Source organism: Chiloscyllium punctatum, chromosome 2, assembly GCF_047496795.1.
Source record: "Chiloscyllium punctatum isolate Juve2018m chromosome 2, sChiPun1.3, whole genome shotgun sequence".
Taxonomy (NCBI): Eukaryota; Metazoa; Chordata; class Chondrichthyes; order Orectolobiformes; family Hemiscylliidae; genus Chiloscyllium; species Chiloscyllium punctatum.
Genome location: NC_092740.1, coordinates 11,948,782 through 12,092,960, shown reverse-complemented (window position 1 = coordinate 12,092,960; position 144,179 = coordinate 11,948,782). Strand labels below are relative to the sequence as shown.

The window sequence follows — 144,179 nt, the reverse complement described above, 5'->3', positions numbered from 1 at the left end:
CCTGTTACCTAGTTGGACTATCTATTTATTGTTTCAAGAATTCCTCCTGGATGCACCTAACGAATTCTGCCCCATCTAAGCTATTGGCACTAAGGGAGTCCCAGTCAATATTGGGGAAGTTAAAATCACCTAGGACAAAGTGAGGACTGCAGATGCTGGAGATCAGAGTCAAGTGTGTGGTGCTGGAAAAACACAGCAGGTCAGGCGGCATCCGAGGAGCAGGAAAATCCATGTTTTGGGCATAAGCCCTTTATTAGGAATGAGGCTTGTGGGCTGGGGGGCTGAGAGATAAACGGAAGGTAGCTGACAATGCAATAGGTAGATGAAGATGGGGGAAGAAGGTCTCAGACTTTTGTTGGATATCTTCCACAGTTACACCAGCACCCCCCCTCCCACCTGTTCCTTCCCTCCATCGATGACTGTATTGGCACTGCCTCGTGCTCCCACAAGTAGGTTGAACAGTTCATCAACCTTACCAACACCTTCCACCCTGACCTCAGATTCACCTGGACCATCTCAGACACCTCCCTCCCCTTCCTGGACCTCTCCATCACTATCTCTGGTGACCGACCAATCACAGCATATACTACAAGCCCACCGACTCTCACAGCTATATAGACTACATCATCTCTCACCCTACCTCCTGTAAAAATGCCATCCCTTATTCCCAATTCCTCCGCCTCCACTGCATCTGTTCACAGGATGACCAATTCCACCTCAGAAAGTCCTAGATGGCCTCCTTCTTCCGTGATTGCAGCTTTCCTTCCTACATGGTTGACAATGCTGTCCAGCGTATTTCCTCTACCTCACGCACATTCGCCCTTGAATCCCACCCCTCCCAATGCAACAAGGACAGAACACCATGGTCCTCACTTTCCACCCCACGACCTCTGCATACAACACATAATCTCCGCCACTTCCGCCACCTCTAAGTGGACACCACCACCAGAGATATATTTCCCTCCCCACCCCTATCAAAAAGACCATTCCCTCTTCAGGTCCACACCCCCCACCAGCCCACCCCCCCATTCCCGGCACCTTCCCCTACCACTGCAGGAAGTGCAAAACCTGCGCCCACACCACTCCCCTAACCCCTGTCCAATGCCCAAAGGACCTTTCCAAAATCATCAGAAATTTAACTGGACCTCTAGCAATGTCATCTACTGCATCCATTGCACCCAGTGTGGTCTCCTCTACATCGGGGAGAGAGGACACCTTCTTGTGGATTGTTTCAGAGAACATCTCTCAGACACCCGCACCCACCAACTCCACCGGCCCATGGCTGAGCACTTCAACTCCCCCTCCTACTCTATGAAGGACATGCAGGTCCTGGGTGTCCTCCACCGTCAAACCATTACCACCCGCGCCTGGAGGAGGAACGTCTCATATTCTGCCTTGGGAACCCTGCAACCGCACAGGATAAATGTGGATTTCAACAGTTTCCACATTTCCCTGCCCCCCACATTATCCTGGTCCCAAGCTTCCAACTTGGCACCACCCTCCGGACCTGTCCATCACTCCCCCCTCTGATCTACCATCTTCTCCCTCATCTTATGGCTCATAGAACATAGAACAATACAGCACAGAACAGGCCCTTCGGCCCTCGATGTTGCACCAACCTATGAACTATTCTAAGCCCACCCCTCTACACTATCCCATCATCATCCATGTACTTATCCAAGGATTGTTTAAGTCTCCCTAATGTGGCTGAGTTAACTACATTGGCAGGCAGGGCATTCCACACCCTTACCACTCTCTGTGTAAAGACCCTGCCTCTGATATCTCTTTTAAATCTATCACCACTCAATTTGTAGCAATGCCCCATCGTCAAGCTGATGTCATTATCCTATGGAAAAGACTTTCACTGTTGACTCTATCTAATCCTCTGATCATCTTGTATGTCTCTATCAAATCCCCTCCTAGCCTTCTTCTTTCCAATGAGAACAGACTGAAGTTTCTCAGCCTTTCCTCATAAGGGCTTCCCTCCAGACCAGGCGACATCCTGGTAAATCTCCTCTGCCCCTTTTCCAATGTTTCCACATCCTTCCTGAAATGGAACGACCAGAACTAAATACAATATTCCAGTGCGGCCGCACTAGCATTTTGTAAAGTTGCAGCATGGCATTATGACTCTGGAACTCAATCCCTCCACCAATGAAACTTTACACACCGTATACCTCCTTAACAGCACTATCAACCTGGGTGGCAACTTTCAGGGATCTGTGAATGTGGACTCCAAGATCCCTCTGCACATCCACACTACAAGAATCTTTCTATTGACCCAGTATTCTGCCTTCCTGTTATTCTTCCCAAAGTGAATCACCTCACATTTATCTGTACTTATCCAAGTTCATTCTGCAGTTTATCCAAGTCCCCTTGCACCTGTAACATTTCTTCCACACTGTCCACTACTCAACCGACTTTAGTGTCATCTGCAAACTTACTAACCCATCCACCTATGCCTGCATCCAAGTCATTTATAAAAATGGCAAACAGCAGTGGTTCCAAAACAGATCCTTGTGGCACACCACTAGTCACTGGACTCCAGGCTGAATATTTTTCATCAACCACCACTCGCTGCCTTCTTACAGAAAACCAGTTTCTAATCCAAACTGCTAAATCACCCTTAATCACATGCCTCTGCATTTTCTCCAACAGCTTACCATGTGAAACCTTATCAAAGGCTTTACTGTAGTCCATGTACACCACATCAACTGCCCTACCCTCATTCACATGCTTGGTCACCTTCTCAAAAAACTCAGTGAGGTTTGTGAGACACAACCTGCCCTTGATGAAACCATATTGACTATCTGCAATCAAATTGTTGCTTGCTAGATCATTATAAATCCTGTCATAATCTTTTCCAAAACTTTTCCTACAACAGATGTAAGGCTCACTGGTCTATAATTATCTGGGTCATCTCTACTGCTCTTCTTGAACAAGCACACAACATTTGCAATCCTCCAGTCCTCTGGTACTAAATCTGGAGACAATGATGACTCAAAGATCAAAGCCAAAGGCTCCAACACCACCTCCCTATCTTCCCAGAGAATCCTCAGATAAATCCCATCTGGCCCAGGGGACTTGTCTACTTTCATTCCTTCTGGAATTGATAACACCTCTTCTTTACTAACCTTGATCATTTCTAGTCTAATATCTCGTATCTCATTCTTCTCCTCTAAAATATGCTCCTTTTCCTGAGTAAAAACCAATAAGAAATATACATTTAGTGCCTCTCTGATCTCCACAGGGTCCACACACAACTTCCCACTTCTGTCTCTGACTGGCTGAATTCCTACCCTAGTCATCCTTTTATTCGTCACGTACCGAAAGAAATCTTTATGGTTCTCCTTTATTCTATCTGCTATGGACTGCTCATGTCTCTTTGCTCTTCTTAACTCTCTCTTAAAGTCCTTCCTAGCTAATCTGAACTCTCCATCTTGCCTCATCTGAACCATCTTGCCTCATCAACCCATAAGTCTCCTTCTTCTGCTTAACAAGAGATACAATTTCTGTAGTAAACCACGGTTCCTTTACCTTATCACTTCCTCCCTGCCTTACAGGGACATTCATATCAAGGACACACAATATCTGTTCCTTAAACCAGTTCCACATTTCCATTGTTCCCATCCCCTGCATTTTGTTACCCCATTCTATGCATCCTAAGTCTTGCCTAAACGCATTATAATTGCCCTTCCCCCATCTATAACTCTTGCCCTGTGGCATGTACATGTACTTTCCATCACTAAACTAAATGTAACCGAATTATGGTCACTTTCTCCAAAGTACTCATCTACCACTAAATTAAACACCTGGCCTGGTTTATTACCCAGCCCCAGATCCAGTCTGGCCACCCCCCTTGTCTCAGGAAACCCTCATGCACACATTGGACAAAAACTGATCCATCGGACATACTAAAGTTATAGCATTTCCAGTGAATGGTAGGGAAGTTAAAGTTCCCCATAATGACCACCCTGTTCCTTTCACTCCTACCCAGAATCATTTTGCCAATCCTCTCCTCCACATCCCTGGTACTCTTCGGAGGCCTATAAGAACTCCCAGCAGTGTGACCTCTCCTTTCCTGTTTCTAACCTCAGCCCATACCACCTCAGTAGACGAGTCCTCATCAAAAGTACTTTCAGCAACTGTTATACTGTCCTGACTAACAAGGCCTCCCCCTCTTTTATCACCTTCCCTGTTTTTAATGAAAGATCTAAACCCTGGAACCTGCATCATCCATTCCTGACCCTGCTCTATCCATGTCTCTGAAATGGCCACAACATCGAAGTCCTTCATCCACCTATCACTTTCTTAGTTACCTTCCCCCAAACCCCTCCTCCTCCCACTTATCTCTCAGCTCTGACCCACAAGCGTCATTCTGGATGAAGGGCTTATGCCTGAAACTTTGATTCTCCTTTTCCTTGGATGCTGCCTGACCTGCTGTGCTTTTCCAGCACTGCACTCTTGACAACATCTGTGTCTACTTGGGTTTAATCTGGGAACTCCGATTTCCTCCCACAGTTCAAAGATGTGCAAGTTTGGGCAATTTAGCATGGCTAATTCACCTTAGTGTCCAAGGATGTGTAGGTTAGGTGACTTATGGGATGTGCAGGGTTCCAGGGATAGGGTATGGGGTTGAGTCTTGGGGTTCGTCAACAAATTGATGTGAACACGATGGGCCAAATATCCTGCTTTCACACTGTAGGGATTCTATGATTCTATCTTTCTTAGATATGAGGCCCAAAACTGCTCACAATTTACCAAATTCTGACCAGAGTCCTTATACAGCCTCATCAATATGTTTCTGCTCTTTTATTCTCACCCTCTTGAAATGAATGTTGACAGTGCTTTTGCTTTCCTAACTGCCATCTGAACCTAAATGTTAACCTGAAGAGAATCTTGAACTAGGACTCCCAAGTCCTTTTATACTTCAGATTTCCGATGCCGTTCCCAATTTAGAAAATGGTTAACGCCTCAATTCTTCCAACCGAATGATGCAACCTCTCAGTGTCCCACATTGAATTTCATCTGCAACTTCTTTGCCCACTCTCCTGGCCTATCAAAGTTTTTCTGCAGTCTCCCAGTTTCCTCAACCCTACCTGTCCCTCCACCTATCTTTATGTGATCTGTAAACTTAGCAACAATACCCTCAGTCCCTTTGTCCAGATTGGTAATGTATAATGTGAATAATTGTGGTCCCAACTCTGACCCCTGTGGAATTCCATTGGTCACTGCTGACATCTTGAAAAATACCCTTCTGTTACCCAATCTATCCATGTCAGTACCTTAGCCCTAATGCCATTAACTCTTATTTCACTGTATACTCAGTTTGAAGACAATAATTTGTCTCCACAAGGACTGCGCGGTGGTCAGTCTTACTGATCCTGTCATAGAATTGGGCAGATTGGTGAGGATTAGATTAAGCATGTTTCATCTTCTTGTTGTTTCCCTCACCACTTTGCAGACCCAGTCTAGCAGCAATGACCTTTAGGACTCTGTAGGAAGGATGTTTTTAAAATTGAGAAGGTGCAGAAAAGATTTGCAAGGATGTTGCCAGGATTGGAGGGTTTGAGTTCTAGGGAGAGGCTGAATAGACAGGGGATTTTCACCCTGGAGCATCAGAAACTGAGGGGTGACCTTATATTGGTTTATCAAATCATGTGGGACATGGATAAGATAAATAGCCAAGGTCTCTCTCCTAGAGTAAGGGAGACAAAAACGAGCGGGCGTAGGTTTAAGGTGAGAAGGGAAACATTTAGAAAGGACTTGAGGGGTATTGTATGGAATGAGCTGCCAGAGGGATTCGTGGATTTTGGTACATATTTTATATTTAAAAGGCTTCTGGAAGGGTTTAGAGGGACAAAACAGAAATTGCTGGAAAAAGCAGCATTTGTGGAGAGAAGTCAGAGTTAATATTTCAGGTCTAGTAACCCTTCATCAAAACAGTTCACTGGACCCAAAACATTAACTCTGGTTTTACTCCCCATATGCTTCCAGACCTGCTGACTTTTTCCAAAATTTTTATTTTCATTTCTAATTTTCAGCATTCACAGTTCTTTTGGTTTTTTTTAAGGATTTAGCGGGCCAATGGGACTAGATCAGATTGGGATATCTGGTTGGCGTGGATAAGTTGGGCCAAAGGGTCTGTTTCCGTGCTGTACGACTCTATGACTCCATCAGCAGTTTTGGTGCCGAGCCACTCTTGATGATGAACAATGAAACCTCTCAGCAGAATTCATTCTGCAACCTTGGCATCATTGATGGCTTCTTCAAGAGGCTTTCGACATAAGAAGCACTATCCATCATTTAAGACTGGGGCAGGTGTGTGTGGAGGGTGGTAAATGGTAATCAGTTGGAAGTTTCTTTGCCATAGTTTGACCTGATGCCATGAAATGTTAAAGCATCCAGAGTCGATGTTGAGTGCTCCAAGAGAGACTCCTTTCTTGTGCCACCACCTCTGCTGGGCCTCTCCTACTGGTGGGGCAGGACATGCCCGTGGCTGATAATTGTGTTGTCAGGGACATTGTAAGGTATGATTTGGTGAGTCTAAATATGTCAGGCTGCTGCTTGCCTAATCTGTAAGACACCTCACACAATTTGGAATTGGCCCAAATTTTGTTAAAAAGGATGAGCAGTGTTGACAGAGTTGATTTTGTTGTTATTTCCAGTGCCTAGGTCAATGCTTAGGTAACCTGCTCAGTTCAATTCCATTTTTTTTTAGGCTTTTTAGTAGTTTGATGCAACTGAATCACTTGCCATGCCATTTCTGATGGCGTTAAGGGTCATTTACATTGTCACAGGTCTTGAGTCACATCTCAAATGAGGACAACAGATATTCTTCCCTAAAGGGCAGATGGGTTTTTAGGACAATTAACAGTCATTAGACCTTTTAATTTCATATACCAGTTAATGTCAATTTCACCATTTGCTGTGGTAGGATTTGATCCTGGGTCATTGGAATATAACCTTCACCCCTGGTTTATTGGTCCAACGATAAAACCACAATGTCATCATTTCCCCAAAGCACTATTGGGTAACCATTTTGTGACTTTATAAAGTTGTATTTAATTGTTGCTTAAAATAAACACAAAGTCAAGGTGGGACTGATCAATATTGTAGTCTAATAAGCCAGACTTTGAAAGGGAACACAAGCTGTACTGCAAAAGAAGATTATTGTTAACAGAGTTACAGCAGGAACTACCAACTATCAATCTTAGCAGATTTGCATACTAAGGGGGTGGCACAGTGGCTCAGTTGTTAGCACTGCTGCCTCATAGCACCAGGGTCCCAGGTTCAATTCCAGCCTCGGGTGACTGACTGTGTGGAGTTTGCACATTCTGCTCGTGTCTGCGTGGGTTTTCTCCGGGTGCTCTGGTTTCCTACCACAGTCCAAAGATGTGCAGGTCAGGTGAATTGGCCATGCTAAATTGCCCATTGTGATAGGTGCATTAGTCAGAGGTGGATGGGTTCGTCTTCGGAGGGTCAGTGTGGACTTGTTGGGCCAAAGGTCCTGCTTCACACTGTACAGAATCTAACCATATCCCTTTAGCAGATCCATTTTAATTACAACCCTCTCTATACAATTCCTGGACAAGTTGGACCAAAAGGTCTGTTTCCATGATGTACATCTCTATGACAATTCCTCACACTGGGATTTGTGGTTCCTGGTTATTGCCTTCACTTTGCTGTATTTGTTGAACCATCAGGTTTTGACACTAGCATGACTGGGCTCTATCAGGTCTTAATCTTTTATAATCAACCTGTCCAGAGATATTATTACACAACTCTGTACTAGTGGGGTGACTTGAATCTGCATCTCCTGACTTAGGGGTAGGGACACTACCACTCCACCACAAGGGCCACTTCCATCAAGTTTTTAAATGCATGCTGGCTGAATCAGTGTTGCTCACATTCTATGAATAGATTTTTAAAAAGCACAAAGACAAAGACAGATTTGAGTTGGCACTCATTCTTAATTACCTCAGATTTCTTCTTTTTTTATTTAGAGGCATAGAGTCATGGAGATGTACAGCATGGAAACAGACCCTTCAGTCCAACCCGTCCATGCCAACCAGATACCCCAACCCAATCTAGTCCCACCTGCCAGCACCCGGCCCATATCCTTCCAAACCCTTCCGATTCATATACCCATCCAAATGCCTCTTAAATGTTGCAAGTTAACCAGCCTCCACCACATCCTCTGGCAGCTCATTCCATACACGTACCACCCTCTGCATGAAAAATTTGCCCCTTAGGTCTCTTTTATATCTTTGCCCTCTCACCCTAAACCTATGTCCTCTAGTTCTGAACTCCCCCACCCCTGGGAAAGACTTTGACTATTTATCCTCTCCAAGCCCATTTTTCTAATCAACCTGTCCAGAGATGTTGTTACACATCTCTGGAACAGGCGGGACTTCAACCTGGGTTGTACTGATTACAACACAGTCTGCTAGCTGGATCTCACAGAATACGAGATCCCTGTTTCAGGTTATTAATCTGGTCCAATTAGGGGGTCCTGGCTAACAAATAGAAAGAGGGATGTCAAAGAACAGAGTATTTTTTCCAGACAAATGTCATTGCGTCAGATGTAAAACAATGGGTAAATCTCCTGACAGCTTCTGGACCCACAGCTTTTCCAGTTATTAGGAGCCTAAAAAAAAAGAAAGAGGAATGTCAGAGGTTTTGTACTTCAAGGGTTGATTCTGAATGAGGCAGTACTAGAGGCAAAAACTCTTCATGAGTAAATCGCTTGGTGAATGGATTCCTGCCTGTGTGGAGCTATTTCAGTGATGATGAGAGTAGGATTCAGTTAGAACACCATCTGGGAGGCCGAGTAGTGAATGTGGATACATTGAGCCACCTCCAATTAGCAGATACATCACAAGTGGTAACCCCAATAGAAGATTCTGTGATGGTGTTAAATTTCCTCCCAGTCACAGCTGACAATATCAGACTTTGAACACAGAAAGATCCAATCTTGTCAAAATTGAAACAACGAGTGGTGATGGGAGAAACTTAAGGGGCATCACAACTAGAATTCAAACCTTATTTGACCCAGAGAGACCAGTTCACAGTAGAGGACGGCATATTGTTATGGGGAGCAAGAGTGATTGTCATGAGCAAATATTGCCACCAAATGCTGGCTGAACTCTACCAGGGCCATCCATGGGTCTCCAAATGAAGATGTTGGTGAGGAGCTATGTCTGGTGGCCAGGCTTGGATGCAGACGTGGCTGCGTTGGTGGTGCGGTGGTGCAGTGCCTAGAGTTCAAACAAGGACAAAAATTACCACCAGCAGCTCCTCCATATCCATGGTAATGGCTGAGTAAACCTCGGACCTGGTTGCATGTCGACAGAGTAAGTTCTTTCATGGGCTCAATGTTCTTAGTCATTGTAGAAACCCACTCAGGCTGGTTGGATGTGCATAGAGTCCATTTGTCGAACATGGGATGACGATAGAAAAATTGTGTGTATCTTTTTCAAAGCATGGGCTCCTGGAACTGTTGGTCACAGATAATGGACCATCGTTTAACAGCAAGGAATTTTGGTATTTCCTAAAGTCAAATGGAAATCAATAGATAAGGACAGATCACTGGACTGTTAATCCAGGGGACTTGGGTTCAAATCCTGCCATGGCAAATGGTAGGATTTGAATTCAATAAAAATCTTCAATTCGGAGTCTAACGCTGACAATGCATCTATTGCTGATTGTCGTAAAAATCCATTTGATTCATTAATATCCTATAAGGGAGGAATCTGCCATTCTTACCTGGTCTGACTTACGCATGACTCCACAACCATAGAAATGTAGTTGACTGTAAATTGCTCTGTGGACAGTGGGGATGGGCAATAAATGCTGTCTTGCCAGTGACACCTTCATCCCATGAATGAATCAAAATAAACCTGATGCTTGGAAATGAGGTGGGCCAAGTGTCAAAGAACAACACAGCACAGGAGACCTTCAACTCACCAACACTGTGCTTCCACATGTTGCCTTCCTAAACTAAAAGTCTTTAGCCTGTAGGCGATCAATATTCCTCTATTGTCTGCTTATTCATATATCTGTCAAGATTCCTCTTAAACATTGCTATTGTATCTGCCTCCAATACCTCCTTTGGCAATGCATTCCAGGCACCTACCACTTGTTTCTCACATTTCCCTTAAACTTCCTTAAACCTATGTCCCCTAATAATTGAACTTTCTACCATGGGAAAACAATGATGAATATCCATTCTATATACACCTCCTAATTTTGTAAATTGTTGTCAGTTCACCCCTCATCCTTCAATGTTCAAGTGAAGAAAGTTAAGTTTGTCCAATCTCTTCTCATAGCTCTTCAAACCAGGCAATATCCTGGTAAACTGTCTCTGTACCTGGTAGTGTGGCAACCAGAAGAGTACACATCATTACAAATTTCGCCTAACTAAAGTTAATAGGAGAACATTTAGAGATGGTGATCATTGTATCATAAAGGTTGATTTTGGAGAATTACATGCGTCAATCCAGAATTAAGAAAAATTAACTGGTGGAGAACAGGCTTTATTGGGACTAGAGCAAACTTGAGTAGGATTGATTGGAATAATGTTGGCAGGAAGATCAGCAACTGAACAATGGACCACCTTCAAGGATCAGATCATGCAGGTACAGTTGAGATATACTCCCTTTAATGCAAAAGGTGGGATAAACAAATGCAGAATTCCCCGGATGACCACAGAAGTAGAAATTAATGAGAAAGGAAAGGTGTAAAGCAGAAAATACACCTGAGAATCAGAAATACTGTAGGTCACAGTCTGGGAATACGGGGCAGGCTATTTAGTATTGAGATGAAGAAATATATTTTTTAGGTAGAGGGTGGTTAACGTGTGAAATTATTTACAGCAATATTTTATTTCATTCTCTACTGTGTGTTGAAATGCCGTGGTGCATTAATGTGGGAATGTTGACACTGACACTGAAGTAGAAAATGTTACCTCTGCTGAAAAATATCTAGTGAAGCTGATGCAGCATTTTCTGTCTTCTGTGGATGACGTGGTTGATGCCTCAGTTTTCTGATGGGTTTATAAATATCTCTGCTACTGCTAAAGAAGCATGGACTTCCCGTTTACTCTTCTATCGATTAACATTGTTTCATATTTTGTGGGGGTTTTGAGAGGAAGAATAAAAAGTAGAAGTAACTTCTGTATATCAGTGTGAAAAGGCGAGAAGCAGCCAGTGAGAAAGGCGAACAACTGATGATGAGTTCTCTCTACATTTGGCTTTCCACAGTCCTGCTGTCGGTCTCAGTGCAGGGTTCCAGTAAGTGCTTTCTGATGCTAACTGTTCTCTCGTCCTATTTTGTTAACATGTAATTGCTGTTTTCTGGATCGACTAACTTATTTATGGTGTCCAAAGCCTTGTACTGTCCAGCACAATGTGTCGTGGCCTTTACCACAGTTTCTAAACTGGAAGAAATGTTTCCCTTACTAAAGAATATCAAACAAGGATACAATTAATTAACTAAAGCTACAAAAGCAATATCAAATGAGCACCAAGTCAGACAGTAGAAGCAGAAACATAGAGAATAGGAATAGGAGGAGTTCAATCCGATCTTTCAGTCTGCTCTATTATTCAATATGATCATGGCTGATCCTCCAATTCAGTACTTTCTCCCCTTACCCTTTAGCTCAAAGAACTTTATCTATCTGCTTCTTGAAAACATTCAATATTTTGGCCACAACCATTTCCTGTGGCAGAGAATTCCATCGGCTCCCCACTCTCTGGGTGAACACATTTCTTCTCAGCCCAGTTATAAATTATCTACCCCGAAGCCTTATACTGTGACCTAAAGTGATGAGAGCTCTCAGGCTGCGAGGGGAGAAAATCATGCTTTGGGCACAGCCATTGCAAAGAGACGCTAACTTGCTGAGCTAATTAAGTTTCCTGTTACTGTGGAAGTACATGAAAATCTGCTTCATCAAAACTGAATTCTGCTGTCAGGCTGACCATTCAGGTTTACTGAATGATGTGAAGTGCTGTTTTTACGAGGCAAATACAAATGAAACAACTATAGAAAATGTGAGTACAATAGAGACACAGCATACTTTAGTAAAGGAATGAAGGTAGAGGTTGGCGTTGTTTTCCTTGAAGGCTGAGTGGTGTCATGGTTGATTTATTATTGCCACATGTATTAAGATACAGTGAAAAGTATTGTTTTGCATGCTATACAGGCAGATTGTAACATCCAAAGTACAACAAGGAAGCAGAGCAAAGCAGAATGCATTCAAGAGTGTTACAGCTGCAGAGATGGTAGAGAGAGAGATTAGAATTAACATTTGAGAGCTCTGTTCAAAAGTCTGATAACAGTGGGGAAGAAGCTATTCTTGAATCTGATTGTATGTGTATTCAAATTTCAAATCTTCTGCCTGATGGAAGAGGGTGGAAGACAGTCTAACTAGAATGGAAGGGGTCTTTGATTGTGTTGGTTGCTTTCCTAAGACAGCAGGAAGTATAGACAGAGTCAATAGATGGAAGGCTGGTTTGCATTATGGACTGCACTATGTTAATGACTGTCTGTAGTTTCTTGCGGTCTTGGGAAGAGCAGTTGCCATACCATGCTGTGATGCATCCAGATAGGGATGCTTTCTAAGGTGCATCTCTACAAATTGGTGTGAGTCCTTGTGGACATGCCAAATTTCCTTAGCTTTCTGAGGAAGTAGAGATGTTGTCATCCCTTCTTGACCATCGCGTTGACATGGCTGAACCAGGACAGTTTATTGGTTATCATCACTCTCAGGAAGCAGATACTCAGCCATCTCTACCTCAACACCATTAAAGCAGACAGGGGTGTGCCCTTCACTCTGCTCCTGAAGTAATGACCATATCTTTCATTTTGTTGACATTGATGGAGAGAACTGCTGTCTCTATAACATGCTGTTAAGCATTCAATCTCTTTCTGTCTCATCATTGTTTGAGATCCAACCTACAACAATGGAGTCATCAGCAAACTTGTAAATGGAGTGGGGTGGAAGTTGGCCACATACCCGTGAGTTTATAAGGAGTATGGGAGGGGGCTGAGTATGTAGCCTTGCAGGGCACTGGTGTTGAGCATTGCGATGGAGGAGGCTTTTTTTTCAGATTAGATTCCTCACAGTGTGGAAACAGGCCCTTTGGGCCAAAAAGTCCACATCGACCCTCTGAAGAGTAACCCACCCAGACTCTTTTCCCTCTGACTAATATACCTAACACTATGGGGAATTTAGCATGGCCAATTCACCCAACCTGCACATCTTTTGGTCTGTGGGAGGAAACCCATAGAGACACAGGAAGAAGATGCAAACTCCATGCAGTCACCTGAGGCTGGAATTGAACCCAGATTCCTAACACTGTGAGGCAGCAGTGCTAACCACTGCGCCACTGTGCTCCACTGTGTTGTTGTCTATTCTTACTGATTGTGGTCTATGGGTTAGGAATTCAAGGATTCAGTTATAGAAGAGGGTGCTGAGACCCAACTCTTGGAGTTTAGAGATGGGTTTGTTTGGTGTTGAAGATGGACCTGTAGTCCATAAGTAGGAGCCTGACCTAGATGTACAAGCTATCCAGATGTTCCAGGGATGAGTGTAGGGCCAGGGAGATAGCATTGACCGTGGACCTGTTGCTTTGGTCGGTGAATTGCAAAGGATCAAGGCAATTTGGTCGGCTGGAGTTGATGTGAGTTGTGACGAACCTCTTGAAGTAATTGATAGCTATCGAGGTCAGAGCCACTGGGTGGTAGTCATTGAGGCAGGCTACATGGTTTTCTTTGGTACTGGGATCATGGTGGTCTTCTTGAAGCAGATGCAGACCTCAGATTGGAGTAAGGAGAAGTTAAAGCTCTCTGCAAATACTCCCACCAGCTGATCTGCATCGGATCTGAGTGCACAGCCAAGCCAGTTGCTTTCCATGGGGTCGCTCACAAGAACTCTGATGTAATGTCTGCAGAGGTGACGGTGGGTACAGGGGCATCCAAAGCTGTTGGGATAGCTGGCATCGTTCCACTGACCTTGTGTTCAAAGAATGTGGAATGTAATGAGCTTGTTGGGAAGGGATGTACTGTTGTCTGTGATCCTGTTTGACCTCACCTTGTAGCCTATTTATTATATTGTGTAAGCCTTGCCACAAACTATAGGAGTCCTTGTGATTGTTCTGAGTCCCTCAATCTTAGTTTGACATTGTCTCTTGGCATCCCTGATGATCTTACGAAGGATTTCCTGTATAGGTCAGGGTTGTCCGACTTGTATGCCTCATTCCTGGCCTTCAGTAGGGAGTGGACCTCTTGGTTCATCCATGGTGTCCGGCTGTGGAACATTTGGAGTAATTTCTCTATTTCTAATGTCTTCTATATACTTACCAATGAAGTCTGTAATGGCAGGGACTTTCCTGTTTAGGGTGGCCACTGATCTCTTGAATATGGATCTCTCCACCAACTCTAAGCAGTCCCGTGGAAGCTCTTCCATTGCCTCAGAGCAGCACTGTACTGCTTTCTGGACTGGGTCCTCACACTTGCATTGCTGCTTGTAAGCTGAGAGGAAGAGCATCTTGTGATCCGATTTTCCAAAATGCAAATGGGGAATGGAGTAGTGATGGTTGTGTAGCAATGGTCAAAGACATTCAAACCTCTGGTGGGGGATGAGATGTGTTGATGGTATCTTGGTGGCCACTGTTGGAATATTGCGTGCAATTCTGGTCTCCTTCCTATCGGAAAGATGTTGCGAAACGTGAAAGGGTTCAGAAAAGATTTACAAGGATGTTGTCAGGGTTGGAGGATCTGAGCTATAGGGAGAGGCTGAACAGGCCATTGTTTGTTTGCTATTTCGAAAGAACACAGAAATGGTAGCACAGTTAGGGTGGCATGGTGATACAATGGTTAGCACTGCTGCCCCACACCGCCAGAGACCCGGGTTCAATTCCCGCCTCAGGCGACTGACTGTGTGGAGTTTGCACGTTCTCCCCGTGTCTGCGTGGGTTTCCTCCGGGTGCTCCGGTTTCCTCCCACAGTCCAAAGATGTGCATGTCAGGTGAATTGGCCATGCTAAATTGCCCATAGTGTTAGCTAAAGGCGTAAATGTACGGGAATGGGTGGGTTACGCTTTGGCGGGTCAGTGTGGACTTGTTGGGCCGAAGGGCCTGTTTCCACACTGTAAGTAATCTAAAAATCTAATCTAATCCTGGGGAGGGGGTTTCTTGAAATCTCAATGCTTCAATTTCACCTGAAGTCCACGATGTCTTCCATGTTTCCTGGATAGGTGGCTGCTCCAAATCCCCATCCTGGGCGTTAGTGAGGGAAGTCTGCAGCTCTGAGGGGGACACAAGACTGTGAAGGATAGAGCTAGAGCAGATAGGAGGAACCTGTTTTCCTGGGAAGAGAGTTCAAACTCCAGGGGTTGTATATTCAAGCTAAATGACAGAAAGATCAGAGGGAACATGAGGACAAATGCTTATATGCAGAGGGTGGGGGAATGTCTGGAGTTCACTGACTGAGTTGACAGTGGATGCTTTTAGGTGAAAATGAGGACTACAGATGCTGGAGATGAGAGTTGAGAGCGTGGTGCTGGAAAACCACAGTAGGTCAGGCAGTATTGATACAGAGACCCTGAGCTCTTTTCAAAAAAATACCTGAATCCGCATGTTAAGTGCTTTAAACTGCAGGGCTATTGCACGTATGCAGGAAGATAGGATTAGAAAGGGCATCTGGGGGCCTTTCAGTTGGCTGAAGATGGGCTGAATAGCCCCCTTTAATGCTGTATCATTTCTATGGGTCTACGGTTCTAGTCTTTTGACCGTCCCCTTGCACCTTGCTCATGGAAGTCATTGGTGAGAAGTTTAAGGTAAGACGTCTTGTTACCCATTTTCAAAACTTTCGGCTCCACAATTTTGGTGTCCGTCAGGACTGTGTAATTATAATCTATATACTATAAAGTAGGGTATTCTGTCTTTGAACACAATCTTGCAAAGTGGCTCTCAGATGTTATATGACTGTTCTTGTTGATTGACTGTAGCCAGAAAGGTATTATAGAATCATAGAGTCACAGACCCTTCGGTCCAACCCATCCATACTGACCAGAAATCCCAACCCAATCTAGTCCCACCTGCCAGCATCCGGCCCATATCTCTCCAAACCCTTCCTATTTATATACCCATCCAATGCAAGTTAATGTTGCAAGTTAACCAGCCTCCACCACATCCTCTGGCAGCTCATTCCATACACGTACCACCATCTGCGTGAAAAAGTTGCCCCTTAGGTCTCTTTTAGATCTTTCCCCTCTCACCCTTAACCTATGCCCTCTAGTTCTGGACTCCCTCTTTGCCTATTTACCCTATCCATGCCCCTCATAAATTTGTAAACCTCTATAAGGTCACCCCTCAGCCTCCGACGCTCCAGGGAAAACAGCCCCAACCTGTTCAGCCGCTTCCTGTAGCTCAGGTCCTCCAACCCTGGCAACATCCTTGTAAATCTTTTCTGAATCCTTTCAAGTTTCGCAACATCTTTCCGATAGGAAGGAGACCAGAATTGCACGCAATATTTCCAACAGTGGCCTAACCAATGTCCTGTACAGCCGCAACATGACCTCCGAACTCCTGTACTCAATACTCTGACCAATAAAGGAAAGCATACCAAACGCCTTCTTCACTATCCTATCTACCTGTAACTCCACTTTCAAGGAGCTATTAACTTGCACTCCAAGGTCCCTTTGTTCAGCAACACTCCCTAGGACCTTATCATTAAGTGTATAAGTCCTGCTAAGGTTTGCTTTCCCAAAGTGCAGCACCTCACATTTATCTGAATTAAACTCTACTTCTCAGCCCATAGGCCCATCTGGTCCAGATCTTGTTGTAATCTGAGGTAACCCTCTTCGCTGTCCACTACACCTTCAATTTTGGTGTCATCTGCATACTCACTAACTGTATCTCTTATGCTTGCATCCAAATCTTTGGATTTGGATCGGCTCAGGCTTGGAAGGCTGAAGGGCCTGTTCCTCTGCTGTAAATTTTCTTTGTTCTTTGTTGTAACCACCGTGCCACCTCCAAGAGGTGAATAGGGAGAAGGTAAGGGTTAATGCGAAGGGTGTGAAGGGTAAGGGTTGGAGAATCTTCAGTTTTTATTGTAACTGAAATGAAGTATCACAGCACTGGGCATCTGCAGCCACTGTGTTTGACGAGGTCAGGCTGCAATCAGAGTACTGACACATCTCCCTTCTCTTAAGGCACGGTAGGTGAACCAGGAATGTTCCATGATTCCCACTACCTGCCTCAAGGATGAAAATCCTGGCAATTGACTTTGTTTCTTTCTGGACGGATGCTGTCTGACCTGTTTAGAATTTCTAGCACTTTCTAAACTTTTTACATGCTTCCAGTATCCCCTGTATTTTTTCTCCTGCAAAAAGCATCATCTCCATTTAAAAAAATAGGAGTAGGAGTTGGCTATTCTTCCACTGTAATTCTATTTATGAGACTATCCCATGTCCTTTTATTCCCTTTGTCCCCAAAACATATTCAGTAATTGAGAATCCATGGCTTTCTGGGGGAGAAAATTCTAAAGATTCATAGAATTATTGGAAATTTGTAGCACAGGAGGCCATTCAGCCCATTGTGTCAATGCAGGTTGAAGATGACATATCCATCCCCGCTTGCCTGTACTTGGTCAATACACTCTCTCACGATTTGATGTCCGTGCTGGGTTAATACTGCATTAACACTCTCTCTCTCTCCCCCCCACCTTACAGATTTTTCTCTTAATGGTTGGTCAATGACAGTCGCGGATGAAGTGAGGGCTGAGGAAGGAGGCTCCGCTGTCTTACCCTGCAGCTTCACCCACCCTGACACTAACCTCACACTCACCGGCTCTGTCATATGGTACAACCGTAAATCACTTAATTACAATGTCATTTTTAACTGCACATATCCTGGTCCAGACCATTCCCAGGGTGATGTGTGTGAGAATGTGAGACAGTGGGACGGTGAGAATCGATTCAGATTCGCGGGGAACCTCAGCAACAAAGATCTCTCAATAATGATGGAGGGCCTGAGCCGGGAGGATACTGATTCCTATCAGTGTCGTGTGGATCTCAATATTAATAGTTTTCAAACAACGACTCTGACACAGCTGGAAGTGGAAGGTGAGAAACAATGTTCGGATGGTGTCACTGCCCTGACAGCTCAATGGGGACAGGCTCCACCTGGTCTGGGAGCTCTCGGGTTGGCTCCTTCTCCTGGGCTCTTTCAGTTGGTCTGAGGCAGAAAGCAGTGAGAAGGAGAGAGAGAGAGAGAGAGAGAGACAGGGAGCAGACTGAGATTTATAGACCCCTTCCACAACTGACTCTGAAACTTCCCGCAGGATCTCTCACACTCACTTATTGGCCATGTTCAAACTGGCTTCAGTGTTCTGAGATAGGAAACAGAGAAAACATACCGAGGGTCTAAGCCCCAGTGAGAGCACTGCTCTATCACCATTGGGTGAGGACAGAATAAATCTGAGCTCTCATTGGATCAGCATGTTTCTAAAGAGTTAGGTTTTGAGGGGAGGGAATTGATGTCATTTACAGCTCCGTTCCATTGGTTGAGTACATGAGTTCTACCTGTCTAGCTGCTATTGGCTGTGAACATCATTTGTGTTACTAATTGCATCTATTGCCTCAGGATACGATCAGGCAGTTCGATCCTGAAGAATGACAACTGATTTTATTAAAACATATAAGATTCTGATTGGGCTTGGTGGGATGCTGAGAGGTCCCTCATTAACATGGGGAGGAGGAGAAACCTCTGTCAGTATTGCTCACCTTTAAAGGTGATAAACAGCCATGAAGCTGATCACAATTGATGCCAAAAACATTAATCTGGAATGCAAATTTGAATTAACCTGTGCTGATCGTGAATGCCACAGGGTAGAACTAGTGAAAGGTCACATTAGGAATGATATCAGGAGGTTCTCCTTCATATAAAGTGGGGTCACACAGAGGAATGTGATCCCTGGACAGAGAGAGATCAGGAAGACTGTCAATTCCTTGAACTAATTTAGAAGCCATATCAGCATTTTGCAATGGAGGGAGAGATGTTGGGTTCTGAATGATGGGATTCACTGAGTTCAATGAATTTCCTTGTCTGTAAGTATCATGTGACCAAGGATCTCAAAATGACAGGTGGGGAGAACGTTGGATCACTTTGACTCTTGTCGAAGAATGTTTCGGATAGACCCATGAGAGACATGAGGGGAATTTTTAAATATTCGTTTTATTGTGAAGTTGAAAGAAATGTAACAAATTGAATCGAGAACTTCTGGGCACTGACCTCATCCATTCTGATGTTTGTCCTTCCTCAGCTGCTCAGGGAAATGTCTCAGTGGTGAGTGGGACAGAGGGAGATTCAGTTACTTTACCCTGTATCTTCAGGAGCTGGGGCTCCCACACCCTGACCACTGTTACCTGGATGAGGAAGGAGCCCTACCAACACATCGTTACATTTACAGCTCAATCACAGGGAACTTGGACAACTGGACATGGTGGAAATCGGTACGAGCTCATCGGGAACCCATGGGAGGGAAACGCCTCGCTCAGGATAAACCAGCTGAGTGTGAGGGACAATCACACTTACCTGTGTCTGGTGGAATATAGGTCAGAACCTGATTCTCAGTATCTGATCCAGAAGGAGACTCGGCTCATGGTACATGGTAAGAAACTGTTCAGGCATTCTTCAACTTGTAGACAGTGAAAAGTGGGAGTGTGACAGATTCTGTGAATTTTTTACAATTCGTTTTTCTGGTGAACTGAAGTATTAACCCTGTTTCTCTCCACTACCTTGGCTGGCCTGCTGAGTATTTGAAGCATTTGGATTTTTATTTCAAATTTCCAGCATCTGCAGTATTTTGCTTTTGTGTTTGAAGTTTGACTTTTTAAACATTTAATGTCATTTGATGTGCTGATCCTTTTAGGTACATTCTGATGTCAGTATCGAAAGGCATTGACACACCCAGAACATTCAGTTCAATCCCCAAACGACCTAAAATTATACTTGACATTGAGATCATCTCTTCGAGCAGGAAGGTGCAACAGCCTAATGTGTCCCTCTTGGTTACAATGAATAGTTCAATCAGTGCAAGTACATTCCCCCAGTGTCCACCTGACTGTGTGAAGCATCAGAGGCACGTGGGACCTATCCTAGCCCTGCATTCACATGAGGATTAGCAGCAGGGTGCAGGAAACGTGAGGAGGGGCCACTGTTCTTACTCAAAACTGGAGCAGGAACCACTTGCTACGCTCCCTGTTTTCCCAGCTGAGACCAGGTGAGTCAACACCAGATCCACGAGCTACTCTGCGAGTTGATTTAAAATATCCATCTCACCTTATAATTTTTGTATTAGAATTAAGCAGCTGCTTCTTTCAGGAACTGTCCTGATCTGTAATGCACTGTCTGGAAGTGCAGTGGAGAGAGATTCAATAGGAACTTTCAGGAGATAGTTGGTTAAATATTTGGAGGGAAGCAAATTAAAGGTTTGTGAGAAGTGAAGAGGAAGACTGATGAACTGGACTGCTCCAGTTAAGAATGGCCACCTTTTCTGCTGCAGGGTTGTATAATTCCACATGATAGTTCCATGGACCCACTACCTCAGAGGTCATTCATCTCCTCAAAGCAAAAAGGAAGCTGGGCTGAGACGAGAGGGCAGAGCCATAGGTGAAGTACCTCAGGGCTGGCTTTGTGAACCAACTCCGCTGGACTTGAAACATCTCCTCACAAGCAGTTAACAAGGCTGGAAAAGATGCACCACAGAGATTTTAAAGACAAAGTTGATATGTTCGATCGGAAGATGTGGTGAAGATGCTTCTACACGTGTGGGGACAGTAACGAAGGCCATATATATATATTGGAAAGTTACAGATAAAACATTATTATCTGATCACTGGATGAAATGTGGACTTTCCTAACACATTAAATAGTTTAAATAGGATAAATATGTTGAAGGGTAAACAAGAGAACTACACATGGTCGACGGAATAGAAAAACAGACATAGGACTGAATGAGTTAGAATGGGAAGAAGCTTGTGTGGAACATAGACACTTGTATGGGCCGTATGGCCTTTTTGGGAATCCAACCTAATTCTCTGTTGTCCTGCCCCACGTTCTACTGCATGAAGGCGGGCCATAATGGTACTCTGAGAACCAGGGCTTTGAGAGACTAGGAGGTACCACAGGGGCTAACAACCAAGGCCTGGGGTATTGGGGTCCCACTCTGTTCAGGGTGGGGAGTGGACTGTGAACTTGGGTCAGGGACAGCACCTGGGCCATAATTTCTGCCTTGTCCATATTTGCAACTATATCCACTAGATATTCTTGATGATCCTCTCCACACACATATCCAGTATCATATATCAAAGACAGAGTTTTCAAAGATATAGTATCCCTCATATCCTCAGGACATCACTTCGTTGTCAAATAAAAAAACTCTGGAAGTGTAATATTTTTTATTATGTGGGGAAACACACCAGTCAGTTTCAGTTGGTTGAGAGATGAAACCTGTGCAGAACCAATAGTCCTCTGAACTGTTTTTGTTACAGATGCCTGTTTATTCCAATGCACAGCATGTGCTGTGTGGTCACTCGCACACATGGTAAGTTCGAGGGAACAATGAGTAATTGGCACTTGGAAGATTTCTGCGTGATCACATGCTTGGGTAAGCTGGAGGAAATCCTGGCAGGCCACCAGTAGATTTCCCTACCCTCCTTTGGAAAATGTGGAAATTTTTGGCATCATCTAGATCAAGTAAACTGTGGCGAGGGTTAAGAACTCATCCAAAACATCACATTTCTGACAGTGTGACACTACATACCATTACTTCACTGACTATTCAGGCTTGGTTATATGATTACCTTAAGAGTAGGGCTTGAACCTATGGGTTTCTGACAGGGACAGGAGCACCGCCATCGGGAGAATGATTGAAAGATAAACGTATCCAGGTTTGAGATTTTATTAACAACATTGTTCTTTCTATTTGACAGTGAGGAGGACTGTGTCCACTGCCATGCTCGTCATTTCCCTGGTCAGCATCCTGCTCATGCTCATCATCATCATATTTGTTATCTTCAGGAAGAAAGAAGGTGGGTTCTGTAGAGAGTAAGGTTTAATAAAGCAGTATAATTCTGTGTTGAAATAACAGCAAATGATGACCCTGGATTAATCTTGCCGATGATTCACTCTTCTACTCATTTTCTGAAGGCACTGACTTTGTCTTTGATGGGTTTGGTGGATGGGGGAATGATAACCTTTTTAATAAATATCAGCCACTCTCTGGTACCTGGCTCACACATGAGCTTTCATGATGTTAGAAAGCTTTAAAACTTCCAGTGTTTCAAAAGAGGTCCATTCAAATCAATTCCATAAATCTCTAATGTACCAATCCCCTTTTCACACATCCACACTGTATGGAATCTCAATAGAACAGAATGGAAGCTGAAAGCAAACATGATAAAATCAGTTCTCTTGATTTTAAATTTCTGAAATTCTCACTGTGAGTTTCATGGTCTCACCCTCCCCATCTCTGTAATACTTTCATGCTCTTGAGCCAACCAAAATGACATTGTCCAACTTGGGCCTCTCCTACACTGCTTCCCTTTGTCCCACCACTGATTACCATATTTCCTGCTTTCAAGACTAAACTCTTAACATCTACTTAGTAGTTTGAGCTCATTTTTTTTCTGTATGTGCCCCTGTGAAGTCCCTTTGTTTTAGGTACTATACAATTACTAGTTGTAATTTTTAGGTTTATCATGTTTCCAGCATCAGAACTGAGACGGTTTTAAAATTGTTTTCATTCATTCATGGGACTCAGCTGTCACTGGTTGGGCCAGCATTCATTGCCCATCCCTAGTTCCCCTTAGAAATGGTGCTACTGAGCATTGGTAATGGAATAAATGGATGATTGTTTGTGGATGTGGTGCCAATCAAGTGAGCCCACTTTGTCCTGGATAGTGTCAAGCTTCTTGAGTGTTGGAACTGCACCCATCTAGGCAAGTGGGAATATTCCATCACAGTCCTGACTTAGGCCTTGCAGATCATTGACAAGTTTTGGGGAGCTAGGAGGCAAATTACTCATGCTAGATTCCTAGTCTCTGACTTGCTCTTGTAGCCACTGTATTTTTATGGCTAGTCCAGTTTGAGTTTCTGGTTCAATGATACCTCTTGGGATGTTGCTGGTGGATAATTTAGTGATGGTAACATATTGAATGTTGGAAATAGTCATTGCCTGGCAGTTGTATGGCAAGAATATTACTTGCTACCTTTCAGCCCAAATCTGCATACTGTCCAGGTCTTTCAGCATTTGGACATGAACTATTTCAGTATCTGAGGAGTCTTAAATGGTGCTGACCATTTGCAACCATCAGTGAGCATCCTCAATTCTGACCTTATGATGGAGGAAAGGTCAATGATGAAACTGCTGAAGATGGTTGGGCCTAGGACTCATCCCGAGGAACTCTTACAAAGATGTCATGGAGCTGAGGTGACTGGCCTCCAACAACCAAAACCGTCTTCCTTTATGCCAGGTATGACTGTAACCATTGGAGATTTTTCCCCTGGATTCCCATTGATTCCAGTTTTGCTAGGTTTCTTGATGCCACTTTTGGTCAAATGCATTCTTGAAATCAAGGACCGTCACTCTCTCCTCATCTCTAGAATTCAGCTCTTTTGTCTATGTTTGAACCATGTTTGTAATGAGGTCAGCAACTAGGTGGACCTGGATGAACCCAAAACTGTGCATTGCTGAACAGGTTATTGCTGACTGGATACTGCTTTTTGGCACTGTCAGCAACACCTTCCATCACTTTCCTAATAATCGGACATCAACTGTTGCTGCTTCGCCCTAGTCTCACCAGACCATAGGGGCTACTCTCATTTGTGAGAAGCAACTGGTGGTGATTTAACTTGAGGGCCATCAAACCTCAAGCAAGGGAAAAGGTTGAGGAGGAGAGTCCTTCATGGTAACCTCAAACCGGTGATGGGAATTGAACCCACGCTATTGGCATCACAATGCTCTGTGAACCAACCATCCAGCCAACTGAACTAAACCGATTACCGGTTATCAACTAATGAGGTTGTAAATGACCTGGTTGGATTTGTCCTTTTTGTGTATAGAGCATATCTGGGAAATTTTTCACATTGTCATATAAGTGCCAATAGTGTAGCTGTACTGGAATGGCTTCACTGTAGGTGCAGCGAATTCTGGAACACAAGTTCTCAGTATTATTGCCTGCGTGCTGTTGGGGCCCACAACATTGGCAGTGTCCAGTGCCTCTAACCATTTCTTGATATCAGGTGGAGTGAATCAAATTGCCTGAAGACTGACATCTGTGATGGTGGGGATCTCTAGAGGAGGCCGAGATAAATTATCCACTCAGAACTTGTGGCTGTACAGTAGCACCGAGGATCCAAGGGGATTATGTTCCAGGATGTACTGCAGAAGCCTGAAACTGTGGATAGGAGTGAACCCATTGATTTAAAGGGGAAACGTACCTTCCTGGCAGCTCCCAGTCCCTGGTTCTGGAACATTCCCTTTAATATGTTCCAGCCATGGTAAACTGCGGGTACGTGAAACCATGGAAAACAATTCAGTTGATAAAGGGATCGTTCTGAATATGGCTACAAATGCTTCAACCTTTTTTTTTTGCATTGATGTGTTGCCCTCTTCTATTATTGAGGATGGGGATATATATTTGTGAACTTCCTCCAATGAGTTGTTTAATTTTCCATCATCATCCACAGCTGAATGTGCCAAGAGTGAAGAGTTTAGATGTGACCTGTTGGTTGTGGATCCTTTAGCTTTATCTATTACCTGCTGTTTATGCTGTTTGGCATCCATGCACTTATCAGTACCTTATTTTTTGGTATATCTGGTGCTGTTCCAGGCATAGCCTTCTGCACTCTTCTTTACACCAGGGTTAATCCCCTGGATTGATGATAATGGCTATGAGGTTGCAGACTGTGTTGCTGCATGATTCTGCAGATGCTGGTGGCCTACAGTGCCCCAATATATGCTCAGTCTTGAGTTGATCGATCTGTTTGAAATGTATGATGTAGATTATCCTGAATGTGAACATGGGGCTTTGTCTGTATGGTGATTGTGTGGTGATTGCACCTTTTAATGCTGTCATGGACATATGCATTTGTGGCAGACAATTTCGTGAAAATGAGTTCAAGTATGTCTTTCCCTCTCATTGTTCCTTCACCACCTGCGGCAGACCCAGCCCTAGCAGCTGTGTCCTTTCGGACTTGACCAGCTCAATCAGTAGTGATGCTGCTGAGCCAATCAAGCAGATGGACTTTGAAGTTCCCCACCCAGAATACATTCTGCATCCCTGCCACTCACTGATCATCAGCTGATAGAAGATGCTGTGTGGTAATAATGAAAAGGTTTCCTTACAGTATTTGAACTGAAGTCTGAGGCTTCATTTTGTTTGGAATCAATGTTGAGGACTCCCAGGGCAGATGCATCCTGACTGTACGCCTCTGTGCCACCGCCTATGACCTGTCCTAAGCTCCTTTTCCTCACACAACTTAATCAGTTTGCTTGTCTTCTCTCAGGATATGTTTATCCTTTCTGTATAGGCTTCTTCAGATCCTTCTGCTTTTCTTATTTTCTGTTATATTGCAGGTCTAATTATTCACACTCCAGGAGATCAGATCCAAAATAACCAGAAAAATGCCTGTGCTTTCTTTGGTTCTAGTTACAATGATCTGCCATCACTATTGTACAGGTCTTTAATGCACGCTTTTTCTCTTTACTTCCTCAGCTTCTGGAATGCATTATTGAGGGGAAATGAGGTGGGGGGTGGGTGGGGGGAGATGCGGTGAAATGGAAGAGAGAAAAGATGGGGAAACTGACAGAACAGTGCCTCTGGCAGTTTTTCTTTGTTACAGTTTAAATTGGATTCCTGTTTTTGCTTATCTAACTTGACCAATAATTGATTTTAGATTTGGCTATTTAGATCCTCTTGATTAAAAGGTAGACACGATGTGGAGAAACCAGGAATGGGGTGAACTACCTAATGAAGGAGCAGTGTTTCAAAAGCTAGTGCTTCCAAATAAACCTGTTGGACTATAACTTGGTGTGTGATTTTTAATTTTGATTAAAAGGGTTTAGTATCATATAAACCTTGGTGATATTTGGATGTAGGTAGTTTATATTAATAAAAGTGATGGTTGATATCATTGATGACGGCAGTTTAGCGCATTTGGCCGAAAATTAACTAAATATTTACTAATCATTTTTATCTCTTCAGTATGTTCGCTGCTAATTGAGTACACCAGATCTTCAAAAAGGTAGGAAAATTGGCGATTGATAGACATGGTGGTAAAAATGCTGTGGTTCAGGGTTGAATCAAATATCTCTTGCTCACAGAGTGCAGCCTGTTGTTGATGATCTGCTAACGTGGTTTGACTGAGAAATAAATGATAGGATAACCATTTCTGTGCAAAACTTGCCAGCTCCAAATTGACTTGTGATCTCCCTTCCCCAAATTAACAGGCAATTCACCCTCATGTAACATTGAAATCATTGATCATTTTTGTTATCTTTTGGACACTTCAAGTTGCAATGAATTCTTTACGGAGGGAGAGATTGAAATGTCCCCATTTGCAGTGAGTGCTGAGTATAAAATGGAAATATTTGTATTTGTGAATCCTATTTTCTCCCTTGCTGTCCAAGCAGCTGAATTTCCACTGGATGGGAATGTGATTTCCTGATCATCCCCCACTTTCCAAGATTTCCATGCCCTGTAACATCCTCCAAAGTTACAGCAGATGGGAAGCCCCTGTAGGAACTTTCCCCTCACCTCCAACACCCTCCCTCCCTGCCCTGTGACTAGAGTCATAGAGTCATACAGATGTACAGCATGGAAATAGATCAATCAGTCCAACTTGTTCATGCTGACCCAGATATCCCAACCCAATCTAGTCCCACCTGCCAGCACCCGGCCCATATCCCTCCAAACCCTTCCTTTTCATACACCCATCCAGATGCCTTTTAAATGTTGTAACTGTACCAGCCTCCACCACATCCTCTGGCAGCTCATTCCATACACATACCATTCTCTCCGTGAAAAAGTTGGCCCTTAGGTCTCTTTTATATCTTTCCCCTCTCACTCTAAACCTATGCCCTCTAGTTCTGGACTCCCTGACCCCAGGGAAAGTCTTTGCCTATTTACCCTATCCATGCCCCTCATAATTTTATAAACCTCTATAAGGTTTATAAACCTCAGCCTCTGGCACTCCAGAGAAAACAGCTCCAGCCTATTCAACTTCTCCCTATAGCTCAAATCCTCCAACCCTGGCAACAGTCTTTTCTGAACCCTTTCAAGTTTTACAACATCCTTCTGATAAGAAGGAGACCAGAGTTGAATGCAATATTCCAAAAGTGGCCTAACCAATGTCCTGTACAGCTGCAACATAACCTCCCAACTCCTGTACAAAATTCTTTGACCAATAAAGGAAAGCGTACCAAACACCTTTTTCACTATCCTATCTACCTGCAACTTCACTTTCATCGAACTATGAGCCTGCACTCCAAGGTTTCTTTGTTCAGCAACACTCCTCTGGACCTTACCATGAAGTGTATAAGCCCTGCTAAGGTTTGTTTTCCCAAAATACAGCACCTCAAATTTATCTAAATGAAACTCCATCTGCCACTTCTCAGTACATTGGCCCATCTGATCAAGATCCTGTGTTAATCTGAGGTAACCTTCTTTGCTGTTCACTAAACCTCCAATTTTGGTGTCATCTGCAAACTTATTAACTTTCCCTCTTCTGCTCATATCCAAATCATTTATATAAATGACAAAAAGCAGTGGACCCACCACCTTGTTGCTCCAAGCTGAGCCAGAGCTGCCTGGAATGATCTGTCACTGTGATTCCTGACAGTATCTGCACAGCCCTCCCTGTGTTACAGCTGCTGACTTCACCTTGGGTTCCCTGGGTGCCAGCCATATTCTGATGCCAAGGCAAAACTGTTTCTCATGACAATTTATTCAAGGGTGACATTTCTAATTGTGTCCAAATTAAGCATCTTTGATATTTTTGAGGTTTAATGGATTACCTATGTTTATTACCCTTTGGAATCTGTTATCTGTATCATCTGAAAAGGTGTGTAAATTGAATGCACCTTCCTATGACATGGGATTATGCCTTAACTTCCTCTGACTATTTCTCTTGATATTTTGTGTTATTACTGAAAGAGCTGTTTGTTTTAAGTGTGAATATACTAATAAGTCAAGGACAAGGAAGACCAAGTACTACAAACAGCAGAAGCAAGCTAGAGTTGTATAGGTGTATAGTTGTCTGTAACTGCAAATTATAGTCTGCATTGTTAGAAAGTCTCATACAGGTTCACTTAAGTAAACTGACTCCATGCTATGTCTGCATCACTTACAACATAACACAAGAAATACAACAAGGTGATCAGCACTATGGGGAATTTCTTTAAAACACAAAAAGAAAATTGGAAACTTCTGAAAAGGGTCTCAGAGAAGACTTGAAGCAGTGCAGAAGTTATATTTATGGCAGGACTCCAGAGAAAAAGTTATAGCGAGTGTGAATACTTGATTTGTAATAAAAAATAAATCAAGCTATATTTGAAAATAGCACAGGGAAGAATTCAAAAACAAAGTAAATACAGCAGCTGCACTCGTGCGTCTGCGGACAGAGTAATCTTTAGAAGTAATTCTACTCTAATTCCCTGGATAGTGATAGCATTTGCAAAACATGGAACATCAGAATGATGACTATTAAATTCCCCACTATGAGTTGGAAAGCTGCAGATGTCTTGGCCAAATTTAGGTTCTTTAATCAAAATATGAATCATGCTTTTCTTAATTTAAAGGTTGCAGAATCACATAAGTTATCCAAGGGGTTGAAAGATTGTCAGGGATAAGTGGGAATGTGGATTTGAGGTTGCAGTCAGATCAACAGAGCATGGCCAATTCCAAATTCATATGTTCACATATGCAAGCATGGAAATAAGCGTAGTCAGTTGGAAATGAAGTGTTTCATCAGGATCAACAATTCAGTGATTTCTCAAGAAGACCAGAGAGATCCTGCTAAGCAATGGGAAATGGCAGAAAAAATCATCATTCTTCAACAGTAAACTTTGGAATTTACCATCTAGAGTCAATCAGTAGGTTAGTTTGTTGATAGAGTTGTTAAGAAGGCAGATGATGTTTTGGCTTTCATTAACAGCGAGATTGAGTTTAATAGCTGCAAGATTTTGCTGCAGCTCAATAAAACCCTTGTTAGACCATACTTGGAATATTGTGTTCAGTTCTGGTGACCTCATTGTAGGAAGGATCTGGATGCTTGAGAGAGGGTGCAGAGGAGACTTACCAGGATGCTGTCTGGATTGGAGGTCTTGTCTTAGGAAGAGAGGTTGAGTGAGCTAGGGCTTTTCACACTGGAGAGAAGCAGGAAGAGAGGTGACTTAATAGAGGTGTACAAGGTAATGAGAGGCATAGATAGAGGAGATAACCAGAGACTTTTCCCCAGGGCAAAAATGTCACGAGGGGTCATAATGTTAAGGTGATTGGAGGAAGGTATAAGGGAGATTTCAGAGATAGGTTCTTTACACGGTGAGTGGTGGATATGTGGAATGCACTGCCAGTGGTGGTGGTAGAGTCAGAAACATTAGGGACATTTAAGTGACACTTGGATGGTCACGTGGATGGCAGTAAATAGAGGGGTGTGTGTGTTAGGTTGACCTTAGATTAAGATAAATGCTCGGCACAACATCGTGGACAGAAGGACCTGTATTGTGCTGTACTAATCTATATTCTATGTTCTATGAGTCAATCTGCAACTTACAACAATTGTATCCAGACAGAGTTTATGCCATAGCAATCTTTGAAAGCAAAGCTGTATTGCATCTCAGAGAAGACACAATTAAAATAATCGACTCTCCCAGAACATGTAGCATTTACATACATGAGAAGATGAAGAGTATGTTTGACAACATAGAACACAATGATGTTATCATTGTGTTTGTCAGCACACAGGCTGGTGCACTTATATTGCACATGTGCTGGAGAAAGATGACATGATCAGGGTATGTTTGGACAGAAGATATTGAAAACTTTCTCTCAAGAGATGCTACACAAAATTCCAACAATTGAAGATCAGAACTAATATTGCCAAGTACTAAGTTCTTCTCAAGCCAGATGCCGAACAGAAGTATTGGTCAGTCCATTTGGCATCTCAGGAAATCACTACTTTCAGAACGCCATTTTGATGATCAAAACACAAACTGAAGAAGAGTAACTAAACACAAAATGTTAACTTTGCTTTCTTTACAAAGGTTCTGTCAGACCTGCCGAGTACCTCCAGAAATTTCTATTTCTATTTAAGATTTCCAGCATCTGCAATCCTTTGTTTTATGTACCATTTAGAGAATATTGCTTCCAGAAATTACCTTTCAGTTTGTCAGTTGGGTTCTGTTCCAGCAGCACACTGATAGAGTTAATGAAAATATTCTGGATATTTGCATATTGTCAATGACTTTGCTTTGATGAGAAAAATGAAAGAACAGCATGACCAAAATCTACTTAAGTCTTAAAAAGACTTAAACAAGACACTAACCTCTGGATGTTTTCACCCCCTTTAGCTGTGTTTCCTTTATGTCTGCTACTTTTTAAAATTCCCGTTCTGTAATTGAGTATGAGACCAACGTGGTGGCGGAGAATGGTGACTTGTACATTTTTCACTGTACTCCTGTTTCCTATCCTTGAGTACATGAGACAATAAAGTCTAATTCTAATTCTAATTCTCCCCAATGGCAGCAACCCAAGGTGAAGGGTTTTCCTTCAGCAACTAAAAGTGGCCAGTGAATGTCAGACAGATCAACTTTTCTCGGCACCATCTGTTCAGGTTATGGGGTCCATCCCAAATTGGCAAGGTCAAATATGAACAACAACACATAAGTACTCCCAAGGTAAAGAGCAGTCAGAGATGTATCCATTTTAATTTCCTACCACCATAAGTACCAAACTATCCTGAGAAAGCATCATGGTTAAGATAATTATAAGGAAAGGCACATCATATATATGGCAGGAGTACCATCAGCACACTTAAATAAGCATTGTATATAAAAAATACACATACATATATATAAAATGCTTATTTAAGTGTGCTGATGGTATTCCTGCCTGTGTGTGTATATATTATATATAGTATACATGGAAGAAGAAATTTTGGAAGTCAATGCATCTCAAATGCTGCATATATCATGCAGGATGGTAAACCAATTGCATTTGGATCCACAAACCTATTGTGACAAACATCCAGTGATTCCAACATTGGGTGTAAAACACTTGCTGCTATTCAGTATTACAAGATGATATATGTACTTAATGAGGAATCTACTCACTTTCGAAACCAATCATAAATATTGGAATTTTTGGCATAGACCACTAACAAGAGCACTATCTACACAACAACTTCTGGTAAAAGCACAGAGATATGACGTTGGTGGCTGCTGCACATCTGGAAACAAAATGGCTGCCCTTCTGGACATGATCTCTGCCAATGATGTTAAAGCTATATTTGGAAGGCAAGTTAAAATTGCCGAACCAAACCAGCATGTGCCTCTGAGTTCTCAAAAATATTAGATAAAATCTTGAACAACAAGTGAAAATGAACATCTTGCGTGACTTTTGTGCATGTGCTGAACTGCCTAATCTACATGTAGGAAGAAGGTTGGAGTCACACATCTGACACAGGGAACATGTTTACCTGCAGAGATGTTAAATGTAGCCTGTGACTCTAAATACTCAGAATCTACAATATCTAATTGGAACACCATTAAGGAGAAACAGAATCAAACTTGGGGAACCGCGCAAAACTCAAAAATAAGTTTTCTATGCATCTAGGACCAGAAAGCATAATGACAAAAGAAGGGGTTGCAAATCCAAGACAGAGATTAGGAGAAATTTCTTCTGTCAGAAGTTAATGAACCTGCGGAACTATTTACAGCAGAGGGCTGTCAAGTCTGTGTCACTAAATAAATTCAAGGCTGAGATAGACACAATTTTATTGAGTAAGGTAATCAGGGATAATGAGAATAAAGCAGGAAGCGAGTGGAGAATGATGAGGTCAGCCATGATTTCACTGAATGGTGGAGCAGACTCATTTGGTCAAATGTCCTATTTCTGCTCCTGCATCTTCCATCAGTTCGACAAACAACACGTTGACAACATAAAATTCTAACAAAACTACACATTCAGGAACGTGACACCAGCACAAGATGTGTTGGCATTATCAAACCATCATTAGGATACACAGAATTTTACATTATCGAGCTCTTAAATTTTTAATTTCTTGTTTCTGTGCAAATAGTTTTTCAGCAACCCAAATGTATTTTCACTTTTTGTACACTTGTGTACACAGTTCCAACTTGATATAAAAAGAGTTGTTGTGCTTTTGTTTCTATTCTCTCATGGGACACAGATATCGCTGACTGACTAGCATTTTTTTGCCCATCCCTAATTGCCCTGAATAGGTGTTGGTGAGCTGCCAGCTTGCCCCCCAGCTGTCTAGTAGTATGGGTTTAAGTGCTGTGATGCTTTAAGAGCTAGATATGCTAATGAGCCAATGGCCAGGATGAAACCACTTGACAAACTGCCACGTGCAGTTAGCAGAAGCTAGAGTCCTGATGTATATATAATTATTTGTCACTGCAAGTTGCTATTGAATAAACCTGTATGAAATTTTCAAGTAAAATTTTCAAGTTTAGAATCCAGATTATTAACTGTGTTACTGAACAATAATACAAGAAATGACACATTTCTGTTCCTTGTATATTCTTCAGGAAAGAACTGGGTTTATCCAGCACTTCTGGGAGTGATCAAACCCCTCAGCCGAAAACACCAGGTAATGATAGATCAATATCCACTCAGGTACTAACAGATAAAATCGAAAGAATATTGACACATAGGGGGACAAAAGCATTGAACTGTCCAGTGTAGAAATAATTAACTAGAGAAGAGCCAACTTCAATGGGGTAAGAACAGAGCTGGGTCAAGTAGACTAGGGCCAAAGGTTGGCAAGAAAATCTCGAACCAAACAGTGGGCCATTGTAAGAAAGACAATAGACAATAGACAATAGGTGCAGGAGTAGGCCATTCAGCCCTTCGAGCCTGCACCGCCATTCAATATGATCATGGCTGATCATTTCTAATCAGTATCCTCTTCCTGCCTTATCTCCCTAACCCTTGATTCCACTATCTTTGAGAGCTCTATCCAACTCATTCTTAAATGAATCCAGAGACTGGGCCTCCACTGCCTTCTGCGGCAGAGCATTCCACACAGCCACCACTCTCTGGGCGAAGATGTTTCTCCTCATCTCTGTCCTAAATGGTCTACCCCTTATTTTTAAGCTGTGTCCTCTGGTTCGGCACTCACCCATCAGCAGAAACATGTTTCCTGCCTCCAGAGTGTCCTATCCTTTCATAATCTTATATGTCTCTATCAGATCCCCTCTCAATCTTCTAAACTCAAAGGTATACAAGCCCAGCCGCTCCAGTCTTTCAGTCTAAGGTAATCCCGCAATTCCAGGAATTGACCTTGTGAACCTACGCTGCACTCCCTCAATAGCCAGAATGTCTTTCCTCAAATTTGGAGACCAGAACTGCACACAGTACTCCAGGTGTGGTCTCACCAGGGCCTTGTACAGCTGCAGAAGAACCTCTTTGCTTCTATACTCAACCCCTCTTGTTATGAAGAACAGCATGCTATTCACCTTCTTCACTACCTGCTGTACCTGCATGCTTGCCTTCATTGACTGGTGTACAAGAACACCCAGATCTCTCTGTACTGCCCCTTTACCTAAATTGATTCCATTGAGGTAGTAATCTGCCTTCCTGTTCTTGCCACCAAAGTGGATAACCATACATTTATCCACATTAAACTGCATCTGCCATGCATCTGCCCACTCCCCTAACTTGTACAGGTCACCCTGTAATCTCCTAACATCCTCATCACATTTCATCCTGCCACCCTGCTTTGTATCATCAGCAAATTTGCTAATGTTACAATTAATACCATCTTCTATATCATTAATGTATATTGTAAAAAGCTGCGGTCCCAGCACGGATCCCTGCGGTACCCCACTGGTCACTGCCTGCCATTCTGAAATGGAGCCGTTTATCACTACCCTTTGCTTCCTATCAGCCAACCAATTTTCAATCCAATCTAGTACTTTGCCCCCAATACCATGCGCCCTAATTTTACTCACTAACCTCCTGTGTGGGACTTTATCAAAAGCTTTCTGAAAGTTCAGTACATCTACTGGATCTCCCTCGTCCATCTTCATAGTTACATCTTCAAAAAATTCAAGAAGATTAGTCAAGCATGATTTCCCCTTCATAAATCCATGCTGACTCTGTCCTATCCTGTTACTACTATCCAGATGTGTTGTAATTTCATCCTTTATAATTGACTCCAGCATCTTTCCTACCACTGAGGTCAGACTAACTGGTCTATAAAAAGTTCAGATACACTTAGGGTACATACCCTCAAAAATGAAAGGTAGAGAAATCACCTGGAGATAAATGGGGACAGAAATTAAGATAAGGAAAAATAGTGTTCTTATGATAGGTGTCAAGTAGAAAATAGAGTTGAGATTCAAACAGAATATAGATGTTTCAAAAGGGAGGTGAGAAAGCAAATAAGAGAAGCAAGGAGGTATTATTGGATGAGGGATAGGATAATGGGAATGGATATTTCTGGGCTGGAGGTTGGTTTGTGGTAGAGTTTCAAGGGGCAGTGTTGGGACTCTTGACTTGCCAAATGTTTTAGACTTTTGTGTACAGGGGATAATTTCAAATTTTACAGACACAACAAAACTTGGATTAATTCTAACTAGTGAAGAGAATAGTATAGAACTTTAAAAGGACTATAACAAATTGGCGAAGTCGGCTGATAGTTGGAAACTTAGGTACAATGCAAAGACGTATGAGGCAATACATTTTGGTAAATGAACATGGAGCGATAATACAAACTAAAGTGTACAATAGGAGAAGGATACACAGAACAAATAAAATCTGAACGTATGTATGCATACCTTCATTAAAGGAGACAGGAGAACTGGAAGAATATACTATGTTTTATTATTAGGGGCATAAAGAACAAAAGCAAGAAGTTAAGGCTGAACTTCTAAAAGCACATGAGTTAGACTCCGCTGGAGTATTTTCACTTTTGGGTGCCATACGTTAGGAAGGATTGAACACATCAGAGAGAGTGCAGAAGAAGTTATAAAATGGTTCTAGGGTTTTGGAATTTCAATGATGAAGATAGATTGGAGACGTTTGGACTGTTTTCCTTGGAGAGTAGAAGGTAAAGAGGAAAATTCTATGGTCTAGATAGAGTGGTTCGGGAGAAACCTTTACTACTTACAACAGAATCGATACAGTGCACAGATATAAGGAAATTTACAAAGAAAGCAAAAACCCAGTGAGAATAATCTTTTTCACACAGCAAGTAATTAGCAGTTAGCATCGGGTTCACATTGCCCTGATTTGTGGTGAAGGCAGGTTCAACTGGGCATTCAAGGGAGCAGTAGATGCTGAAAATATGGGGCCCAGAACATTACCTGAATCTCCAGATTCTCAGCAGTAATTCCACAGACCATTACCTCCCCATGATTTATCACTTTCAAATCTTTCAGCTGCCCTAGCATCTTCTCCCCAAGCATCTTAGATAAGAACATGGATGATTTTGGGATAATGTAGGGGGTTGAGCTGAGAACAGTTCACAGGTCGGCGCAACATCGAGGGCTGAAGGGCCTGTTCTGAGCTGTATTGTTCTATGTTCTATGTTCCATGTTCTCCTTAGTGACAGTTACTGCACTGACCTCTGACCCCGACTCCCTAGAAGTTCTGGTATGCTACTGGTATCTTCCATTTTGAAGACTAATATAAAGTACCAATTCAGCTCCTCTGCTATTTCTTTTTTCCCCATATAATTAATCCAGCCTAATTTCCAACATCTAATGTCCACTCTTGCCTCTGTCTTCTGCCAGTTAACCAATCCTCAATCTATCCAGTACTTTGCCCCTAGCACCATAGGTTCTTATTTTGCATAGCTTATACTACACAATGACTGGAATGGAAGTAATGGGTAGAATGTTGTTGGGACCTGAGTGACACGGACGGTGGTGCAATGTCTTTTATATGTATTAAAGGTAATAGAGTTTTTAATTTTTCATAAACATCATTGTCAACCACTGAAACATAGTCACACAAGGTTGCACAGTATCTTTATTAAAGTAAAAGTCACTTATACAAAAGATGAAAACAAAAAGAAAACAAATCAACCATCCAATATTAAATACATCTAAAAAAATTTAAATTATGCAGCAATACCAATCCATTTAACAACACCATCACTTTTACAATGATTTAAATCCAGATAAGCTATAATTTTCACATCAACTATTAAGTCTGACTTCACTGTTTCCACCCAGTTTCTTTTCTATCAACTGTAAAGTTGTCTTAGATAATTAAGCACAAATTTGAGAACTTGGACTTTCTTATTTGGAAACAGAGATGAGGAATCTGTGGAATTTTTTACTGCAGAGGGCTATTGAGGCAGAGTCAGTAAATATATTCGAGGTTGAGATATACAGAGTTTTAGTCAGCAAGGGAATCAAGGGTTAGGGGGAAAAGGTAAGAAAGTGAAGTTGAAGATAATCAGATTAACTGTGATCTCATTAAATGGCAGAACAGACTCAATGGGGTGAATGACTTACTTCTAATCTGTTTTATAGTCTAATCATCCTATGGACTTAAGTTTCTAACCAACCATTCCTGGTCTGGAAATTATCCAAGCTAATCTTTTCTACTGAGGTAACCTATTCCCTTAGCTCGTCTGAAAGAAAAATAACAACCTTCTCAGAGAAAGAATATACTTGCTCTGACGCAAGTCAGATTTCCTCTATACTAGCTTAATAATGTACAATCACTGAGTTTTGAAACCCAAAAATGAATCCTTGATGATTTTAAATTGAAAACAACATAATGACCATCAATGTTTAATCTACCTGGGTATAAACAATTTTCCATTAACACTTCAAGTTTTTCTTCTCTCTGACACATAATGGATTAGATTACTGCTCCAGAAAGAGTAGAGTCATAGAGTCATAGAGATGTACAGCATGGAAACAGACCTTTGGTCCAACCCGTCCATGCCAACCAGATATCCCAACTCAATCTAGTGCCACCTGTCAGCACCTGGCTCATATCCCTCCAAATCCTTCCTATTCATATACCCATCCAGATGCCTCTTAAATGTTGCAATTGTACCAGCCTCCACCATTTCCTCTGGTAGCTCGTTCTATACACGTACCACCCTCTGTGTAAACACGTTGCCCCGTAGGTCTCTTTTAGATCTTTCCCCTCTCACCCTAAACCTATGCCCTCTAGTTCTGGACTCCCCAACCCCAGGGAAAAGACTTTGCTTGTTTATCCTATCCATGCCCCTCATAATTTTGTAAACCTCTATAAGGTCACCCCTCAGCCTCCGACGCTCCAGGGAAACAGCCCCAGCCTGTTCATCCTCTCCCTGTAGCCCAAATCCTCTAACCCTGGCAACATCCTTTTAAATCTTTTCTGAACCCTTTCTAGTATCTGACAAAACCTAACAAAAAAAATCCATCCCATATGTCACTATTTTGAAATCCAAACCTTAACCATTTGATTAATGTAAAAAATCTAAACCTTACATCTTTCATCACACAAACATGGCTCTGATGCATCAACCTAGATTATAAACTGTAGCCTCTGAAATGGAGATTGAACCCCCAACCTTCTAACTCAGAGATGTATGTGGTATCCACTGAGTCATTGCTGACACCTACGGACAAGCCTGCTGATGAAAATCCCCTTATCATTCCTGTTTGTGTTACAGATCAGGGCAGTTCTAGCCCCTATGCTGAGATTGACAGCAACAGAACAGGTAACTGGCCGCACCTTAATGGTTTCAAGCTGTTGTCTAATTGATATTTAGATTCTGTCTTTGAACCAATAGAATTTTTTGTCTTTGTTAAAGGTGACAAGAGATTCACAATCAGTCCGTCAGAAGACCGTGAGTCATTATCTGCTTCTATATTGAGAAACTATATAGTTTGAGATCACTCCCACTGCCCTCTATCTTTAAGAACTGATTTAATTTCAGGTCTGGTTTCTTGAGTAGGGAGTGTTTAATGCTACACTGGGAATCTGTTGAACCCCTAGAGTCTTTGACTGCCCCATCACCACAGATTCATCCCAAATTAGAATTTCCAGTTCAATTTTAAGTGACCATGAATTCTCCCCTCAGGAGCTGCTTCAGAACGTGAGTTCAACAAGTACCATTCCCTCAGTATGAATTTGATAATGGACAGTCGTATCTGACAAAGTTGATTGAATTTTTTTAAGGTGTATTGAAGGATGGCTGATTAGGTGTTGCGCATTGTCCATCAACATGGATGCTAGCAAGGTTATTGGTGAGGTTCCACATGACAGACTGGACACAAAACCAAAATACATGGATCCAAGGGAAAGTGGCAAGTTTGATCAAAACTGTTTCTGTGGCAGGAAGCTCAGTGTTGTGGTTTTGTGACTGGAATGCTGTCCCTCATATGTACAATCCCATATTGCTCAGTACTAGTTCTCTTATTGTTTAGGTTACATCAGTGATTTACATAATTTATAAACCCACTTGGATAAGCACTTGAAGCACACAAATCTCCATGAACATGGAACAAAAGCTGGAAGGTAGATTCATTTGGAAGACTCCTGTTAACAAAACTATTCACAAAATTGACCTGTGGCTGCATAGTTTTGAAGTTGGCTTAGAACAAGAAAGCAGAGATGACAGTGCGCAGTTGTATTTCAGACTTGTGGGAAGTGTGCAGTGTTATTGAAACAATTCTGTTTTTGTTCTTAGAGTCGTAGAGATGTACAGCACAGAAACAGACCCTTCGGTCCAACCTGCCCATGCCGGCCAGATGTCCCAACCCAATCTAGTCCCACCTGCCAGCACCCGGCCCATATCCCTCCAAACCCTTCCTATTCATATACCCATCCAAATGCTTCTTAAATGTTGCAATTGTACCAGCCTCCACCACTTCCTCTGGAAGTTGATTCCATACACGTACCACCCTCTGTGTGAAAAAGATGCCCCTTAGGTCTCTTTTATATCTTTCCCCTCTCACCCTAAACCTATGTCCTCCAGTTCTGGACTCCCTGACCCCAGGGAAAAGACTTTGCCTATTTACCCTATCCATGCCCCTTATAATTTTGTAAATTGCTATAAGGTCACCCCTCAGTCTCTGACGCTCCGGGAAAACAGCCCCAGCTTGTTCAGCCTCTTCCTATAGCTCAAATCCTCCAACCTTGGCAACATCCTTGTAAATCTTTTCTGAACCCTTTCAAGTTTCACAACATCTTTCCGATAGGAAGGAGACCAGAATTGCATGCAATATTCCAACAGTGGCCTAACCAATGTCCTGTACAGCCGCAACATGACCTCCCAACTCCTGTACTCAATACTCTGACCAATAAAGGAAAGCATACCAAACACCTTCTTCAATATCCTATCCACCTGCGATTCCACTTTCAAGGAGCTATGAACCTGCACTCCAAGGTCTCTTTGTTCAGCAACATTCCCTAGGACCTTACCATTAAGTGTATAAGTCCTGCTAAGATTTGCTTTCCCAAAATGCAGCACCTCGCATTTATCTGAATTACACTCCATCTGCCACTTCTCAGACCATTGGCCCATCTGGTCCAGATCCCGTTGTAATCTGAGGTAACCCCCTTCGCTGTCCACTACACCTCCAATTTTGGTGTCATCTACAAACTTACTAACTGTACCTCTTATGCTCGCATCCAAATCATTTATGTAAATGACAAAAAGTAGAGGACCCAGCACCGATCCTTGTGGCACTCCACTGGTCACAGACCTCCAATTTGAAAAACAACCCTCCACCGCCACCCTCTGTCTTCTACCTTTGAGCCAGTCTATATCCAAATGGCTAGTTCTCCCTGTATTCCATGAGACCTAACCTTGCTAATCAGTCTCCCATGGGGAACCTTGTCGAACGCCTTGCTGAAGTCCCTATAGATCACATCTACCACTCTGCCCTCATCAATCCTCTTTGTTACTTCCTCACAAAACTCAGACAAGTTTGTGAGACTTGATTTCCCACGCACAAAGCCATGTTGACTATCCCTAATCAGTCCTTGCCTTTCCAAATACATGTACATCCTGTCCCTCAGGATTCCCTCCAACAACTTGCCCAGCACTGACATCAGGCTCACTGGTCTATAGTTAGGAGAAAGTGAGGACTGCAGATGCTCGGGATCAGAGCTTAAAAATGTGTTGCTGGAAAAGTGCAGCAGGTCAGGCAGCAACAAAGGAGAAGGAGAATCGATGTTTCGGGCATCAGCCCTTCTCCAGGAATTCCTGAAGAAGGGCTTATGCCCAAAACGTCTATTCTCCTTCTCCTTTGATGCTGCCTGACCTGCTGCGCTTTTCCAGCAACACATTTTTAATCACTGGTCTATAGTTCCCTGGCTTGTCCTTACCACCCTTCTTAAACAGTGGCACTACATTAGCCAACCTCCAGTATTCCGGCACCTCACCTGTGACTATCGATGAGACAAATATCTCAGCAAGAGGCCCAGCAATCACTTCCCTAGCTTCCCACAGAGTTCTAGGTACACCTGATCAGGTCCTGGTCTATGTGAATGACTTGTACTCTGGTATACAGGATATATTACAGGACAGATCATACAAAGCTCCAAAATGTAATGAACAGTACGTAAAGTACCAACACACTTTGGAGGATATATGCTGGTGAAATGACCAGATGAATGATACATTTTGATAATGATTTGAATGAAAAGAGACAGTATAATCAAAATGGTACAACTTTACACGAAGGCAAAATATTGAGAATAATGGAAATCTAAAACAAACATAACATTGTTGGAGAAGCTCAATGGGTCTAGCAACATCTATGGAGAGAGAAAAAGAGTTAATGTTTTGAGTCTAGTGTTACTACTTTTATTTGTTTTGAATAATTTTTCAAGTCTGATAACTGTTCTGACAAATTCTGAAAAATGATTTGGAACAAAGAAAAGTCATACCAGACTTAAAACATAAACTCTGTTTTTCTCTTCACAGGTGCTGCCAGAGCTGCTGAGTTTCTCCAGCTTTCGGTGTGTTTGGTACAATTTTAGAATGGTTACAAGAACAGGAAGATTCTGGAAGTTCACAATCAGGCGACTTTGAAACTCAGAGGATTAGTTGAGATTGATTTCAAAAGCAAGAATATATTGTTTTATAAAACATCTTTTAGAATCCAGCTGGAGACACATGACCAATCCTGACACCTCATTTTAGGGAGGGTGTCAAGGTCTCAGTAGAAAGAAGATTTAGTCAAATAATTCCAGAGATGAATGTTCAGTAGTTTGGGAGAACTAGATCTAATGGAGTTGTTCTTCTTCAAACAGAGAAGCTGAAGTAAGATTTAATTAAACCTTACCAAACCAAGTGGAGCTTTGTAGGAATGTGGGTCAGTTAATAAAGGATAAAAATCTGATAAAAATCATGATGGTGTGAGACATGGAGGTAAACTGGGAGCTGGTCTTTTTTCCATTCCTCTTGTTGTTGTCCTTCTAGTAAGTAAAGGTTGTAGGTGCTGTCAAAGGTCAAAAGTGCTTGGCGAGTTGCTACAGTCCATCTTCGCAATGCTTCACACTGTTTGATCACTTTGTCAATGTGGATCCTAGTTAATCAGTGAATCAGAAACCAAAACAGCTTTCTTTGTAGATAGTGTTTATTAACAAGGTGATCTCACCGCTCTTTTGACCATTGCCAGCTTTTAAATAGTCAACTAGTTAATCCATCCCAATTAATTGCTTAACCACTCACTAAATTAACATACTAATTGTAATAGCACTTTTTGTGACTCTATGTAAAATGGCTCCCTGATTACCATGCAATTTTTATGATGTGGTAAACGTGTGCTCTCAATACAAGATGCTACGATGCTGTAAAATGCGTTGATTCTCGAGTAAGAAGGCCGATGGAATAAAGCAGTTTCCAAATCCATATTGTTTGGGTTACAGCACAGCCTGATTCCTGCACCTATGCCAGCATTGTAATCAACAGCAGCAAAAAAGGTAACCAGCTTGAAACTGTTGTTCAACATACCTTATGTCTTTCACCATTTTATGATGTTTCATGTTTAAAATTTATTCTTTTCAATAACAAATTTCTCCATTGGTTCCAGGCAGCAGGAACGTCACAATCGCTGATGCAGAAGGGGGTGAGTGGGTTTGATCTTGAAAAATCCAATTACAAATCTCCAACTCCCCTTTGCCCTTCCCCTGAAGAAACTTTTTCTCTGTGTGAACCAGTGCCAGTTAAGACTGGCTGATCCATTTCTCTGGTATTGGGTCCCCAAACTCCGGCTGGCTGTTCATTCAAATTGTCCTATTCCCAGCTGGTTGTCTGCCATGGATCCCTTCCTCTATCTGAACTATGTTGCCCTTGTACATTCTTTAGGTCAACTGGATTCACTTCTTTAAGGAGGATTTGTCTATTGAGTCAGTAGGAGTGGAAGTCAGAAACAGGAAAGGAGCAGTCATTTTGTTGGGAGTTTTGCCTCCACCTCCCTAATTGCAATAGAGACACAGAGGAGCAGATTGGGAAACAGATTTGGAAAGGTTGCAGAAGTAACGGGATTGTTGTCATGGGTGACTTCAACTTCCTTAAAATTGATTGGAACCTCCTCAGTACAAATAATTGGGATGGAGCAGATTTTGTCATGTGTGTCCAGGATGGATGCTTAACTCAATATATAGATAGGCCAACGAGAGGGGAGGCCATACTGGATTTCGTGCTTGGCAATGAATCAGATCAAATGTCAGATCTCTCGGTGGGAGAACACATCGGTAATAGTAATCAAAACTCCCTGACCTTTACTTTCGTCCTGGTGAAGGACAGGAACAGACAGTGTGGGAAAGTATTTAATTGGGGGAGGGGTGAATTACAATGCTATTAGATCAAAATTGTGGAGCTTGAATTGGGAAGAGATATTCTCAGGGAAGTGCATGACAGAAATGTGGAAGTTGTTTAGGGAGCACTTGCTGTGGGTGCTGGATAGATTTGTCTCAATGAAGCAAGGAAGGGATAGTAGGGAGAAGGAACCTTGCAACCTGTTTGAGGTGAGGGATGCCATGGTCGTCCCTGCTGATTACACTTGCAGGAAGTGCACCCGTCTCCAGCTCCTCCAAGACCGTGTTAGGGAACTGGAGCTGGAGTTGGATGAACTTAGGATCATTCGGGAGGCAGAGGGGGTCATAGATCGGAGCTTTAGGGAAGTAGTAACTCCAAAGATTGCAGACAGATGGGTGACAGTGAGGGGGACTGGGAGGAAGCAGCCAGTGCAGGGACCCCCTGTGGCTGTTCCCCTCAACAACAAGTATACCGTTTTGGATACTTGTGGGAGGGGGGGAACTTACCAGGGGTTCGCAATGGGGTTCAGGCCTCTGGCACGGAGCCTGTCCCCGTTGCTCAGAAGGGAAGGGTGGAGAAGAGCGGAGCAATAGTTATTGGGGACTCAATAGTTCGGGGCACAGATAGGCTGTTTTGTAGGGGCGAGAGAGACTCACGTTTGGTATGTTGCCTCCCAGGTGCAAGGTTACATGACGTCTCTGATCATGTTTTTCGGGTCCTTGAGGGGGAAGGGGAGCAGCCTGAAGTCGTGGTCCACACTGGCACTAACGATTTAGGTAGGAAGAGGGCTGAGGATGTTAGGCAGGCTTTCAGGGAGCTAGGTTGGAAGCTCAGAGTTAGAACAAACAGAGTTGTTGTCTCTGGTTTGTTACCCGTGCCACGTGATAGAGTGACGAGGAATAGGGAAAGAGTACAGTTAAATGCGTGGCTACAGGGATGGTGCAGGAGGGAGGGATTCCGGTATCTGGATAACTGGGGTTCTTTCTGGGGAAGGTGGGACCTCTATAAACAGGATGGTCTACACCTGAACCTGAAGGGCACCAGTATCCTTGGGGGGAGGTTTGCTCGTGCTCTTGGTGGGGGGGGGGGGGGGGGGGTTTACACTAACTCTGCAGGGGCATGGGAACCTAGACTGTAGCTTTAGGGTGCAGGACCTGGAGTGTAGGGAGGTTAGGAATATGGCATCAATCTCAAAGGAGGGTGCTTGTAAAAAGGAAAGTGGCTTGAAGTGTGTATACTTCAATGCAAGGAGTATACGAAATAAGGTAGGTGAACTTGCAGCGTGGGTTGGTACATGGGATTTCGATGTTGTGGCTATTATGGAGACATGGGTAGAACAGGGACAGAATTGGCTGTTGCAGGTTCCAGGGTTTAAATGTTTTAGTAGGTTCAGAGGTGGGGGTAAAAGAGGGGGAGGTATGGCATTGCTTGTCAAAGATAGTATTACAGCGGTGGAAAGGACGATGGATGAAGACTCGCCATCTGAGGTAGTTTGGGCTGAGGTTAGGAAAAGGAAAGGTGAGGTCACCCTGTTAGGAGTTTTCTACAGGCCTCCTAATAGTCCTATTTACCTAGTGGGCGGCACGGTGGCACGGTGGTTAGCACTGCTGCCTCACAGCACCAGAGACCTGGGTTCATTTCCCGCCTCAGGCGACTGACTGTGTGGAGTTTGCACGTTCTCCCCGTGTCTGTGTGGGTTTCCTCCGGGTGCTCCGGTTTCCTCCCACAGTCCAAAGATGTGCAGGTCAGGTGAATTGGCCATGCTAAATTGCCCGTAGTGTTAGGTAAGGGGTAAATGTAGGGGTATGGGTGGGTTGCGCTTCGGCGGGGCGGTGTGGACTTGTTGGGCCGAAGGGCCTGTTTCCACACTGTAAGTAATCTAATCTAATCTAATCTAAGACAGAGGGTAGTAGTTGATGGTAAAGGTTCATCTTGGAGAGCAGTTACTAGCGGTGTTCCGCAAGGATCTGTTTTGGGACCATTGCTGTTTGTCATTTTTATAAATGATCTGGAGGAGGGGCTAGAAGGTTGGGTGAGCAAGTTTGCGGATGATACAAAAGTTGGTGGAGTTGTTGACAGTGAGGAAGGATGTGTCAGGTTACAGCGGGATATAGATAAGCTGCAGAGCTGGGCAGAAAGGTGGCAAATGGAGTTCAATGTGGGTAAGTGTGAGGTGATTCACTTTGGTATGAGTAACAAAAAGATGGGGTACTGGACTAATGGTCAGATACTTGGTAGTGTGGATGAGCAGAGGGATCTTGGTGTCCATGTACACAGATCTCTGAAAGTTGCCACCCAGGTAAATAGTGCGGTGAAGAAGGCATATGGCATACTGGCTTTTATTGGTAGAGGAACTGAGTTCCGGAGTCCTGAGGTCAGGTTGCAGTTGTATAAGACTCTGGTGTGGCCGCATCTGGAGTATTGTGTGCAGTTTTGGTCGCCATACTATAGGAAGGATGTGGAGGCACTGGAACGGGTGCATAAGAGGTTTACCAGGATGTTGCCTGGTATGGTAGGAAGATCGTATGAGGAAAGGCTGAGGCACTTGGGGCTGTTTTCATTGGAGAAAAGAAGGTTTAGGGGTGACTTGATAGAGGTGTTCAAGATGATTAGGGGTTTAGATAGGGTTGACCATGAGACCGGTGGGCAGTACGGTGGCACAGTGGTTAGCACTGCTGCCTCACAGCGCCAGAGACCCGGGTTCAGATCCCGCCTCAGGCGACTGACTGTGTGGAGTTTGCATGTTCTCCCCATGTCTGCGTGGGTTTCCTCCGGGTGCTCCGGTTTCCTCCCACAGTCCAAAAGATGTGCAGGGCCAGGTGAATTGGCCATGCTAAATTGCCCGTAGTGTTAGGTAAGGGGAAAATATAGGGGAATGGGTGGGCTGCGCTTCGGCGGGTCAGTGTGGACTTGTTGGGCCGAAGGGCCTGTTTCCACACTGTAAATCTAATCTAATCTAATAGGTTCAACCTTTTTCCCCGTATGGAGTCAGCTATTACGAGGGGGCATAGCTCTAAATTAAGGGGTGGTAGGTATAGGACAGATGTTAGGGGTAGATTCTTTACTCAGCGAGTCGTGAGTTCATGGAATGCCCTGCCAGTAGCAGTGGTGGACTCTCCCTCTTTATGGACAGTTAAATGGGCATTGGATAAGCATATGGAGGATAGTGGGCTAGTGTAGGTTAGGTGGGCTTGGATCGGCACAACATCAAGGGCCAAAGGGCCTGTACTGTGCTGTATTTTTCTATGTTCTATGTTCTATGGATGACAAGAGATGTAGAACATTTAATCAAAAGGAAGAAAGAAGCTTACTTGAGGTTGAGGAAGCAAGGATCGGACAGGGCTCTTGAGGGTTAGAAGGTAACCAGGAAGAACTGAAGAATGGACTTAAGAGAGCTAGAAGGGAACATGAAAAAGTCTTGGCAGGTAGGATTGCGGAAAATCATGTATGTGAGGAACAAGATGATGCCAGAGCGAGGGTATGGCAGATCAGAGTTAGTGGAGGGAACTTGTGCCTGGAGATCAAGGAGATCGGGGACATCCTTAATGAATATTTTGCTTCAGTATTCACTACTGCGAGGAACATTGTTGTTTGTGAAGATAGCATGAAAGAGGCTGATATGCTGTAACAGGTTGATGTTAAGAAGGAAGATGTGCTGGAAATTTTGAAAACATGAGGATAGATAAGTCCTTTGGGCCAGATGTGATATACCAAAGTTAACTACGGGAATCGAGGGGAGAGATTGCTGCGCCTTTTGCAATGATCTTTGCATCCTCAGTGTCCAGTGGAGTATTATCAGATGATTGGAGGGTGGCAAGTGTTATTTCTTTGTTCACAAAATGGAATAGGGATAATCAGTCAGTCTTACGGCGGTAGTGGGCAAATTATTGGAGAGGATTTGTAGAGACAGGATTTATGATTATTTGGAAAAGCATAGTTTGATTAAAGATAATCAGCATGGTTTTGTGAGGGACAGGTCATGTCTCACAAGCCTTTTTGAATTCTTTGAGGATGTGACAAAACATATTGATGAAGGTAGAGCAGTGGATGCAACGTATATGGATTTTTGTGAGGTGTTTGATAAGGTTCCCCATGGTAGGCTCATTTAGAAAGTGGGAAGGCATGGGATACAGGGAAATTTTGCTGTTTGGATACAGAATTGGCTGGCCCTTGGAAGAGATAGGGTAGTAGTAGATGCTAAGTATTCAGCCTGGAGCTCGGTGACCAGTGGTGTTCTGTAGGGATCTGTTCTGGGACCTCTGCTCTTTGTGAATTTTATAAATGACTTGGATGAGGAAGTGGAAAAGTGGGTTAGTAAGTTTGCTGATGACACAAAGATTGGTGGAATGGTGGATAGTGTGGAGGGCTGTTATAGGTTGCAATGGGACATTGACAGGATGCAGAACTGTGCTGATAAGTGGCACATGGAGTTCAACCTAGAAAAGTGTGAAGTGATTCATTTTGGAAGATTGAATTTGAATGCACATTATAGGCAGGATTCTTGGCAGTATGGAGGAACAGAGGGATATTGTGTTCAGTTCTGGTCACCTCGGTATAGGAATGATGTGGAAACTTGAGAGAGGTGCAGAGGAGATTTACCAGGATACTGCCTAGATTGGAGTGTATGTCTTATGGAGAAAAGTTGAGGGAGCTAGGGCTTTTCTCATTGGAGTGAAGAAAGATGAAAGGTGACTTGAGAGAGGTGTACAAGATGATGAGAGGCATAGATAGAGTGGATAGCCAGAGACTTTTTCCCAGGGCGGAAATGGCTGTCATGAGGGGGCATAATTTTTAAGGTGATTGGAGGAAGGTTTAGGCGAGATGTCAGAGGTAGGTTCTTTACACAGAGAGTGGTGGGTAGATGGAATGCACTGCCACCAATGATGGTAGAGTTAGTTACATTAGGGACATTTAGATGACTCTTGGATAGGCACATGGATGATAGTAAAATGGAGGGTATGTCGGTTAGTTTGATCTTAGAGTAGGATAAATGATCGGAAGATGATGCGTTCTTCCTCCAGGCGTCGGGTGGTGAGGGAGCAGCGGTGAAGGAGGCCCAGGACCTGCTCCCGATGCGGTCTCCTCTTCATTGGGGAGACTGGACGCCTCCTAGTAGACCGCTTTAGGGAACATCTCTGGGACACCTGCACCAATCAACCACACCGCCCCGTGGCCCAACATTTCAACTCCCCCTCCCACTCTGCCGAGGACATGCAGGTCCTGGGCCTCCTCCACCTCCGCTCCCTCACCACCCGACGCCGGGAGGAAGAACGCCTCATCTTCCGCCTCGGAACACTTCAACCCCAGGGCATCAATGTGGACTTCAACAGTTTCCTCATTTCCCCTTCCCCCACCTCACCTCAGCTCCCGCTTGTCAGCTAAGCACCGCCCCCATGACCTGTCCTACCTGCCTATCTTCTTTTCCACCTATCTACTCCACCCTCCTCTCTGACCTATCATCTTCATCCCCACTCCCCATTCACCCATTGTACTCTTTGCTACCTTCCCCCATTCTCTTCTCTGACCTATCACCTTCACCCCCACCCCCATTCACCTATTGTACTCTATGTTACTTTCTCCCCACCCCCACCCCCTCTCATTTATCTATCCACTCTGCAGGCACCCTGCCTCTATTCCTGATGAAGGGCTTTTGCCTGAAAAGTCGCTTTCCCTGCTCCTCAGATGCTGCCTGAACTGCTGTGCTTTTCCAGCACCACTCTGATCTAGACAGCAGTCCAGAAGAGGACTCACCATAAGGCACCTTTCTGTAATTATCCTCACACCGAAGGAGCTGATATTGGGCTAAATATTCCCCTTTCTTGTAATCACCCTCAAACTTATACCATTACCATCGTTCGTTTGCTATTTCGAAAGAACACAGAAATGTTAGCACAGTTAGGGCGGCACGGTGATACAGTGGTTAGCACTGCTGCCTCACAGCACCAGAGACCCGGGTTCAATTCCCGCCTCAGGCAAATGTCTGTGTGGAGTTTGCATATTCTCCCCGTGTCTGCGTGGATTTCCTCCGGGTGCTCCGGTTTCCTCCCACAGTCCAAAAATAAAGTGCAGGTTGGGTGAATTGGCCATGCTAAGTTGCTCATAGTGTTAGGTGAAGGGGTAAATGTAGAGGAATAGGTCTGGGTGGGTTGCTCTTCGGAGGCTCGGTGTGGACTTGTTGGGCCGAAGGGCCTGTTTTCACACTGTAAGTAAGTAATCTAATCTAATCTATAATCAGCTCTAATTTCAGTCTCCTTTATTACAGATGTAACCTATGCAGCTGTTGTGAGCACATGTTAGGACTGAGCATTTACAGTGAGTACTAAACCTGTGTAACTGAGGCTACATTATTCCCCAGATAAAATTCAAGGAGCATCATGGGATTCACCAGCTCCTAAACCTGACAAAATCATTCTACAAAATTGTTTTCATAGATATTTCTATTTAACTATATATTAATACATAAATAAATTCAAATGGGTTTAAGCTTTTTAATGTATCTAATATGTTCTGTCCGTCTGTGTGTCTGCACCTACGTCTGTAATCGGGCTGCATTCATTGCTCATCCTATTTACCTGAGGAAGACGTATTGGATGGTTTATTATTACATGACCTTGAGAAAGCTGCCATACCTTAAAGACAGCTAGATAATACAATGACATGATACTAGAGGCACGGTGGCACAGTGGTTAGCACTGCTGCCTCACAGCGCCAGAGACCCGGGTTCAATTCCCGCCTCAGGCGACTGACTGTGTGGAGTTTGCACATTCTCCCCGTGTCTGCGTGGGTTTCCTCCGGGTGATCCGGTTTCCTCCCACACTCCAAAAATGTGCAGGTCAGGTGAATTGGCCATGCTAAATTGTCCGTAGTGTTAGGTGAAGGGGTAAATGTAGGAGTATGGGTTTGGGTGGTATACGCTTCGGCGGGTCGGTGTGGACTTGTTGGGCCGAAGGGCCTGTTTCCACACTGTAAGTAATCTAATCTAGAGTCATAGAGGTGTAAACCATCTTGAGTATAATGTTGGTATTGTTAAGGATTATCTATTCATAGGTTCTTCTATGATTTTTTCTTTGCAAATACTATAAAAGCAGAAAATGGTGCATGATGTAAAGCACCATCCAAGTTGCCACTATGTACAATCTCTGCTCAGTGTTTTCTTTTAAAACAGACAAAATAAAATAAATAAGGCTTCAACCTTTGAAGCAGTGGCAATGAGAGAAACAAAAAGAGAGAAAAAGAAAGAGAAGCATTACCATTGTTTGTTTGCTATTTCGAAAGAACACAGAAATGTTAGCACAGTAAGGATAGAAAGCAAACATGGATCAGCACTCCAGTGACACTGTCAGAACGCAAGTTATTCAAAGGAAGAATGAGTCTTCACTTCATGGGTCAATAAATAACTAATAAAGAAAGATAGGCAGTCAAACTTCATATCACTTTAGAAAATGCAAGATCATGAAAAATGAAATCCTCAGCTGTTTTGTGGGGATTACTGCAAAGATTCTGACAACATTTCAGAAGATCAGCTTAAGATCCAAGTCAACTTGTGGATTTGTAGGTTTGAGCTCATGTCATACTGTCAGCAGCCAGGTGAAAATATCAACAAATTAATTGACCAATTTTGATGCAAAAGCATGGAATTAAACTTCATTGAAGCTAACTTAAACGAGAGACTCATGGAACTGGTCATTGCCTCGGTTGTGAAAGCGGTTAGAATGGTCAGCAGCATGTGTTGGTGCTTGACTGTGGTACAACAGTTGCAGCCATCAACAAGATCATCAATGCCACCTAATCTTTCACAAGGTGGAAATGATCTCTTCCACCAATACCACCTAACCTTTCACAAGGTGGGGATTATCTCTTCAATCAACACCACCTCACCTTTCACAAGGTGGGGATTATCTCTTCCACCAATACCACCTCACCTTTCACAAGGTGGGGATTATCTCTTCCACAAAAACTGTGCCCAGTATTTTGTACAGGTATGTTCTCCAAGAGGACATCAGGCTAAAATGTGGAAAAATTCCAAGTGTGCGAAGAAACCCAAAGTGCAACACAATTCCCCACAAGTGTGTGTAAAAATGAGCCATCCAAACAGCAATGCCAAAGATGTTTTCAAACCCTGTCCATGCCAAGTAAGTGTATTGTTCAAGTCCAAGACGTAATAACAACATTAGAATTTAGAGACCCCGATCAGGCAGTACGTGTGGTCAATTTTCTACACCACATGGATGCCATCAAAAACATTGAAAAATTTACCTCAATTCATGTTATATAGCCTTAAAGGAATGCGTGCCATCTTACAACATGTGAAAGATGGCAGCAGAGTAGCAGTGCTGCATTTGAGCTCTGAACCTCATTCACTTCTGTCTGCTTTTCTTTATTTCCATTCTTTTTGGGTTTTTTTTTCCACTTTATGTTTAAAGTGTTGCTTCAGTGAGGTATTGGTGACAGGCCCTGCTTGAGCACGTTCTGGGATCTGGTGCCTGGAGCCTCTGAACAGGCCCTACCCAAGCACGTTCTGGGACCCGATGATCGGCTCCTATGAGTGGGCCCTACCCAAGCATGTTCTGGGACCCAGCGATTGGAGGCTGGGAGTGGACCCCTACCCAAGCATGTGAATTCTGTGATACAAAACATTATCATTAGTAAACTTGAGCATCATACAGCCTGCTGCAGCTCCATTACTTGTGTTTTGACAAAAGATGGCTCTCTGTATGTATGTTTAGATCCAAGGAGATGAATAATTGCACTATAAAGATGTTCATGGAAGGTTGCCACCCCAAAAGTTGTCATTCCCAAGTTTCCAATCTTGATGCCAAGAATAAATTTTTATAGCACTCTGCTGACTCTTTGGGTCATGCCTACCACTTACCTTCTCATCTATTGTTGTGTCATCCACAAACATGGCGTTGATGCATTACTTTTCTCATCTAAGTCATTAATATACATTGCAAATAAACGTGAGCCCAGCACTGGTCTCCTTGGCATACTACTAGTTACAGTTCGTCAGTGCCTCTTGAACTAAGTGCATTCCACCAAACGCCAATTGTTGAGCCACACTTTTGACTCCTTAACTTTTTTTAAAACCCGATGCCCATAGCTCAGTTTGTAATCCAGAGCTTATTGCATTGCAGATTCAACTTTTCAATTTCGGTCCTAAGTGATCCACGTCTTTCAGCTAAATTTCCTTTCTAGTCCTACCAATGTTGTAGTTAACACTAGACAGTCTTCTGGATTCCTGCTTAAGATTGCAGAAAACATTGTCTGTTCTCTAATTACAGTGTCACCTACCCTAATAACATTCCTAGTTTCTTCTCCAACTTGTGTGGCTCCCCTTACCACAGTGCCGTGGTCATTTTGTTCATCATCCCCGCAGTCCTGTTGTTATCTGCACTGCTTGTAAAAACCTTGCAACAGATTTTAAGGGCTAAGGATCTTCAATTATAGCCCCTAAGTCCTCGTACCTGCCTCACCAGCAGTCACGCTGCCCTGTCCCCCGATCACAGTCCAGATTTGAATGCTCCAACCTGAGGGATGTGACAGTCTTCTGGATCAAAGTGTTAAGGTAACTTTCCCCTCGTTACCAGTTCTGAGGAAAGGGTCACTTGACCAGAAAGTTTACTCTGATCTCTCTCCACAGATGCTGTCAGATCTCCTATAGCATTTCCAGCAATTTTCTGTTTTTGTTTCTAACTTTCCCCCAGCCTGAAATGGTGCTGTATCTACAGCTCAGACTCTGGCTCCTCAACTCGGATCCAAAGTTCCTCGAGCAACCACCTGATGAAGGAGCAGCGTTCCGAAAGCCAGTGTTTCCAATTAAACCTGTTGTACTATAACCTGGTGTTGTGTGATTGTTAACTTTGTACACCCCAGTCCAACACCAGCATCTCCAAACCCAAGAATGTGGTTCTGGCAGATTCAATCCTGAAACAGAATTGGATAACTACCTGAAGAGAAAGGTTTTCAGGTCTACAGGGAAATGGTAACATTGTGAGACTATGGGAGTTGCTCGTTCAGGGATGAAAATGAAAGTTTTTGGGTTCTTCTGCTGTGCTGCATCAATTCCATGAATCTATGATCTTGAAATTGGAGCTAGGCTGTCCAAAAGGAAAATCAAGAAGCACAATTTTCTCAGAGGGTGTATGGAAATCTGAAACTTCTCCCCAAAAAAACGATAATGGATGTTGGGGTTAATTGAAAGTTCCAGGACAGATCAGTTGGTTTTGAGTTGAGTTAATGGTATTGAGTTTTATGGACCAGTGATTGATAAATGGAGCTGAGGCATAAATCAAGCAGGACATAATTAAACAATATAGCAGGATTGAGGGGCTGGATGGTTAACATGTTCCAATGCTCAATAATTGTTCAGATCTCAGTTACTTTCCATTAAATGTGTTTACAGATAACCTGAGCCGGGAATGATTCACAGGCGCCTTCAATACCTGAGATATTCTTAAGGACCTGAACTATCAGCTGTGCCAGTGGAGCTTGCAACACATCAATGAACCAATGTTTGCCAGCACTTAATCAATCCAACTCCATCAGTTTCACCAGTGAATCAAATTCTAATTGGTCCAAGCCAGTCTGTTACTGCTTATTGAAACCATGCCTTCACATAACTAATTAATTCCAATCCTGGTCAATCAGAGATATCATTAATTTCATGTGCACCGTATTCCAGAAAGCCAACTGGTGAAGGATGAAACTGGAGCCAACATTTAATAAGTCATTATTAATTTATTTGCGGAGTGAACTATTTCAAGCATTTACCTTCGAGGGCAACTATATTCACTTTCAGCAGATATTTCTTCGTATGCCCTCAGGAGGTATCTCACTTAATGCCCTCCTGCTGCATATGATTAAACACAGTTGATATACAATATACCCATCCACCTTGCTACTTAACACCCATCTCCAGTGTCCTGCTGGGGTCTATTGATTGTTTCATAAAAATGTAACATAATGTTTGAAGAGTTCTGACAACATTGTGATTGATGGTCCTTTTAAGAATAAACCAGGATATGCTCCAGAGGAAATAGAGCACAGTGGATTCTCATATTTAAAGGCTGTGTTTTTAGTATTCCCAGTAAAGAGAAAGAGCAGACTGAATTTTGTATTGAACTATGAAGTGGAAATAAACGTTTTGGAAAACAAACTGACCCCAGCTTTCTGCTTCGGTAAATAATGATAACCATTGTGACATTCCCAGTCTGTTTAGTCACCTTCAGCAAAAACCTGAGCATGTATAACCCCATCTCTGCAGTTTGAGTATTCAAAAGCTCAATTCTGGAAATACTTAAGGAACAGGGTAGAGCTTGTAAAGGGAGGAAAGGAGTTAACATTTCATGTCAGTGAGAACTTCTGAAACTTCTGTTTAATGAGAAAGACTAAGTCTCCTTTGGCATCACTTTCCAAATTTGTGACCACTACCATCTGGGAGAACAAAGTCAACAATTGGATGGGAACACCACTTTTGCAAGTTATTTGAATTATTTATCATCATGTATATCTGGAAAGATACAGTGAAAAGTGTTTTGTTACCATAATTATGTGCTGTTTTCAGTTACAAGAAGAATAAAATGAAATTAAATAAATAGAGTTCATCTTCTGAACGGGGTGGTCTTCAGACACAGATCTAGAGATTTTGCAGGGTAGTTACTGCTCCAGGACCAGCAACAACAGCCCTGCGAAGAGTCCATGCTTCAGGCACGCCACAGGCAGGAGACCCTGATCTATGCAATGCCTCCACTGCAGGGACCTGCCTCTGCCATGAGTTCCTGCTCTAAACACCATCACTGCCACAGCCGGCAACCAGCAAGTCCACGGTCTAGGCCTACCGCAGCCAGAAATCCTCGCTCTGGGCGCAGCCATCACCACAGTCCCACCAAGCTACTCACCATCCTGACTTGGAGATATATTCACCGTTCCTTCAATGTTGCTGCATTAAAATCCTGGAATTTCCTCTCTAACAGCATTGTGGGTCTACTTACAAACCAACGATTCAAGAAGGCAGCTACTTACCCCCTTCTCAAGGGCAGTTAGGGATAGGCAATGCTCGTTGGTTCAGCCAGTGACACCAACATCCCAGGAAAAAAATACATGCTCTCCCCTTTATCTTTATATCCCCAGGCATGGACACTATCTCCTCTGCATCTACCTTTTTAGGAAATGGCTAGCGACATCCACCACTGAAAGAATTTTTTTTGAAGTGGCTCAATGGGCTGAATGGTCTTGCCTAATCCTGATGAAGTTGGATGATCTAAGTCTTGGACTAGAGGGTAAATGAGTTATGCTAAACACTTGTCTGCAATATTTCCTGATCAGAGTGAGAAACCCCTTGGAATGTCAGCAATGACTCCACACGATGGTGAATGAAGTAACACTGGGGACCAGGACTGTAAATTGTATATCACTGGCCTCCAGCAAGCCATGAACTTGGCTATTGATTATGCAAATATAACAACAGACAACAATTGTGAGGACACTGGCTCTATTAGCTTCAACTCTGTGTGTGTGGGCTTTTTGTCATTAGATTAGATTATTTACAGTGTGGAAACAGGCCCTTCGGCCCAATAAGTCCACACCAACCCGCCAAAGCGCAACCCACCCAGACCCATTCCCTTACATTTACCCCTTCACCTAACACTATGGGCACTTTAGTCTTGCCAATTCACCTGACCTGCACATCTTTGGACTGTGGGAGGAAACCCACGCAGACATGGGGAGAATGTGCAAACTCCACACAGAGAGTTGCCTGAGGCGGGAATTGAACCAGGTCTCTGGCGCTGTGAGGCAGCAGTGCTAACCACTGTGCCACTGTGCCGCCCATGGATGGGAGACAGTGGTATAATAAATATTGTTATGAATCAGAGCAAATCCTCTCAAAACATGTTGAGGAGATAGCCTCGATCATAACATTTTGTTATTTTAAAAGTAGTGTCAGTCATTGTATTCCAAATGCAATTCGAATGGTCAATCTACCAGTCTTGAAGCAAAACAATTTTATTTTTGCACTATAGTTAAAATTTCGACAAAATTAAAAAAAGGAATTGGCTTAACTGTAACTATTGAAATGCTTAACAAAATAATATATTAGCTACTACTACTTAACTGTTCCATTATAGTAACATCGCATTAACACACCCTTGGCAATGGTAATAGATTCTGGATTAGTGGAGCTGGAAGAGCACAGCAGTTCAGGCAGCATCCAAGGAGCTTCGAAACCGACGTTTCGGGCAAAAGCCCTTCATCAGGAATAAAGGCAGCGAGCCTGAAGTGTGGAGAGACTCTCCCACTGCAACTCCCAGGTCATTTCCTCTGCCCTGAAGCTCTTCTACTTTCTCCCCACCCCCACCCTCCTCTAGCTTATCTCTCCATGCTTCAGGCTCACTGCCTTTATTCCTGATGAAGGGCTTTTGCCCGAAACATCGATTTCGAAGCTCCTTGGATGCTGCCTGAACTGCTGTGCTCTTCCAGCATCACTAATCCAGAATCTGGTTTCCAGCATCTGCAGTCATTGTTTTTACCTCAATGGTAATAGATTGTCTCACATGCAATTCTAGCAGCAGGAGGAAACACATTGAGAAAACTCTGCATGTGAGAGAGTGAGAGAGTAGCAGGGAGACATGTACTGCAGCTTCTAATCCCAGCTTCAAGGATCCCAGCATAGACGAGCAGGAGGCTGGAAGAACACAGCATCAGGAGGTGGAGAAGTCAATGTTTCTGGAAGAACCCTTCTTCAGGACTCAAGCAGGATTATACCCGAAATGGTGACTTCTCCACCTCCTGATGCTGCCTGACATACTGTGTTCTTCCAGTCTCCTGCTTGTCTGCTTTGGATTCCAGCATCTGCAGTGTTTTGTCTCTAAGCAAGGACCCTGGAAACAACTGCTACTGAGAAACTAAAACTAAAAATCCTGGCTCTGTGGGAGCTTGACCCCACCCATTCAGGCGGTTTCTATTATTTCAAACTTAGAAAAAATACCCCAAGGCCTCATTAACTGTTTTCTCAATTGGCTTTGAGGACACTGATTAGTAAATCTGTCTCAGCCTTTCTTCATAATAAAAAGGACTAAGTACACCTCAATTTCGTCACAACATAAGGACCAGAAGTAGGCCATTCAGCCCCTCGAGCCTGCTTTCCATTGGATACAATCATGGCTGACCTCATCCCAGCCTCAACTCTGCTCTCTTGCCTGCTCTCCATAACCCTTTAGCCCATTACTCATTAAAAATCGATCCATCTCCTCATTAAATTAAATGTTGCAGCATCCACTGCACTCTGGACAGTGAATTCCAAAGATTCATGGCTCTTGAGAGAAGTAAGTTCTCCTCATCCCTGATTTAAATCTGCCACCCCCTTATTTAAAAAGTATGACCTCTCATTCCAGGTGCCAAAATTATACGCAATACTCCAGGTGCGATCTCACTAATGTTCTGTCCAGTTGCAGCAACACTTCTCTACTTTTATACTCTATTCCTTTCGCAATAATTCCTAAAATCCCATTTGCCTTCCTTATTACCTGCTGTACCTGCATAATACTTTTCTATTATTCATGCCAAAGGATACTCTGATCCCTCTACACTGAAGCACATTGAACTTTCTCTCCATTTAGATAACAAGTTGCTTTTCTATCCCTCTGACCAAAATGAATAACCTCAAACTTGTCCACATTAAACTACATCAGCCAAAGTTTGGCCCATTCACCAAACTATGCTTTTGTAAGTCTCTAATTTCTTTATTGTAACTAACTGCCCCGCCTATTTTATCTGAAAATTTGGCTGTGGTGCTTTCTCTCCCTGCATCAGAGTCATTAGCTTAGATTCTGTACAGTATGGAAATAGGCCCTTCAGCCCAAAAAGTTCACACCGACCCTCCAAAGAGTAACCCACTCAGACTTGTATTTACCCTGCACCTAACACTATAGGCAAATTTAGCACAGCCAATTCACGTAACCTGCACATCTTTAGACTGTGGGAGGAAACCGGAGCATCCGGAGGAAATCCACGCAGACACAGGGAGAATGTGCAAACTGCACACAGACAGTCACCAAGGCTGGAATCGAACCTAGGTCCCTGGTGCTGTGAGGCAGCAATGATAATATAGATTCTAAAAACCTGTGGCATGTGGACCCATTCCTGTGGCATCCCACAAGTTACATCTTGGCACCTAGAAAAAAGCTTATTTATTTCAACTCTCTGCTTTCTGGTTGGTTAGCTAATCCTCTATCCAAAGTAACCAATTTCTCCTAACCCTATGTGATCTTACCTGGCAAGCTGATCTTCGTGCCACCTTCTCAAATGCTTTCTACATCTCCAGGATTCCCAGTTATCCATATTGCTTGTTGCATCTTCAAAGAACTCCAGTAAATTAGTCAACTACTAAAATCTGAAAGAACTGCAGATGCTGTAAATCAGAAACAAAAACAGAAGTGTTGGCAAAGCTCAGCAGGTCTAGCAGCATCTGTGAAGAGAAATCAAAGTTAGTGTTTCAGGTCCGCTGACCCTTCCTCAGAACTATTTGTTTAAAGGCCAAGTGTATGGCACTGAGTTCCAAATACAATTTAATTGTTCTGCCATTAGACTCTAAGCCTTGTTCTTGCAGCACAGTTAAAATGCAAATGAAAAGAAGAACTGGCACAATATTTAATAAGATAATATATGATTTAACCACCAATCATTAACTGTTCCAATAAAGGCATCATCCCATAAACACACCCTTGGCAAGGCAATTTAACAAAACAGTTTTAATCTCTAGCCCCGCAGACTGAAATCCTGAAAGAAACTATCTGCCCCCTTTGATTTTTCAGATGAAACCTGACTGTCTAAGACTCTCAAAGCAGAGAACTCAAACTTCTGGCTTCAGCACCCAACGGAAAACCTTTAATTGACTGAAAGGAGAACTGAACTCCTTCCTGGACTTATGTGAACCCTGACCCGGCCCACTCATTATTCTTTTGTCTCATTTTTACAAAAACCTGAAGCGATTTACTCTGTTTGTCTGGAACAGACACCTCTACACCATGGAGACCACAGCCCTCTGCAAGAGAAACAGGGCAGAACACAACTCTTTTAAAAGCACAGTACCATCATACATCCCCACCACTCCCTTTAAAAAAACACTTATCAATATACAAAGATGGCTTCATTTTCTAAGCCATTAGTATCATGCTATTATACTCAACATTATATATACAAAAGTCTAAACATGAAAACATTCATTAACACGGCCCATTTCCGACTATTTCTTCCATCACTGAACATCTTCATCTTCCTTCCTTAGTGACAATGCATCAGCAATTACATTTTCTCAGCCTGTCACTTGTATAATTTTCAAATTGAATGGCTGTAACAATAAACTTCATCTAAATAGTCTGGCATTTTTATCCTTAAATTTTTCCAAAGATGTTCAGCGATTATGATCAGTATACACAATCATCTCAGATACATTACTCACAATATAAATGTTGAAATGTTTCAATGCCAACACCAAACTCAAGGTTTCTTTCTCAGTGGTGGGATATTTCTTCTGAAGAACATTCAACTTTCTGGAAAAGTATCCAATATGTCTCTCTATACTCGTCTTCCTGTAAGGTACAGCAGCGACGTCCATATCACTCATATCACCTTGAACAGCTTTGCATAATTGGGTGTTGCCAACACCAGGATGGTGGTTAATACAGCTTTTAGGCAGTCAAATGAATTCTGACACTCATCCATCCATTGAAACTTTTCACACTTCTTCTACAACTCAGCCTTTGGTGCAACCATGCTTCTAAAATTGGGTTCACATTTTCGGTAAAACCAATCAGGGCCAGGAATTGTAGTATTTCTGTCTTTACCAGTGGTCTGGGAAACTCCCCAATAAACATCCCTCGAGACCATGTGTCCGTGTCCAATGGTATAGCATTGGAATGTTTCTTGGGTTTTTGTGAGCTCAATCTTAACCAAGGTTATCACAAAACCTGCCTCCTGAAGTCAATCAAACAATTCTGCTAGATGATCCAAATGTTCCTTCAATCACCAGATGGTCTGTGTACACCATGCAATTGGGCAATCATGAAATGACCTTATCATTTTGAAATGTGGCTGGCGCATTCTTCACACCAAATGCATGACTCTAAACTGGAACAGTCCACTAAATATCATGAAAGCTAAAATTTCCTTCACCCCTACAGTTAAAGACATTTGTCAGTGCCCTCTGAGTAAGTCCAGCATCGAAATGTAAATTGCATCTTCCCACTTTCTCAATACAGTCTTCCAATCATGGAATAGGATACAAGTTGGACTTCAAATTAAACATTGACTTTCTGATAGGCCCCACACAATCGTTTGGTGCCATCTGGTTTTGATAACATCACCATGGATGAGTTCCATTCACTGCAACACACTTCAATTATGTTATCTTTAAGCATATTTTCAACCTTTTTTTAGAATCTCTACCAATTTTAGAGGTTTAACCCTATAGGGATGTTGCTTAATTGGAACAGCATTTCCTATATCTATCTCAAGCATAATTTCTTTAGTACTTCCCAGCTTATTCCCACTTATATCTTCATGTGATTGTAATAACTCTTTCCACTGGAAGGTAGCTGAATGATTTATTCCAAATTCTGAAACATCCTCATTGTCATAAGTTCAAAACTATTTGGATTTGGTTCTTCACTCTGAGTTGTAACAAATAACACATTCACCTTTTGCTTTCATTCCTTATCAAAATACCATTTAAATATATTCACATTGCACACTCTGTGAGTTTTCTATCTATCTGGCCTTCTTATCAAATAACTCACCTCACCCGATTTCCTTTAGATTTGATAAGGCACACTAAATATTCCCCTGAAGGTACACCTTTCACTGGGAGTAATACTAATACTTTATCTCCACTATGAATTTTGATGTCTTCTCTGCTTCCTCTTTCATTGTGTGCTGTGATACTGTTAAATGCTATCTAGCCAATTCACCTGCTGTATTTAGTCTCTCCCTACATTTGATACATAGTCCAAACATGTGGTCTCTGAACTCTGACTCACCCAATTTTTCATAATTAATTTGTGTCGTCCTCTCAACTCATGCCCAGAGACTAATTCAAACGGACTAAGTTTTGTTGATTCATTAGGTGCATCCCTATTTGCAAAATGTACAAATGGAATTCCTTGAACCCAATCCTTTGGATAGTCTTTATTCTAGCCCCTCAACATAGTATTTAAAGTTTGTTTCCATTATTCTAATGCTTCCTGTGATTCTGGATGGCAAACAGTTGATTTACATTGTTTTAAAGCTATCCATATTTCCTTGAATAATTTCAATGCAAAATTTGATCCTCGATCCATTGTATCTCTGTGGGTAGTCTGTATCTGTTTAAAAAAATTGAGAGACTCTTCTCCAATTTTATTAGTTGCAATATTGCATAATGGAATGGCCTCTAGAAATCTAGTGAATGCATGATCAACTAATATTGATTCCACTTTTTGTTTTAGGTAGGGATCCCATACAATCAACTAAGGCTCTTGGGAAAGGTTCCTCAAATGCTGGAATATGTTGGTTTTATCACAGTCTGAGGTTTTCCAACTATGTGACATTTATGATAAGACAAGGCCAATAAAAATGTTTTTGTATTTTGGCTTGAGTTTCTCTTATTCACAAATGACCTCCTACTGGTAACTTGTGCTACCCTCAACACTTTCTTTCTGCAACCTACCAGTAATACAACTTGATAAACCTCTGCCCATTTTTCATTTGCCTGAACATGTAATGGTTCTCCATTTTCTCATCAAGACTTCATTTTTTAGATAGTGACTTTCTGGGGTTCACTTTGATACTCCTTTTGCATAGGCTTTTTGACAGAAACTGCTTTATCTTTCCATCTTTCTATTTTTTTTCTTAAAACATCCAATTTGGCCTTCACCTGTTCTTGTTTCTTTCTCAACCATTTGGTAAAATATAGTTTCTGATAATATGGACTTCAGTAAGGTGTTCAACAAGGTTCCCCATGGGAGACTGGTTAGCAAGGTTGGATTTCATGGAATACAGGGAGAACTGGCTCAAAGGCAAGGACTAATTAGGGATAGTCAACATGGCTTTGTTCGTGGGAAATCATGTCTCACAAACTTGATTGAGTTTTTTGAGAAAGTAACAAAGAGCAGTAGATGTGATCTATATGGACTTCAGTAAGGTGTTTGACAAGGTAACCCATGGGAGACTGATTAGCAAGGTTAGATCTCACGGATTACAGGGAGAACTAGCCATTTGGATACAGAACTGGCTCAAAGGTAAAAGACAGAGGGTGGTGGTGGAGGGTTGTTTTTCAGACTGGAGGCCTGTGACCAGTGGAGTACCACAAGGATCGGTGCTGGGTCACTACTTTTCACCATTTACCTAAATGGTTTGGATGGGAACAGAATAACTACAGTTAGTAAGTTTGCAGATGACACCAAAATTGGAGGTGTAGTGGACAGTGAAGGGGGTTACTTCAGATTACAACAGGATTTTGATTAGGTGGGCCAAATTGGCTGAGAAGTGGCAGATAGAGCTTAATTTAGATAAATTTGAGGTTATGCATTTTGGGATTCCAAATCTTAGCAGGACATATACACTTAATGGTAAGGTCTGAGAAAGTGTTGCTGAACAAAGTCACCTTGGAGTGCAGATTCATAGCTCCTTGAAAGTGGAGTTGTAGGTAGATAGGATAGTGAAGAAGGCGTTTGGTATGCTTTCCTTTATTGGTCAGAGTAATGAGTCCAGGTGTTGGGAGGTCATGTTGTGGCTGTACAGGACATTGGTTAGGCCACTGTTGGAATATTGTGTGCAATTCTGGTCTCTTTCCCATTGGAATGATGTTGTGAAACTTGAAAGGGTTCAGAAAAGATTTACAACGATGTTGCCAGGGTTGGAGGATTTGAGCTAAACGGAGAGATTGAACAGGCTGGGACTGTTTTCCCTGGAGCATCAGAGGCTGAGGGGAGACCTTATAGAGGTTTATAAAATCATGAGGGGCATGGATAAGATAAATAGACAAAGTCTTTTCCCTGGGGTGGGGGAGTCCAGAGTTAGAAGGCAGAGGTTTAAGATGAGAGGGGAAAGCTATGAAAGAGACCAAAGGGGCAACTTTTTCACGCAGAGGGTGGGATGTGCATGGAATGAGCTGCCAGAGGATGTGGTGGAGGCTGCTACAATTGTCACATTTACGAGGCATTTGGATGGGTATATGAATAGGAAGGGTTTGGAGGGATATGGGCCGGGTGCTGGCAGGTGGGACTAGATTGGGTTGGGATATCTGCTCGGCATGGACAAGTTGGACCGAAGGATATGTTTCTGTGCTGTACATCTCAATGACTCTATGACTCTAATTGATCCACAACTGCCGTATCTTTACTCTTTGATTTCTCCTTCTGCTTCAACCTGTAGCTTTGTGACTCTATTACCACACAGTCAGGAAAAATCCCAGGACGTACTTCCTGGAACACCTCAGTTGTCTGATTTTCAATCACAGAAGGCACCACTTCCACCTATGACCTAACTATATCATTATCAAGGATAAATCGTATTTCCAGAACAGAGAACATCTCTATTATTCCTACTATCAGTTCCCCACTTTTCACCAGACTCTCCAACTTATATAAAGAACACTACTCTTCTCACCATGAATTCAATAATCTTTCTAAATTATATATCTGCCTATCTCTCACTTGTTCCTATATCTCTTAAAATATTTCTTAGTATTTTGTAAAATGTTTACCTATGCTTTCTTACATGAGTAAACCTTACTTACGCAAATGAATTATTTAAAGAGATCTTGGGGAGTGTTGTAGAACAGAGATCTCAGGGTTGACATGCATAATTCTTTAAAGTTTGCATCACATATAGACAGGATGGTTAAGGAGGCATTTAACATGCTTGTCTTCATTGCTCAGACCATTGAATATAGGAGTTGGGACTTAATGTTGAGGATATATAGGAAATTGGTGAGGGCTTTTCTGCAATAAGGTGTGGGGTTTAGATCGCCCTGTTATAGACAGGATATTATAAAGCTGAAGAGGTTCAAAAGAGATTTACCAGGATGTTGCTGGGAATGGATGGTTTGAGTTATAAAGAAAATTGGAAAGGCTGGGACTTATTTCGCTGGAGCATAGGAGGTTGAGATGTGACCTTCTAGAGGTTTATAAACTCTTGAGGGGTATAGATATGATGAATAGCAGGTGTCTTTTCCCTGCAGTGGGGGATTTCAAGATAGGGGCATATTTATTAGGTCTGCGGAGAATGATTTAAAAAGACATGAGAGGCAATTTTTCACACAGATAGTATTTTGGGTGTGGAATGAACTTCCAAGGGAAGTGGTGGATGTGGCTACAATAACAAATTTTAAAAGATATTGAGGTAAGTATATGAATAGGACATATTTGGAGGGATTGGGGTCAAGCACAGGCAGGTGGGACCAGTTTAGTTTGGCATTATGGTCACCGTGGACTGGTTGGGTCGAAGGGTCTCTTTCCATACTGTATGACCCAATGACTCTATCTGGTACTTGCTTATTAATCAACCCTAACCAGGCTGTAGGTTCTTTGCAGTTCCTTTGCTTCTCCTATCCTTTCCTTTACGACTTTAACAGACTCCACTTGCTCTTATCTTCTCACATTAGTCTTCCCAGTGCTTTTTCAAACCACCATCACTGCGACTTGATGTGTCCTACTTTATTACAGTGAGAACACCTGAGGGTTTTTTTACTAATCTTCCTTCCTCATGGGTTTCTTTTGAAACTGTGGCAAACTCTTCACTGCCTTTTCCCCTTTTCCCTTACCACCCGGAGATTTCTCATTTCCTCAATTTCCAGCATTCAAAAATTGAAGTTGATGTCAATAGACAATAGACAATAGGAGAAAGTGAGGACTGCAGATGCTGGAGATCAGAGCTGAAAATGTGTTGCTGGAAAAGCGCAGCAGGTCAGGCAGCATCCAAGGAGCAGGAGAATCGACATTTCGGGCATGAGCCCTTCTTCAGGAATGAGGAGAGTGTGCCAAGCAGGCTAAGATAAAAGGTAGGGAGGAGGGACTTCCCGCTCCTCTGCCCTTGAGCCCCGTCCCTCCAATCGCCACCAGGACTCCACCGCATCTCCTCCACTTCCCGCTTCTCCGCCCTTGAGCCCCGCCTCTCCAATCGCTACCAGGACAGAACCCCACTGATCCTCACCCACCAACCTCCATATACATCATATCATCCATCGTCATTTCTGCCACCTCCAAACGGACCCCACCACCAGGGATATATTTCCCTCCCCTCCCCTATCAGCATTCCAAAAAGACCACGCCCTCCATGACTCCCTTGTCAGGTCCATACCCCCCACCAACCCAACCTCCACTCCCGGAACCTTACCCTGCAACCGCAAGAAATGCAAAAATTGCGCCCACACCTCCCCCCTTACTTCCCTCCAAGGCCCCAAGGGATCCTTCCATATCCGCCACAAATCCACCTGCACCTCCTCACACATCAGTTACTGCATCCGCTGCACCCGATGTGGCCTCCTCTATATTGGGGAGACAAGCCGCCTACTTGCAGAACGTTTCAGAGAACACCTCTGGGACACCCGGACCAACCAACCCAACCACCCCAGAGGGGTGGAGACTAGAAGAGACTAGAAGAGCACACAATATTCCAGGTGCGGTCTCACCAGAGCCTGTACAGCTGCAACACTTCAAATGCCCCTCCCACTCCACCAAGGATATGCAGGTCCTTGGACTCCTCTATCACCAGACCATAGCAACACGACGGCTGGAGGAAGAGTGCCTCATCTTCCGCCTAGGAACCCTCCAACCACAAGGGACGAACTCAGATTTCTTCAGTTTCCTTATTTCCCCTCCCCCCACCTTGTCTCAGTCCCATCCCTCGAACTCAGCACATCCTTCCTAACCTGCAATCTTCTTCCTCACCTCTTCGCCACACCCCCCACTGCGGCCTATCACCCTCACCTTAACCTCCTTCCACCTATCGCATTTCCAACGCCCCTCCCCCAAGTCCCTCCTCCCTACCTTTTATCTTAGCCTGCTTGGCACACTCTCCTCATTCCTGAAGAAGGGCTCATGCCCAAAACGTCGATTCTCCTACTCCTTGGATGCTGCCTGACCTGCTGTGCTTTTCCAATAGACAATAGGTGCAGGAGTAGGCCATTCTGCCCTTCATGCCTGCTCCACCATTCATTATGATCATGGCTGATTATCCTCAATCAGTATCCTGTTCCTGCCTTATCTCCATAACCCTTGATTCCACTATCCTTGAGAGCTCTGTCCAACTCTTTCTTAAACAAATCCAGAGTCTGGGCCTCCACTGCCTTCTGGGGCAGAGCATTCCACACACCTACCACTCTCTCGGTAAAGAAGTTTCTCCTCATCTCTGTCCTAACTGGTCTCCCCCTTATTTTTAAGCTGTGTCCTCTGGTTCCGGACTCACCCATCAGCGGAAACATGTTTCCTGCCTCCAGAGTGTCCAATCCTTTAATAATCTTATATGTCTCAATCAGATCCCCTCTCAGTCTTCTAAACTCAAGGGTATACAAGCCCAGTCGCTCTAATCTTTCAACGTAAGGTTGTCCCGCCATTCCAGGAATTGACCTCGTGAACCTACACTGCACTCCCTCGATAGCCAGAATGTCTTTCCTCAAATTTGGAGACTAGAAGAGCACACAATATTCCAGGTGCGGTCTCACCAGGGCCTGTACAGCTGCAGAAGAACCTCTTTGCTTCTATACTCAATCCCTCTTGCTATGAAGGCCAGCATGCTATTAGATTTCTTCACTACCTGCTGTACCTGCATGCTTGCCTTCATTGACTGGTGCACAAGAACACCCAGATCTCTTTGTACTGCCCCTTTACCTAACTTGACTCCATTGAGGTAGTAATCTGCCTTCCTGTTCTTGCCACCAAAGTGGATAACCATACATTTATCCACATTAAACTGCATCTGCCATGCATCTGTCCACTCACCTAACCTGTCCAGGTCACCCTGTAATCTCCTAACATCCTCCTCACATTTCACCCTGATACCCAGCTTTGTATCATCAGCAAGTTTGCTAATGTTACAATTAATACCATCTTCTATATCATTAATGTATATTGTAAAAAGCTGCGGTCCCAGCACTGATCCCTGCGGTACCCCACTGGTCATTGCCTGCCATTCCGAAATGGAGCCGTTTATCACTACTCTTTGTTTCCTGTCAGCCAACCAATTTTCAATCCAAGTCAGTACTTTGCCCCCAATACCATGCACCCTAATTTTGCTCACTAACCTCCTATGTGGGACTTTATCAAAGGCTTTCTGAAAGTCCAGGTACACTACATCTACTGGATCTCCTTTGTCCATCTTCAGAGTTACTTCCTCAAAACATTCCAGAAGATTAGTCAAGCATGATTTCCCCTTCATAAATCCATGTTGACTCTGACCTATCCTGTTACTGCTCTCCAGATGTGTTGTAATTTCATCCTTTATAATTGACTCCAGCATCTTTCCCACCACTGAGGTCAGACTAACTGGTCTATAATTGCCTGCTTTCTCTCTCCCACCATTCTTAAAAAGTGGTACAACATTAACCACCCTCCAATCCATAGGGACTGATCCTGAATCTATTGAACTCTGGAAAATAATCACCAAAGCATCCACGATTTCCCGAGCCACCTCCTTCAGTACCCTGGGATGTAGACCTTCAGGCCCTGGGGACTTATCAACCTTCAGACCTAACAGTCTCTCCAACACCAATTCCTGGCAAATATATATTCCCTTTAGTTCAGGTCCTTCAGCCCCTGTTACCTCAGGGAGATTGCTTGTGTCTTCCCCAGTGAACACAGATCTGAAGTACTAATTCAACTCTTCTGCCATTTCTTTGTTCCCCGTAATATATTCCCCTGTTTCTGTCTTCAAGGGCCCAATTTTAGTCTTAACCATTTTTTTCCCTTTCACATACCTAAAAAAACTTTTCCTATCCTCCTTTATATTTTTGGCCAGTTTACCTTCGTACCTCATTTTTTCTCTGCGTACTTCCTTCTTAGTAATCCTTTGTTGTTCTTTAAAAGCTTCCCTGTCCTCCGTTTTCCCACTCTTCTTTGCTATGTTATACTTTTTCTCTTTTGACTTTATATGTTTCTTAACTTCCATCGTCAGCCATGGCTAACCCTGCCTCCTCATAGGATCTTTCTTCCTTTTTGGAATGAACTGATCCTGCATCTTCTGCATTATACCCAGAAATATCTGCCATTGTTCCTCCACTGTCATCCCTGCTAAGGTATTGCACCATTGAACTTTGGCCAGCTCCTCCCTCATAGCTCCATATTTCCCTTTATTCAACTGAAATATTGTCACTACCGATTGTACCCTCTCCCTTTCAAATTGCAGATTGAAGCTTATTGTATTATGGTCACTACCTCCTAATGGCTCCTTCACTTCGAGGTCCCTGATCAACTCTGGTGAGAAGCCAAACTTTGATTTATGAACTAACTCCTAATCAGTTGCCAATTCTACTGCTCACCTTGCAGTTTTAATTCTCTGCTCTTCAACATGAGTTGTCTCTACTTCAGGCACTGAATTTTTGAACCACTCCAAAATAACAGGCCCTCTAAGACCATCATAGGTTTGGACTATTTTCAATGTACATATCCACCTCTCAAAATTACTCTGTTTTGATCTTTTCACATATCATGTACATTTGACCAAGTTCTCTCCTTAGCTTCCTAAAATGTTGTCTGAAGGCTTCTGGCGCTAGTTCGTGTAGACTTTTTTTTTCATTTCATGATACTTCCCAGGAACCCCGTCTGATAGTGATGTAAACAGCTGACCAGCTCTACCTACCAAATTTGTTTGGATCAGCAATTACTACATAGTCACTGGCTGTTTCATTGCCACAGAGTGCTGTGGAGGCCAGGTCATTGAGAATATTTAAGACAGAAATAGATAGTATCAAGGGGATCAAGGGTTATGGGGAGAAAGCAGGAGAACAGGGTTGAGAAACTTATCAGTCATGATCAAATGGCGGAGCAGGCTTGATGGGCTGAATGGCCTAATTTCTGCTGCTATGTCTTATGGTCTTATGGAAATGGAAAAGACTTCTATATCCTTCCCGTTGAACCGTAACAATGTTTGAACATATTTAAACAAATACTCACCAGGCCTTTGGCTACAACGGGTTCACTGTTCATCACTGTCCTCATCACTGCTCCCACCGTTTACCTTTACCTCTGCCATTGTAAGTCAACTTTTTTGGTAAGTATATGGGTAGGAAACCTTTGGAGGGATGTGGCCAGGAGCAGATAGGTGGGATTAGTTTAGTTTGGGGTTATTTTCGGCATGAACTGGTTAGACTGAAGGGCCGCCTCCAGTCTGTTTCCGTGCTGTATGACTCTGTGACTCTATGACTTTCACTTTTCAATGCCAACTTCTGAAATCAAAATTTCTCTCTTTATCCCTTTCTTCTGATCGGGCTATTCTTTTCTTTTCCTTCCGCTTTCAATCAGAACTCAAATTGTTTCATTTTGTTTTCATAGTCAGGTTGTTGTAATTCTTTGGTCCTTTGTTCTACTACAATTAGCCCTCTCTTTTATCCATTGCCATCGCCTCTGATTCAATCTGGTCCATTTGCAATTGAATGTTAGTCATTACCAATTATCCTGATTGATTTGAGGCAATTGTAAATGCTGAAATGTTGCTACAATGATCTCCCCTTTCTGCACAAACACAGGCAATTCCAACTTTAGTTTGCCTTCAGAAAGCTTTGCCTCACCCAAGTGACTTCTTGCAGCCGCAGGAAACTCTTCATGATTGATAGAACCTTTATTACACAAACCACACTCTATTTAAACCAATCAGATGCAACACCCAAAGTCCAATAATCCTAAACCCAACATAGAATAAGAGATTTTGATCACACACAAGCCCCCAGTTTTGTTATGGACCAAACCAGATCACCCCACCACCCCACCACCCCACCACCCCACCAAAATGTAGTAAAGAGAAAGCCAAGGCACTAACTTTCATATTATTTAAAGGCATGGATAAGGCACTGTGTTCCATATGTAATTTGATTGGTTCACCGCTGGGCTTGAAGCAAACACATTCTGGATTAGTGGTGCTGGAAGAGCACAGCAGTTCAGGCAGCATCCAAGTAGCTTCGAGATCAACGTTTCAGGCAAAAGCCCTTCATCAGGAATAGAAGGGCTTTTGCCCGAAACGTCGATTTCAAAGCTACTTGGATGCTGCCTGAACTGCTGTGCTCTTCCACACCACTAATCCAGAATCTGATTTCCAGCATCTGCAGTCATTGTTTTTACCGAGTTGAAGCAAACACACTTTATTCTGACAACACAGTTAAATACAAAAAAAAACTGGCATAACTTTAACTTTATTTAAATACTTAACAAGATAATATATCATTAACTGTTCCAATACTGGTACACCCCATAAACGCACCCTTGCCAAGCCAATTTAACAAAACAGTTTTATTCTCAGGAATTATCTTTCTCTCGTCCAGCAGACTGAAATCCTGAAAGAAACCATCTGCCCCTTTGGATTTTTAAGATGAAGTCTCACTGTCTAAGACTCTCACAGCAGAAAACTCAAGCTTTTGGTTTCAGCAGCCAGCAGAAAACCTTTAACTAACTAAAAGTAAAACTAAAAACCTTCTTGGGCTTGTGTGAACCCTGGCCCTGCGCACTCATGATTCTTTTGTCTCATTTTCTAAAAAAAAAAGCAGAACAATTTATTCTGCTTGCCTGGGGAAGGCATCTTGGTATCAGGGTGACTACAACACTCTGCAAGAGGAACAGAACAGAGCACATCTCTTTTAAAAGCAAAGTGTCATCACATTATGTTGTGCCCCACTGTGTGACTAGTGTTTGAGGACTCCCACCAGGGACTTCTTGCCCTTGCTATTTCTTACAGACAGATTCTACATCTTGATCTCCAATATTGATTTCTCACTACATTTCTCATTATTTCTTACTGTAGTATTGATCTTTTCCTTTATTAAAAAGGCTACACCACCTCTTTTTTTTGGGAAACATCTCTCTGAAGCACTGAGTACTCTTAGATCTTCAATTCCCAAACCTATCTCCCTGCAACCACATCTTAGCAATTGCCACCAAACCATAACCATTTGCATGTAATTGTGCTGTTAACTCATTAATATAATCTGGACAAATGTGAGGTGATACATTTTGGAAGGTCTTTTGTAGGAGAGACGTATACAGTAAATGGAGGAACCCTTTGAAGCATTACCACACAGAGGGATTTGAGCATATAGGTCCACAGTTCTCTGAACATAGCAACACAATTGAATAAGGATGGTCAAGAAAGTGTGCAGCATGTTTGGCCTTCATCGGTCAGGACTCAAGAATATAAAAATTGGCAAGTCATTTTGCAGTTTACAGAGAGTCAGTTGGGCTGCATTTGGAATATTGTGTACAGTTCTGGTTAGCAGAATGCCAGAAGAATGTGGAAACATCAGAAAGGGTATAGAGAATGTTTTCCAGAGTGTTGCCTAGTTTGGAGGGTTTTAGCTATCAGGAGAGATTGGACAAACCTTCAGGGGTGACCTGAAAGAAGTTCACAAAACTATGAGAGGCATGGAGCCGTCTTCCCAGGGAAGAAATATCAGTTACTAGGCGGACATAGGTTTAAAGGTTTAGGAGGAGAGTTGAAAGGAGGTGTGAGAGGTAGATGTTTTGCACAAAAGGCAGTAAATGCCTGGAATGCGCAGCCAGAGGAGGTGATAAGAGCTATAATAGCAATGTTGAAGAGACATCTAGATGGATGAATAGGGGCATATGTGTTGCTTGGGGCAAAAAGTTTTTAGTTTCTATATAGTGCTGCTTTTTGTCTTTGTCTTTATAATTTAATGCTTTGTCTTCCTCTATTCTTGAAAGGGGTGTGGGGGGGGGGGGGGTCACATTCATAGTTTTCCAATCTGCTGGAACTCCCCTGGAATGCAGTGTACTCTGGAATGCTTTGACCAAAGACTCTACTGTCCCTGCAGCCACTTCTTTTATTACCCTTGGATGTGGGCCATTGGGTCCTGGTGATCTGTCTGCCTCAGGTCCCATCAGTTTGTCAAATACTGTACTTCGGCCCTCGTGATAAAGACGGTTAGAACACATTTTCTCCAATTGGCATCTTTTTCATCTGATATCTTTGGGATATTTAAAGTGTTCTCCAATGTGAAGACCAATGTGAAATATTGTTTTATCTGAGGTTTCCCTGTTCCATGTTAATAATTATCCAAAGGCATCCTCCAAGAATCCCACACTCACTTTTGCTACTCTCTTCCTTTCTGTAGAAAGTCTTGGTATTTGTTTTTATCATTCTTGAAAATTTACTTTCATAATCAATTTTCTCTTTCTTTCTTCCTTTAACTCTTTGTATTGTTGGTCTTCTATCTCTGTCCCATTCTGGATATCATTATCCAATGCAACATTACAGTCCACAATGTTTGAAGAAGCAAATATAAGAAGGCACAGTCCTTACACCTAATAGCTACCCTATAACGCTCCCATATCTTATTGCGTTTCAAGTTCTCCCTGTCTCTAATTAGCTCAAAACTCTCTCTATGGCCCAGGAGTACTAGGACATTGTTCCAACACCATCATCCACCTCCACCACCCCCCAACCTATATTACAACTCTCTGCTACTCCAGTACTGGTGTCAGTAACCCTGGAATTAAATCCCATTCCACCCACACCAATCTTTGGGTCATGCAGGTAACGTCTTGACACTATTTACCCTATGCCAGTTTGTCCATGGCTCAGATAGTAATCTAGATATTATCACTTTAGAAGTTCTGCCTTTTAATTTAATTCCTAACTGATAACATTCTTTCAGCAGAACTTCCTTTCTAGTCGGATTAATGTTGCTAGTACCAATGCGGATGATGACAGCTTGATCCCTCCTCATGTTCTTCTCCATCCCTAAACAGCATAGTCTTTTGGACTCACACCAATGGCTCTAGAGAACAGCATCTATCCCTCGAATTATACAGTTCTCTACCCTTACAATATTTCTGTTTCCTCCCAGTGCTTGAATGGCTCACTGCACCAAGTGCAATGGTCAATTCACCCAGTTTACTAGAACCTCATTATTGTTGGATAATTGCAGGGGATGAGGCTTCTCAATTGCACCTCACTGGATCCTCATACCTGCCTCATCTGCTCTTACCTAACTGTCCCTGATCACAGATCGAATTTGAATTGTCTCAGAGATATGAACTCTCTCTGGACCAAAGTATCCAGGTAACCTTCCCCTACCCTGATGTGGTGCATTGTCTGCAGCCCAGACTCCAGTTCCTCAACTTGAGCTGCCAACACTTACCCCAGATGTGTTCCCCTTGGATCACATTGGTGTTCAGCAATTTCCACATGCTGCAGCAGCAACACATCTTCTGTCCTGCCAACAATATCTTACTTGATTTCATTCAGAAATTAAAAGCTTTCAATTTTCTGCTCTTTACATTTTATTGGAATCACAGCATCAATGTTATAATTAACCAGATTGTTTTTAAGGAAAGCTAAAAATAACAATGAAGACCTTACTTTTATTTTAAGACCAGATATGTTCATGACTTCAGGGCGAAAGTGAGAACGGCAGATGCTGGAGATCAGAGTCAAGATTCGAGTGGTGCTGGAAAAGTACTGGAATATCCGAGGATCAGGAAAATCGATGTTTTGGGCACCATTCCTGATGAAGGGCGTATGCCGGAAACATTGATTTTCCTGCTCCTTGGATGCTGCCTGACCTGCTGTGCTTTTCCAGCACCATTCTAATCTTGACCGTGTTCATGAGTCTAGGTCACCAGTGCTTCTTACCTGGCATTGCACGTGCTGTGGTTTGTGATGTCTCTCTGTCCCTGGTTTATTAAAGGTTGGCCTCTCGATCCACACTTTGTATCCGCTCCCACTTATCTCTTACTCTGGAAAGTTTACTTCTTGCAATAAACCTTAGTGAAATTGTCTTTGGCTCCCTTTGCATCTAATTTCTACCTGAACTAAATTTCCATACTTCATTCACTTGTCCTTTCTCTTGCTGTGCTGAAGTCTCATTCACACTGAATGTGCTCCTTACCTCTTCCTTCAGTGCTGGGTATTCCTTTATGTGGCTGTGACTGCACTGACCTGGGTCAAGTTCTGGTGTGGTGACATCCTCTACTTGCCATGGGTGAAAAAGATATTTTGTCTCTGCACTACCCTGTCTACCAGGACGTCCATGACCCTATCCACAGAATGGGTCAGTAATTTTTCCTTGTCTGCCATGTCTGGGCAAATATTAGGAACAGTGCAGGGCATTGACAATATTTGCCATGTGTCTGACAGCATTTTAACAATTCCAGAGATGTAGAGGAAAGGATAGCAAAGATGATTCTGACAAGGAGTGGGAGTAACACAGTAGTTGTTATAGGGAACCTTAACTTTCTAAATATTGACTGGAAATATCGCTGTAAAAGTACTTTAGATGGTTCAGCATTTGTGCAGGAGGGTTTCCTGACACAGTATGTAGACAAGCCAACAAGGGGCGAGGCCACATTGGATTTGGTACTGGGTAATAAACCTGGCCAGGTGTTAGATTTGGAGGTAGGTGAGCACTTTGGTGATAGTGACCACATTAGGTTATGTTTACTTTGGCGATGGGTAGGGATAAGTATGTACCACAGGGCAAGAGTTACAGTTGGGGGGAAAGGCAATTATGATGTGATTAGGCAAGATTTAGGATGCACAGGATTGGGAATGAAACTGCAGGGGGTGGGCACAATTGAAATGTGGATCCTTGATAAATATGTACCTGTCAGGCAGGGAGGAAGTGGTTGAGCAAGAGAGCCATGGTTTACTAAGGAAGTTGAATCTCTAGTCAAGAAGAAGAATAAGGCTTATGTTAGGATGAGACATGAAGGCTCAGTTAGGGTGCTCGAGAGTTACAAGTTTGGCACGTAGGATCAAGGAAAACCCTGAAGCTTTCTATACGTTTACCAGGAATAAAAGATTGACTAGAGAAATATTAGGGCCAATCAAGGACAGTTGTGGGAAGTTATGCATGGAATCCGAGGAGATAGGAGAAGCACTAGATGAATATTTTTTGTCAGTATTCACACTGGAAAAAGGCAATGTTGTTGAGGAGATTACTGAGACACAGGCTACTAGACTAGATGGGATTGAGGTTCACAAGGAGGAGGTGTTAGCAGTTCTGAAAAGTGTGAAAATAGATAAGTCCCCAGGGCTGGATGGGATTTATCCTAGAATTCTCTGGGAAGCCAGGGAGGAGATTGCAGAGCCTTTGGCTTTGAACTTTATGTCATCATTGTCTACAGGAATAGTACCAGAAGACAGGAGATAGCAAATGCTAATCCCTTGTTTAAGAAGGTGAGTACAGACAACCCTGATAATTATAGACCAGTGAACCTTACTTTGTTTGAAGTAAAATGTTGGAAAAGGTTATAAGAGATAGGATTTATTATCATCTGGAAAGGAACAAGTTGATTAGGGATAATCAACTTGGTCTTGTGAAGGGTAGGTCGTGCCTTACAAAACTTATTGGGTTCTTTAAGAAGGTGACCAAACAGTTGGATGAGGTAAAGTGGTTGATGTGGTGTATATGGATTTCAGTCAGGCATTTGATAAGGTTTTCCATGGTAGACTATTGCACATAATACAGAGGCATGGGATTGGGGGTGATTTAGCGGTTTGGATCAGAAATTGGCGAGTTGAAAGAAGACAGAGGGTGATGGTTGATGGGAAATATTCATGCTAGTGTTCAGTTAATAGTGGTATACCGCAAGGATCTGTTTTGGGGCCACTGCTATTTGTAATTTTTATAAACGACCTGGGTGAGGGTGTAGAAGGATGGGTTCATAAATTTGCAGACGCAAGTGAGCTTGGTGAAGTTCTGGATAGTGCTGAAGGATGTTACAGGTTACTGAGGGACATAGATGAGCTGCAGAGTTGGGCTGAGAGGTGGCAAATGGAGTTTAATGCGGAAAAGTGTGACGTGATTCACTTTGGAGGGGAGCAACAGGAGTACAGAGTTCTGGGCTAATGGTAGTATAGATTCTTGGTAGTGTAGTTGAGCAGAGAGGTCTCAGTGTCTATGTACATAGATCCCTGAAAGTTGCTACCCAGATTGTTAGGGTTGTTAAGAAGGCATATGGCGTGTTAGCTTTTATTGGTAGAGGAATTGAGCTTTGGGGCCATGAGGTCATGCTGCAGCTGTACAAAGCTCTGGTGTGGCCACACTTGGAGTATTGTGTACAGTTCTGGTCACCACATTATAGGAAGGATGTGAACACTTTGGAATGGCTTCAGAGGAGATTTACTAGAATGTTGCCTGGTATGGAGGGAACATCTTATGAGGAAAGGCTGAGGGATTTGAGGCTGCTTTTGTTAGAGAAAAGTAGATTGAGAGGTGACTTAATTGAGACATATAAGATAATCAAAGGATTAGATAGGGTAGACAGTGAGATCCTTTTTCCTTGGATGGTGATGGCTAGCACGAGGGGACATAGCTTTAAATTGAGGGATGATAGATATAGGACAGATGTCAGAGGTAATTTCTTTATTCAGAGAGTAGTAGGGGTGTGGAATGCCCTGCCTGTAACAATAGCAGACTAGCAAACTTGAAGGGCTTTTAAATGGTCATTGGATAAACATATGGATGAAAATGGAATAGTGTAGGTTAGAGGGGCTTCAGATTGGTTTCACAGGTCGGTGCAACATCAAAGGCCGATGGGTCTGTACTGCACTGTAATGTTCTGTGGTCTGTGTTCTATGTCACCAGTGCCTGGGATGCTGGTGAGTTGTATTGGGAACAGTCATGGTAGACAGGGTTAGAATTGAGTGAGAAGGGAGTCTTGGGGGAGAGGTAGGTAGTTAATTGGACAGGTTTCACCAGAGACTTTTAGATAAGCACATGAGTATGCAAGGAATGGACAGATGTGGACCAAGGGGAGGCAGAAGGGATTAGTTTAATTTGATATCATATTTGGCACAACGTCATGGACCGAAGGGCCATTGCAGGGCTCTATAGTTCTATGTTCTATATAGAGAGGGATCTCACTGGTCTTCATGTTGAGAATCCTTCCATGAAACTGGAATAAACTATCACTTAGCTCAAAAGAAGCACAAGATACAGCCCTTGAACTCACTGCTTGTAAATACACTGGACAGTTTCCTGCAGATTAATGCATGTTGTTTCAAATAATATATAGATGTAAGTATATAATCTACTCTTTAAGTAATCTATTACCCCAACTGTACATATTCCTGGCATGTTTGATGGGAGCATGAAGGTGATATTTTATTACATATCTTACCCATTCTTTCTACATGCCCCAGGAGTGACTGATATTTACAGTGAAAGAGAAATGTTGCCTCAAGAGTTACAGAGTCTGATGAAAATTCTGAGAGTGAAAGCAAAACTTGATGCAGCATCCAAGGAGCCCTAGAGAAAAAAAAGAGTTGATGGGAATCAAGGAAAATTCTCCACTGATTTGACTGAGACCCAGCACAAAGGAAGATGGCTGTGATTGTTGGAGGTCAGTAACTCAAGTCCATAGCAGTTCCTCAGGGTAGTGACCTTGGCCCAATCACCTTCAGTTACTTCATCATAAGGTCAACAATGGTAATGTTAGCTGATGATTGCACAATGGTCAGCGCTGTTTCTGAATCCTCAGATATTGAAGGGGTTTATGCACATATACAGTATGACCTGGACAACATTCACTATCAGTCAATAACCACCTCGAACAAAGGAGAATCTAACCATCTCCCTTGATGTTAAATGGCATTACCATCACTGAATTTAGCATTAGCCAGAAACAGACCAGTCAGCATGAAAGCTATGAGTACAAATGCAGCCCAGAGGCTGGGGAATCTATGGCCAGCAACTCACCTGACTCAAAGACTGTCCACCATTTACAAGGAACAAGTCACAAGTGTAAAGGTACATTCAGTGATGCTCAAGATGTTCAGGAATGGCAAAACATCCCACTTGATTGGCACCTAAACAGGAGGTGATGGCCTGGTAGTTTTAATGCTAGGCTATTAATCCAGAAACTCAGCTGGAGACTTGGGTTCGAATATGGCAGATGGTGGAATTTAAATTCAATAAAAAATGTCTAGAATTAAGATTCTACTGATAACTGTGAAACCATTGTTAATTGTCAAGAAAACTCATCTGGCTTACTAATGTCTTTCAGGGAAGGAAATCTGCTAGAGTTCTTTGATGAACAGGTTAGACTAAGGACAGCTAATGGATGTTATTGACCTGGACTTCAAGAAGGTCTTTGACAGGATGCCACACAGGAGGCTGATGAGTAAGGTAAGGGCCCATGGGTGTTAGAGGCAAAGTGCTAGCACGGATAGAAGCTTGGCTGTTTGGAAGAAAGCAGAGAGGAGATAATAGGGTCCTTCTCAGGACAGCAACATAAGTGTGTTCAGTGTTGGGACCACAACTTTTCAGTTTATACATTAATGATACAGATGAAGGAACTGAGGGCATTCTGGTTAGGTTTACTGATGAGACAAAGATAGGTAGAGGTAGAGGAATTGCAGAGGTGGGGAGGCTGCAGAAGGATTTGAACAGATTAGGAGAGTGGGCAAAGAAGTGGCAGATGGGAAATTATGAGGTGATGCACTTTAGTAGGAAGAATAGAGAAATGGACAATTTTCTAAATGGGAGAAATTTAAGAAATCTGAAGTGCAAAGAAACAAGAGAGTTCTAGTCCCGGATTCTGTCAAGGAAAACTTGCACATTGAGTCATTAATTAGGAGAAATTGAGATGCTGGAGATTGGAGGCAAAAAGTGTGGTGCTGGAAAAGCACAGCCGGTCAGCTGGCGCCTGAGGAGCAGGAGAGTCAACGCTTTGAGTATTCCTGGTGAAAAGCTTATGTTCGAAATGCCGATTCTCCCGCTCCTTGGATTCTACCTGACTGGCTGTGCATTTCCAGCACCACAATTTTTGACTCTGAGTCAGTAGTTAGGAAGGCAAATGCAATGTTGGCATTTATTTGGAGAGGACTTGTTTATAAAAGCAGGGATGTACTTCTGAGGCTCTAAGGCTCTGGTCAGACCACATTTAGAGGATTGTGCGCAGTTTTGGGCCCCATATCTCAGGAAGGATGTACTGACCCTGGAGCATCTTCAGAGGAGGTTCATGAGAATGATCCCAGGAATGAAAAGCTTAACACATGAGGAAAGTTTGAGGACTCTGGGACTATACTTGATGGAGTTCAGAAGGATGAGGGGGTGGGGGGGGGATCCTGATTGAAACTTACAGAATACTAAATAGCACAAACAGAGTGGATGTTGGGAAGATGTTTCCATTGATAGGAAAGACTAGGACCTGAGGGCACAAACTTAGAAAAAAAGGGAACACCTTTTAGAATGGAGACAAGGAGAAACTTCTTCAGCCAGATGTGGTGAATCTATGGAATTCATTCCCATGGAAGGCTTTGGAGACCAGGTCATTGAATATATTTAGAACAGAGATAGATAGGTTCTTGATCGTCAAGGGGATCAAGGGTTACGAGAAGAAAGTGGAAGAATAGGGTTGAGAAACATATCCGCCATGATTGAATGACAGAGCAGACTCGTTGGGCTAAATGGCCTAATTTCTGCTCCTATGTTTTATGGTTTTATGAAATCTGCCATCCTCACCTAGTTTGGTCTACTTGTGACTCACTACTTATGGTTGACTCTCATCTGCCGTCTGAAATAGACTAGCAAGCCACTTAGTTGTATCAATCGCTACAAAGTCTCCTCCCTAAAAGCATTGTGGGTCAACCCATAAGAAGTAGATTGCAGCAGTTCAAGAAGGCAGTTCAGCACCAGCTTCTCAAGGACATCTGGGGATGGGCTGCGGGCCCAGCCAGCAATGCCCACATTCCCCAAATGAATAAACAAAATCCATCACTTTTGACATAAGGTTCCTTCACCATTGAGGCACAGTAGCAAGACTGTTTCCCATCTACACGATGCACTGCAGGATTCACCAAGGTTATTCCAAACCCATTACCACTGCCATCTAGGAGGACAACCACCTGTTGATTCCCCTTCAAACCATTCACCATCCTGACTATGTATGTACATAAAGACAGTTTTATGAATAAAGGATATTTTTGAAATAGCAAAAGTCACTGGGTCAAAATCCTGGAGCTCCTTCATCGCGATGTCTAAGCGCCCTATGATCTGTATGTCCTTGTTTGCTGTGATCTGCCTGTACTGTTCGCAAAACAAAGATTTTCACTGTGCTTAGGTACATATAACCACAATAAATCAAATCAAATCATGATGTCTGTGCACCACAGAGACTACAGCAGTTTAGGAAGGCTATTTACCTAGCCCTCCATTACAAGGACAATTGGGGAAGAGGAATAAATGCTGGCCAGGCCAGAAATACTCATAGCCTGAGTATTTCACAATGAAAATGGTTTTTACGTTAGTTCCCCAGCAGTTAAATCACTGATACTTCCCAATTATCATTCATATTGTGTATGAATCATTAAAATACATGACAGCTGCATAGGAAGTGAAGTAACTTCTCTATTCTGAGTTACAAAGACAAGAAGCAGTGGGCAAGAAGGACTACAGTCTGAAGACTTAACAATGAATTCTCTCTATTTTTGGCTGTCTGCATTCATGTCAGTTTCAGTGCGGGGTCATAGTAAGTATTTGTAATATTTACTGTTCAAATTTATTCTTATTAATCTTGCAATTCCCTCCTTCTTGATGACCACATCTGCTGACAGTTCAAGTTTCCATAACCTGGGACTGTTTAGCACTATATTTGTTCTTTTTCATTGCTGTTCCTCAACTGAGCAGCAACATTTTTGCTTGTGAAACAAATGGGTAAAATGCAGGTGCAGAAAACAATAAGAAAGGTTGATGGAATGTCAGCTGTTGTCCCAAAAGGATTTAAGCACAGGAGCAGTGATGCTTTGCTTCAATAATATAGAAACTTGATAAGGCTATTCTTGGAATACTGTGTACAGTGTATAAATTTGTTATCTCAGGAAGGATATTATTTCTAAAGAGTGAATGCAACAAAGGTTTAGCAGACTTGTTCACAGGATGGCGGGATTGTGCCATGAAGATTGAATTGGGCAAACTGGGTCTGTACTCTCGAGAGTTTCAAAGAATGAGAGGTGATCTCAAAGGACCACAGAATCATACAGTACAGAAGAGGCCCTTTGGCCCATCAAGTCTCCAACAACAGAAACTACTCCAAATCTACACCAGTGCCACTTCCCTGCACTTGGCCCAGCGCTTTGAATGTTATGACGTTTCAAATGCTCAGGCATGTATTTTTTAAAGGTTGTGAGGTTTCCTGCCTCAACAACAGGGTGGCATGGTGGCTCAGTGGTTAGCAGTGCTGCTTCACTGCACCAGGGTCCTGCGTTTGATTTCACCCTTTGGCAGCGTTTGTGCGGAGTTTGCACATTCTTCATTGGTTTCGTCCGGTTGCCCCAGTTTTCTTTCAGAGTCCAAAGATGTGTAAAAAGTTAAAAATCACACAACACCAGGTTATAGTCCAACAGGTTTAATTGGAAGCACACTAGCTTTCGGAGCGACGCTCCTTCATCAGGTGATTGTGGAGGGCTTGATCATAACACAGAATTTATAGCAAAAATTTGCCGTGTGATGTAACTGAAATTATACATTGAAAAATTGATTGTCTGTTAAGCCTTTCATCTGTTAGTTTCACTTCTTTCATGTGTAAATCACAAAACCCTTTTTTTTAAAGTTGCATTCTTGGGTTAGCTGTTAACAATGGTGATAGCTAGACAATATTTTGAAGGTGTTAGCCCCCTGTGTTCTCTGTCTATGACCTGATGTTTAGATTGATTCTAATCTAAAAAGTGAGATAACAGAGTTTTACATAAATTCATGCAGTTTTTGAGCTCAGAGTTCTACATGAATGTATGCAGTATCGACACAAAGATGTGTAGGTTACGTGGATTAGCCATAGGAAATGCAGGGATAGGGTAGGTAGGTGAGTGAGTTGATGTTTGGATGGGATGCTCTTTGAAGGATTGGTGTGGATTTGAGGGGCTGAATGACCTGTTCTGCACAGTTGGGATACCTTCCCAGACAATGCATTCCAGACTATCACCACCCTTTTGGTGAAAATTGTTTCTTTAAACACCCCTCTGAATCTGCTGCCTTTCACCTTGAAATTATGCTCCTTTTTTACTGACCCTTCAACGAAGGGGAACAGTTACGTTCTATCCACATTGTCCATGCCTCTCATAATCTATCAGGTAACCCCTCCTCAGCCTACTCTGCTCTATAAACCAACCTGAGTTTGTCCAGTCTGTCTTCAGAGCTAAACTGCTCCATCCCAGGCAACATTCTGGTGAATCCCCTCAGTACCCTCTCCAATGCAATCACATCCTTCCTTCAGTGTAGTGATCAGAACTGGACATGGTGCTCTCATTGAAACTTGCAAAACACTTACCAAAATACATGTAGGTGAGGTGTTTCTTTGGTTATGAATCTCTAGAAAATAGGAGCAGGAGTAGACTATTTGGCCTTCTCCGCCATTCAATATGATCTTGGTTGGTCTTCTACCTCAATGCCATATTCTCACTTTCTCTCCAAACCCCTTGATAGCATTAATATCCAAAACTGTATCAATTTCTTTCATTGAACATACTCAGCCTCCACAACCTGCTGTGGTAGTGAATTTCACACGTTGGCCACCCTTTGAATGAAAAAATGTTTCCCCATTTCAATCCAAAATGGTTAACCCATGTCCTGAGACAGTGACTCCCCCAACCAGGGGAAACATCTTCCCTGTATCTCATATGTCCAACTCTTTGACATTTCAATCAGATCCCCTCTCTTTCTTATAAACTCTAATGAATACAGGCCCAGCTGAATCAACCTCTCCTCATAGAAAATCCCACCATCTTTGGGGAATCTTTAAACTGGCGAAACAATTTATAAAGAAGGGGATGCCAGTTAGGGCTGAGATGAGGAGAAATCTTTTTCCTCAGAGAGTGGTGAATGTTTTGAATTTTAAGACCGTAAGACATAGGAGCAGAAATTAGGCCATTCAGCCTATCAAGTCTGCTCCACCATTCAATCAGGGCTGATAGGTTTTTCAAACCTATTTTCCAGCCTTCTCCCCATAAGCTTTGGTCCCCATGGCAATCAAGAATGTTTCTACCTCTGTTTTAAATATATTCAATGACTTGGCCTCCCCAGCCTTCTGTGGCAATGAACTCCAGAGATTCACCACTCTTTGGCCAAAGACATTTCTCCTTATCTCCATTTTAAAAGGTCTTCCCTTAGAGTAAAGACTGGGACATCAGGTCCTAGTCTCTCCTATAAATGGAAACACCTTCCCAACATCTGCTCTGGCCAGGCCATTCAGTATTCTGAAAGTTTCAATCAGATCCTCCCTCATCCTTCTAAACTCCATCAAGTATGGTCCCAGAGTCCTCAAGTGTTCATCATATGTTAGGCCTTTCATTCTTGAGATCATTCTTGTGAACTTTCCCTGGACCTGCTCCAGAACCAATATATCTTTGCTGAGGTATGGGGCCTAAATTTGCTCACAATATTTTACATGTGGTCTGACCAGAGCCTTATAGACCCTCAGAAGTACATCACTGCTTTTATATTCTAGTCCCCTCAAGATGAATGACAACATTTGCCTTCCTAACTACTGACTCAACCTGCAAGTTTACCTTAAGAGAAACCTGAATTAGAACTCCCAAATCTCTTTACACTTCAGCTTTCTGAATTTTCTCCATATTTTGAAAAAAGTCTATGCCTTTATTCTTCCTTCCAAACTGCTTTATCTCATACTTTCCCATATTGTATTTCATCTGCCACTTCTTTACCGACTCTCCTAAGCTGTCTAAATCCTACCACTCCCCACCTCTTCCTCCGCTACATTGATGACTGCATTGGCGCCACCTCGTGCTCTCGCGAGGAGGTTGAGCAATTCATCAACCTCACCAACACATTCCACCCTGACCTTAAATTTACCTTGACCATCTCTGACTCCTCCCTCCCCTTCTGGACCTCTCCATCTCCATTAATGACGATCGACTTGATACCTATATTTTTTACAAACCCACCGACTCCCATAGCTACCTGGATTACACCTCTTCCCACCCCACCTCCTGCAAAAATGCCATCCCGTATTCCCAATTCCTCCGCCTCCACTGTACCTGCTCCCAGGAGGACCAGTTCCACCACAGAACACACCAGATGGCCTCCTTCTTTAGAGACTGCAATTTCCCATCCCACGTGGTGAAAGATGCCCTCCAACGCATCTCGTCCACATCCCGCACCTCCGCCCTCAGACCCCACTCCTCCAACCGTAACAAGGACAGAATGCCCCTGGTGCTCACCTTCCACCCTACCAACCTTCGCATAAACCAAATCATCCGCTGACATTTCCACCACCTCCAAACAGACCCCACCACCAGGGATATATTTCCCTCCCCACCCCTTTCCGCCTTCCGCGAAAACCGTTCCCTCTGTGACTACCTGGTCAGGTCCACGCCCCCCAACAACCCACCCTCCCATCCTGGCACCTTCCCCTGCCACCGCAGGAATTGCAAAACCTGCGCCCACACCTCCTCCCTCACCTCCATCCAAGGCCCTAAAGGAGCCTTCCACATCCATCAAAGTTTTACCTGCACATCTACTAATATCATTTATTGTATCCGTTGCTCCCGATGCGGTCTCCTCTACATTGGGGAGACTGGACGCCTACTAGCAGAGCACTTTAGTGAACATCTCCAGGACACCCTCACCAATCAACCACACCGACCTGTGGCCCAACATTTCAACTCTCCCTTCCACTCTGCCGAGGACATGGAGGTCCTGGGCCTCCTTCACCACCGCTCCCTCACCACCAGACACCTGGAGGAAGAACGCCTCATCTTCTGCCTTGGAACACTTCAACCCCAGGGCATCAATGTGGACTTCAACAGTTTCCTCATTTCCCCTTCCCCCAACTCACCCTAGTTCTAAACTTCCAGCTCAGTAACTGTCCCCATGACTTGTCCGGACTTGTCCTACCTGCCTATCCTCTTTTCCACCTATCCACTCCATCCTCCCCCCCCCCCCCACCCGACCTATCACCTTCATCCCCTCCCCCACTCACCTATTGTACTCTATGCTACTTTCTCCCCACCCCCACCCTCCTCTCACTTATCTCTCCACGCTTCAGGCTCACTGCCTTTATTCCTGATGAAGGACTTTTGCCCGAAACGTTGATTTTACTGCTCCTCGGATGCTGCCTGAACTGCTGTGCTCTTCCAGCACCACTGATCCAGAATCTGGTTTCCAGCATCTGCAGTCATTGTTTTTACCTAAATCCTTCTGCAGCCTCCCCATCCTTTCAGTACTTCCTGCCCCTATCTTTGTATCATCTGCAAATGTAGCCAGAAAACCGTCAATTCTTCCATCCAAATCATTAATGTATAAAGTGAAAAGCTGTTGACCCAACTCCGACCCTTGTGGAACACCACAAGGCACCGGCTGCCATCCTGAGAAGGAGCCTTTTATCCCCACTCTCTGCCTTCTGCCAGACAGCCAATCTTCTGCCCATACTAGTACCTTGCCTCTAACATCATGGGCCCTTATCTTACCCAGCAGCCTCCTGTGCAACACCTTATCAAAGGCCTTCTACTTCAGAATGGTTATTTTTTAAATTCCTTTGTGGGATGTGGGGATTTATGGTTAACCAGCATTTATTGCCTATTCCTAGTTGCCCTTGCGAAAGTGGGGGTGAGATGCCTTCTTGAACCACTGCAGTCCACCTGCTGTGGGTTGACCCACAATGCTCTTAGGGACGAAATTCCAGGATTTTGACACAGTGACAGTGAAGGAATGGTGAAATATTTCCAAGTTAGGATGGCGAGAGGCTTGCAGGGGACATGAAGATGGTGGTGTGCCTGTGTATCTGCTGCCCTTGTCCTTCTGGATGGAAGTGGTCATGGGTTTGGAAGGTTCTGTCTCAGGGGCTTTGGTGAATTTCTGCAGTGCATCTTGTAGATGGTGCAGAATGCTGCTACTGAGCATCGGTGGTGGAGGGAGTGGATGCTTGTGGATGTGGTGCTAATCAAGCGGGCTGCTTTATCCTCGTTGGTATCAGTGTTACTGGAGAGGCACTCATCCAGGCCAGTGAAGAGTATTCCATCATACTCCTGACTTGTACCTTGTAGATGTTGGACAGACTTTGATGAATCAGCAGGTGAGTTACTTGCCACAGTATTCCTAGCCTCTTACTTGCTCTTGTAGCTGTCATGCTTTTGTGGTGAGTCCAGTTGAGTTTCTGGTCAGTGATAAGCCCCCAGGATGTTGATAGTAGGGATTTGGTGTGAGTAACACTATTAAATGTCAACAGGCAGTGGTCAGATTATCTCTTATTGTTGATGGTTATAGCATTGTACAACTGTTACTTGCTACTTGCCAGCCCAAGCCTGGCTGTTATCCAGATGGAGTCAAAGAGTCACAGAGTCAGAGAGTCATGCAATCATACAGCATGGAAATAGACGCTTCGGTCCAACCAATCCATCTCAACCCGTACTCCCAAACGAAAATAGTTCAACCGACCTTATCTAAATGTTTAATAGCAGTATAATTTCCCCACCCCCAACTAAACACTTTCCCATACTGTCTGTTCCTCTCCTTCTCCATGGCTATTGTAAAGGTGATTCTGGATTAGTGGTGCTGGAAGAGCACAGCAGTTCAGGCAGCATCCAAGGAGCTTCGAAATCGACGTTTCGGGCCCTTGGATGCTGCCTGAACTGCTGTGCTCTTCCAGCACCACTAATCCAGAATCTGGTTTCTAGCATCTGCAGTCATTGTTTTTACCTTATTGTAAAGGTGAGGCAGCTGTGGTCACTGTCACCAAAATATTTTCCCACCGAAGATCTGACACCTGCTCATTGCCTAGCACCTAATCCAATATGGCCTCCTCCCCACTTCTCCCAGTCAGCCTATCTACATATTGAGCCAGGAATCCTTCCTGGACACACCTGACAAACCATCCACCCCCACTGCATATTGGAGAAGTCAAAGTCGCCCATAACACCTGCACCTTTCCAAGGTCTGCTGTCCAATCTGCTCTTCCATCTCTCTGCTGTTATTGGGGGATCTATAGAAAACACCCAATAAAATGACTGCTCTTTTCCTGTTACTGACTTCTACCCAGACTGACTCAGTAGACAAATCCTCCTCAACAACCTCCTTTTCTGAAGCTGTGATGCACTCTCTCATTAACAATGTCACTGCCCCTCCTCCTTTACCCTGCCCCCTCCCTGTTCTTTGTAAAAGATCTAAACCTGGAACATCCAGCAACCATTCCTGCTCCTGTGAAATTCATGTCTCCATTGTGGCCACAACATTGTAGTTCCAAATACTGATCCATGCTCAAAGTTCACCACTCTTATTCCTGACATTCTCTGCATTGAAACAGATACATTTTAACCATCCCTTTGCCCTATCAATTGTGTATCTTTCCTGACAGACTCACTGCATTCTATTTCTGCCCGTTTAACAACTACTCTCTCCTCTGATCTGTAGCTCTGGTTCTCATCCTCCTGCCAAACTAGTTTAAACTGTCCCAAAGTGCTCCAGCAAATCTCCTGCCCAGGACATTGGTACCCCTCCAGTTTAGGTGCAAATCGTCCTTGAAATACAGGTCCTACCTTCCCCAGAAGGTACCCCAATGATCTACGTATCTGAAGCCCTCCCTCCTGCACCAGCCCTGTAGCCACTTATTTAGCTGCATTCGCTCCCTGTTCCTTGCCTCACTAGCACGTAGTACTAATAGTAATCCTGAGATTACTACTCTGCTAGACTTGTTAATGGCTTCCAAACTAACTCCCTGAAATCAGCTTTTAGGTCCTCATCCCTTTTCCTAGCTATGTCATTGGTGCCAATGTGAACCACTATTTCTGGCTGCTCCCCCTTCCCCTTTGGAATTTTGTAGATGCAATCAGAGTCATCCCAGACCCTGGCATCTGGGAGGTAGCAAGCCTTCCGGGAGTTCCGTTCACAACCACAGAATCTCCTGTCTGTTCCTCTAACTGTTGAGTCTCCTACCATTAATGGTTTTCTATCCTCTCCACTTCCCCTCTGAGCCACAGAGCCAGGCTCAGTGCCAGAGACCTAGTACTTCCTACAACTTACTCACCACCGAAGTCAGACTCACAGTGTAATCTTGGGGCATAGTTTAACTGGTTGGCCGAATTCAAATTTGTTTTTGTATCCAGGCAACACAGCTCTTAGCTAGTTGTTTGACCAATTGTTACATTGTTAACTTGTTCAGAACACTGTGCTATCCAGAAATTTCAGCACCCTTAAAGATATAATATACCCACAACTTCATAACAGTAGATACAAACTAATATCTAATTACTTGCAATAATTAGTAACTCTTTGTTTCGTACATAAGGCTGGTCAGTGTATTAGTTTGTATCTTAGCACAGTAAGTTACATTGTGTATATTTCAGCCTTAATGCCCTTTTATCAATCTGATGAGTATTAGTTACTGTCAGTCAACCAGTGGCAATTGCCACCCTGGAAATCAAGCCCAACTATTCCTGGCGTTGTCACAAAAGTTAAAGATTTTAAAATAAGGACCAAATTTCCCCAATTTTCCTGATTTTTAGACCTTGTTGACAGAAAGCACTGACCAGCCTTATGTACGAAACAAAGAGTTACTAATTATTGCAAGTAATTAGATATTAGCAACGGATAAATAATCGGCATACAGCACTACATGATAAAACTGTCAGGCAAAAGTGAGGACTGCAGATGCTGGAAATCAGAGTCTAAATTAGTGTGGTGCTGGAAAAGCACAGCAGGTCAGGCAGCATCCGAGGAGCAGGTACATGAAACACACACACAAAAGTTAGAGATGAATTAGTAAAGAAAAACTTGGAAGGCATTTCAGTGATTCCTATTCTTGGGTTGTTAAGATGATCTTTATATTCCTATGCTTTCAGGTCAGTATGTTGCTTTCTTGTCATCTTTCTTCAGATGTTTTTACTGGTTTGTAAGAGACCCAAGGTGGCAGGTTCACTTATGAAAGGTCTCTGATTTATCATTAAAAGTCACAGCTTACGATGATTTCTGAAAGGAAAACAAATTAGTTTTCTTCAGGTTAAAAGTCGATTTTGGCTGCAGAGAACAGCGAAACAGCTGGTGAAGATCAAAACAGTTTTTTCTGTACCTTGTTTCCAGACCCAGGTGGTCCAGTTACCTGAGAATCAAACACATAGTTGTTGACAGGCAAAAGGTTTTTGTCACAATGGGTACATTTGTACAGTCAGTTGCTATCATTTCATTTGCAACCACTTCAATTCCTGTTTGTTCAGACAGTTATTTGCACAATACTTACCATAAATGCCAGGTTACTTGGTTTTCGAAATATGCAGCAATTTGTTAAACCAGTGGTTGTAAAATATTTCTTCCACATTTCCACCAAGAATTTAAAATAAAATCACAAAAGGACTCCATCTTTGCACAACTGCGAAGATTCATTTGTTCAGATTTTAATTGGATGGTAGCTCAGTGGTGAGCATTGCTACCTCACAGCCTCTCAGGGCACTGCGGTTCGATTCCAGCCTCAGGTGACTGAGTGGAGTTTGCACAATCTCCCTGCATCTGTGTGGGTTTCCTCTGGGTGCTCTGGTTTCCTTCCACAGTCCAAGGATAAGCTGAAAATGTGTTGCTGGAAAAGCGCAGCAGGTCAGGTAGCATCCAAGGAGCAGGAGAATCGACGTTTTGGGCATGAGCCCTTCTTCAGGAATGAAAGGCTCATGCCCGAAACATTGATTCTCCTGCTCCTTGGATGCTGCCTGACCTGCTGCGCTTTTCCAGCAACACATTTTCAGCTCTGATCTCCAGCATCTGCAGTCCTCACTTTCTCCTCACAGTCCAAGGATGTGCAGGTTAGGTGGATTAACCATGGGGAATGCAGGGTTACAGGGTTAGGGTAGAGAGTGGGTCTGGATGGGATGTCCTTTGGAAGGTCAGTGTGGACTCAGTGGACTGACTGGCCTGTTTCCACACTGCAAGGATTATATAATTTGCTGATTGTAATAATTGTAAATATTGTTGTGACTAATTTCTGGCTGTTTCTCTCCTTATTTAATCATTTTGTTTTACTTTTTTCCATTTTATGCCTGATTTATCATCAGATTCACCCAGGTTTCCTTCTCAGTCCTTGTGCTTTTGTTTTCATGATATATTGCATGATTAAAGAGACACAGACAACTACCTGATGAAGAAGCAGCCCTCCGAAAGCTAGTGCTTCAATTAAACCTGTTATATAACCTGGTGTTGTGTGATTTTTAACTTTGTACACCCCTCCAACACTGGGGCCAGTACGGTGGCTCAGTGGATAGCACTGCTGCCTCACAACGCCAGGGACCCGGGTTCGATTCCAGCCTTGAGCAACTGTCGGTGTGGATTTTGCACATTCTCCCCGTGTCTGTGTGGGTTTCCTCCGGGTGCTCCGGTTTCCTCCCACAGTCCAAAGATGTGCAGGTCAGGTGGATTGGCCATGCTAAATTGCCCACAGTGTCAGGGGTAAATACAGGGTAGGGGAATGGGTCTGGGTGGGTTGCTCTTCGGAGGGTCGGTGTGGACTTGTTGGACCGAAGGGCCTGTTTCCACACTGTATGGAATCTAATCTAATCTCCAACTCATGACCTTTATCATACCTTTTATTTTAATGTGCTTTTGGAGGAACCTTGCTAGATTACTGCATTGCATCTTGTAGAGATGCGTCTTAAAAGGAGTCATTTAACAAGGGCTTTCTTGAGTTAATAAAAAGGATTAATTTATTAGTTATTAAATGTGAAAAGAATTAATAACATAGCATACAGTTTATGAATAAGAAATGAGACCAAATGAAGGTTTGTTCTTATTTACTAATGGGACATGATTGGTCAGCGTTTATTGATTGGCCTCAGCTGCCCGTGAACTGAGCTATTTCAATGGGCAGTTGAAAGCTACATTGCTGTGGAGCTAGAGTCACACGTAGGGCTGACCAGATAAGAATGGCAGATTTCCTTCCCTAAAGGATATTAATGAGCCAGTTGGATTTTTCTGACTCATAACAATGGTTTCATTATCATCAGTAATTTGTTAATTGAAACTGAATTCAACTTCCACCATGACAGGATTTCAACCCGAGTTTCTGGATTAATATTTGAGCAATAAGTTGATTAGGGATAGTCAACACAGTTTTGTGAAGGGTAGGTCATGTGTTCTTTGAGAAGGTGACCAAACAGGTGGATGAGGGTAAAGCGGTTGATGGGGTATATATGGATTTCAGTAAGGCGTGTGATAAAGTTCCCCATGGTAGGCTATTGCAGAAAATACGGAGGCATGGGATTGAGGGTGATTTGGCAGCTGAAAGAAGACAGTGTGGGTGGTTAATGAGAGATGTTCATCTTGGAGTTCAGTTACTAGTGGTGTACCGCAGGGATCTGTTTTGGGGCCACTGCTGTTTGTCATTTTTATAAGTGACCTGGATGAAGGCAGAGAAGGATGTGTTAGTAAATTTGCAGATGAGGCTAAGGTCGGTGGAGTTGTGGATAGTGCCTACGGATGTTGCAGGTTACAGGAAAATATAGATAAGCTGCAGAGCTGGGCTGAGAGGTGGTAAGTGGAGTTGAATGCAGAAGATGTGTGAGGTGATTCACTTTGGAAGGAGCAACAGGAGTACACAATACTGAACTAATGGTAAGATTCTTGGTATTGTAGATGAGCAGAGACATCTCGGTGCCCAGATACATAGATCCCTGAAAGTTGCCACCCAGATTGATAGGGTTGTTAAGAAGGCATACGGAATATTGGCTTTTACTGATAGAGGGATTGAGTTTCAAAGCCATGAGGTCATGTTACAGCTGTACAAAACTCTGGTGCGGTTGCACTTGGAGTATTGCGTGCAGTTCTGGTCACCACATTGTAGGAAGGATGTGGAAGCTTTGGAAAGAGTTCAGAGGAGATTTACTGGAATGTTGCCTGGTATGGAGAGAAGGTTTTATGAGGAAAGGCTGAGGGACTTAAGGCTGTTTTCTTTAGATAGAAGAAGGTTGAGAGGTGACTTAATTGAGAAATACAAGATAATCAGAGGATTAGATCGGGTGGACAGCGAGAGCCTTTTTCCTCAGATGGCGAAGGCTAGCATGAGGGGACATAGCTTTAAATTGAGGGGGTGATAGATATAGGTCAGATGTTAGAGGTAGTTTCTTTACTCAGAAAATAGTAGGGGTGTGGAATGCCCTGCCTGCAATACTGGTAGACTCACCAACTTGAAGGGTATTTAAATGGTCATTGGATAGGTATATGGATGAAGATGGAGTAGTGTAGGTTAGGTGGGTTTCAGATTGGTTTCACAGGTTGCCGCAAAATCGAACATTACTGCGCTGTAATGTTCTATGTTCCACATTCTACATTCAATGATACCACTTGACCATCACCTCCTCTCTCAATAGTCCAAAGATCATTCTCCTGGTTCATTCATTGAATGCTAGTAAATGAACAGTTAATTTCAGGGCTCTTAGCTTTTGCAGATAAGTTGAAATTTTTTAGCCCTGTTTCCTGTTGATGGTATTTAATTGACAGCACTCAGAGTGAGAGGGTCATAGAGTCAGAGATTCATACAGCACAGAAAAAGACCCTTCAGTCTAACTTGTCTGTGCCAACCAGATATCCCAATCTGACCAAATCCTGTTTGCCAGCATTTGGCCCATATCCCTCTCAACCGTTCCTACACCCATCCAGATTCTTTATAATTGTTGCAATTGTATAAGCGTCCACCACTTCCTCTGGCAGCTTGTTCCATACATGCACCATCTTCTGATTAGAAACGTTGCCCCTCAGATCCTTTTTAAATCTTTCCCCTCTCACCTTAAACCCATGTCCTCAATGTTTGGACTGCCCCTCCCTTAGGGAATAGACTTTTGCTATTCACCCCATCCAAGTTCCTGACGATTTTGTGAAATTCTGTAAGGTCACCTCTCAGACTCTGCTGCTCCAGGGGAAACAAGCTTCAGCCTATTCCACCTCTCCCTAGAACTCAAACTTTTCTTGTTTTTTTTCCCTTCAAACTCACTTTTTGGTTGGATGATTTTCAGCACACAGTGTGGGTGATCCCTTTCACCTGAAAAAGGGGGATGATTAGTGGGCGGTCATTTGATTGTGATCTTTATGCCACACCAGCCTGAATCCAGGCTAGTACACATGAACCCCACATCTTTCTTCACTATTACAAACAGATCAAAGTTACAATTGATTATTAGCCCCCTTTTATGTGTATTCTTGGTAAGGCAATATGCAAGAGGCGGCTTTCTGCTGACAGAAGGGAATTAGTTACCTTCTTCATTCTCTCTTCTTGTTATCTTTCTCTCCTTGTTTGAAGTTTCCCTGACAATCTGCAGGTGTAACATTCCACAGATCCCACACTGGTCAAAGGCTATTTCTTTTAATTGTTTTACTTGTTAATAATGTGAATTGACAGAGGAAAGATCTATTTGAAACCCAGGGATGTACAAAGATGGCTGCATGCCAAGAAAGCAGTACAATGTCTCAACTTTCTCAGAAAACAAAGGAAATTCAGCAGTCCACAAGGACTCTAACCAATTTCTATAGACGCACAATAGAAAGCAATCTATCTGAATGCATTACTGTATGGTATGGCAACTGTTCTTCCCAACACTGCAAAAGACTACAGAGACTCATTCAGAAACCAACCCTCCATTCATTGACTCCACCTATACCTCCCACTGCCTTGAGAAGGCAACTAATATAATCATAGACCCCTCACAGACTGGTTATTCTCTCTTCCACACTCTTCTTCCGTCAGGCAGAAGTTATAAAAATTTGAATACACACATGAACAGATTCAAGAATATCTTCTTCCTCGCTGGAATGGAACTCTTAAAAATGTTAATGTTGATCTATGTCTCTGTGGCTGTCACACTGTATTCTGCACTCTGTTCTGCTACCCTGATGCACTTCGTATAGTATGAGCACCTATAGCTCGTAAAACATTTTTCACTATATCTTGGTACCTGTGACAATAAGTCAGTCAATCCATATTTTGATATGTATTGTGAACTCTGGTTGTGTAGCTGCAGGTTTCAGCAATATGAAGATGAACTGCAGCTGGGGGTGCTGTTTATAGGTGAAACTGATTGGACCAATTATCAATGGCAAAAGTGCTGCGCTTGACAACGGCAAGATGATTGGTTGTCAGGGAACTGAACAGCTTGGAGTGAGACAGAGAGAAGCTGGTTCAGCTCAGGAAAGAAACCAGCAGGTCTGCAGCAGTCAGAAACTCTCTCTTAGTTCCCTGCAATAAGTCACTTTAAATCAGAGGATCACCAGCTTATCTTTCCTTCAGCAGTTAGTGCAAACTGTGACCTTGAATTGGAAAAGTTAGAGACCTTTTATATGTGAACCAGCCACCCTGTCCCTCTTGTAAGCCATTGGAATGATCCAGAATAAAATAAGGACAAGGAGAAACTTTCATATTAGCAAGAACCAACCCAAAACATTTGTGAACAAAAAATTTATGGAGCTGTTTTCCCTCTGCCCATGCTTTTTTATTTCCTGTTTATCATTGTCTATCTGTATGTATGTGTATGTGAGGGGGAGTTTATGTGGGATTTACAGTTGTAACTTACAGCGTTTATTTCACTTAGTTTAATTGTTTTGCCAGTAGCTAGAATCTAATGGCCTGTGATAAGTAGTGATTACCTGGGAAGTTCAGAAACCTGGTCCGTGATATTTATCCAACTGAGTCTGAAGATTGGGTCGGTTGGGGACTTCACAAATTTCTTTGAAAAACTTTAAATGTTGTGACCACTCAGAGAATAGCAGGGCTTGATTTACAGTGCATTACCTGAGTGAGTCATGATACAGGACAGTCACTGAATTTATATTTGCTCTAAACTTTCTTGTAGACCTCTTTAAAAAAATTGAAATACACTGGGGATTAAAAGTTTTAAAAATGTCCACCCTACTTTGGGTTCTCATCCATTGTTATTGCATTTCAACCCTGACCAACCCACCCCCTCACCTCTCACAAAACCACCCGCCCATATGTTCTATTTCATTTTATTGCAATGGATGAAAGAATCAAATACATAAAACAATACACACACACGTTAATATTCTTAGCTCTAATCAATGCTATCTTTTCGGTTCTAATCGGTTCCCTCTAAGTTCTGGACAAATAGTTTTCAGACCATAAAACCATCAGAAACAGGAATGGCAATAGACTGATCAGCCCCTTGAGCCTGCTCTGCCATTCAATACAATCCTGGCTGATCTGTCATTATTCACATCCACTTTCCTGCATTTTCCCCACAACCTTCAATTCCTTTACTGTTCAAGAAGCTATCTGTCTCAGCCTTAGACATATGCAAGTACCCTGCTCCCCACAGCTCTCTATGGTTAAGGAATTCCAAAGACTCATAACCCACTGAGAGAGGAAATGCCTCCTTATCTCAGTTTTAAGTTATTCTGCTCTGAAGTGGGTGAATAAAGAGTCTAGATTTGCCGGTATTTCTCTACTGTAGTAGATGGTTCCGCGGGGTCTCTAATTTATCCCTGCTTCTACCCTTGGTTGCTAGGTCAGTGACATTATCTGCTTGCTGGTTGTGTTGCTTTAGCATGTTGACATGATACAGTTTTTGCACTTTTCTATGATCTGGGGTCTCAATCCAACAATTCATTTCCCTGAGCTTTATTGCTACTCCACCCAGGCCACTGAGTTAGGCCTTTAAGGATTAATCTGGTGTTGGTAGGAGCATTAACACATAGTCTTCTGGCTGAAAGGTTTGGGCTCCTGGTGTGTTTATCTGATTTTTGTTTCTTCAGTGTTTGGGAGATAGTTTGGTGACAGCCATTCTCAGGAGTTCCTCTGAAGGTAACATGCTGAAGACCTCCACTGGATCAGACACAAGTTATCTTCTATGTTTTCAAACCATTCTGGAATATTTTGAACATGAAATGTGAGCTCTGATCTGACTGGATCTTGATGGGTAGGCCACACTTGGGAAAAGGACTGGACCAACATTCTTGCTATTATTTTGGCAGATATGATTTTCAGGGAAACAATCTTTCGGAGAAGGATAGCCACATCCATAATGATGAGAATGTATTGATAATCCTTTTTTGTTTTGGGAATCAGTCCCACACAGTGCATTAACACCTTACTAAATGGTTCCCAAAACTTGGCATGAGAATCAGAAATGTAGGTTGGGGCTTAATCACAATCTTGCACATGTGACAAATTCTGCAAAAAACCTTGCTTTGCGGAGCTCTGGCCAGCACAAATGCTGGTTGATGTGGGCTAGGGCTTTGCACATACTGACATGCCCAGCTATCAGATTCACGTATGCTAGCTGGTGCTTTCGGCCACCTTGAAAGCATGACCTCCTGTTGGATCACTGTCCATTCCTTGTCTGAAAGTCAATGAGGGGCTGGTTTCCTTTCCTCAGCAGCACCTCATTTATAATGTAGTGGTATTCAGGGACTGTTTCTGCCTCAGCGTCAGTGCGAGCTAGTGTTTTTAACAATGTGTTAGCTTGTTGTGCTGCTACCAAATGTTATACCTCAGCTGATGCTTTTAATCCACAAGTCAGATCCCAGGCAAAAAATGCCTTGGCAGATCATTTGAATCCTCATGTGTAACATCCCCTAATTCTGCAAGTAATGCTCCAGCATTGAAATCTATACCGTGGCAACACAAACTCAAGAAAGCCTTTTGGAGTTTTAACATGACAATTTACCCAGTCTAATTCTTTTATTTAATCTGTGGATTCATGATCAGAACCTCAAATCTTTTACGATCAGACCCCAGGTGACATATCCCTAGTTATTACAGTACTGGAAGGATACTCCTTAACATCCTGGGTGAGGAGGGATGAACTGGCTGCTCTTCCTTATTCACTGCCTCCTCAGTTGGTTTCAATAGGTTAATTGAAGAAAATCCATCTCTTGTAGATACCTTTCCCCTATCCCCGATTTAATTAATTTATACTCTCAAAGAGGCCAATTTAACAAAGTTTTCTTAATTTAAAAAAGTGAATTTATTAATTACTAAATTTGAAAAAGAATTAATAATGCAATATACTTAAATACAACTTAGGAATAACAAGTGAATCAAAAAGGAAGATAAACGATTAAAGTCTCCCTGAGTTTTTATGAAAAGTAGATTGTGAAATGTTGATAATTTAATCATTGATTTTGGCTATCTAGTCTCTTACATATGGTTGAAATGCTTTATCTTCTGTTTCCCTTTGATGGTAGACAATAGACAATAGGTGCAGGAGTAGGCCATTCTGCCCTTTGAGCCAGCACCACCATTCATTATGATTATGGCTGATCATCCTCAATCAGTATCCTATTCCTGCCTTATCCCCATAATCCTTGATTCCACTATCTTTAAGAGCTCTATCCATCTCTTCCTTGAAAGTGGACTTGGCCTCCACTACCCTCCGGGGCAGAGCATTCCATACACCCACCACTCTCTGGGTGAAGAAGTTTTTCCTCAATTCTGTTCTAAATGGCCTGTCCCTTATTTTTACACAGTGTCCTCTGGTTCTGGACTTACCTATCAGCGTAAATATGCTTTCTGCCTCCAGTGTGTCCAATCCTTTAATAACCTTATATGTCTCAATCAGATCCCCACTTCTCCTTCTAAACTCAAGTCTATGCAAGCCCAGTCGCTCCAATCTTTCAACATATGATAGTCCTGCCATTCCGGGATTTGACCTCATGAACCTACCCTGCACTCCCTCAATAGCCAGAATGTCCTTCCTCAAATTTGGAGATCAAAACTGCACACGATACTTCAGGTGCGGTCTCACCAGGGCCCTGTACAGCTGAAGGACCTCTTTGCTCCTATACTCAATCCCTCTTGTTATGAAGGCCAGCATGCTATTAGCTTTCTTCACTGCCTGCTGTACCTGCATGCTTGCTTTCATTGACTGATGTACAAGAACACCTAGATCTCGTTGTACTTCCCCTTTATCTAACTTGACTGCATTTAGATAGTAATCTACCTTCCTGTTCTTGCCACCAAAGTGGATAACCACACATTTATCCACATTAAATTTCATCTGCCATACATCTGTCCACTCACCTAGCCTGTCCAAGTCACCCTGTATTCTCATAGCATCCTCCTCACATTTCACCCTGCCATCCAGCTTTATGTCATCAGCAAATTTGCTAATATTACTTTTAATACCTTCATCTATATCATTAATGTATATTGTAAACAGTTGCGGTCCCAGCACCGAACCTTGTGGTACCCCACTGATCACTGTCTGCCATTCCAAAAGGGACCCGTTTATCACTACTCTTTGCTTCCTGCCAGCCAGCCAATTTTCAGTCCAAGTCAGTATTTTGCCCCCAATACCATGTGCCCTAACTTTGCTCTCTAATCTCCTATGTGGGCCTTTATCAAAGACTTTCTGAAAGTCCAGATACACTACATCCACTGGCTCTCCCTTGTCCATCTTCATAGTTCACAAAATTCCAGAAGATTAGTCAAGCATGATTTCCCCTTCATAAATCCATGCTGACTCTGGCCTATCCTGTTACTGCTATCCAGATGTGTTGTAGTTTCATCTTTTATAATTGACTCCAGCATCTTGCCCACGACTGACGTCAGGCTAACTGGTCTATAATTCCCTGTTTTCTCTCTCCCTCCTTTCTTGAAAAGTGGGACAACATTAGCCACCCTCCAATATGCAGGTAGTCTGACCCTGAATCTATAGAACATTGGAAAATGATTACCAATACATCCCCGATTTCGAGAGCTACCTCCTTCATTACCCTGGGATGCAGACCATCAGGTCCCGGGGACTTATCAGCCTTCAGACCTAACAGTCTCTCCAATGCCATTTCCTGCCTCATATAAATTCCCTTCAGTTCATCTATTACCCTTGGTAATGTTTAATGTCCATCAAGGGGAAACAGAAGATAAAGGATTTCAACCATATGTAAAAGACTAAATGCGTAAAATCAATGATTAACCTATCAACATTTCACAACCACCTGATGAAGGAGTAGCACTCTGAAAGCTAGTGCTTCCAAATAAACCTGTTGGACTTTAACCTGGTGTTGTGTGATTTTTAACTTGGTAAACCCCAGTCTAACACCAGCATCTCCAAATCATGCGTTCAAAATGTTAGCTATTCATTGGATCATTTTTTTCTTTATCTTTTAATGGGTGGCACGGTGGTTAGCACTGCTGCTTCACAGTGCCAGAGACCTGGGTTCAATTCCTGCCTCAGGCAACTGTCTGTGTGGAGTTTGCACATTCTCCTCGTGTCCGCGTGGGTTTCCTCTGGGTGCTCCGGTTTTCTCCCACAGTCCAAAAATGTGCAGGTTAGGTGAGTTGGCCATGCTAAATTACCCGTAGTGTTTGGTGAAAGGGAAATGTTGGGGAATGGGTCTGGGTGTATTGCTCTTCGCAGGGTCGGTGTGAACTTGTTGGGCCAAAGGGCCTGTTTCCACACTGTAAGTACTCTAATCTCTAATCTTTTTTTTTGGCAGCCACCTTAAATCGGCATTCTCTGACTCTTGATGCTTTCGCCAATCTTGTACCTCTTTCTCTATCCAAAGAGCTCTGCATTTATTTGTCCAAACATTTCCCCTCAAGAGAACTTATCTTGACTGTACTTAAGTTACCTTCTCGTTGAAAGCTGGCCTGTTGTTAGTTACAGTTTAGTTTACCAATCTTTAAATGCACTTTATGTAGACCAGATTGATTTCACTTCATTAGTTTACATCCCCCAACTGGTTACTCTTAATCAGAATTACTTGCTTCTCAGACCTTTTCATATCTAACCTAAACCCTACTAAATAATAACCACTATTTTTGAAATGTTTCCAACTGTTTCCTGATTCACCTAATCCACCTCAATCTCAAGAACTAGTTCAGCAATGCCTGTTTTCTTATTGGATTAAACATATACCAATGTAGAAAATTCTTCTGAAAGCCCTAAGGGAATTCCTAACCTTTCTCCCCTGTATACATGTCAGTTTATATTTGAATATTAGGTCCCTCACCGTTACTATAATCCTAGAATTCTTGCACTCTTCCGCAATTTCCTTACAAGTGTGTACCTCTGCAATTTTCCTACGAGTTGGTCGCTGATAAATTACATTGAACGATGTAATTGCATGTTTTTGTTCATTGGTTCGAGCTAAGTCAATTTTTTTCCTTGACCTCTCTGCGACATCATCTCTTTCTAGTGCTGCAATGTTTTCCTTGATCAATACTGCCCACACCTCCTGTTTTCATAACTTCCCTAACTTGATCTTTCCTGGACGTATTCTATTGAAGAATATTTAATACTTTGTTCTGCCTCATCTTTGAACCAGGACTCTGTATTCACCACGACATCACATTTCCACATGGATATCTGCAATGGTTATTCACTGATCTTATTTACTACAATCCATGCATTCAATTACACAGACAGGAACCTTGTCTTTATTATTTTTATTCTTTCTCTGATCCCATTTATTTCATACTCTTGTGCCATCTGTCTCTCAAATATTCTTGCAATTTCTCTTGAATATTGACTTCTGATGCTTAGACCACTGCCAAAATAAATGTAGACAAGGGGACACGGTCTTGGGATACGGCGTAGACCAATTTGAACTAAGCTGAGAAAGCACTTCTTCACTCAAAGAGTAGTGAATCTGTAGAATTCTCCACCACAAGACACTGTATAAAATCAAGAAAGAAATACTTTTTTTGGGGGCTTTAAAAGTACTAAGTGATATGGGGAGAAAGCAGGAAGATAGAAGTGAAATAGAGCATTAGCTATGATCATATTCAATGATAAGCAGGTTTGAAGGGCCAAATGGCCTACTCTCTTAGTTTCTATGTTTCTGTATAAATCCTAATTTCGGCATAGCGCAGGTTTGTTCATTTGACAGATAATGAAGATCTTAATCCAAGATGCCTGGGGTCCCACATTGGGTGATGATTTTTTTCAAAGCACTTTATTTTTCCAAAATGCTGAACTATGTTGGTGGTGATAAAAGGCCTATGTTATGGGTACAAATGTCTGTAGTACAGAGGAGGAGATGCTGAATGTCTTAAAATGCATAAAAGTGAATAAATTTCCAGGACCTGATCAGGTGTACCCTAGAACTCTGTGGGAAGCGAGGGAAGTGATTACTGGTCCCCTTGCTGAAATATTTCTATTATCGATAGCCCCAATGAAGTGTCGGAACACTGGAGTTTGGCTAACGTGGTACCACTATTTAAGAAAAATGGTAAGGAAAAGCTAAGAACTGTAGACCAGTGAGCCTATTATCAATGGTGGGCAAGTTGTTGGAGGGATCCTGATGGACAGAATTTACATGTATTTCGAAAGGCAAAAACTGATTAGGGACAGTCACATAGGAAATCATGTCTCATGAACTTAATTGAGATTTTTCGAAGAAGTAATGAAGAGGAGGGCAGAGAGGAGATACGATCTATATGGACTTCAGTAAGGCTTTCGATAAGGTTCTGCATGGTAGACTACTTAACAAGGTTAGATCACATCAAACACAGGGAGAACTTACCATTTGGATACATAACTGGCTCAAAGGTAGGAGATAGAGGGTGGTGGTGGAGGGTTGCTTTTCAGACTGGAGGCCTGTGACCAGTCGTGTGCCTCGAGGATTGATACTGGGTCCATTGCTTTTTGTCATTTACATAAATGATTTGGATATGAATATAGGAGGAATGATGAGGAAGCATGCTGGGGTGTCAGGGTGGCTCAGTGGTTAGCACTGTTGCCTCACAACACCAGGGAACTGGGTTCAATTCCAGCCTTGGGCGATTGTCTGTGTTGAGTTTGCACATTCTCCCTGTGTCTGTGTGGGTTTCCTCTGGGTGCTCGGGTTTCTTCCCACTGTCCAAAGATGTGCAGGTTGGGTGGATTGGCCAGGCTAAATTGCCCTGTAGTGTCCAAGGATGTGTAGGTTAGGTGGATTAACTGTGGGAAATGCAGGGTTGTAGGTGGGGGGGGGGTTAATCTGCTTGTGATGCTCTTTGGAGAGTCGGTGTGGGCTTTTTGCACTGAATGGTCTGTTTCTACACTATAGGATTCTATGATTCTATGGGCAACAAAATTGGACGTATAGTGGACATCCAAGAAGGTTACCTCAGAGTACAACAGGACCTTGATCTGGAGTGCAGAGAGGTAGCAGATGGAGTTTAATTTAGGTAAATGTGAGGTGCTGCATTTTTGAAAGACAAATCAGGACAGGACTTTTACATTTAATGGTAAAGTCTTTGGAAGTGTTATTCAACAAAGACACCTTAGAGTGCAGGTTCATAGTTCCTTGAAAGTAGAGTCACAGGTAGACAGGATAGTGAAGAAGGCCTTTGGTATGCTTGCCTTCATTGGTCAGTTTTTTGAGCATAATGGTTGGGAGGCCATATTGTGGCCGTACAGGACATTGGTTAGGCGATTATTGGAATAGTGCATTCAATTCTGGTCTCCTGGCTATAGGAAAGATATTAGAGAGTTTGAGAAGATTTGTAGTTCAGGTTAAGGTTCTGGATGTAGGTTTCCTTGCTGACCAGGAAGGTTTATGTTCAGACATTTCATCACCATACCAGGTAACATCTTCAGTGAGCCTCTGGATGAAGTATTGCTGATGATTCCTACTTCCTACTTATATGTTTGGGTTTCTTTGGGTTGGTGATGTCATTTCTGTGGTGATGTCATTTCCTATGGTGATGTCATTTCCTGTTTTTTTTCTCAGGGGTTGGTAAATCCGGTCCAAGTCACTGTGTTTGTTGATAGAGTTCTGGTTGGAATGCCATGCTTCTAGGGATTCTCATGAATATCTCTGTCTGGATGGATGTGTTGTCCCAGTCGAAGTGGTGTCCTTCCTCATCTGTATGTAAGGATATTAGTGGGAGAGGGTCATGTTGTTTTGTTGCTAGTTGGTGTTCATGTATCCTGGTGGCTAGTTTTCTGCCTGTTTGTCCAATGTCGTGTTTGTTACAGTTCTTGCATGCTATTTTGTAAATGACATTAGTTTTGCTTGTTTTCTGTATGGGGTCTTTCAAGTTCATTAGCTGCTGCTTTAGTGCGTTGGTCGGTTCATGGGCTACCATAATGCCAAGGGGTCTGAGTAGTCTGGCAGTCATTTCTGAGATGTGTTTGATGTAGGGGAGAGTGGCTAGGGTTTCTGGATGTGTTTTGTCTGCTTGTTTAGGTTTGTTGCTGAGAAATCTGTGGACTGTGTTCATTGAGTACCTGTTCTTTTTGAATACACTGTTGAGGTGATTTTCCTCTGCTCTATGTAGCTCCTCTGTGCTGCAGTGTGTGGTGGCTTGTTGGAATAATGTTCTGATGCAGCTTCATTTGTGGATGTTGGGGTGATTGCTTCTATAATTCAATATTTGCTCTGTATGTGTTGTTTCCTGTAGACGCTGGTTTGAAGATCTCCATTGGCTGTTCGCTCTACTGTGACATCTAGGAATGGCAGTTTGTTGTTGTTTTCCTCCTCTTTAGTGAATTTTATGGCAGTAAGGGTATTATTGATGGTCTTGAAGGTTTCCTCTAATTTGTTTCGTTTCGTGATGACAAAGGTGTCATCCACGTAGCGGACCTAAAGTTTGGGTTGGATGGTTGGCAGAGCTGTTTGTTCGAGTCTCTGCATTACCCTGATATCAGAGACCCCATGGGTGTTCTGTTGGTTTGTCTGTAGGTTTTGTTGTTGAAGATGAAGTGGGTGGTAAGACATAGGTCCATTAGCTTGACCATATTCTCCTTGCTGATGAAGTTGGTGGTGTTTGGTATGTGTGTCTTTGGGTCTTCTAATAGTGTAGTCATTGTTTCCTTGGCCAGGTTAATGTTGATGTAGAAACCCTCACCACTCTCCCCTATATCAAAGACATCTTAGAAATGACTGCCAGACTAGATTAGATTACTTTACAGTGTGGAAACAGGCCCTTCGGCCCAACAAGTCCACACCGACCCGCCGAAGCGCAACCCACCCATACCCCTACATTTACCCCTTACCTAACACTACGGACAATTTAGCATGGCCAATTCACCTGACCTGCACATCTTTGGACTGTGGGAGGAAACCGGAGCACCCGGAGGAAACCCACGCAGACACGGGGAGAACGTGCAAACTCCACACAGTCAGTCGCCTGAGTCGGGAATTGAACCCGGGTCTCTGGCGCTGTGAGGCAGCAGTGCTAACCACTGTGCCACCGTGCCGCCCATGACTACTCAGACCCCTTATCATCATGGTAGCCCACAAACCCACCAACATACTAAAACAGCAGCTAATGAACTTGAAAGACCCTATACAAACAACAAACAAAACTAATGTCATTTACAAAATACCGTGCAAAACAGTATCAAACACTACATTGGACAAACAGGCAGAAAACTAGCCACCAGGATACATGAACATCAACTAGCCACAAAACAACATGACCCTCTCCCATTGATATCCTTACATACAGATGAGGAAGGACACACTTCCACAGGGACAACACATCCATCCTTGGACAAGCCAAACAGAGACATACACAAGAATGCCTAGAAGCATGACATTCCAACCGGAACTCTATCAACAAACACATTGACGTAGACCCGATTTAGCAACCCCTGAGAAAAAGAACAGGAAAAGACATCACCATAGGAAATGACATCACCAACCCAAAGAAACATATAAATAAGGAGCAGGAATCATCAGCAATACTTTGTCCAGAGGCTCACTGAAGATGTTACCTAGTATGGTGACGAAACGTCTGAACATAAACCTTCCAGCTTAGCGAGCAAACCTACATCCTTAGGAAAGATATTATGAAACTTGAAAGGATTCAGAAAAGATTTACAAGGATATTAGGAGAAAGTGAGGACTATAGATGCTGGAGAGTCAGAGTTGATAAAGTGTAGCACTGGAAAAAGCATATCAGATCAGGCAGCATCTGAGGAGCAAGAGAATCAATGATTCTGGCACAACCCTTCTTCAGGACTGGCTTGCTCCTGAGATTCTGTCTGACCTGCTATGTTTTTTCCAGTGCCATGCTTTCCAAGAATGTTGCCAGGGTTGGAGGGTTTGAGCTCTCGGGAGAGGCTGAGTAGTTTGGGGCTGTTTTCCCTAGTCTTGGAGGTTGAAGGGTGACCGTATAGAGGTTTATAAAATTATGAGGGGCATAGATAGGATGACTAGTCAAGGTCTTTTCCCCAGCATAATGGAGTTCAGAACTAGAGGGCATAGGTTTAAGGTGAGAGGGGAAAGATTTAAAAGGGACCTAAGGGACAACATTCTCATGTCAAGATATTAACAAAAAAAACATGGTAGATAAAGATAAATTGTTTCCACTGGTTGGAGATTCTAGAAATATCTGAAAGTTAGAGCCAGACTGTTCATGAGGGACCATAGAAAACACTTCTATAGACAAAGGACGGTAATTGTTTGGAACTCTCTTCCACAAATGGCAGTAGCCAATCGATCAGTTGTCAATTTTAAATCTGAGATAGATAATGTTTTGTTAAGCAGAGGTATCAAGGGATATGAGGAATGGCAGACATATGGAATTATGCCATAGATCAGCCATGTTCACATTGGGTGGCAGTGCAAACTCAAGGGGTTAAATGATCTACTCCTGTTCTTATGTTCCTTGGCTCTCCACTAGTTACAGTTTGCTATTCTAAAAATACTGCTTCATCAATTCTCTGTCTTCAATTAGTTAGCCAATCCTCTACCCATGCTGGTATATCATTATGGGATCATCTGTTATCTTGGTAATGGATGTCTTTTGGAAATCCCAATATATTATATCCACTGCTTCCCCTTTATCTATGTTGCTTGTTACCTCCTTAAAAAATTCTGATTTTCCCTTCATGAAGCCATGTTGACTCTGCTTATTGATATTATACTATTACATACTTCATAATACTCTGATATATTCCCAAAAACAGACATTAAGCTTCCTGATCTTTGGTTACCTGATCGTTTTTCTCCATCACTCCTTGTATAAATGTTTTACATTAGTGGTAGCCCAAACCTCTGGGACAGTTCAAGAATCTTCAGATTCTTGAAGGATTACTATCTGTACCTGTCTCTGCAGTTACTTTAGCTAAAATGTTTTGGATGCAACCCATTAGGAGGTGATTACCTAGTTGGTGGACTGTCTTATGGCGGATGATGGAATTTGAATTCAGCAAAGAAAGTCTGGAATGAAGATTCTCTAATTATGAACATGAATACATTGCTAATTGTCTGAAAGACCCATCTGGTTCACTAATGTTGTTTAGGGAAGGAAACTGCCATCCTTACCTGGTATGCCCTACATGTGACTTCAGATCCACAGCAATGTGGTTAATGCTTAGCTGCCTACTGGGCTACTAAGGATGGGCAATAAATGCTGGCCTAGCCAGTGACATCCTCATCCTCTGAAGGAATTTAATTAAAAAGGTCCAGGAGGTATATAGGTCTTGAGACTCAGTTTCTCAAATATATTTTTCTCTAAGCATAGTTGTTGTAGTTTTGGAATGCTGTTACTGTCTGTGGCGATTAATGTTCTACTCTTTTGCCACTTCCTGGTTCTCCATTACTATTTCCCCAGCATAGTCATCTAAGGGGCCGAAGTTCACTTTGGCTCTCTCTTTCTTTTTATATATTTAAAGAAGCTCTTACTGTCTGTGTTTATGTTACTTGCTAGCCTGCTTTCATAGTTTATTTTCTCTCTCCTTATATTTCTTTTGATTATTTTTTGTTGGCTTTTAACACTTTGCCAATCCTGAGATTTAAAATTAATCTTTGCCACATTGGATCTTTTTTCTTTCAATTTGATATTATGCATAACTTCCATCGTTAACATAGAACATGGAACATTAGACTGCAGTACAGGCCCTTCGGCCCTCGATGTTGCATCAACCTGTCAAACCAATCTGAAGCCCATCAAACACTATTCCATTTTCATCCATATGTCTATCCAATCGCCATTTAAATGCCCTTAAAGTTAGCAATTCTACTATGGTTGCAGGCAGTGTGATCCATGCCCCCTACTAATCTCTGGGTAAAAAACTATCTCTGACATCTGTCCTCTCTCTATCACCCCTCAATTTAAAGCTATGCCCCCTTGTGCTAGCCATCACCATCCGAGGAAAAAGGCTCTCACTGTCCACCCTATCTAACCTAATTCTTATCTTGTATGTCTTGATTAAGTCACCTCTCAACCTTCTACTCTCTAACAAACCCAGCTTCAAGTCCCTCAGCCTTTCCTCATAAGACTTTCCCTCCATACCAGGCAACATTTGAGTAAATCTCCTCTGAATCCTTTCCAAAGCTTCCACATCCTTCCTATAATGTAGTGACAAGACCTGTACACAACACTCCAAGTGCAGTCACAACTGAGTTTTGTACAGCTGCAGCATGACATTGTGGACCAAAACTCAATACTTCTACTAATAAAGTTAACACACCATATGTCTTCTTAAAAATCCGATCAACCTGGGTGGCCACTTTCAGAAATCTATGTACATGACACCGAGATCTCTCTGCTCATCTACACGACCAAGAATCTTACCATTAGACCTTTATTCTTTATTCCTGTTCCTCCTTCCAAACTGATTCAGCTCACACTTTTCCGCAGTAAACTCCATTTGCCACCTCTCAGCCCAGGTCTGCAGCTTATCCAAATCCCTCTGTAACCTATAACATCCTTCAGTAATGTCCACAACTCCACCAATCTTTGTGTCATCCACAAATCTACTAACCCATTCTTCTACATCCTCATCCAGATAATTTATAAAAATGACAAACAGCAGTGGCCCCACAACAGATACTTGTGGTACACCACTAGAAACTGAACTCCAGGATGAATATTTCCCATCAACCATCACCCTCTGTCTTCTTTCAGCTTGACAGGTTCTGATCCAAACCACTAAATCACCCTCAATCACATGCATCTGTATTTTGTACAATAGTCTACCGTGGGGAACCTTATTAAATACCTTACTGAAATCCATATACACCACATCAACAGCTTTACCCTCATCCACCTGTTTGGTCACCATCTCAAAGAACTCAACAAGGTTTGTGAGGCATGACTTACCCTTCACAAATCCGTGTTGACTATCCCTAATCAATTTATTCCTCTCTAGATGATTATAAATCTGATCTCTTATAAACCTTCCAAACACTTTAGCAACAACTCAAGTAAGGCTCACTGGTCTATAATTACCAGGGTTGTCTCTACTCCATTTCTTGAACAAGGGGACAGCATTTGCTATCCTCCAGTCTTCTGGCACTATTCCTGTAGACAATGGCGACATAAAGATCAAAATCAAAGGCTCTGCAATCTCCTTCCCAGAGAATCCTAGGATAAATTCCATCTGACCCAGGGGACTTATCTATTTTCACACTTTCCAGAATTACTAACACCTCCTCCTTGTGAATGTCAATGCCACCTAGTCTAGTAGCCTGTATCTCAGTATTCTCCTCAACAACATTTTCTTTTTCCAGTGTGAAACTGACAAAACATAGTCATTTAGCACTTCTCCATCTCCTCGGACTCCACACACAACATTCCTTGATTGGCCCTTATCTTTCTCTAGTCATTCTTTTATTCCTGATATGCCTACAGAAAGCTTTTGGGGTTTCCTTGATCCAACCTGCCAACAACAACAGTAAGCTTTCTAGAATACTTCTTTCTCACTGGGGATATCTTTATTGTTGGTCATGAGCAATGTTTTTAAACACCTGTTATTGTTTCTCAATCAGCTTTTCTGCTAAATTACTTTCTGCATCCACTCCAACCAGCTCTCCCCTGTACCCATATAAGTACTCTTATTTAGCATTAGCACAGTTTCTCATTCTCAAACTGAATGGTAAATTCTATGATGTTTTGGTTACTTTTCCCTTGGGGATTATTTTTATCATTTATTTAACCTCCCTCACGATGTGTGACAACATCTGACTCCACCTGACCTGACTGGACTCCATCATGCAATTCCCTCTGCACCCTCCCAACCTTCCCATCATGCATTTCACTCCTTAATATTTTTTTCCTCCCTATGTTAGCTCCCTTGTTGCTCCTATCATGCTGTTAGCCTCACATTTCCAAATTGCAATCTCACCCTTGTTGCTGCTGGGTAATGCTACCAACCGCCCCCCCCTACTGAATGGCACACGACCCATTAACACATTTACTCTACCCACTTCAATAGCTATACATTCATCTGCGCACTCATTTGTAAACACCCTCAGAAGCCATTCAAATGTCTCAAAGTTTTTCAGTGTGTTTGTGAATGAAACTTAAGTCCCTGGCCAGAGCTGTAAATAGGTGGAGCGGTTTGTGAGATCCAGTGCTCTAAAGGAAAGCTTTGATTTAAGGTACACTCTGTATTTCTGATGAGGCTGAGATGAGAAGTCTGAGCCTGAGAACAGCAGTGCCAAAGTGAATGATATTCCTCAAAAGATTTCAGCCATCGTTTTACAATTTATTTTTCTGAAAACATTGTTGTCTGTCCCTGTGCTGTGTTCATATTCTCTCTCTCTCTCCCTCTTCCCTCACAGCTTTTCCTGCTAATGGTTGGTCAATGACAATCGCGGATGGAGTGAGGGCTGAGGAAGGAGGCTCCGCTGTCTTACCCTGCAGCTTCACCCACCCTGACACTAACCTCACACTCACCGGCTCTGTCATATGGAAAAAATATAAAAAAGGTGCAATCTTTAAGTGTACGTATCCTGGTCCAGACCATTCCCAGGGTGAGCTGTGTGAGAATGTGAGACAGTGGGACGGTGGGAATCGATTCAGATTCGTGGGGAACCTCAGCAACAAAGATCTCTCAATAATGATGGAGGGACTGAGCCGGGAGGATGATGGTTCCTATCGGTGTCGTGTGGAGCTCAATATCGGCAATTTTGGAACTCGGAGAGGAACACATCTGGAAGTGGAAGGTGAGGAACAATGTTTGGATGGTGTCGCTGCCCTGACAGCTCAATGGGGACAGGCTCCACCTGGTCAGAATGTCTAGTTTCTGGGAGTGACAATTACTAACAATCTGTCCTGGTCTACTCATTTTGATGCAAGTGACAAGAAAGCATAGCAATATCTTTACTTCCTCAGCAGGCTAAGGAAATTCAGCATTTCCACAAATACTCTGACTAGTTTTTAATTAATGCAGCATAGAAAACATCCCAGAAAGCATGACATGGCAACTGCTTTTCCCAAGACCACAAGAAACTACAGAGAGTCATGAGCACAGCCCAGTCCATCACACAAACTGGCCTTCCATCCATTGAGAGCTGAAAATGTGTTGCTGGAAAAGCACAGCAGGTCAGACAGCATCCAAGGAGCAGGAGAATCGACGTTTCGGGCATGAGCCCTTCTTCAGGAATGAGGAAAGTGTGCCCAGCAGGCTAAGATAAAAGGTAGGGAGGAGGGACTTGGGGGACGGGCATTGGAAATGCGATAGGTATCCTCCCCCTCCCCCTTCCCCCAAGTCCCTCCTCCCTACCTTTTATCTTAGCCTGCTGGGCACACTTTCCTCATTCCTGAAGAAGGGCTCATGCCCGAAACGTCGATTCTCCTGCTCCTTGGATGCTGCCTGACCTGCTGCGCTTTTCCAGCAACACCTTTTCAGCTCTGATCTCCAGCATCTGCAGTCCTCACTTTCTCCTCCTTCCATCCATTGACCCCATCTATACTTCTCAGTGCTGCTGGAAGCAACCAACATAATCCCAACTTTGGTTACATTGGGCAGAAGATGTAAACATTTCAATACATGTATGAACAGATTCAACAATAGCTTCTTCCCTGCTGTTATCAGACATTTGAATGGAGCTCCAAATGTGAATGTTGGTCTCACTGTCTCTTTCCTTGCACCCTCACTGTGCTGGAAGAATGTATTCTGCACTATGTTCTGCTACGTGATGCAGTTTGCATGGCACAATCTGCCTGTAGAGCACACAAAACAACAATTTTCATTGTATTTTGGAACATGTGACAACAATAAATCAAATCAAATCAAATCAATAAATCAAGCGATAGTGACCATGAAACTATCATCGATTGTCATAAAAACCAATCCCTGTTACCGTAGAAATTGCAAAACTTGCACCCACACCTCCTCCCTCACCTCCATCCAAGGCCCCAAAGGAGCCTTCCACATCCATCGAAGATTCACCTGCACATCCACCAATGTAATTTATTGTATCCATTGCTCCCAATGCGGTCTCCTTTACACTGGGGAGACTGGACGCCTTCTCACAGAGCGCTTTAGGTAACATCTCCGGGGCACCCACACCAATCAGCCCCACTGCCCCGTGGCCAAACATTTCAACTTCCCCCTCCCACTCTGTCCTGGGCCTCCTCCACCGCCGGTCCCTGACCACCTGACGCCTGGAGGAAGAACGCCTCATCTTCTGCCTCAGAACACTTCAAACCCAGGGCATCAATGTGGACTTCACCAGTTTCCTCATCTCCCCACCCCACCACTTTACCCCAGTTCCAACCTGCCAAGTCAGCACCATCCTCATGACCTGTCCTACTTGCCAATGTTCCTTCCCACCAATCCGCTTCACCCTCCTGTCCGACCTATCACCTTCAACCCCACCTCCACCAACCTATTGTACTCTTAGCTACCTTCTCCCTAGCCCCACCACCCTCCCTTTTATCTCTCCACCCCAGAAGCTCCCTGCCTCATTCCTGATGAAGGGCTTTTGCCCGAAACGTTGATTCCCCTGCTGCTCGGATGCTGCCTAATCTGCTGTGCTTTTCCAGTACCACTCTAATCTAGACTCTGATCTCCAACATCTGCAGTCCTCACTTTCACCCATAAAAGCCAATTAGGTTCACTGATGTCTTTTAGGGAAGGAAATCTCCCTTCCTTACCTGTTCTGGCCTACTTGTGACTCTAGACCCACAGCAATGTAGTTAATTCTAACTGTCCTCTGAAATGCTATGTAGTTATTAGGATGAACGTGAAATCCTTTCTAAACAAATGATGCCACATACGATGAATGAAGTTTCTAACATATAATTTGCATGACTCAGCACTCACAAGCAGTGAAATAGTTCTGAACTTGTATTGTGGTAAATGTGTCAGTGAATTTGTACAAAGAAATGATTTCATGGTCATCATTAAACTCTTAATTCCAGTTTTTTATTGGATTAAAATATCACCATCTGCAATGGCAGGAATCAAAACCAGATCCCCTGAGCATTACCTGAGGTCTCAGGATTAATGGCCTAGCAATAATTCTATTAGGCCATCACCTCCTTTGGCAGACAACGAATTATGATTACATTGGGCTTTTTTTTGAGTAGCAGCCTTTGACTAGTGAGACACCACGGGGATCAGTGCAGTGATCATAAGGAGTTCAGCCAGGTGGACCTTATAGAATATGAGTTCCTTGATTGAGGCTGTTAATATGGCGCAATCAGGGAGCCCTGGCTGACAGATATAAACAGGCGTGTCAGAGGTTCACTCTGAGAGCTGGCTCTGAGGGACCTGGATCAGTGTCAAGGACTCTCCACGTGTGAGTAGAGGGTGACTTGGTGATGGGATACCTGCCTCTCTGGAGTTATTTCAGTATGGACCTCAGCTCGTCACAAGACATATTAATCATTCAGATAAGGAAACTACATGCCATACCTCCACATTTTCAGACATGGGTGGGAGGCTGAACAGTGAAGAGAATGCAGAGCTGTTTTAGTGTGATTTGGACAAGTTGAATGAGTGGGCAAATGCATGGCAGATGAAGTACCATGTGGATAAATGTAGGGTCATCCACTTTGGTAGCAAAACAGGACAGCAGTTTATGTGAGTGGTGACAGATTGGGAAGGAGAAGTGCAATGAGAGTTGAGTGTCCTTGTACACCAGTCACTGAAAGTAAGTATGCCAGTGCAGCAGGCTGTACTTCATAATGAAAGGATTTGAATACAAGAGCAGGGATGTCTTGCTACAGGTGTACCGAGCTTTGGTGGAAGCACACCTGGAGCATTGAGTGCAGTTTTGATTTCCTTATCTGAGGAAGGAAGTTCTGACCATGGAGGGAGTGCAACATCGACTGACTTCTGGAGTGGCAGGACTGACGTGTAAAGATAGATTACAGGAGTAGGCAGAGTAAATGCAGAAAGATGTTCCCGATAACTGAACAGTTTAGAACCAGGGCTCACAGTCTAAGGATACGGCATAGGCCAATTCGGACTGAGGTGAGGAGAACAAATCTCCACTCAGGGTGTGGTGAGGCTGTGGAAATCTCAAATACAGAAAGTGGGGAGGTCAAAATATTAAATGTTTTAAGAAGGAGTTAGGTATAGTTCTTAGGGCTAAAGGAATCAAAGAGCATGGAGAGAAGGTGGGAACAGGTTTCTGAGCTGAGTGATCGGGCATGTTCACATTGAATGGGACAGCGGATTGAATGGGCTAGTTTTGCTGATATTTTCTATAACATATGATAAATATTAATGGAATTCTCAACTACTCATTTAAAAAAAAAATCAGTTTTCTGATCAACCTGTGGCATTGCTGCCTCACAGCACGAGGGGCCTGGGTTCGATTCTAGCCTTGGGTGACTGTATGGAGTCTACACATTCTCCCCATGTCTGCGTGGGTTTCTGCTGGATGCTCCAGTTGCTTCCCAAGTCAAAAGCTGTGCAGGTGAGGTGGATTGACCATGGGAAATTGCCTCGTAGTGTCCAGGGATGTGCAGACCAGGTGAATTAACCACAGTTATTAACCATGTGAGGTTATTGGAACTGGGTGGAGTTCTACACCTGAATGGATTGCTCTTCAGATGGTTGGTGCAGACTCGATGGGCTGAATGGCCTCTTTTCGCACTGCAGCGATTCTATAATCTTCTATAATCCCTGGAGCAGGTGGGACTTGAATCCAGACTTCCCTGTCTAGTGTTAGGGATACTATGCTGCACCACAATAAGACTTTCTTAACTACTCATTTTATTGTGAAGCTGAAATAAAATGAAACAAATCAAATCCAGAATGTCTGCACACTGACCTCACCCATTCTGATGTTTGTCCTTCCTCAGCTGCTCAGGGAAACGTCTCAGTGGTGAGTGGAACAGAGGGAGATTCAGTTACTTTACCCTGTATCTTCAGGAGCTGGGACTCCCACACCCTGACCACTGTTACCTGGATGAGGAAGGAGCCCTACCAACATATTGTTACATTTACAGCCCAATCACAGGGAAATTGGACAACTGGACACGGTGGAAATCGGTACGAGCTCATCGGGAACCCAGAGGAGGGAAACGCCTCGACCAGGATAAACCAGCTGAGTGTGAGGGACAATCACACTTACCTGTGTCAGGTGGAATACAGGTCAGAACCTGATTCTCAGTATCTGATCCAGCAAGTGACTCAGCTACAGGTCATACCTGGTAAGAAACTATTCACATATTCTTCACTCTGTAGACGGTGGACAGTGAGGGTGCAACTAATTCTCTGAACTTTTAATGATTTAATTTTCTAGTGAAAGTCATTGAACAAAAACATTCATCCTGTTTCTCTCCACAGGACTTGCAGAATCGGTGTACAACTGAGTCTAAGCCTTATCCAGCCATTCCCAAGGGTATGGGGGAGGGGAGGGGGGTTGCTGCTGGACTAATTTTTGTCCTTGTTGGCACACAGGGCAATGCCCCATTAATGCATCCACGCCTGGCCACCAGGCATAACTTTCACTGACATCATCATTTTGGATACTCCTCAATGACCCTGGTAGAGTTTAGATTAGATTAGACATACAGTGTGGAAACAGGCCCTTCGGCCCAACAAGTCCACACCGACCCGCCGAAGCGCAGCCCACCCATTCCCCTACATTTACCCCTTAACTAACACTACGGGCAATTTAGCATGGCCAATTCACCTGACCCTGCACATCTTTGGACTGTGGGAGGAAACCGGAGCACCCGGAGGAAACCCACGCAGACACGGGGAGAATGTGCAAACTCCACACAGTCAGTCGCCTGAGGCGGGAACTGAACCCGGGTCTCTGACGCTGTGAGGCAGCAGTGCTAACCACTGTGCCACCGTGCCGCCCACATTTAGTCAGTTTAGTCAGCATTAGGCAACGACCTTTTCTTGGGACAATCACCCCTGCTCCCCATAACAATATTGGGTAGAGATAAAAAAAAACTACTAATGCTGGAATCCAAGATTGACAAGCAGGAACCTGGAAGGACACAGCAAACCAGGAAACATCAGGAGGTGGAGAAATCACCCGAAACATTGACTTCGCCACTTCCTGATGCTGCCTGGCTTGCTGTGTTCTTCCAGCCCCCTGTTTGTCTACTCTATAACAATACACCATTCTCTACTGTCTGGGTCCAAACATGTTTCATTTCTATTTGTGACAGCCCTCTGATTTCCCCAATCACCACCAGTTGATTCATTTTGAAAGGATTGAATCATCTGTGTCCAGAGTCTGATATTGTCAGCTGTGCCTGGGAACGAGTCCAGATATTTTGAGACTCTTCCAAATTCTTCCAATGGGGATACTATCAGCGTTGGATCTGCTAATGGGAGGCTGCCCAATGTACCCCAGACAGTATTCCAACTGGTGATTATCAGCATTTGGTATTAGAGCCCATTGCTGAATGCGACCCAAAGTGAAAAGCACCACTGCCTTGTCCTCCTTGAGCAGACCAAACAGAGGTTTGTGTTCCATGAGCAACTCATATGCTCCACTTGCCACATTTCCCAATAATAAAGCCAGTTGTAGAGTCTGTGTGAAGTCCAGCTGAGCTTTAGCTAGTCAGTATTTTTATATAGTGGCAACATTAATCCCACATACCAACCAATCTCTGAGCACCTCATTAATGGTAAAACCAGTCACATGCTTCTGCCAGTCATCTCAACCTAGTCAACCCGGCACGGATTCCCCTATTTGTTGGATTACTGAGTGAAAATGATAAAATTAGAGGAGACTTGGGATTGTAATATTCCTTAACTATGTCTGTCAATTCTTGAAAGGTTTTGGTCTCTGGTGCCTCAGGGAAAGTTAGGTTCCTAATAACAGAAAAAGCTGAAGCTCCACATGCTGTTAGGAGAATTACTCATTGCTTTTCATCTGTCCAGAAAAAATAAACACATTCTTCCTACATACTGGACCCAGTCCTTGATGGTAGGATCATACAAGTCAAGATTCCCAAACAAAGGCTTGGTATAAGGAATGCTTACCCCAACTTGACCAGATTCCCTCCTGAGTTTATTAGTCAGATTCTGATAAAAGCTGATATGCACTTTGTGTGGCTTTTTCACTTCATCATCGTTCCCAGAAACCTGCTTTGATTGTGGTGCAAATACCTCATGAACTTATCTGAGATTTTGGAGAAGATTTGTAGTTCAGGTTGTGAATCAGGATGCAAATTTGCTCTCTGCGCTGGTGGGTTTGTTCTCAGACATTTTGTCACTGTGCTGGGTAACATCATCAGTGAGCCTCCGACGAAATGTTGGTGTTATGTCCCGCTTTCTATTTATCTGTCTTGGTCTGTTGTGGTGGGTGATATCACTTCCGGTTCTTTATCTGAAAGGTTGATAAATGGTGTCCAAATTGATATGTTTGTTAATGGAGTTCTGGTTTGAATACCAGGCCCTTAGGAATTCCTGAGCATATCTTTGTTTAGCCTGTCCCAGGATGGATGCATTGTTGCAGTCGAATTCGTGTCTCTCTTTGTCTGTGTGTATGGATACCAATGATAGTTGTTCTTGTCATTTGGTGGCTTATTGGTGCTCATGTGTTTGATCTATTTCCAGTGCACTTATTCACCTATCAAAATTAATTTGTTTGATCCTTTCAAACTCTATGTATATCTGACCAGGTTCCCTCCTTAGATTCCTAAAACATTATCTGTAGGCTTCTGGTACTGGCTCATATGCACTCAATATGGCATATTTTACCTCATCAGATACCCACCTTAATAGTGATGCACATACTTCACTAGCTCTACCTACCAACTTTGTTTGGATCAACAATAACCACATTGTCACCAGCCATTTAATTTGTTTAGCCACTTTCTCAAATGAAATGAACAAGTCTTCGACATCCTTCTCGTCAAAATTAAGGAATGCTTGCACTTACTTAAACAGATCCCTACCAAGCCTTTGGCTACAATGGGATTGCTTTCCATCACTGTCCTTTTCAGTACTTCTATCTTTCATTTCTACCTCTGCCATTTTAAGTTGACTTTGAATTTTCAGTTTCTACCTCCGAAGTTCAAAACCTCTCTCTTTCCCCTTTATTCTCTCTTTTGTTCCCTTCCTGCTGCAAGGGACATCCTTTCCTTTTCTTTTCAATTATTTTAGCCATTTCCAATTATTCTGATTGCACTACTGGCAATTGTAAATGCTGCACTTTTGCCACAATTATTTCTCTTTTCCTCACAGACATTGGCAACTCCAAATCTGAAAGTTTTGCCTTGAGTATTTTCTGTAAAACACCTGAAGTGACTTCTTCCATCTCCTGGAAACTCTTGGCTACTGAAAGAGCCATTACGACACAAGGCAAGTCCTGTTTAACCCAACCAAACTCAATACCTGAAATAAAAGACACTGATGCTTACCAGTCGCTGTCATTAAGTCCTATAATCCAAATCCCATCCTAGAATTAAAGATTTTGATCCTAATTAAGAGCCGCCAATTTGTTATGGATCAGACCAACTCCCTGAAAATATGTCAAGGAGATAGCCTGAATAGTCACTTTCTCTTATTTTATCAGTTAATGCCAGGCATTGCATTCCAGCTGCAATTCGATTAGTCAGGTTTGAAGCAAAACAAACTTTATTCACTCAATACAGCTAAAAAAAAGACAAAATAAAAATAAAAGACAAGTATTGGCTTTACTGTAGCTCTATTGAAATACTTTACAAAATAATAAACTACTCATTAAATGTTTAAATATAGTAACATCCCATTAGCACAAAGGCAACGTCTTTAAAATAGATTGTCTCACATGCAATACTAGTAGCAGGAAGAGAACCCAAATTATTAGGTTTAGCAAAAAGAGAGAGAGACGTTTCACAACCCCAACAGCTACTAAAAGCTAAGTAAAAATCCTGGTTCTGTGGAAACTTGACTACACCCATTCAGGCTGCTTTTATTGTTCCAACTTCAGAAAAAAGAAACCAAAGCCTCAAAAGCAGTTTACTTTATTGTCTTGAAGGACTATACTCAAACCTCTGTCTCACCCTCGCTTCATAAAAATAAATAGGACAAAATACACCTCCTAAAGCTGGAGTATCATCACACTATTAAAATAACTCCACAGAGGCTGGTATTCTGTTACCTAGTCACCCTTTATTTACACATGAAGAGTTCATGACTCTAGTACTGCCTCATTCAGAAACAGCTCCCAGTGTGACAGAACCTGTGACACTCCAGCTTTTTTTTGTTTTTCTTTTTTTCCTCTGACACTCCTGGTTTTTCTTTTTCTTTTTTTCTCATTAACCCCCCACACCCGCCTAACTGCGGTAGTGCTTATTTTTTCCCCAACACCCATGTTGTGTGTGTGCAGGTGTGAGACACAGTGAAAGACACAAGGTGCATGAATCTTTATTCAAATTTCCACCACTAGGGAGAAAGGAAACACCCGAGTAGCCAGTGACAAGCAGTGCCCTTCAAACCACAGGGCAATGCTGTGTGATCAAACAGTGAAGGGGAGGGCAGGGATTAAATCAAAATAGAGTTGGAGGGGGAAATAATGCACTCCACTCCCTGCAGCACCCACCTCTCCCTGAACAACTCCAGGGTGTTGGTGGACACCGCGTGCTCCTTCTCCAAGTACACCAAGGCTCTAACGCGGAAGAGGTGCAGGCAGTGGGCCCTAACGAACCCCTCCACAGCACGCTACCTGGACCTGTTGATGGCCAGTTTGGCCAGGCCCAGGAGCAGACTCATGAGGAGGTCTTCAGACCTGCCCTCCCTCCTCTGTACCGGGTGCCCGAAGCTCAGGGGCGTGGGACTGAAGTGCAACCAAAAGCAGAGGAGGAGGTTTTTAAGAAAATCAGAAAGGGAGTGCAAACACCCACACCCAATTTTAATGGTCCACGGACTCCACAGCTCCACACAACAAGCAGTTGGGCTGGGAGTCAGTGAACCACCACAATCTGTGGTTACAGGGGACCACTGCGTGCAACACCCTCCACCCCAGATCACTCCAGCTTATATCTGTCAGCCTGGTCTCCCTGATTGGTCCAGATTAACAGCCCGAATCAGGGAACTCAGATTCTGTGAGGTCCACCTGACTGACCTTGTTGCAATAATTACAGATGAAATTACAGATCTGTGGAGAAGGGTAGGGGAGAGGGACTAATTATGATTGCTCCAGTTAAGAATGGTCATCTTTACTGTTGCAAAATTGCAAAATTCCACTTGGCATTTCCAAGGAACCCATACCTCTGAGAACATCAATCTTCTGCAAAGCAAGAAGGGGAGGAGAGCTGAGGAAAGACAGGGGTAAAGCCAAAGGTGTAATATCTCCAGGCTGGCTTTGTGGACATTTTTCTCAGGATAGAAATGTCCCTCTTCAGCTACTTGACAATTCTGTGAAATCTGTAACTGTATTTGCCACAGTGTAACTGCAGAGGGTGCACACACAAGACCAGTCATTAAATAGTGATATTCCTGAATCAAAGAATATACTTCACAAATCAAATTTGATTGGATCATAGGACATAAAATAATTGAAATCACTGATAGATTAACCAAAGTGCATCGACTTTCCCAACAAGGGGTGAGCAGGTTGACAAGTGAAAAGGTTAGGAGAGTAGACAGCTGAGGGGAACAGTGAGATGAGGTGATCATGGAAGGTGAAGAGTTGAGGGGTAGAATGAAGTGTGTAGAGATCTAAGGTGAGAAGAACAATGAGGAAATGGAGAAGTGAGGGAGGAGTGTGGACAGGCAAGGGGAGAGTGAGGAGAGGCAAGGGGAGCAATGAGGAGAGCGGAGAACTGAAGGGACGTGTGAGGAGACATTTGAAGCATGGGGAGTAATGCAGAGAGGTGAGGATTTAGGGGACTAGAGTGGAAAGGTGAGGGGAGTAATGGACACCCAGTGAGGGGAGAAATGAGAACAGCAGTAGCATGCAGCTCAGAGAGCTGAGCAGAGATGTGAGGAAAGATTGGAGGTGTGTGAACTATGTGGAGAGGTGAGGGAAGAGGAGAGAGGTGTGGAGAGGAAAGGGGAACAACGCAAAGACCTGAGGAAAGGCAGCAGCAAGGGGAGTGGAGAGAATTTGTTTAAAATTGTAATTCTGGTATTTGCCTACACTGTGAGTGCCATCTCCTGATACAACACACCCAAAACTTGTTTAGAACTAGAAGCTCTATCTAACAATAAATATTAAAGATGCACATGCTGTCACTTTGAGAAGAGAGAAGACTGAAAGTTGCCCTAATATAGAGTTTTAAGGTTTAATAGAGTAGACAAAGAGTGCCCATAACTAGGGACTGCAAATTTAGGAGACATTAATAAATCCAATGGAATTTTTTTTTATCCAGATGCTGGTTTGAATGTGGATTGTACTGTGTGTTGGGTGCTGGGGGCAAATGTAATGATAGAAACATTAAGAGGCTATTCAGCCCATTGTGTCTGCCAGCTGAATAAACTAGCCGTCCATTCTATTCCCACTGTCCAGCTGCTGGTGTGTATCCGGGCACGTTCCAGTGATTCAGGAGCAGATCCAGGTTCCTTTTAAATGAGGGTTTCTGCCTCCATCACCAGACTGGGTAGCGAGTTTCAAAGGCCTTGATCAGATGGGCCAATGGGCTGAGGAGTGGCAGATGGAGTTTAATTCAGATAAATGCGAGGTGCTGCATTTTGGGAAAGCAAATCTTAGCAGGACTTATACACTCTAATGGTAAGGTCCTAGGGAATGTTGCTGAACAAAGAGACCTTGGAGTGCAGGTTCATAGCTCCTTGAAAGTTGAGTCGCAGGTAGATAGGATAGTGAAGAAGGCATTTGGTATGCAGACCTTTATTGGTCAGAGTATTGAGTACAGGAGTTGGGAGGTCATGTTGCGGCTGTACAGGACATTGGTTAGGCCACTGTTGGAATATTGCGTGCAATTCTGGTCTCCTTCCTATCGGAAAGATGTGGTGGAACTTGAAAGGGTTCAGAAAAGATTTACAAGGATGTGGCCAGGGTTGGAGGGTTTGGGCTGTAGGGAGAGGCTGAACAGACTGGGGCTGTTTTCCCTGGAGCGTCGGAGGCTGAGGGGAGACCTTATAGAGGTTTACAAAATTATGAGGAGCATGGATAGGATAAATAGACAAAGTCTTTTCTTTGGGGGGGTGGAGGAGGGAGCCCAGAACTAGAGGCATAGGTTTAGGGTGAGAGGGGAAAGATATGAAAGGGACCTAAGGGGCAACTTTTTCATGCAGAGGGTGGTATGTGTATGGAATGAGCTGCCAGAGGAAATGATAGAGGCTGGTACAGTTGCAACATTTAAAAGGCATTTGGATGGGTATATGAATAGGAAGGGTTTGTAGGGGTATGGGCTGGGTGCTGGCAAGTGGGACTAGATTGAGTTGGGATATCTGGTCGGCGTGGACAGGTTGGACCGAAGGGTCTGTTTGCATGCTGTACATCTCTCTGACTCTATGACCTATCACTCTCTGGGGGAAAGGAGTCTCCCTCACTTCCCTGCTAACACTTCTATCAGTCAGTTTAAATCTGTGGTCTTCTGACCTCTCTGCTAGAAGAAACAGGTCTCTGTCCACTCTACACAAGCCCCTCATTATTTTCTACATCTCAATTCAGTCACTCCTCAGCCTCCTCTGTTCTAAGGAAAATAAACATGAGCCTAACCAATTTTTCTCGATACCTGCATTTTTCAAGTCCTTACAAGATTGTTGTAAATCTCCTCTGTGCTGTTCAAGCATGTTTAACCAGAAAGATTAAAGACAACATCAATGTTAAAGAAAAAGCATGTAATTCCACAAAGTTATGTGGCAGGTCTGAAAATTGGGCAGAATGTAAAGAACAACAATGAAGAATCAGAATATCCAATAGCTGTTTCATGAAGTTCATTACCCTGGCACCATTGAGACAGCATGTCATCCTGAAGGCTTACTGAGGGCCACAGAAGCTCCTGTCTGATCCCTGACTATGAAATTCATTATCACTTTTGCTCTTCCATTCTTCTTCCTACCACTGACACTCCTGTACAGCTTCGCCATCTGATGAGCCACCAAACTGTGTCTGGCTGCACTCTCCTGAGGATCATAGAAAATTTGAAACAGGAGTGAGCCATTTGGCCCTTCGAGCATGCTCCTTTGTTCAATATGATCATGGCCAGTCATGCAACCTTGTACTTTTTTCCCACTTTTTCCCAATTTCTTTTGAGGACTTTTAACCCTAAGAACTGTATCCAACTCCTTCTTGAAAATACTCAATGTATTGGCTTCAGCCACTTTCTATGGCAGAGACTTCCACAGGTTTCCCACTCTCTGGATGAAGAAATTTCTCCTCATCTCAGTCCTAACTGGCTACCCCATATCATTAGAGTGTGACTCCTGGTTCTGGATTCCCTGGTCATCGGGAACATCTGTCCCACATTTATCTTGTTTACTCCTGTCAGAATTTAATACATTTCAGTGAAGTATCCTTTATTCTTCAAAACCTCAATGAATATAGCTTTAATTGATCCAGTCTCTCCTCATATGTCAGTTCTGCAATCCCAGGAATCAGTCTGGTCAACCTTCGTTGCACTCCCTCCATGAGCAGAACATCCTTCCTTAGATAAGGAGACCAAAACTGCATACAATATTCCAGGTGTGGTGTCATCAAGTCCATCTACAGCGTGACCTTGGTACCTAAGGTACTCAAAGGATCCTGTACTCTGAGAACAATTACCCTAACCGGTCTCCAATGTGGACTGTTGATTATTTCAGTAGATGAGGGATGAAAGCTGCTCAGGACCAATATTCCTCTGAATTGTCTTTGTTTCAGATGCCTGTTTATTCCAATGCACAGGAGCACCACCATGTGGTTCAATCTGGAGAATGCCTGAATGAGAAACATGTCCCGGGTTTGAGATATAACTGACCAACATTGTTCCTTCCATTTTATAGTGAAGGGGCCTGAGCCCACCATTGTGATATATCAACTGATCATCTCACTCCTCAGCCTCCTGTTCATCTTCTTCATCCTTATCATCATGTTCATCATCTTCAGGAAGAAAAGAGGTGGGTTCTGTAGAGAATGAGGTTAATAAAACAATATGGTCCTGTTTTTGAAACAGCAATAAACAATGACCCTGGATTAATTTTCCCTCACCGACTCTCTCCTCTTCAGTACATTCTCTGAAAACGCTGGCTTTGTCTTTGGTGGGTGATGGAGGGTGGGTGAAGGTGGCCTGTTCTATAGTATCACCCACTGTCTGATGTCTGACTCATGGGTGATTGAAGATTGAGGCTGTTTCACAAGCAAGGCCATTCCAATCCATTCTATTGAACTCTGATGGATCAATCCCCATTCTACTCCCATCACTGTCAAATCTCAATTCTTCAAAAACGTAATTTCATCCACTGCCACTTGACAGAATCCCAACAGACACGATACAGAATCTCAACAGAACAGAAAGGAATCTGTAACTCAGCGTGATGCTCTTGTGTGCTTTTATTGTTAAGATTGATTTAGAGAGTTTGCTGGACAAAGGTATGGACATTGTAGCTCAGATAGTCTGAGTAACAAAGCTGTCTCTCAGCGTAGAACGGTAACATGGACTGAAAACAAAAAATACTGGAGATCACAGCGGCTGAGGTGACATCCATGGATAGAAAGTAAGCTCACATTTCAAGTCTAGATGACTCTTCATTAGAGTTCAAGTGAACAGAGGAGGGAGCAACATTTATGCAATATGTGGTGGGGGTGGATTAGAGTGGAATGCTGGGAGATAAAGGATATTGGTACTTCTGATTCGCATTCTGATCACTTAATCTGAACTATCAACATCCTTTGTCCTCCAGAATTACAAACCCCTCCCCCCCCAACTATAGCATAAGTGCTGCCCCCTCCATACTTCACTTCAGCTCTGATGAAGAGTCATCTAGACTTGAAATGATAGCTTGCTGTCTTTCCATGGATGTTGTCAGACCCATTGTGATCTCCAGCATTTATTGTTTGCAGTAAATTCCAGCATCTGTAGTAATTTGCTCCTACAATGTAATATAGGCTCCTCTTCAGGTCTCTGCAGTGGGTGCAATGCTCAGGCGCTGATTTATATTTGGGGCTGTCCCCATGACCTACCTTTGCCCTGATCAAACTGAATATGCAGGATGGGAGAAAGTGAGGACTGCAGGAACATGAATTGAATTTTTAGAATCCCTACAGAGTGGAAACAGGCCCTTCGGCCCAACAAGTCCACACTGACATATTAGAGGCCTCGGACCCATGAGTTAAATTATGTCAGTGCTGATGAGCCTTATCTTATCTTCATGGCTTCTCCATTCCTATTCCTGTAACACTTTTGTGCTCTTCAACCCTCCAAAGCTGTCTTTATTCAACTCCTGAAGAAGAGCTCATGCCCGAAATGTTGATTCTCCTGATCTTTGGATGCTGCCTGACCTGCTGTGCTTTTCCAGCAACACATTTTTCAGTTCTGATCTCCAGCATCTGCAGTCCTCACTTTCTGGGTAAAAACAATGACTGCAGATGCTGAAAATCAAATACTGGATTAGTGGTGCTGAAAGAGCACAGCAGTTCAGGCAGCATCCAACCAGCAGCGAAATCAACGTTTCGGGCAAAAGCCCTTCATCAGGAATAAAGGCAGTGAGCCTGAAGCATGGAGAGATAAGCTAGAGGAGGGTGGGGGTGGGGAGAGAGTAGCATAGAGTACAATGGGTGAGTGGGGGAGGGGATGAAAGTGAAAGGTCAAGGAGGAGAGGGTGGAGTGGATAGGTGGAAAAGGAGATAGGCAGGTCGGACAAGTCAAGGAGACAGGAACTGAGCTGAAAGTTTGAAACTAGGATGAGGTGGGGGAAGGGGAAATGAGGAAGCTGTTGAAGTCCACATTGATGCCCTGGGGTTGAAGTGTTCCGAGGCGAAAGATGAGGCGTTCTTCCTCCAGGCGTCTGGTGGTGAGGGAGCGGCGGTGAAGGAGGCCCAGGACCTCCATGTCCTCGGCAGAGTGGGAGGGGGAGTTGAAATGTTGGGCCACGGGGCAGTGTGGTTGATTGGTGCGGGTCTCTCGGACATATTCCCTAAAGCGCTCTGCTAGGAGGCGCCCAGTTTCCCCAATGTAGAGGAGACCACATTGGGAGCAACGGATACAATAAATGATATTGGTGGATGTGCAGGTGAAACTTTGATGGATGTGGAAGGCTCCTTTAGGGCCTTGGATAGAGGTGATGGAGGAGGTGTGGGCACAGGTTTTACAGTTCCTGCGGTGGCAGGGGAAAGTGCCAGAATGGGAGGGTGGGTCGTAGGGGGGTGTGGACCTGACCAGGTAGTCACGGAGGGAACGGTCTTTGCGGAAGGCGGAAAGGGGTGGGGAGGGAAATATATCCCTGGTGGTGGGGTCTTTTTGGTGGTGGCGGAAATGTCGGTGGATGATTTGGTTGATGCAAAGGTTTGTAGGGTGGAAGGTGAGCACCAGGGGCGTTCTGTCCTTGTTACGGTTGGAGGGGTGGGGTCTGAGGGCCGAGGTGCGGGATGTGGACGAGATGCGTTGGAGGGCATCTTTAACCAGATGGGAAGGGAAATTGCGGTCTCTAAAGAAGGAGGCCATCTGGTGTGTTCTATGGTGGAACTGGTCCTCCTGGGAGCAGATACGGCGGACGCGGAGAAATTGGGAATACGGGATGGCATTCAGTCCTCACTTTCTCCTCCTTTATTCAACTCAAGCTTCTTATACATCCATTTTCTTTCCCCAATCATTGGTGGCTGTGCTTTCTGCTGTCTAGATACCGGGCAGCACGGTGGCACAGTGGTTAGCACTGCTGCCTCACAGCGCCAGAGACCCGGGTTCAATTCCCGCCTCAGGCGACTGACTGTGTGGAGTTTGCACATTCTCCCCGTGTCTGCGTGGGTTTCCTCCGGGTGCTCCGGTTTCCTCCCACACTCCAAAGATGTGCAGGTCAGGTGAATTGGCCATGCTAAATTGCCCGCAGTGTTAGGTAAGGGGTAGATGTAGATGTTGGGGTATGGGTGGGTTACGCTTCGGCGGGGCGATGTGGACTTGTTGGGCCGAAGGGCCTGTTTCCACACTGTAAGTAATCTAATCTAATCTAAATTCTGAAAATTTGAAGAATCAGAGAATCCTTACAGGGCAGAGGGTGGTCATTCAGCCCATTGTGTCCACACTGGTTCTCTAAATGTGCAGCTCACTCAGAGTCACACTCCTGCCTGCTCCCTGTCACACCCCATATTCTTTCTATTTGGGTAATAGTTGCTACTGTTTTTAATATTTCAGTTGAACTTGCCTCCACCAGATCTCAGGCCTTGCATTCCAGTGTGTTTTATTTCAAATCACTTGTGCATCTTTGATCATCTGGTTTAAATCTGTGCCGTCTTGTTCACCATTCTTTCATGAGTGGAAAGTTTCTTGTTAGATGTGATTTTGAACACTTCGAAGTTCTTCTCCTTTTCTATAAGGAAAACAGTAGCAAATTCTCCAATCTACCTTCATAACCAAAGTTCCTCATCTCTGGAAACATCGTTATGAATCATTTCTGTCATCCTTGTCACACTTTTGCACACACACATACACACTACTGTACTAGTGCAGGGACATTTTCACTGCACCACACACATACACATATACATTTGTGAGGTGAATTTGTACTTGCAGAGTTACATTGTACTTTGCTCAAAAACTGCATGAATCCATGTAAGGTTCACTTTTTAGATTAGAATCGGTCTAAACATTATGGCACAGACAACAGCACATAGGGGGCTAACAACGTCAACACATTATCTGGGCTGACACCAATTGTTAAAGTTCACCTGAGAGTGTAACTTCAAAAAAGGTTTTGTGATTTACATATGAAAGAAATGAAACTAACATGGTCATTCTAACAGATAAGAGACTTAACAAACAATCAAGGTATTTTTCAATGTATAATTTCAGTTACATCACACTGTAAACTTTTACTGTAAATTGTGTCTTATAACAGCTTACTCCACAATCACACGATGAAGGAGCAGTGCTCCAAAAGCTAATGTTTCTAATTAAACCTGTTGGACGATAACCTGGTGTTGTGTGATTTTTAACTTCTGTCAGTTCACCAGTCGAAAACCTTTTCAGTCCACAAAGCAGCTGACCATGTCTGCTGAACAGTCTCATCACCAACATAACCTCTCTAGTTCCACAATCATTCCTAAAACTGAATTGATCACAGCTGATGTAATTACTTTCTTTACCTTCCAATCACCCTGCCAAAGTCTTTTTCATTCACTTAGTTGTTTGAGTAATCAAAGTTGCAGCTGTCCCTGTTTCTCAACTGATAATACTCTGTGCTCAAAAACACTTCCAGCTGTTTTTCTTTTCACCCACTTGAGTTAATCACTTTTGCTTTGTACATTCATGGCATGTGGATGTCACTGGTTGGGTTAGCATTTTTTTCCAATCCCTAATTACCCTTAATCTGAGTGGCTTGTTTGTTTAAAAAAAAGCAGGCCGTGGAGGGGGTCGTTAGGGCCGACTGCCTGCCCCTCTTCCGGGGTTACGTTAGAGCCCGGGTGTCCTTGGAGAAGGAGCACGTGGTGTCCACCAACACCCTGGAGTTGTTCAGGGAGAGGTGGGTGCCGCAGGGAGTGGAGTGTATTATTTCCCTGTCTAACTCTATTTTGATTTAATCCCTACCCTCCCCTTCACCTTTTTGCTCACACAGCACTGCCCTTTGGTTTGAAGGGCACTGCTTGTCACTGGCTACTTGGGTGTTTTTCTATCTTCCTGGTGGTGGCAATTGAATAAAGATTTGTGCACTTTGTGTCTTTCACTGTGTCTCACACCTGCATACACAAAAAGAAAAACAAAAAAAAAAGCAGGTTTTGGAGAAACCCAGCTGGTCTGCCTGCATCTGTGGGCAGAAAGCAGAGTTAATGTTTTGATTCCAGTGGTTTGCTTAGTTATTTGGATTGCAGCTCAGAGTCAATCACATTGCCCTGAGTCTGGAGGGTATCACATGTAGGCCTTACCAAGTAAAATCAGCAGTTTTCCTTCCATAAAGGACATCGGTGAACTAGATGGATTTTTACAAGACCCAACTGTCACTATTAGACTAGCTTTTAATTTCAGATTTCATTGAATTAAATTTTCACCATCTGCCATGGTACGATACAAAACCTTGTCTGCTGAATTACCTGAAGCTTCTGAATTACTGTACTAGTGCAGGGACATTTTCACTGCACCACTATTAATCATTTCTGCAGGGATTCCTTTGCACCTTACTGCTTTTTTTGATTTCTGTTCTTTTACAGTTCTTAAAATTTCACACTGCAGAAATTAGAGTCGAAGAGTGTGGTGCTGGAAAAGCACAACCGGTCAGGCAGCATCCGAGGAGCAGGAGAATCGACGTTTCAGGCATAAGCCCTTCATCGGGAATGAGCCTCATTCCTGATGAAGGGCTTATGCCCGAAACATCGACTCTCCTGCTCCTCAGATGCTGCCTGATGGGCTGTGCTTTTCCAGCACCACACTCTTCGACTCTGATCTCGAGCATCTGCAGACCTCACTTTCTCCCACTGCAGAAATCAGGTCTGAAATCATCTGGAAAATATCTGTGTTTTGTCTGATTCTAGTTTGTTGATTTGCTATCTCTATTATACAGATGTATTTGATGTACTCTTTCCATCTATTCTTTACTGCCTCTTGCGGACACAGTGGTGGACTGGTATTGGCACTGAATTAGTAATCTCGAGAGTCTCACTACTGCTCGTGGTCAAATTTGAATTTGAATTGAAAATAGGTCTAATGCTGAGTATATGAGAATTGTCATTAATACCAAAATGGCTCACTAATGTCCTTTAGGAAAGGAAACTTGCTGTGCTTACCCAGTCTGGCCTACATGTGAATTCAGATGCAATGTTTGATTGGCCTCTGAAATGCCTTGGAAAACCACTCCGTTAAAGTGCAATAAATGCTGGCCTAGTCCACACCCATGAACGAAAGAAAGGGTTCTATAAGCTGTGATCTGGAATGCACTGCCTGAAAGAGATGTTGATTCAATAATAACTATGAAAGCATATACATTTAGAGGATCATGGAGAATGGCTGAGGGGAAAAGAATTCATTGGTTCGATCTTTCAAAGAGCTGACACTGACACAATATGCCGAATGAGCCCTTTCTGCGTGACAGGATTCTTTTGAAACGAACAAGCCTTTTTAAATCAGAGTTCAAGGAGTGTGTGCAGAAAATAGAAAAGAATAAATATATAGTGAACAGACATTAGACTAACTGGTCTGGCGTTAGGTGTTTAGGGTCAATTTCCTGCTATTGGGAATCGGGCTTGTCTAATAATTACCATAAGACCATAAGACATAGGAGTGGAAGTAAGGCCATTCGGCCCATCGAGTCCACTCCGCCATTCAATCATGGCTGATGCACATTTCAGCTCCACTTGCCAGCATTCTCCCCGTAGCCCTTAATTCCTCTAGACAACAAGAACCTATCAATCTCGGCCTTGAAGACATTTAGCGTCCCGGCTTCCACTGCACTCCGTGGCAATGAATTCCACAGGCCCACCACTCTCTGGCTGAAGAAATGTCTCCGCATTTCCGTTCTGAAATGACCCCCTCTAATTCTAAGCTGTGTCCACGGGTCCTAGTCTCCTCGCCTAACAGAAACAATTTTCTAGCATCCACCTTTTCAAAGCCATGTATTATTTTGTACGTCTCTATTAGATCTCCCCTTAATCTTCTAAACTCCAACGAATACAATCCCAGTATCCTCAGCCGTTCCTCATATGCTAGACCTGTCATTCCAGGGATCATCCGTGTGAATCTCCGCTGGACACGTTCCAGTGCCAGTATGTCCTTCCTGAGGTGTGGGGACCAAAACTGGACACAGTACTCCAAATGGGGCCTAACCAGAGCTTTATAAAGTCTTAGTAGTACATCTCTGCTTTTATATTCCAACCCTCTTGAGATAAGAGACAACATTGCATTCGCTTTCTTATAAGAGACAACATTGCATTGATATCAGATTGACATACATAGGTCACTCTTGATTAAGAGAATCTAGCTGTCATAAAATTCTAGACACATTCATACCTTAAGTGTACAATGATTATATATTGTTGAAAATACCTTTCCACTGTGCAGCTTATTTGTCCATGGTTGAACTAAATATTTACTAATCATTTTTATCTCTTTAGGGTACACACAGAAAATAGAGCAGACCACATCGTTGAAAAGGTAGGGGTAATTGGCAATTGATATAAACATGGTGGTAGAAATGCTGTGGTTCAGAGTTGAATTGAACACCTCTTGTTCACAGACAGAATGAAGCCCCATGGTGATGAATTGATTAATGTGGTTTGTCCTTTTAAGAAGCTGCTCAAACGAAAAAGAGTGGGAAAGGGATCTGCTCAAACCAAGAGGTAAATGACAGGTTGATGTTCTAGTACAACATGGCTACACGGGAAGTTATACACTTTGTGAAAACAGAAATGTAGAGTATAATTCAACTGGTAATATATTGGAAACATTGATGTACAAAGGGAGTCCTTGTACACCAGTCACTGAAAGTAGACAGAGCTGAAAGATGTGTTGCTGGAAAAGTGCAGCAGGTCAGGCAGCATCCAAGGAGCAGGAGAATCAACGTTTCGGGCATAAGCCCGAGAGTAGACAGACAATGTAGCATTTGATATATGATCTTCATTGCAAGATGATTTGAGTTCAGAAGCAGGGATGGCTTACTGCAGTTGTGCAGGGCTTTGGAGAGACTGCACCTGACATATTATGTGGCAGGTGTCTTTACCATCGAAGGACGGATTTCAAACAAAGACACATTTTTTAGGGTGAGAGAAAAGAGATTTAAAAATGACATAAAAGGCAAATTGTTTACACAGAGGATGGGTCGCATGTGGAATAAAATTCCTGAGGAAGTAGTGGATCTAGGTACAATTACAACATTTAAAAGACATTTGGATAGATACATGAATAGGAAAGATTTAGGGGGGATATGAGGCAGAAACAGGCAGGTGGGACTAGACTATTTTGGGATTATGTTCAGCATGGATTGGTTGGAATGAAGGGTCTGTTTCTGGGCTGTACGGCTCTATGGCTCTATGTGCAGTTTTGTCCTCTATTGGTTAAGAAGGATATGATTGTCATAGAGGGAATGCAGAGTTCTGAGCTGAACTGTCTATCATGGAGAGATTGGTTCAACTAGGCCTATATTCACTAAGCTTTAGAAGAATGAGGGGGGATCTGATTGAAACATATAAAATTCTAACAGGGCTGCACAGACTAAATGCAGGGGTGATGTTTCCCCAGGCTGGGAATCTAGACTGGGGACAGAGTTTCAGAATTTGAGGTAGACCATTTCGGACTGAGATGAAGGAAAGTTTCCATTCTTGAACGGGTAATGAATCTGTGGAATTTTGTACTGGAGAAGGCTATGGAGACCAAGTTACTGAATATATTTTTAAAAATGCATTTTTAGATTTTAAAGGCATCTAGGGATATGAGGAAAAAAAGAGGGCATTTGGCATTGAGATAGAGGATCAGCCAAGATCATATTGGATAATATCGCAGGCTCAAAGGGCCGAATGGCCTACTCCTATTCCTAGTTTTTCTGTTTCGATAATCATTTGTCTAATGCCATCCGCTTGTAAATTTTGAGCTTCAGGTTCATTTGAGATCTCCCTTTCCAAAATAACCTGCAATTCGCCCTCGGGTAAGACAGAAGTTGTTGCTTATTTTTATTCCTGTGGACTCTTTGAGTTGCAATGAATGCTTAATGGAGGGGAAGATCAAAATGTAAACACCTCCAGTGAGTGTTGAATGCTCCACTTTCCAAGCTTTCCCAGACGTGTAATGTCAGATGAGAAGCCTCTGCAAGCACTTTCCCCTCATCTCCAACACCCTCCCTCCCTGCCCTGTGACTAGTTGCTCCAAGCTGAGCCAGAGCTGCCTGGAATGATCTGTCACTGTGATTCCTGACAGTGTCTGCACAGCCCTCCCTGTGTTACAGCTGCTGACTACACCTTGGGTTCCCTGGGTGCCAGCCATATTCTGATGCCAAGGCAAAACTGTTTCTCATGACAATTTATTCAAGGGTGGCTTTTCTGATTGTGTCTACATCTGAGTATCTGTGATCTTTAGCAAGGTTCAATGGATTAACTGTGTTTGGAATCTATTCCCGGTGAAACCAGAGAAGGAGATTGATGTACAAACTGAATGCTCCTTTCTGTGACCTGGGAGAGTTTCCTTGGAATATTCATGTTCCTTGTGTGTTTTTCAGGAATGATCCAGGATCATCCAGCATTCCTGAGACTGATCAGGTCCAACAAACAACTATTCCAGGTACTGACTGTACTCTAACTGACTGATCAATGTCCATTTCTGACACTGTAACAGAGGTAGTGTGAAACATTGACACAGTGCAAATCCATGGAATCTCTGCAGTATGGAAGATGGCCATTTGGCCCATCTAGTCCACACTGCCCTTTGAAGAGCATTCCACCCTCTCCCTGTAACACTGCATTTCCCATGGGTAACCCACCTAACCTGCACATCCTTTGAACACTATGGACAATTTAGCAGGTCAATCCACCTAACCTGCACATCTTTGGATTGTCGGAGGAAACCCATGCTGACCTGGGGAGAATATGCAAACTCCACACAGTGTCTTTTGAGGCTGGAATTAAACCCAGGTCCCTGGCGCTGTGAGACAATAGTGCCAACCACTGAGCCGCTGTGCCACTCTTGAATAGATATTCAGGGGCAGACTGTCACTTTCACTACCCAGATGATAATCCAGATACACTGTTTCATAACATTGAAAGCAACAGAATGAAAGCAGCGGACTTCCATAAAAATTAACTAATCCAGCTCTCTCTGTTATTGTCCTGACAAATAGTCCAGGATAGCAGAGAGGAAAGAACTTAAAAAAATAAATCACCACCACCAGAGCAAGAGAAGGTGTTGGGCAAACTATGAACCCTTATGACAGACAATTCCAGGTCATCTGAACCCTGGGTGTTAAAGGAAATGTCTGCTGAGATAGTAGGTGTGTTAGTTAGAATTTCCTAAAATTTCTTCTGAAAGAGTCCAATAGATTGGGAAATAGCAAACTTAAAACCTTTTTTAAAGAATGGTGGGATGCAAAAAAAAATCCCAACTCAATAGACCGAAACGTTGGGAACCAAGGGCACAGTTTTAAATGTTTTGTAAAGGAAGGCAATGTGAGATGAGAAAAATATGTTTTCACTCCACAGGTAGTTAGGGTGTCGAATGCATTGCCTGGAAGTGTGGTGGAGGCAGGTTCAATTGAGGCATTGAGGATGACTAAGCGGAAAAAGAATTATAGGGAAAATGTAATTAGGCACTAAGTCAAAATATTCGAACAGCCAACAAACAAGATGGTTGAATGGTTTACTTTTGCCACATAACAAATCTGTGATTCTGTACCTCTGTGATGGTCGGGTTTCTCAACATCAGGTCAGCACAGTCAATAAGACTATGGTCAATGCAAATAGTGTTTAACTAATTTATTAATGTTTTTGAGGAAGTATCAATCAATGTGGACAAAGAGAAACCAGTAGATAGGATGTACCTAAATGTTCAAAAGGTATTTATGTGGTGCCACTCAAAGTTTGAGATCCAATCAAAGATTGAGATAAGAGCCCATTGGCAGGGATAACATGTTGGCCTGAATAAAGGTTTGACTAGCAAACAAAAACCAGTGAATATAGATCGCTTTTGGATTGGCAATTTGTAATGAGAGATTAGTGCCTGGTCCTCAATGTTTTACAATCTCTGTCAGTGATAATGAATGCAGGGGCCGGCTACATGGAATGCTCACTACATTTTTTCCAATGACATCACTGTATGGAAGAATACAAGTTGTTGAGAGGGGTTAGAGCATCTGCAAACTGTATCAGGAGTTTAAGTGAGTGGGTAAAAATTTGGAAAAAGTGAGGACTGCAGAAGCTGGAGATCAGAGTTGAGAGTGCGGTACAGGAAAAGCTCAGTAGATGAGGCAGCATCCAAGGAATAGGAGAATCAATGTTTTTTTCAGGCATAAGACGTCCATCCTGATTCATCCTGATCATCGATTCTCCTGCTCCTCGGATGCTGCCTGACCTGCTGTGCTTTTCCAGCGCCACACTCTTGACTGGGTAAAGATTTGGCAGACTATAGTACATTGTGAGAGAATGTGATGTTGCCCACCTTGGCAGAAAGAATGAAAAAGCGGTGTACTTTTGAAATGGAGAAAAATTGCAGAAATATGAGGTTCGGAGGAAGCTAGGTACATGAATCACATGGTTAGTGTTTATTGCGAGGCAATAGAATACTAAAAAAAGGACTTCCTTCAGCTGTGAAAGGCCTTGGTGAGACACCATCTGTACATTATAGTCTCCTTCAGCTGTAATAAGAGGCTGTGATGAGACCCCATCTGTACATTATAGTTTCCTTCAGCTGTGAAAGGCCTTGGTGAGACCACATCGTATATTATAGCCTCCTTCTTTGAAAAAGGGTACAAACACATTAGACGCAGTTCAGAAAAACATTGATTCAACTCATTTAGGAGAAGGTATTACCCTAATGGGTAACACCCTTTGGCAGTCCCAATGCCCTCATTGTTTCAATAGTGTGACCATCACTGAAACCCTCAGTATCAATATCCTGGTGTCATTCAGATTACCCTTGACCAGAAATTTGACCGTACTTGCACATAAACATAGTGGACCCATGAGCATGTTCAAGGCTAGGAATACTGCTCTGACAATCGCATCTCCTGACTCTCCAGAGCATGTCCATCATCAATAAGGCACGTATCAAGTGTGTGATGGAATACTTCCCACTTGCCTGAATGGGAACATTCTGGAACCTCAACACCATGCAGGACAAAGCAGCCCGCTTGATTGGCACTATATCCACAAACATCCCTTCCCTCCACCACTGACACTCAGTAGCAGCAGTGTGCACTAACCACAAGATGCACTGCAGGAATTCATCAAAGTTCCTCTGACAGAACCTTCCAAACTTACAACAACTTCCATCGAGAAGGAAAGTGGTAGCACATTCGTGTTCCCCTTCAAGCCATTCACCATCCTGACTTGGAAATGCATCACAGTTCCTTCACTGTAACTGGGTCAAAATCCTCCCAATCCCCCCCTAGTGGCATTGTGGGTCAACCTACAGCAGGTGGGTTGCAGTGGTTGAAGCAGGCAGTTTGCACTCACCTTCTCAAGGGTAACCAGGGATGGGTAATAACTGTTGACCCAGTCAGCAACACCTACAAATGAAAGAAAATGAGGCAATGTTGGGCAGATAGGGCCAGTATGATTAGAATTTCAAAGGATAAGAGACAATTCTATTGAAACATATCAGATCCTGAGGGAACTTGATTGAGCAGAGGGTGAGGTGATGTTTCCCCTTGAGGGGGATCCTAGAAATAGGGGACACAGTTTCAGAATAAGATGGCATCTTGGAAAAAGGTATTCTGTTTCAGAGACAAAGTCTTTGCCATCTATCTGTGGAATTCTCTTGGTCAGATAGTGGTTTCCAAATTCATAAACAGCTGGACTGATAGATCGGGAGAATCTGTTGTCTCTTGGAAAAGGAAGAGGTTTGAGAGGGGATAGATTTAAAGTCATGTACAAATGAACACAGAATGTTTACCCAGTGAGTTGGTCGAGGTGGGAATGCCCTATCTGTAAATGTCATGCAGGCAGTTTCAATTAAAGCATTCAAGAGGCCATTGGATGACTATTTGGATAGAAATGGTGTACAAGGATATGGCAAAAAGGCAGGAGATTGGCACTGGGTAATGATGCTCGTTTGAAGGGCTGATGTAGGCATGATAGATCAAATGGATCAAATGGCTTCCTTCTGCAGTGTAACAAGTCTGTGATTCCAAAAAAGCAATGGAGAGTAAGCCATCAAATCCATTCAAGGTAGAATCAGATAGACCTTTGATAGAAAAAAGAATTAATGGCTATGGGACTCGGGAAGGTGGAGCTGAGACCACCACCAGACTCGCCATGATCTCATTCAATAGTGTAGCAAGACCCACCCTGTATCTGTGTGGGTTTCCTTTAGGTGCTCTGGTTTCTTCCCACAGTCTAAAGATATGCGGGTTGGGTGGATTGGCCATGGGAAATTGCATTGTAGTGCGCAGGCGAGGTGGGTTAGACAAAGGAAATGCAGGGTTACAGAGAAAGGGTAGTGAGTGGGTTTAGGTGAGATGCTCTTTTGAGGGTCAATGAGACTCAATGGGCAAAATGGCCTGCTTCCACACTGCAGGGATTCTATGATTATTCATTATTTAAATGCAAGTTATTTCTTTGCTTATAATGTAGAAATGCAACAACCAGTTTGTGAAGAGTAATGTCCCACAAACAGCCCTGTGCTCAATCAGTTAGCCTGTGTATTTTCATGATGTATTCTGAGGGATGAGTGATGTTGAGGACACAATGATCTGGGTTGAGGGCTGAGTGACAAGGACACAGTAGAGAGCTCCTCTGTTCTTCTTTGAAGTATTGCATGAGGAATTGTTCACATCCACCTGAGAGAGCAGACCAGTGGAAACTTTAACATCTCAGCCACAAGATTAACACTTTAGACATTGCAGCACTCCATTTGAACTGCTCCGATGTCTCAGCATTGATCTTACGTTGTAGCCATTGGAATGGGGATTGAATCCAAGCCTTCTAACTCCGAGGGGTATGTGGTGTCCACTGAGCTGTTGCTGATACCTAACAACACACCGACCAATAAATATCCCCTTATCATTCCTGTTTGTGTTACAGATCAGGACAGTTCCATCCTCTATGCTGAGATTGACAGCAACAGAACAGGTAAATTGCTGCACCTTAAAGGTTTTAAGTTGTTGACTAATTGATATTCAGATTTTATCATTAAACCAACAGAACATTTTGTCTTTGTTAACGGTAACAAAAAATTTACAATCAGTGCTTCAGAAGACTATGAATCAATGACTACTTTTATATTGAGAAAGTGTATCATTTGAGATCACTCCCACCTCCCCACATCTCTAAGAGCTGATTTCACTGTGGTTCTGATTTCCTGAGTACATAGAACATAGAAAAGTACAGCACAGAACAGGCCCTTTGTCCCACAATGTTGGGTTGAGGGTTAATCCTAATGTAAAATAAAATAACTTAACCCTCAACTCACTGCTATCTATGTGCATGTCCAGCAGTCGCTTACATGTCCCCAATGACTCTGCTTCCATCACCACAGCTGGCAACGCACTCCATACATTCACAACTCTCTGCGTAAAGAACCTACCGTTGAGGTCCACTCTATACTTTTCTCCTAATATCTTAAAACTATGACCCCTCGTAACATGTCAATCCTGCCCTGGAGAAAAGTCACTGGCTATTGACTCTACCTAATCCTCTCATTATTTTGTACACTTTGATCAGGTCTCCTCTCTTCCTCCTTCTCTCCAGAGAGAAAAGTCTGAGCTTATTCAACCTTTCTTCATAAGGCAAGCCCTCCAGTCTAGGCAGTATCCTGGTAAACCTTCTTTGCACCTTTTCTAAAGCCTCTGTATCTTTCCTATAGTAGGGTGACCAGAATTGGACACAATATTCCAAGTGTGGCCTCACCAGGGACTTGTAGAGCTGCAGCAAAACCTCATGGCTCTTAAACTCAATCCCCCTGTTAATGAAAGCCAAAACACCATATGCTTTCTTAACAACCCTATCCACTTGGGCGGCAACTTTGAGAGATCTACATACTTGCACACCCACATCCCTCTGTTCCTCTACACTGCCAAGACTCCTGTCTTTAATCCTATATTCAGCATTCGAGGTTCGACCTTCCAAAATGCATCACTTCGCATTTATCCAGGTTGAACTCCATCTGCCATTTCTCAGCCCTGCTTTGCATCCTGTCTATGTCACGCTGCAGTCTGCAATAGCCCTCAATCCTGTCGATGGCATGTCCATCCTTTATGTCAACTGCAAATTTCCTAACCCACCCCTCAACTTCCTCATCCAAGTCATTTATAAAAACTACAAAGAACAGACCCCTGGGGGACCCCACTCATCATTGTCTTCCAGGCAGAATACTTTCCATCTACAACCACTCTCTGCCTTCTGTTAGCCAACCAATTCTGAATCCAGATAGCCAACTCTTCCTGTATCCCATACTTCCTGACTTTATGAATGAGCCTACCTTGGGGAACTTTATCAAATGCCTTGCTGAAGTCCATATACACCACACCCACTGCTTGACATTGTCAACCTGTCTTGACACCTCCTCAAAGAACTCAATAAGATTTGTGAGGCATGACCTGCTCCTCACAAATCCATGCTGACTGCCTTTAATCACACTATGCTTTGCCAAATAGTCATAAATCCTATCCTTCAGAATTCTTTCCAAAACTTTGCTGACCACAGACGTAAGACCGACTGGTCTGTAATTGCCAGGGGTTTCCCTATTCCCCTTCTTGAATAGAGGAACAATATTCGCCTCCTTCCAATCCTCTGGTACGACTCCTGTGGAGAGTGAGGAGGCAAATATCCTCACCAGTGGCTTAGCAACCTCCTTTGTTGCTTCCCTGAGCAGCCTGGGATAAATCTGGTCTGGCCTTGGGGACTTATCAATCTTAATATTTGCCAAACCTTCCAGTACATCAACTTCATCAATCTTGATCTGTTCAAGCCTATATTCAAGCTCCTCAAAGTTCTCAGTCACAACAAGGTCCCTTTCCTTAGTGAAAACCAAAGGAAAAAACTCATTTAGGGCTTCCTCTATCCGCTCAGACTCCACACACAAGTTCCCTCCGATATCCCTAATTGGCCCGACCTTCTTCCTGATCATTCTCTTATTCCTCATGTATGAGTAAAATGCCTTTGGGTTCCCCCTAATCCTTCCTGCCAAGCCTTTTTCGTGTCCCCTCCTCGCTCTCCTCAGTCCATTTCTGAGCTCCTTTCTAGTAAGCCTGCAATCATTTAAAGCTGTGCTTGATCCTTGCTTCTTCCACCTTATGTAAGCTGCCTTCTTCCTTTTGTTGAGAAGCTCCTCTGATCTCATCATCTAAGGCTCCTTAATCTTATCCCTTCTTACCTGTCTCAGAGGAACAAATTCAGCATCACTTGCAACAACTGCTCCTTAAACAGTCTCCACATGTCTGTTGTGCCCATTCTGTGGAACAATTGCTCCCAGTCTGTACTTCCCAACTCCTGTCTGATAGCGTCATAATTTCCTTTTCCCCAATTAAATATATTTCCTCGGTAACTGCTCCTTTCCCTCTCCAAGGCTATGGTAAATGTAAGGCAGTTGTGGTCACTGTCACCAAAGTGTTCTCCCATCACAAGATCAGACACCTGTCCTGGCTCATTGTCGGGTACCAAATCCAAAATGGCCTCTCCCCTTATTGGCCTGTCTACATACTGAGTAAGGAAACCCTCCTGAACACACCTGACAAAAACGGCTCCATCCAAACCATCTGCACTCAGGAGGTTCCAGTCGATATTGGGAAAGTTGAAATCACACATAACAACAACCCTGCTACATCTACATTTTTCCAGAATCTGCCCGCCTATGAGTTCTTCAATCTCTTTACTGCTATTAGGGGTTCTTTAAAAACCCCCAATGTGGTGGCAGTTCCCTTGCTATTCCTAACTTCCACCCATACTGACTCAGTAGACAAACTTTTCTCAACGACCTTTGTTTCTGTAGCTGTGATGCACTCTCTGATTAGCAATGCTACACCCCGTCCTCTTTTTCCACCCTCCTGTCCTTTTTAAACATTCTAAACCCTGAAACATCAAGCAACCATTCCTGCCCCTGTGAAACCCACATCTCAGTATGGCCACAACATCGTAGCCCCAAGTACTGATCCATGCCCTAAGTTCGTCACTCTTATTTCTGACACTTCTTGCATTAAAGCAGACACACTTTTACCGATCCCTTTGTTTCATCACGTGAGAAATCTTCCCGATAGATTCACTACACCCTGTCACTGCCCCATCTGCAACCGTCCCCCTCTCAGCTAGTGTGGCTCTGATTCCGTCCACCCTGCCAAACTAGTTTAAACCCTCCTGAACCACACGAGCAAATCTCCCACCCAGGACATTTATGCCGCTCCAGTGCAGGTGCAACCCGTCCTTCATGTACAGGTCCCACCTTCCCCAGAATGTACCCAATGGTCTAGGTATCTGAAGCCCTCCCTCCTGCACCAGCCTCACAGCCACATGTTAAGCTGCATTCACTGACTGTTCCTCATCTCACTTTCTCGTGGCACCGGTAGCAAACCAGAGATCACTTCTCTACTCGTCCTGCTCTTCAGCTTCCAACCTAACTCTCTGGAGTCACTTTTCAGATCCTCAATTCCTTTCCTGGCTATATCATTGGTGCCAATACGTACCACATTTTCTGGCTGCTCACCCTCCTCCTTCAGAATCTTGCAGACCCGATTGGCAACATCCTGGACCCTGGCACCGGGGAGGCAACATACCTTCCAGGAGACCCGTTCCTGACCATAAAATCTCCTGTCAATCCGTCTAACTATTGGGTCCCCTACCACTAGTGCTTTTCTATTCTCCCCCTTCTCTTCTGGGCTACAGCGCCAGGCTCAGTGCCAGAGACCTGACAATTATGGCTTTCCCCTGAAAGGTCATCCCTGCCAGCAGTATCCAAAATGGCATACTTATTGCTGAGGGGAACGGCCACAGGGGATCCCCTGCTCTGACCGTCGGTTCCCTTTCCTGCACCTGACAGTAACCCAGCTGTCCTTACCCTGTGTCTGAGGAGTGACCACCTCCCTGTACATCCTCTCAACTTCCCCCTCAGCCTCCCAGATGATCCGTAGTTCATCCAGCTCCAACTCCAGTTCCCTAACTTGGTTTTCGAGGAGCTGGAGTTGGGTGCACTTCCTGCAGATGTAGTCGGCAGAGACATGTGAAGTGTCTCTCGCCTGCCACATTCTGTAGGAGGAACATGCAATTGCTCTCGCATCTATATCTCGCGAATCTGAAAGCCCGCACAGGACTAAACAAAGGAAGAGAAGAAAATAAAAGAGAAACCTGAAAACTTTCCGAATAACGTTAGAGGTGGTGGGTGGGAGGGGTGGGTGGGAGGGGGGCCCTAGGGTCTCGGGTTTAGATCTCACCCCCTTAAAAATTTCCCAGCAGCCCTCGTTTCTCTCCTCTCTCGCTCCTCGTCACTCTGTTCAAAGAAAAACGTTTTATACTCACCTTACCAGAAGTCCTTCGCTCGTCCCTCACACCTCTCGGCAATTGAAGTAGGAGTGTTTGATGCTGCATTGGAAACTGTTCAACTCCTAGGATTTGTGCCTGCTCATCGTCAGAGATTCACTCCAAATGGGAACTCCCAGTTCAGTTTTAGGTGACCATGAATTCTCCCCTGATGAGCGGCTTCATAGTGTGAGGCCCACGCAGTAGCATTCCCTCCGTATGGATTTGTTCAAGGACAGCCGTGTGTGACGAAATAGACTGAATTTTTGAAGGAGTAATGAAGGATGATCGATTGGGTCTTGCACATTGTCCATCAACATGGATGTTAGCAAGGTTCCACATGGCAGACTGGTCATTAGAGAGAGATGTGTGGTGGTGGATTCACCGGACTGTAATATGAACATCACTGGGGTCTAATTTTCAATCTCCAAGACTGTGAGAATCCCTGTCCAAACCCCTCCAAATCTCTTTCCCCCTTTTAAGTCGCTCCTTAAGACATGCGTGTTGGAACCCCACCTGTCCAAATAACTCCGAATATGGTTTGATGTCTGATTCTCATGCAGTTCATTGAACATTTTCCAATGGTAAAGCTGTGATGTGAATCCAGGATTCTGTCTGATTCTTTGATTCTAGAGTCAGAAAGCTGATGCAATAAGGCAGTTTCAGAGTGAATACTGTTTGTATTACAGCTCAGCCTGATTCCTGTACCTATGCCAGCATCGTGTTTGACAGCAACAGAAAAGGTAACCAGCTACATACTTTTTTTCCCACATAGTGGTATCTCTAAACATTTAAAATACGTCCTCCTCACTAACAGGCTGTTCTCTTTCGCTTCAAGGTGACAAGAGTCTCTTAGTTGTGGAATCAGAAGAGAGTGAGTCAGTTTTTTTTCTTTCAGAATCCTCATCCTCTCCCCTCCCCTTCCCACTTCCACCTTCTCTAATCTCTGTAGCCCATTCTCCCAAGTGTGGGACAGGGCCAGTTGGGAATGGGTAATTCTATTCCTTGTTATTAAAGTCCAAATCCGAGGTGGCTGGCTCATGGAGATTTGATCATATGACCTCCAGGCTTCATTCCCACACCACAATGCTGCTGTCATTGGTTGGTCAACCTGTCCGTCTTCATTGGGGTGTTGCTTTTCTGCACCAATCCTGTTAGATGGTACTTGATTGTCAGTCAGAAAGCTTGTCTCTGCCAATGTGTTTATGAGAACTAGGGGGAAAATGTTCAACCGTTGGAGTAAATATTTCCCTTTCCTGTAATTACGCTGACACTGAAGGACTGATGTTTGGGTTAATTTGCCATTTTCCTGTAATTACCCTGAATCTGAATTTATAATTATAATCAGCTCTGATTTCTGTATCTTTCTAGCGGATGTAACCTATGCAGCTGTTATGAACACACATTAGGAGTATTTACTGTAAGTAATGAACCTGTGTAACTGAGGCTACACTGCTTCCCAGATCAAATTCAAGGAGCAACATGGGATTCACCAGCTCCTAAAATTGACATAAATATTCTTCAAAAGTTTTTATTTTATAAAATCTGTGTCGTTTTATCTTTCTAGATGGAGATGGATTAGAATTGTTTGAAAGCCAAGGATTGTTTAAGGAATACTGTATGTTTTTGAAAGCAAGTATCCTGACCCTCATTGTAAGTACTGTTTACACAGCTGCTGGGTCAGACGTAGCAGAAGGTACAGACGAGCTGGAGACAAGGGCGTGTACAAATGGAGATTCAGCTGGCAACAAATATCTGATTGGCCTTTGTACTAATGACTAGTAATCAATGACAAAACCTTTGTGCTGCCAGCAATGATGTGATTGCTTCCCAGGTAACTGAACAGCTTGTGTGGATGTAAACAATATCGGGAGAAGCCATCAAACCTTCACCAGTTCAGGAACTGATCATCATCAGCTCTGTTACCTGCAATAAAAGTTACTTTAACTCTGAGGACACTGAGCTTATTTTCTTTTCTTTTAGCAGTTGCAATAAGCTCTGACCTTTGATTAATAAGTCAGGCCAATTATAAGCCACCCTGTGTCTCGTGTAAAACAGTGACAACATCTGCACATGGAAGATGGAGAAGGAGAAGGAAGTAGCATTCTGATCACAAGCATCATCTCAGCAGATCCTGTGAACTGGGACCACTGAAACTGCTTTCTGTATTTTCCTTCAAATCAAAGATGAATGTTTCATTCCTGTCTGTATGTGTATGTGTCCGCATTTAAGGGGAATTCGTTCATGAGGATCTTAGAGTTTAACGAGTGGCATTATATGTCAATGGTTTGTCATTATTTCTCTGGAATTCGCATCTATTTATTTGTGAAAAATAGTAATCTTTGTAAATCCAGAAATGTAGTCTGTGCTTCCTGGCAATCTGGGTCGAAAACTCAGTTGAAGTGGAGAATTTTGTGAACTTCTATAAAATCTCCCAACTTTTGTGACGACCTTGGGAATAGTGAGGCTTGATTTCCAAAATGCTACCTCAGTGAGACGTAAAAAGAGCCATCTAGGTGTAATATGATATTGACGTATGTCTGTGGTCTGTCGATATAGTTTACATAAATATTATGTATCTCTATCGGTGTCTTTTCTTTAATGTGGTTCAGCTTTCATTGCTTATCCTATTTCCCATGGACATTTTGAGCTGGACACCCTGGTGTCACTCAGTAAACATTAAGAAATCAAAAAAATATATGCATATGGCTCAGTGGTCAGCACTGCTGCCTCACAACACCAGGGTCTCAGGTTCGATTCCA

General features: G+C 43.2%; 2 protein-coding genes across 8 annotated transcripts; both read left to right on the top strand.

Moving 5' to 3' along the window:
* The first annotated feature begins 11,213 nt into the window (after positions 1-11,213).
* Positions 11,214-54,262, top strand: LOC140492786 (uncharacterized). Its single transcript, XM_072591718.1, has 12 exons — positions 11,214-11,294; positions 17,738-18,130; positions 19,330-19,677; positions 22,001-22,099; positions 26,276-26,315; positions 32,842-32,903; positions 37,938-37,985; positions 38,079-38,114; positions 42,149-42,202; positions 42,313-42,348; positions 49,303-49,352; positions 53,443-54,262. The coding sequence occupies exons 1-11, from the start codon at positions 11,231-11,233 to the stop codon at positions 49,335-49,337; spliced, it is 1,215 nt and encodes a 404-aa protein (XP_072447819.1). The 5' UTR covers positions 11,214-11,230; the 3' UTR covers positions 49,338-49,352; positions 53,443-54,262.
* A 26,358-nt stretch (positions 54,263-80,620) lies between these two features.
* On the top strand, positions 80,621-143,960 carry LOC140494241 (uncharacterized). 7 transcript variants are annotated; one of them, XM_072593497.1, is made up of 11 exons: positions 80,621-80,710; positions 109,621-110,004; positions 114,101-114,451; positions 123,141-123,254; positions 130,387-130,426; positions 132,480-132,541; positions 136,996-137,043; positions 142,107-142,160; positions 142,256-142,291; positions 142,789-142,837; positions 143,090-143,960. In XM_072593497.1, the coding sequence occupies exons 1-10, from the start codon at positions 80,653-80,655 to the stop codon at positions 142,824-142,826; spliced, it is 1,185 nt and encodes a 394-aa protein (XP_072449598.1). In that variant the 5' UTR covers positions 80,621-80,652; the 3' UTR covers positions 142,827-142,837; positions 143,090-143,960. The 7 variants fall into 7 exon arrangements, with proteins under 7 accessions (XP_072449598.1, XP_072449588.1, XP_072449579.1 ...); XM_072593487.1 differs by having other exon boundaries at positions 142,985-143,960; XM_072593478.1 differs by having other exon boundaries at positions 142,789-143,960.
* Positions 143,961-144,179: the final 219 nt, after the last annotated feature.

Bases quoted from the DNA above. Each gene is read 5' to 3' on its own strand.
- LOC140494241 (XM_072593468.1), top strand. From the start codon at position 80,653: ATGAATTCTCTCTATTTTTGGCTGTCTGCATTCATGTCAGTTTCAGTG. The intron at 114,452-123,140 runs GTAAGAAACTAT...TCCATTTTATAG, and splicing joins TCAGCTACAGGTCATACCTG to TGAAGGGGCCTGAGCCCACC. The intron at 137,044-142,106 runs GTAAATTGCTGC...TTTGTATTACAG, and splicing joins GATTGACAGCAACAGAACAG to CTCAGCCTGATTCCTGTACC.
- LOC140492786 (XM_072591718.1), top strand. From the start codon at position 11,231: ATGATGAGTTCTCTCTACATTTGGCTTTCCACAGTCCTGCTGTCGGTC. The intron at 37,986-38,078 runs GTAACTGGCCGC...TCTTTGTTAAAG, and splicing joins GATTGACAGCAACAGAACAG to GTGACAAGAGATTCACAATC. The intron at 42,203-42,312 runs GTAACCAGCTTG...CATTGGTTCCAG, and splicing joins AATCAACAGCAGCAAAAAAG to GCAGCAGGAACGTCACAATC.